Source organism: Lutjanus erythropterus, chromosome 3 (assembly GCF_056507025.1).
Source record: "Lutjanus erythropterus isolate fLutEry1 chromosome 3, fLutEry1.hap2, whole genome shotgun sequence".
Lineage (NCBI taxonomy): Eukaryota > Metazoa > Chordata > Actinopteri > Lutjaniformes > Lutjanidae > Lutjanus > Lutjanus erythropterus.
The window spans coordinates 1,813,406-1,931,371 of record NC_139319.1 but is presented as its reverse complement, the minus strand read 5'-3'; the positions used below and the strand labels follow the sequence as shown (position 1 = coordinate 1,931,371).

General features: G+C 39.1%; 9 protein-coding genes across 9 annotated transcripts in view; 3 read left to right on the top strand and 6 right to left on the bottom strand.

Moving 5' to 3' along the window:
* Positions 1 to 215: 215 nt before the first annotated feature.
* aplf (aprataxin and PNKP like factor) lies at positions 216 to 10,954 on the bottom strand. Its single transcript, XM_084714627.1, has 10 exons — positions 10,853 to 10,954; positions 9,032 to 9,103; positions 7,131 to 7,294; positions 6,403 to 6,583; positions 5,689 to 5,824; positions 3,551 to 3,726; positions 2,744 to 3,063; positions 2,130 to 2,249; positions 1,565 to 1,611; positions 216 to 427 (listed from the first exon to the last, which is right to left on the bottom strand). The coding sequence occupies exons 1-10, from the start codon at positions 10,943 to 10,945 to the stop codon at positions 216 to 218; spliced, it is 1,521 nt and encodes a 506-aa protein (XP_084570753.1). The 5' UTR covers positions 10,946 to 10,954.
* A 1,934-nt stretch (positions 10,955 to 12,888) lies between these two features.
* fbxo48 (F-box protein 48) lies at positions 12,889 to 17,123 on the top strand. The gene is made up of 3 exons (XM_084714640.1): positions 12,889 to 12,987; positions 13,851 to 14,184; positions 16,673 to 17,123. Exons 2-3 carry the CDS (start codon positions 13,882 to 13,884, stop codon positions 16,832 to 16,834), a joined length of 465 nt encoding a protein of 154 aa, XP_084570766.1. The 5' UTR covers positions 12,889 to 12,987; positions 13,851 to 13,881; the 3' UTR covers positions 16,835 to 17,123.
* Positions 17,124 to 17,141: 18 nt separating this feature from the next.
* On the top strand, positions 17,142 to 23,101 carry cnrip1a (cannabinoid receptor interacting protein 1a). Its single transcript, XM_084714639.1, has 4 exons — positions 17,142 to 17,282; positions 19,283 to 19,581; positions 21,815 to 21,959; positions 22,132 to 23,101. Exons 2-4 carry the CDS (start codon positions 19,403 to 19,405, stop codon positions 22,294 to 22,296), a joined length of 489 nt encoding a protein of 162 aa, XP_084570765.1. The 5' UTR covers positions 17,142 to 17,282; positions 19,283 to 19,402; the 3' UTR covers positions 22,297 to 23,101.
* Positions 23,102 to 29,373: 6,272 nt separating this feature from the next.
* ppp3r1b (protein phosphatase 3 (formerly 2B), regulatory s1ubunit B, alpha isoform, b) lies at positions 29,374 to 60,416 on the top strand. The gene is made up of 6 exons (XM_084714638.1): positions 29,374 to 29,630; positions 35,892 to 35,931; positions 56,702 to 56,878; positions 57,969 to 58,028; positions 58,541 to 58,725; positions 60,212 to 60,416. Exons 1-6 carry the CDS (start codon positions 29,628 to 29,630, stop codon positions 60,257 to 60,259), a joined length of 513 nt encoding a protein of 170 aa, XP_084570764.1. The 5' UTR covers positions 29,374 to 29,627; the 3' UTR covers positions 60,260 to 60,416.
* Positions 38,821 to 42,038, bottom strand: LOC146329359 (E3 ubiquitin-protein ligase TRIM21-like). The gene has a single exon (XM_084714622.1). It carries the CDS (start codon positions 41,896 to 41,898, stop codon positions 40,105 to 40,107), a length of 1,794 nt encoding a protein of 597 aa, XP_084570748.1. The 5' UTR covers positions 41,899 to 42,038; the 3' UTR covers positions 38,821 to 40,104.
* Positions 45,273 to 46,917, bottom strand: LOC146329358 (E3 ubiquitin-protein ligase TRIM21-like). Its single transcript, XM_084714623.1, has one exon. It carries the CDS (start codon positions 46,913 to 46,915, stop codon positions 45,275 to 45,277), a length of 1,641 nt encoding a protein of 546 aa, XP_084570749.1. The 5' UTR covers positions 46,916 to 46,917; the 3' UTR covers positions 45,273 to 45,274.
* LOC146329357 (E3 ubiquitin-protein ligase TRIM39-like) lies at positions 51,622 to 54,472 on the bottom strand. Its single transcript, XM_084714624.1, has 2 exons — positions 54,289 to 54,472; positions 51,622 to 53,396 (listed from the first exon to the last, which is right to left on the bottom strand). Exon 2 carries the CDS (start codon positions 53,379 to 53,381, stop codon positions 51,735 to 51,737), a length of 1,647 nt encoding a protein of 548 aa, XP_084570750.1. The 5' UTR covers positions 53,382 to 53,396; positions 54,289 to 54,472; the 3' UTR covers positions 51,622 to 51,734.
* A 13,416-nt stretch (positions 60,417 to 73,832) lies between the features above and the next one.
* etaa1a (ETAA1 activator of ATR kinase a) lies at positions 73,833 to 82,761 on the bottom strand. Its single transcript, XM_084714607.1, has 6 exons — positions 82,420 to 82,761; positions 81,321 to 81,452; positions 80,823 to 80,902; positions 80,575 to 80,687; positions 78,465 to 79,927; positions 73,833 to 74,254 (listed from the first exon to the last, which is right to left on the bottom strand). Exons 1-6 carry the CDS (start codon positions 82,583 to 82,585, stop codon positions 74,148 to 74,150), a joined length of 2,061 nt encoding a protein of 686 aa, XP_084570733.1. The 5' UTR covers positions 82,586 to 82,761; the 3' UTR covers positions 73,833 to 74,147.
* A 20,348-nt stretch (positions 82,762 to 103,109) lies between these two features.
* Positions 103,110 to 117,966, bottom strand: part of meis1a (Meis homeobox 1 a) — a 66,241-nt gene continuing 51,384 nt past the window's right edge. The window contains exons 10-13 of the mRNA XM_084714606.1: positions 115,501 to 115,559; positions 108,890 to 108,979; positions 107,511 to 107,626; positions 103,110 to 103,894 (exon numbers count right to left, since the gene is read on the bottom strand). Of these exons, the coding sequence (XP_084570732.1) occupies positions 107,568 to 107,626; positions 108,890 to 108,979; positions 115,501 to 115,559 (208 nt within the window). The 3' untranslated portion in view covers positions 103,110 to 103,894; positions 107,511 to 107,567. The remainder of the gene's footprint in view (positions 103,895 to 107,510; positions 107,627 to 108,889; positions 108,980 to 115,500; positions 115,560 to 117,966) is intronic.

Here is a 117,966-nt window from a genome sequence, read left to right as displayed (position 1 = left end):
CGGAGGATTCGATCAGATTAGATCCAAACATCTTCTTCAGTGTGTTTTGGACTCGTTCCCACCTGCACATGGACCTGATGAGGCCTCAGCTGCTGCATCTCCTCCATGTGATTTAGTCTCATTACACAGGTGTGTGTGTGTGTGTGTGTGTGTGTGTGTGTGCTCACATAAAAAAATCCGCCACAGACAACAAGAACAAAAAGGACGTGCCGCGTCTACTTCCTCCTCTTCACAAAGGCCTTCGCTTCCTTCTGCAGTCTTTTGATGTCCTCCTTACCGCTGTCGTCCGAGTCAGGAGGGACGTAGTCTGAGTCGTCGCCCACGTCCTCACTGTCATCATTGATGAAGCTGTCGTCGTCCCCGAAGTCCTCGTCTTCATCTTCGTCATCGGCGTAGCTCTTCTTGGGGGCGGCGCGTCTAGTGGAGGCTGTAAAAGCATCGACGGCGTGAACAGTAATAAACATGCGGTGTTATAATCCAGAGTGAGTCACAAAAGATTCCTTTCATTTCCAAATAACAACATTTTCTCTCAGTTTGAGCAAAAAGGTCATGTTTTTCCCTGGAGTGAATCTCTCTTATGATTTCTAACGAGCGCTCCGTAGTTGAAGGATCTGTCTTTACCAATTTCTTTTTATCACCTTTGTGTCTGTTATCAATATACGTCACTACATTTCAGAGACAAAGTGTTTTTTACTTAAAGCTTGTATTCCTGGATTAATATGACAAACTGCTGACCTCATGAATGAGATGAATCGTTCAGCCTTGGCAGAGTTTTACAGTTTAAAAAGGTCAGAAGTGTTTTCAGAGCCATCGGTGTGGAAGAAATAAACAGCACCATCGTTCGTGCGTGTGTGTTTGTGTGTGTGTGTCTTCTTCACATCAGGTTTAACAGAGGTTGAGGCGAGACGCAGCGTCTTTCATCAGGAGGCAGCAGAGACGAGTGACGGGTGGAGTGTGAATGAAGTGTCAACTAAATGTCGACCGCGGTGTCAAAATGTAAATGCTGCTCTGAGGTGTGATACGTTTCTCATCAGTGAGGAGTGTTTCATTAAACAGATGAGGGGCGGGAGGGTGTGTGTGTTCAGTTCATGAGGTCATTTCCTCTATGTCCTGAAGGACCCTGAGATCACATTATACAACCTGCTAACCAAAAAAATCTATGCACATTCCCAGTGGGTTTATGGCTGCTGACCAGCTCTGGTGATATGTGGTGTGTGTGTGTGTGTGTGTGTGTGTGTGTGTGTGTGTGTGTGTGGAACATATAGCTGCAGCTTCGCCATGTGAAATAAATCTTCAAACAATCAAATAAATATCAAATAAAGTATAAGAAAAATAAACCTTTAATTAGATCATGAAAAAATAATATGTTCAAAAACTAAAAGTCTGTATCAGATGTATATGATGGATATTTCCCTGCATTTTAAAGAAGCTTTGGTCACCTGACCTAAAAAATATATATATTTCACTGATTAATATGATGATCATGTTTCCTGTGTCATTAGCATTGATGCTACATGCTGTTAATGATTAATTAACATATTAAAAACAAGCAGAAACAGCCCACCTGGTTTCTTTGTGTGTTTGTATTCTTTCCTGTGAAGAGGATTTTTCCTGTGAGGAAAAAAAACAAACAAATCAAAGTCAAGTTTGTTCCTTTCAAGACGAATAAAGAAGAATAGCATCACTTTCAGAGCAACGCAGGACTCAAACTTGTGTATTTTGTTCTAGCGGGGGTTCTTGCAGGTCGACAGGTGTGAAGGAGAAGACGACGCGTCGACAGTAAAAAGGAAAAACACTCCTGCAGATTTAATAACAGCAATGTTAGACTTTTAAACAGATTTAAAGTTTGTTCACTGTTTCTCTAAAGGATCTCATTTACATGAGACTCATAATAAGATGTTAACTCCACTGTAATGTCTCCTTCTCTCTGTCTCTACTGTTACTGGATTTAGTAAAACTATCAGGATTGCTTTTTGCAAGTCTTAGTCAACCACCTGTACTGTGTCTTTATCTGTGTGTCTCTGTATTGGTGTTCCTGATTGATAATCCATAAAAGTATTTCATGTCATCTCTGCCCCTCATGCCTTTCATCTGATGCTAATAATGATTGTGCTGCTGTGATGTCCAACCTGTAACAGTCAGTGCCGTAGGGACACTCAGGCCGGTCTGCCTCCTCCGTCTCCTCGTCCTCCTCCTCATAGTCGGTGTCACCGGGGTGACTGCACTCCTGGAAATGGATCGGGTTCTTCCTGGAAAAACGAAACAAAACGGGGGCTGTAAGAGGTTTTCAGTCTGCTGCAGGAGGAGGAACACATCAGAGACTCTGCACATGAAACATGTCTGCAGATGGCTGCTCACTTATTCTGTACATTTCATTTAAAAGACCAAACAGCTCTCTGTTCAGGACCATTTAAACCACAGAGGTCAGACTGGAGCCACTTTTAGAGTTACTCTTATACTTCTAAGTTTAGTTTTTTAGTCCACAAAACTCTATTGGAGAAAACCTTTGAAATTTGAGGCAAAAAGCAGAGAGCACCCGGCAGCTGCTTTTCAGAAGCTTCAGTCTTTGGTCCACTTCATGTTCATCAGCTCAAGTGCACTTCTTCTCATCTTTGTTGGAAAATGAGCCACATCAAAGTCAAAACCGCCTGGCAGGACATGAAATAAACTCCCAATCATCCTTTACCTCTCTTTGTTTTCTCTGAAGAAGCTCAGCCTGAGATACGCTCAGAGGTAAACGTACCTGTAGCAGTCCTTCCCATATGGACACGGCGTTCTGACTCGAGGTTTGGACGGAGCGGGTGCAGACGCAGAGCTGCTGTTTGACCCGACAGACTCGGCTTGTTTGGTCCTTTGTCGTCCGTTTTTCGACTTCCTGTCGTCAGTCTCAGGTTGACTGATTGCATGCGTCCGTGTCGTAGTGTTTGTGGCGGCCGTAGATGTCTCTCCTCCCCGTCCCTCCTCGTCCACCTCCATGGTGAAGCCGTCAGACTCGTCGCTCACCTCGGGCCTGCTGGATTCACTCTGAAGTCGTGAGACGGTGGGCTGCTCTGAAGCAACATCCTGGAAGTCAACAAAAACAAACAAAGAGGGTTGATTTCCGTTTCCTGTAAAGACAGCATTGAGAAGTTTACAGACCTACTCTTTTACAAAAACTGAAAGGCAGTAAATATGCAGACCCTGAGAGCTCAACGCAAATTGGGATTATTATCAGGATTCCAATTTCTAACTACATTTTGAAATAAAGAACGATATTCTACCTCACCACCACTCTGATCTCAGTGAAACCCGCTAATCTGACATTTGCTCATTAATTCTCTTGAAAAAATGCTTCACTAAGTGCAGATTTCACCATTATCTTGTCTCAACATCTAATAAAAAATTGCAGACCAACCGCTAATGTTAAATAGTTTCTATTTGCTTGTGTTTTTTTTAAGTTGCAGTGCGTTGAGTTTTCAGGGCAAAGCCTGAAGGTTTTATTAGAACCAAATTAAGACAAACATAAAAAAAACTACAGTAAAAACGCACGGTACTAACAATGCAACTCAACTGTTTTAGAGTTTTCTCCTTCGTCTTCACTTTTCTTCCTTCTCCTCTTCTTTGGCATTTCCTCCTCGCTGAGCTCCGCCTCCTCAGGTGAGGAAGCCTTGGTCTGTCTGACTGCTGCTCGTTTGGTGCCGGTCGGTTTGGCTGCAGGTGCTTTACTTCTCTTCACAGGTGACTGAACTACAACAGAGAGAGAACAGAGTCCGACTGATGCTAAACTGACAATATTAACATTTAGAGTCAAACAAACCTGGTTTATTAGTTCTACAGAAACAAACACAAATATTTTGATAAGGATTTTTGAAAGTGGTTAAAATAAATTTTACAGTGTAGAAATAAACTCACAGATCATCCAAACATCTGAAGAATCAAGAGAACAGACAGACTGAATACATGAGAAGAACAAGAGAGGAACGATGCAGAGGTGAACTGTTCCTGCAGCACACCTCGGAATTAAAACAAAACTGTTTATACAGTTAGCTGGTTTAGTACAGTGGTTCCCAACTTAGGTGCACGGCCCCTCCAAAGGTCAGCAGATAAATCTGAGGGGTCGTCAGAAGAAGAATGTGGGAGGAAAGAAATAAAAACAAAGTATATTCAATATCTGGCCTTTCACTGTTTTCACCTCTTTGGGCGGTGAACAGTTATTTATGTAAAAAATGTAGATGTGAAATGTGTTTCTGATGGAACTGATAACAAGTCAGACACATCTGAAATCTGACAATGACACACAACTACACACTGATTTTATTTAAGAAGTTACAAGACAGAAAGTCTCACATCAGGCTGAAGTTCTGTAATAGAAAACCTTAATCTGAAACACGGGCAATTATTTCATTTTGCAGCTGAAACGATCAATCGATTAGTTGTCGACTAGAAAATTAATCTTTAACTAGTTTGATAACAGAATTAGAATTGGTTTAAGTCATTTTTTAAACCAAAAAGCCCTCTAAATTCTCTGATTTCAGTTTCTTAAATGTGAATATTTTCTGGTTTCTTTACTCCCCTCTGACAGTAAACTGAATGTATTTGGGTTGTGGACAAAATGAGACATTTGAGGACATCATTCCAGGCTTTGGGAAAAACTGACTGATATTTTTCACAATTTTCTAACATTTTCTGGACCAAACAACTTTTTATGTTACGCACACCATCACACCACACACACCCAGGTCAGACAGTGCACGAGAACGTGGCTCCAAGCTAAAGATCTACAGTGAAGATTCAGGAGACTTGGATCACAGCAGACGAGCAGCATGGAGGCATTTTATGTTTCTATTCTGTTGTTTTTTCACATTTGAAAACTGGTCACCATTCACTTCCATTGTTTGGGAGATTCTGCAGCTCTGTTTTCCTGTGAAACTCCAGCAGAGTTTTGTGAAGTAAAAAACTGAACCCGACCTTCAGTCAGCATGAGGGTGAAGAGATAATGACTGAATTTTCATTTTTGGGGTGAACTATCCCTTTAAGACGACACCAGGAGCACAGCATCACGAGTTTGTCTGCGGGAAACTGGAACGTTTCCATCCGTCCAGGTAAACGCAGCTCTTAAGTGAGCGGATGGACGGCGTGATGGAAGCAGAGTTCCATCTAGAATGGAGCCGTCTGTGTTCCTTCAGAGTAAATATTAGAGAACAGGAGCCGTCAGAGGAAACAGTGGCTGTTTAATTCTGTCAAACACACAGTGAGACGCACAGACAGGCTGAGGACTGTCTTCTATCATCTGCTGTAGTAACAGCAGCAGTGTTTGACGCCTGTCGACGAGGTCGAGTTCAGCTGCTATTTAAGGTCAACAAACATCTGCAGGTGGCAGATCTGCACAACATCACCTTCAGCACACACTCTGTGGATTAATGCTGTGTGTTTTCAAGATCCTCTGTCTCCTTTAAACTCCCAAATTTCTAATTGCTAAAAAAAATCCAATATCAGCTGGACTGCAGAAGAAATGGAAAAATAAAGACTGAACAAAAGCAGACACACAGACTTTCCTTTTGTTACACAAACTTAAATTTCCATCTCGCTTCCTGAAGTTACAGACATTTAAATAAAAAATGGGAATATTTTTAATAATTAAATAAATAACACATTTAAAAAGAAGCTATAAATCTATTTAAAGTGAAACAGAAAACGTGAACACGGTACCTTTCGGGCTGGATGAAGACGTGTGTGGAGCTGCTACAGCCGCCATCATCCACGCAGGTAAAACCCGTCTCTTGTTTACAGACGGAGTGACGTCACCTCTGTCATCCTCCGCCTCCTCTGGTCCCGCTGCGTCTCTCTACATCAAACCAGACAGTCGTCAGCTGAGTACGGCGGTTTCATCAGAGCAGGTCTGATGAAAACAGCTGCAGCTCGAAACAAACACTGACAGACATCTTTCAGGTCAACAGAATGTTTCTCCAGAAGTATTCGTCAGCTGACGGGCGACATGATGAAAATACATTTTCTGATAAACTGATTGTAAAACCAATCATGACGAAACATATTCCTGCTGCACGTATTAATAATTCTAATGTCTCTCAGTAAATCCTCAGTCTTTCATCCTTGAAGCGCAGCACAGTTTTTAATTTCAGGTGGTAAAGAAAAAAAAAACAAGGGCAGAATTTTACTCTTGTGTCTGTTTTTTTTCCCCTCATGGTATCAAATTAGGTATCAAAAATCAGGGAAATTCACAAGTACTGGTATCAACTACTAAATGTCTGGTATTGTAACATCCTTAATAAAGAAAACAAAATATCTGACGGCGGACAAATTTGTTTTGCGTCATGACTTATAACGTCCGTTAAGGCCTTTAAAACACAGGTCAGACCAGCGCTAACTGTCCGCTCATACAGAATTTGTTGTGAGTCTGCAAACCTGTTTTAAACTTCTGTCGGGACTGTCGGCCTCCTCCTGGTGTGACGGAGCTGTGGGCTCCTCGTGAGGCGGAGTCTGTCCTCGGTCCCGTCCAGTAGGAGGAGGTGGTTCCACATCTGGCTTGGGAGAAACAGGAAGTTCTTCTTCTTCTTCTTCTTCTTCTTCAAACATCTGACTGTTTCTACAAGAAGAGATATGTGAGAAAATGACTGAACAATTAAGGTTTAAGTCCACTTTTAAAACTCCTATTTTTTGGGAGAAACAACGTCAGAAATCCAAACTTGTCAAACATTAGTGTTGTTTCAGGATGAATTTGACGCGAGCTGCTGCTGGTTTGAACCGTGGAAACATTTTCTCAAGTGTCCTTTCTGGCCTGTTTGATCTAAACTTCAAACACAGAGCTCACATCAGGACAATGGATGGGTTACTCATGGATAAAAGATAACTGAAGCCCAGTGGCCACATAAATCAACAGTCTCCCTCCTGGTGGCTTTTAAATGAGTCAACAGATAGCACTCAAACCGGACTCCATTCAACCCCACAGAGTCCACGCCGCAAAGATAAAAGATAGGACTTTAATTAAACAGTCAAGAACAACCTCTTCTGTCTTGATTTAATTATTCATGGAGACGTCAGAGTGGGTGGAATAAAAAAAAAAAGAGATTCATGTCTTGATCTTGACACACAGTGTTAACATGGTCAGGAGTGTGTTCCTGACGGGTGAGTACCTGGGAGTGCGGTCTTCTCCGCCCACGGCCACCACCTTGTAGACCAGTTGCCCCGGCAGCAGAGAGAACAAGTCTCCATGATGAAGACGGTGCCAGCAGTCTCTCTGCAGAGGTCGAGGCTCGTCGCCGAGGGACGACTGAACGAAGCACGGGTTCAGGTGGGTCTAAAGATCGAAACAACGAGAGGACAAACCAGTAAACACAAGAACAAAACCAAAAACTAAAGGTACGATAATACCACGATAAAAAGCACATCTTGGAAAAAAATCATTAATCAAATAATAAATATATGATTTGCACAAAAGCTTTTGTTTGTATAAAATTCATGCTTTAGGTTTCCTTCTTTAACAGAATAAAAGTAAAGGAAAGTAGCAGCTGTGAGCTAAACTTCTCATGAAAAAAAAACTTCTCACGAATTATGTACAACTGCAAAACAAATCCAATGCAGCAGGTACTGGCAGTACTTTTATAAACTCAAATTAAATAATAAATAAAATAAATAATTAGCCATGTAATATCACAGTGGATATCATCACAGTTTTTTTTACTGCAGTAACACAATATTCAGCCTGTGTGGTGTGACAGCGTGAAAACGGCACGTCAGGACTTGGATTTCGACAGACGAGCAGCATTAAAGCACTTTATGGTTATTTTTCAGTTGTTTTTTTTATGTTTGCGAGGTTCTGCGACACTGTTCTCCTCCAGCAGTGTTTACTGTGGACTAAAAAACTAAACCCGACACGGACTGAATCATTTTTGGGTGAACTATCCCTTTAAATGGCTCAGGAATGATTCACGTAATTTTTCACCTGGAACAATCATCTGAAATCTGTCGCGGATTATTCTTTCACGCTCACAACCCTGCAGCAACAAACCGCCAGGAAATGGACCTGATAGAAAAAGACAGCGTTCAGATTTTTTCTGGGTATTTTTTTTGACGCAGGTATCGATGTCGCCTCAGAGCCTCGGGCTGCTGTGTGAAAAAAAAACAAACATCTGCAGCTGTTGGTTTCCTGGTGAGAGATCAGGTGATCGAATCATCGACGCGATTGATTTCACCTCATGATTAAAAATGGATGAAGTGTTGTGGCTGTGAAGTATTATTATTTTTTCTGAGACATGCTGATGCAATAACGTCCCTTTAGGTCAATTAAACACAAATGATAATTAACTGAGGGTGATTTATGTCTCTAACACTGTGTAATCTTTTCTAACAGACCTCCACCTGACGGCTGCTGCTGGAATGACTCCATCTCCCCTCAGGACTAATAAAGATCTGTGCATCTAATGTGTTTGTTGGAAAAGGTCGCAGTGTGACGTCATTCCATCAGCTAATGAAGACGTTCAGGAATCTTCACATCCATTAATCCAGAAACATGAAGTTTCTCTTGATGCAAACTGAAGTGATTTTGTTTAAGACGATGTGTTCTGCAGATTCTGTTGTGTACAAAGTGTGTGTTATTCAGGCTAGGGGTGTTCCTGCCGACTAATTTCTCTGTCGACTACATGCAAATTTTAATTGAGACTAGTCGACTGGTGTAAGACTAAGAAAACTCTCAGAAAGGAGTTAAAATTGAACACAATTTATTAATTGATAATAAACACTGTCTGAAAAATACAGTGTGTATTAAGAACCGTTTGAAGCCGTTGATCACAGTCTGCAATCTTCAAATCATATTTTAAATGCTGCTGAAAACCAGATACACATGAAACACACTGAACACCAGACACACAGCAGGACTTCATGAGTTTCAGCTCACAAACAGGGAGCCATGCAGACAGTATCAAATAATGAAAAAAATGTTCCAAGTTTCAGCTTTAAAAACTGACGGTCAGCTTTGAAAAAAGTGTCACCAGTAAGTTATGGTTGGTCAGTGATCAGTCCAGGTGGGAGGACGTACCGGTTTGAGACGCAGCTGTCCGTCCAGGTTCTCCAGCAGCCCGTGATGTCTGGACACTCTCTTATCACTGACCTGAGACAACGTGAAGACAAACAAAACAGGACAGGAGCTTCAGTACAAATCTGAAATATATCTACTGCAATTAATTATAAAATGATCATGAAATATTCACTTCTCTGAAAACACTACAGCTGCATGGTGTCGTCCTTTGAAATTTCTATTCCAGCCTGTAACTTGGATTTTTGTTCATTTCTTTCACGTTAATTAAAGTTCAAATTAATACTGAATGTTTGCAGAATGAGTTACCGTCTGTTTATGAGTCGTTAGAAATCATAATTCTCAGTAAAAAAAAGACGTTAGAGGACGCCATCTTTGGCTTTGGGAAACACTGATCAACATTTTCATTATGTTTTTACATTTTATAGACTAAGCAACTATTAATCGAGAAAATAACTGACCAATTAATTGACTATGAAAATAAACATTAGTTGCAGAATTGCGATAACGACTGATGAAAAATCTGTCATTATGATAGCTGTGATAAAATCAGTGCTGCAAAGACTACAGAGTTCTCCATGTTCCTGTGAGGCATCGTGTTCCAGCGGTGAGGAACACCATGTTATCAGTGTGACAGAGACCTCCAGTGGTGCAGAGGAAGACCTGCAGCTCAGCTGTAAAGGACGTCCACATTATCACTATAAAAAATAAAGTTCCAAAATAGTTCTACCTCAAGTGAACAGAGAAGTCTGACTATTTCTAAGCAGTGGAAATGGGTAAAAATCCCAAAATGTTGTTTCTCATTTTGTTATAATTAATTTTCATATTCAAAAAAGCATGTTCTGGACTTCACAAAGTTTTCAACAGTTTGTATAAACAGAGAAAAGACTGGAGTTCTAGTGACGAGTGCAAAGACTCGCAGTCCCTGAGGACCAGTAAACAAGTCAGAAACCCTCAGAATCCACATCTGAAGAGAAAGAAAAAAAAACACCAGTAACGAAAAGACAAGTGTGTATCTGCAAAGCAATAAGATTTTCATTTTATTTTAATATTGATGTTAAACATTTTGTTATGTGAATCATAAGATGGAATAAATATAAAGTCAACTGATGTTAAATAGCAACATCCTACGATGGAACAAAAAGCTCTTTGCATCAACTGAAGTGAACCTGAAACTTACAAGTTCATTTTTTTTAAAGTTTATTTTGAAAATCTTAATTCATAAACATAAGTTTTTAGGTTCACAACCCAAATTCTCTTTTTTGACTGATTTTAATTCAATGCTCAATTCTTTTACCATTACATACAATTAAAACAGGAATTTTTAAAATGTATAATTTTACAAAATCATATTTAATGAAACCACCTGAAGTCAAATTAATTTATCTTTTCTAATGTATTTCATTAATAAATTGAAAGCTTTCTATTACTTTTTGTATTATTATTTAATTTTCAGCTTATTTCTCATTATTATTCACCATATTTGCTGCCTCTCATTACACTGATTTATATTGTTTTTATTCCTGATGCTTCAATGTGCATTTAATATTTTTTTAGTTGTCAGCATGAGCCTGATATAATATGCAATTTGTTTTCTGAATAAAGTGAGAAAAGTGTTTATTATGGATTTTAACTTATTCTATTCTGAATGTAATGTAATGTGTATATGTTATATCTGTATATATTTTGTTTTAATTGGGGAACTCTGTGTTGTTTACTGATAATCATTACTGTAATATGAATATGCTCTGTCCTTTTCAGTAAATAATTAAAGGTAATGGTAGAATCAAAGTAAACAAAGCTAAAAGCCTCAGGAGGACTCACTCCCAGTAAAGGACCCCGGCCCAGCACCGTCTCCCCCGGCGGCAGCTGGATGGGGTCCCCGCCGTCCACAGGGACCAGCTCGAAGTCAGGCATCTGCTCAGCGGGCGGACTGGAGGGGATTCAGCCCGGGGGGTCAATGGAGGTAAAAAAAACACAGACCTTTAACAGTCAGCTCAGGGAAGTAAGAAATCTAGAAACTGTTTATAAGGACAAATAAACTATCAGGATTTAAAGATTTCATTCAGTTTCTGCCTCTAGTCATGTTAGTCTGCAAGAAACAGAAACTAAAGCTCATCTGAGGCCAGAAATGACCATGAAGCGATAAACTTTAAGTTTATAGAAGTAAATTTACTTCTGCTCACCTGCTGTGGTGGCCACCTGGATAATTAATCGTCTTACAGGATTTAGACTTAAAGCGACACCAAGAACAGAACAGGACAGAAAGCATTTACAACTTCTGGTGTAAGCTCCTGCACAATTCAAAACTTCCGGGTGCGCATGAGCATGCGCAGTAGACCTGTGGCGCTACCCAGTATCGTTTCAGACTACACGTTCACTGAACTCCATCCATATTTTTTACTATTTAAAATGTTCTTGTTTATTTGCAAATTATTTGTGACTATAAAATGAATATCAATACGAATTTTTTATATATAAATGTCACTTTTTAATTCGGCATACATGCAGTATACAGAGTGCTGGGTGTAATCAAATATCACAATATTTTTTACCAAATTCCACAATATTATTAACATTGCATTTAGCATTGTGCAGATTGATTTTTTGTGACCAAGTCTTTTTTTAAATTCATGTAAAAGTGACATAATTTATCATTTGAATTTACATAGCTCATCTATTCAGTTGAATAACCCCATACACCTTCATTACTCTCCATTCACATATTGTCATGAATTAAAGTGAAATAACCATAAATAAACAAATAATAGTAGCAGTAGTAGTACGACTAAATAGTTCATATAACCGTATACTCAGGATAAGACCCAATAAAAGAAACTTGGTGTGTCAACACATTTAAACAGAATTCAAATCGCTTATTAAAAGAACACAAGAACACAGAGAGAAGAAAAATAAAAAATAAAATAAATCAGTAAAATCAAATTCCAACCTCCAGTTACACTTCATTTGATCATAACTTTAGTTGATCAAAATTTTAACTTTTTGATTTGGTTCACACTTCTCACTGCTGTGGTCACTGTATTATGTTTTTATGGCTAAATGTTGGATAAGAACAAAAAGAAATACAAAACAGGAAAAAAAATGCAAATATTTCAGCCATTTGCCCAACTGAAAAAGCGCTGCACATTATTCAGATGATATATTGAGTCATATCTTTCATGAGTTAACACGTTCATTTAAAAGGCTACATTGAATTTATTGTTGTAGAACCCACAAAAAAGAATACATCTGTAAAGTGTAAATGTGCTAATATGAAGAGGAATAACTGGGGAAAAAAAGTAAAAGTAAAGATGTGGAAACATAAAGAGGGATATACTGAAGAATAAATAAGTCAGTTAAAATCTGCTGCTTTTGCCATTCCTTCAATCCCACTTTGTGTGTGTGTGTGTGTGTGTGTGTGTGTGTGTGTGTGTGTATAATAACACTATAACAATTAATTAATTATTTATGTATTTATTTATTTATGTATTTATTTATTACATATTCATCATTTTTCTGGCACTCTACAGTTCATGTATGGATAAATCACATAGAAAAATGTGGTCCTGTCTAGAAGAGAACCCTTCATTCGCAAAACTCTCGCGATATTTGTATGCGTTGTTCTACATATTGGGCACACTGTACAAATTAATCATGATTTATGATGTAATAACGCTTTTGTTGTGATGTGAATAGGTTTAGATACAGAGAACACATGGTTAGAGTGATGCAGAAATCATGTTTTGTGTTAAAATGATCTATCTCGCGAGATCTTTCGTGGGTCTGGGGTTCTCTTTTAGACACGACCGCAAAGTGTTTTGTTTGCGGTTACTGGGTGTGTGACTCTCGCACGCATGCGCAGTAAATTAAAAACACGGTGACGTGTATCTGTGTGTAAACATCCGTTGAGACATTTAAATTGTCAGCTGTCAGACGGACGCAGAGAGACCACACCGCCGGTAAGAAACGGTTATTAAAACGACATATTACCATCTTATACTTAAACATACAGGCAGACGTTTACTATAAAAGTTCTTCTGATAGGATAAAATGATATTTGGCTTGAAAACTCCGAAAGGTCGAGTGTTTTCAGTCGCTGTTAGCTGTTAGCTGTTAGCTCACCGTGCTGCTGCTGCGGGCCGGAGATGAGACTCGTGCAGCTGAACGTGACTCGAGCTAAAACAAGAACATCTGATTTTGTTATGATCAGATTCACACTTTGATGCCGAAATCTGCCCACAGAAGATAAACCATATACATGTAAACTGACTGCTGTTCTTTTGCGCTTTGTTGCGGCCTTAAGTGGGTAGAAATAAGCTGATTTTGTAGGCAGAAATGTTGCTATCCTTCAGCCAGACCTCCATGTTTGGGATCTGAGGTAACAGCATTAACAGTAAGAATTTAGTATTCATATAGCTTAAGTTATTAGTGTACTGTAAAATGAGTAAAAGCAGACCTGCTGCTGGAGAAATAAGTTATTGATAATTGCAAAATTGTAGTTGTAGTACATTATAGTTTACTCATGGATTATGAATCACTGTCACATGTGTCTGTTGAGTGTAACTTAAGGCTACTACAATGAGTTATTAACTGGTTATGAATCAGTCTGAATTTAATACGTTTTCTTCTAGCCTAAGACCATCTTTGAGAAACTGGTTTTTAAATATGTAGACCAGCTCTAGCAACACAGTTGATTGGTATTTGTTGCAGAGCAGCTGTAACACGTTTCAGTGTTCTTTATTGAAAAGCTACAGGTAACAGCTCTATCACACCTTACAGCTTTTGTTTCAATTTGCTCTAAATCATCTCTCTGTTCTCTCAGGCTGTCTCACTCTGTTGGACTCTGAGCTAGCATGCAGCATGACCTCACGAGGACCTCGCCTGTGTTTTTCCTCTGTGAAAGAAGAAAACCCTCCCTAGTGTCCACCTGCGACACCCCACCTCAAAACTTTGCAGAAACACTGCCGACAGAAATGAGCGTGAAGATCTTCGGTGAGCTGGACGCAGAGAGCCTGTGCAGCGCCTCACGGACCTGCAAGCTGTGGAATCACATCATCGAGGAGAGCGACCAGCTGTGGAGGCGGCAGTGCCTGCTGGTCAGAGCTGTCTGTCAGAGGGAGGTCGACAGTGACAGGAGAGACGGCCTATCCTGGAAAGTGAGTCCACTTTTAACACATTACATGCACTTTATTTCAGACTTGATTCAGCTCATTTAAACATAATTTTCCATTTGAGTATTACTAATTAAGCCTTATTCTGAATGTAGCATTTTCCAATTAAGTCATGTGTGATGTGTTGATATTATTCAGGTTTCAGGAGCAGTCTTGGACATGTACAACACATTCACAATGTGTGTCTCAGTTCGGGTTTTTGCAGCAATTTGCACAACACAGTCTCTTGCTCGCTCAGCTCTGTGAGTGATAAACAAACCAAACAACAGTTTGCAGGACTGGAGCAGAGAAGCTGCACAAAAGAAAAGCCTACATCTCTGTTTGGAAGGAAACACACACTGATTATGAAAGACTTGGATATCAACATGTTTTTGGGATATGCACAAATATTGCAACACTGACCTTTTCATGCTAAACAAATGGCAGAGGAAGGTTAAAGAATAGAAAGACACAAGCGGCTCCAACAGTTCCTCTTTGCAAAAAATGTGCCTCTCTTGCAAGATCATTTTCAGCATTTGTACCACTTGTGTGTGTGTGTGTGTGTGTGTGTGTGTGTGTGTGTGTGTGTGTGTGTGTGTGTGTGTGTGTGTGTGTGTGTGTGTGTGAGAGAGAGAGGTTTGCACATATGAGTGTTGCATGCCAGGTCCAGTAAAAAGTTGTATCTACACAAACCTGTCATAAATCACTTCTTTTAACTTTATTATTGCCACCTGTTCACGAGCAGTTAAAATGAACAGCTGGTAAAATAAACAGTGACAGCACTGATTGCTGTGGGCTTAAAGGTATTTTATTAGCTTTTTTTGCGCTGTTATTTATAGTGACAAACCTGAAAGTGTTTGAGTTTCACTCTTAAAAAGTTGTACATTTGTTGTATTTTGAATTACAGGAGGACCCATTCTTCTTCATTCCTTCAAATCTCACCACCCCCACAACATACTTCTGGCTGACTCTTAAACTAAACGTCACGTCTTTCAACTCTGTAACATTTTACTACCAACAGTTACAGTCTAGCCTCTGCTTTCGATGTTAAAGGAACAGTTCACCACAAAATCAAAATACATGTTTTCCTCTGGCCTGTAGTGTTGTTTATGTTTATTTAGATTTTTTGGTGTTAGTTGCAGAGTTTCAGCTGGAATGTAATGCAAAAACTACTTTTGAAAAATTCAAAACCAGTGTCTCTTTCAGAAATCATGACCTGTTTACTCAAAATAATCTACAGACCTTGTTGTGAGCAGTTTCAAACAGGAACTACTTTTTTCTATCAAAAAAAAGTAGTTCCAATAGATTCTACTGCAGAAAGAAAGAACTTCCATCATGAAACTGCTCATAACAAGGTCTGTGGATTATTTTGAATAACTGGCTCATGATTTCTAGAAAGAGACATTGACTTTTTAAAATGTAAACCTTGTCGCCTTGAGCATCACAAGGACTAGAGAGAGCAGAAGGCAGACTGATGTCTCCAAAACCAGGCAACTCACACCAAAACAGAACAGACATAAAAATGAGTCAATGAAATCAAAATGCTGAAGCAGGCGCAGGTTTGGAAAGGTGACTTCTGACCAGAGCCAGCGATAACAATCGATCAATCAATTACTATTTAATAATTAATAAAATAGAAAATAAGACTTTCTCACTTTAAGTTAAGATTTCCTATTCATCAAATGATTCCACCACACAAAACAATGTCAAATGACAGTTTCAGCCATTTCTAGACTATTGATTTATTATGATCAATACATTTTAATCAGGTTAATTCCTAATGGCAATGAAATTATTAATAATTCATCATTAACATCCCCAGTTGGGAGCAATTTAGACAGAGGATTTGGAGAAACAGAAACTCCTGTGATTGAATATGTGTTATTGATTGAATGTATTAAACATCAGTGGTTAAAAACTCAGACTGCAGACTGGAGTTTCAGAAACTGTCAGCCTCCTCTCCTGCTCGGTCTGGCCTCATCCAGGTTTAGGTGCATCATAGAAATTTCCAAAATCTACCCAAATGCAGTAGATGCTAAATGTCATAGGTGTTCACTCCTCCTCATATTAACACACTGAGGCGTCAAATAACCTCAGAGACGCTGAAAAGCTGTCAAAGATTTAAAGGTGGTGTCAGTAGGATTTGTCTGAATTGTTCACAAACACATCAGAATGTCAAATACCAACATTATGAGTTGATGAAACATCCCGAGCAGCAAAACAATGAGAAAAAAAAAAGAGGAACTGCAGCCAGAGAGCTGCGGGATCTCTGCAGATACAGACACCACCACACACTTTCAGTGGATCATAAGTGATGATTGAGAGGTATTATGAAATAGGACTCTATATACTGTTTGTTTTTTTAAAGAAAAAGTTTCAGATTATCCCTTTAAAAGTTTTGTGAGGTAATTTAAGTAGAAGATGAACATTCTCTAGTTGTTTTAAATAGTTTTGGATCTCCGTCCTCTGACCGCTTCCTGTTTCCTCCCTGCAGGTGACGCTGGTGAAGAACTACACCCGAAGCCGTTTGAAGCGAGACTGGCTGAGGGGACGTTACAGCCACGTGAGGTCGGCGGAGGAGCTGAGCGGCAGGAAGATGATGCCGCTGGACGCCGAGACCTGGGGGGAGATCCTGCAGGCCGAGCTGGACAGATGACTGATGGCAGCGTCTGCTGCCACATTTTAGATTTTATTTAAAGCACATCAAGCACATCTGAGTGTCTGATTTTTAATTCTTAATATATCTTTTATACTTTTGTGTTTTATATGAACACACTCAAATAATTGTACATATTCGTTTTTTTTTTACTTTTTTAAGAAAAAAGGACCATGTTGAAACTGAAATGAAACAAATGAAATTACTGGCTGAAATTTATTGTGACTGTTGAAGTGTTTCTTTGCTTTGATGTAAATACAGCTGAGATGCATTAAATCACATTGTACTGACGTGTGTGATGCAGGTTTTGTTTTCTTGTTGTTTTTGATGCTGTTTTTAGTGGCAGTAGAGTTGTGTGTTTCTCTTACTTTAGTTTCACATCCTTCAGGTCTCTTTAAACTGGAGGACAAACCACAGCAGAGCTACAGGACTCAACAGAAGTACAAAAGTAAAACAATACTTACTTAGTACTTTATAGTAACTTATTTTAATTTCATGCATGAACCTACGGAAGCTGAGAACGGCTGCACTTCCAGTTATTTTTCTGATGCTGTTATCATCGAGATAAATGAATCGTTTTTTGATTTTTGTTTACTGTTATTGATTCTGGAAGTTTCTCTGAGAGTGCAGTCACAGTATACAGCTGGTGCTGTAATCTCAAACATAAGAAAACTCTCTGAGAGCTCTGAATTTGTCCTGAAACATTCTAGCCAGGAGTCTGAACCAAACAGTGATTTATCTGAGCAGGAAGAGACACAAATGTTTCTCCTAGTGAGGAGGTGTGGTTGAGCCTGTTGCGAGGTGTGACACGTGCTTTTAAAGAATGTGATTGGTTGAAAAAATGCACTCTTTGCACTCTGGGCATGGATTGGACAGTAAATCCACAGAATTTAGTTTGTATTCAGACATGGTGAAACTATGAATACTTTAACATCTTTTAACATCATTGAATAAACTGCAAGCCAGACTTAAAAAAATAGTCTACAAAATGTTTGAAAAAACAGGCTTTCTGCTCAGCAGCTTATTCACACGCTGATAGTTGTTATATTTATTTGCTGTTTTTTCACCCTGCTAGTAATTTTAGTTACTTAAAATATTTGATACTAAGAGGGGAAGCCTGCTGTTTTTTGAGAGCATCCAGTGGAAATAAAATGAACTGCATCACAATATGTGACGTGAAAATGCTGTAAATGTTTGTGATCACTCTGCTGATGAAGGCTGTGACAGACTGAAGTCATCATCACTGCAGCACCATTACAAATATCTTAGTGTTATGATCATTTTATTTCTGGCATTATAGTGTTATTTCATTTGATGTGAGATTCATTTGCCTTGTTTTTATTTTTCTCCTCTGCTTAAAAAACTCTTTAAGTTGTTAAAAATCCTCCTGGCAATTTTTTCACCTCTGGAGCTCCTTTAAGGGCTGAGAGACTTTGTGAAAAACGTTTATCTTTACCAGGATCTACTCTCAGATTCTCAGAGAACATCACAGCTCTGAGAGTTTTATTAGTTTCATCAGTCGGAGCTGCTCTTTGTTCAGGGAAGCTTTGTGAATGCCCAGTACAGACACAGTCTGATCTGCTGGTCAGTGAGCAGCTCCACCGGAGGTTAAAGGCTTTGATCGAAGGGTAACTCAGTGGTGGTGATAAAGGAGGGGCGAGCTCTGCCTTTCACTTTCCACACCCAGATTTATTCTGACGGTTGGGGAATTATCATGAGAAACCAAGCTTTGTTTGTGTGTGATCTTGAGATAACAGCATTAAAAGAATAATGACTGTCCTCTGCTTCCATATAAAACTTGTGGCAAATGTAACATGTTCATCTCAGCGTTTCAGTAAAGTCTGTCAGTGTAGAACAGAGGCCAGCAGGCAGCATGAAGAGAAGAGACTGATTTCAATGCTGCAGATTTTGAAATACTGGGATTTTTCATATTTTCAGAATAGTTAATAGACAGATGGGAGGAAAGGGCGGGAAAAACGGAAAGGAGAAAGTGTAGTGGTGCTCATGTCAAGTACCAAAACATTTTGTACATTTACATTAAGTGATTTTGCTGCTGTCCTGGGACTTTCCTGGCTCATTTTTCAAACATTACAAAGATTCAACTGTTTTTGTAAAATGATGCATTTATGAAAAAAAAAAAGATCCTGAATCCAGCTTCTTAAATGCAAATTCTTTGTCATATTTCAAAATGTTTTCCTTCTTCTTCTTCTTCTTCTTCTTCTCATTATTATTGTTATTATTTGTTTATTTTATGTATGTATTATTATGTTATTATTATTTATTAATGATTGTTTTAAATGGTAAAAATAATATTTGTTAGTTTTAGACTGATGGTCTGGAAAAAGAAAATGCAATTTGAGAAATAAAATGGGCATTTTTTTTTTTCTCACGACAATCGATTAATAGAAAAAATAATATGGCACTTCCACTTCCTCTTTTATTTTGAAGGAACGCAGCCGGAAGCCCCGTGCCGTCCAGCTTGACTGTGGTCCCTCCTCAGCATCACCGCATCATCCGCCGTCCTCTCCCTCCGTTCACGGGGCCGATAAGAGACGAAGTGCCGGGATCATGGACGACGTCCCTCCGATCATCAACATCTCCATCTCCCTGCGGATCCAGCCCAACGAGGGCCCCGTCTTCTTCAAGGTGGACGGGACCCGGTTCGGCCAGAGCCGGACCATCAAGCTGCTCACCGGCTCCAAATACAAGATCGAGGTGGTGCTGAAGCCTGGAAACGTCGAGGCCACGTAAGAAGAATTTAAATCAGTATTTTCTTCATTATGGGGTCAAATGTTGGTGGTTTATCTGCAGCGGGGGCGCGCGCGTCCCTTCATGCAGCCCTTTAAATAAAAAACACGTCCTTTAACATAAAGAGAAATAAATAACGTGCATGAGAGTCTGTGTGGCCTCCGCCTGCAGGCCTGCAGCATCACATATCCGCCTGAATGAATAAATCATGTGTGTGTGTGTGTGTGTGTGTGTGTGTGTGACAGGACGGCTCGTCTGTCTGTGTGTCTGTCTGCTGCTGCATTAACACAAACACACATGTTGTATTGGTGGAGGTGTGTGTGCAGCAGGGTGGGGTCCACATGAACAAACTGTCTCAATGACAACAGGAACAACCTGTCTGTAGAAATAAAATGCACGGAAAGATAAATAATTATAATAATAAAGAGAAATAAAATATTAAAACAAATGATTAAATAAGATTCAGAGTTCATATCATGGTCACATACTGTTTATAGCCTAACAGAGTAAGCTGATGCCACCATATTGTCATTTTTGCACAGTATCTGTGTAACAATACCAAAAACTCACTGTACGATAACACTGATAATAAGTCTACAATATGATATTTATCACCATATTTAACAGAAAAATGACAACTTGAAAGAATGTCCTTTATTTAATAATAAATCTGATCTGTACAGCATTTTGTGCTCTTGTAAAATGTGTGTTTCCTTTTAACTTAAAGGGATAGTTCACCCAAAAATTAATTCAATTCAGTCATTATCTCTTCACCCACATGCTGACTGAAGGTCAGGTTTAGTTTTTTCGTCAACAAAACTCTGCTGGAGTTTTACAGGAAAACAGTGTTGCAGAATCTCCCAAACATGCTGTTTGCACACCGTCACACCACACACACCCAGTCCAGACAGTGTGCATGTGAAAGATCTACAGTGAAGATTCAGGTTAAAAACATGGTGGAAATAACATTTTATTTACTCAACTTGTCATGTTGGGGCTTTGGAAGACTTGGATGACACCAGATGAGCAGTATGGAGGCATTTTCTGTTTCTTTCTGTTTTTTTTTTTTGTTTGTTTGTTTTGTTTTTTTACGTTTGAAAACTGGTCACCATTCACTTCCATTTTTTGGGAGATTCTGCAGCACTGTTTTCCTGTGAAACTCCAACAGAGTTCTGTGGACTAAAAAAAAAAACTAAACCTTCAGTCATGAGGGTGAGTAGATAATGACTGAATTTTCATTTTTGGATGAACTAAAAAAGTCAAAATTCTCTGATTTCAGCTTCTTAACTGTGAATATTTTCTGGTTTCTTTGCTCTTCTCTGACAGTAAACTGAATATCTTTGAGTTGTGGACAAAATGAGACATTTGAGGACGTCTTCTTGGACTTTGGGAAACACTGATTGACATTTGACACCATTTTATTTTATGGACCAAACAACTGATCAATTAATTGAGGATAGTCGCAGCCCTAAAAACATGGTTTTAAGATTTCACCATATTTTATATTGAGGTAATAAAAGTATGGAAAGTAATCAAAAGTAAAGTAGCAAAGTAAGTGATAAAAACTCAAAGATGAGAGTTTATCTAAGAAGAACAGTAAATTATTAAATCAATAAAAGAATATACATCAGCAACACTTTTTTGAGTTTATTTGAATCTCACTTGAAACTTAAAACTTTAGTGAAGACAGCTGACTTGAAATTTTGAGTTTTCTCAACTTTTTACAGTGAATATCCACGGACCGAAAGAGAGAAACAAAGTGTTTGGAAGATGAGATCACAGTGATGTGGAGACTGAAGCCAGGCGACATGTTTTATTCAGGGGACTGACAAAAACAAAGACGTCGGTTTAAGAATGTATCACTATCAGTCATATCTTTACATAAACCTGATGTAATGTTCACCACAGACTTTGGCACAGTACATCCCAAACTGTAACACCCCGACGTAACCAGCAGGAAAATCACTTAAATCAAGTCAGGACTTTTCTCAGGGATAAGATCATTTCCATGTCAAAGTAAAGGTTTATAAGTAACTACTTATACTTAACTGTTTGCTGAAGTCTGAACTGATCATAGGTCCATTTTTATAAATTTATAAAGATTCATTTGGGAGAAATCCTGGACAAAACATCAGCGGTCAGTTCACACCTGACCTGCCATCAGTCTTGCAGGTTTCCCATCACATAAAAACCTAATAAATCATCAAACTACAACCTTCCTCTTCCTCACAGCAACATGAACATCGGCGGCATCGTCTTCCCTCTGGAGCAGCAGTCCAGAGACGAGGAGTCGGTGGTTTATCATGGCCAGTACGACACCGAGGGCGTCCCGCACACCAAGAGCGGAGACCGGCAACCCGTCCAAGTCAGCATGGAGGTAAGACGTCAGTGTCACGGTGACCTTTGAGCAGATATCAGGTGGCTGCAGCTCAGAGAAGTGCAGAAGTCTGACTCAGCAGGCCTTTTGGCCATTTTTGATCTGTCACATTAAAGAGCAGAATCATCATTTTCGCTGCAGTGTCGCTGACGACGATTCTCTTTCTGTCCAGTTCAACAAGGCCGGGACGTTCGAGACGGTCTGGCAGGCGAAATACTACAATTACTACAAGAGGGAGCACTGCCAGTTCGGCAACAAGTTCAGCAGCATCGAGTACGAATGCAAGCCCAACGAGACGCGGACCCTCATGTGGATCAACAAGGAGGCGTTCAACTGAGTCGGCTCGTCCCTCCGCTGTCCACACAACAAGTACAGAGCAGAGGACATCAGTTGGACTACCTTTGAACATCAGCATCACAATAAAAGGACAGCAGCCTTATCTTAAAGGCAGGAGTCACGTCAGCGAGGGTCTGGTATTTGTGTTGTTTTATCAAAATGGGGAGAGAAAATAGCTGTTTGCTATGCTGGTCTTTAAGGGGTTTTTGTTTTAAAGCTGCACTCGGCAGTGGTGCTTTTTGGCAGCTTCACATGGGGGAATAGTTTGAAAAGCGTGAGCTAACATTCAGAAATCCCACACAGGTTCACGAACGGTGTGCTCATGTTTGCCATCTCGGCTGGTTTAACATGTTTTCTATCAAAGGAAACTAAAGCGACAGAACAGAAAGTCCAGTTTTGTCTGAAGGGGGCGCTCACGTGGCTGTTTTTTGCTCATGTTTCAATCCGTCACTTCCTGTGTGAGTGGATTTCCTTTTAGTGATCAAACATCAATAAAAGCTCCACATGAAACGTTGCAGAGTGTAGCTTTAAAGCTGCGGCGTGAAGAGTTAAAGGAACAATCAGAAGCTTGTTTGTCATCTTACTCACAGTCACATGAGACTAAGATTCACATGAATCTGATCTCAGTGTGTTTTCAGGACAGAGATACGTCCAGGATGTGTTTAGCTGAGCTTTGCTCAAAGACTGGAGGCAGGGCAAAACCATTTCTGACCTCAGCACTCTGTACACTAGCGTTTCATAATCCTGGTCCTCGGGGCCCAGTGCCGCTGCCCCGCATGCTTTAGGTGTTTCCCTGCTCCAACACGTCTGATGATCAGGTCATTATCAGGCTTCTGCAGAGGCTTCAAGACGAGCTGATCATTTGAATCAGGCGTGTCGGAGCAGAGAAACATCTAGAACATGCAGACCAGGACCGGCGAACACTATAGGCCTGTGCTGCAGAGGTTGGACCAAGTCATTGCTTTGTAAGTCCCAAGTCAAGACAGGCAACTCCCAAGTCATATCAAGTCCTAAACCAGTCACAATGCGCTCTTCAACAAATGTAATTCCATTTTAGGAACAGAGCCTCGACTTATTGGTTTTTGTGCATCTTCAGATGTCCAACATGTTTTACACTTTGCAATTAATTTTTTGTTGACTACCTTGTAGATTTTATACACAAACTAATTATCGGATGGAGCTCAGAAGCGTAACATTAGTTCTTCATGTTTCTTTGCTGTCAGATTTGTTCAAACTAAGTGTCGACCTGCTGGGTATGAATAGTGTTAACTTCAGAAGTCTTTCAACAGTTCTAAAGGAAATTGAGAGATGCACAAAATTAACTTCCACCTTCCTTTACCGTACAACAGTCAATACCAGAGTCACACTGGACACAGGTTGTGGAAGACATTGATTTTGGCATCAGAATTCAATTTTCTGCGACACCGGGCACATTGAATCTTCAAAGGTATATTTGTGCTCCTGTCTACTATCTGGCTATGGTGATATAATATTTGCCTTGTGTGAAACCAATGTTTAACTTCAGCATTTCCACCGACTGCACCAGAAGAGTTAGGAAATGTTATCTGATCAAACCTCATGCAGAGTGCTTCGGTTACAGCTGAGGTCCATTAAAAGAGAAAAAAAAAATATTTCTAACAAATCTAAAGCTTTCTGATTGTCTTGTGTTATAGTCTGCAGAATAGACTGTATATAAAGATGGATGCTACGTCTCCACTTCCTACCACTTAACAAAAAGGAATCCAGTCATGACATGAAACCACTTGACCAATTGATGAGAAACATTAAGACTTGAACAAACATGGCACATGGACAACTTGGGAGTTTTTTTGGAAGATGTACTCATTCACTTTTGATGGAGCTAGGCTAGCAGTTTCCCCCTGCTTCCAGTCTTTGTGCTAAGCTAAGCTAAATATTGGACGTATCTCTGTACACAGACTTGAAATTCATGTCAATCCTCTCGTCTCACTCTGGAGAAGAAAATAAACAAGTGTTAACCACAACGACTGTTCCTTTAAGCTAAAAAAGAAGCCTCCAAGTTATGAGCAATACCCGTCGATAACTAAATGTATCGCAGCACAAGGTGTGAGGGACCAAGTGCAGCAGCTAGCACAGCGTTAGCTGAAGACCAGGATGGAAGACACCTGTGGATGGAATAAGTATTTTACCTTATTTATTAAATGTGTGGACGTGTCTGTGAGAGAGGAGAGACGATGTATGAGAGCGTGAACATCACTGTCATAGTTTTGACCTTTCTTCTGTGTTATGTATTGTGTTATTTAATGGGAAAATCCACTCTATAACACTTAAACACTGTTTAAACAAACAGGTAGCAGTAAAGGAATGTTACGTTTCTGTTCTTGTTAAATTATCTGATGTGTATTTCTCTATTTCAGCAAACAATCTGGTGTCAATCCTGCAAAATCAAAGAGTGAGGGCTGCCATGTTGAAACGCACCTTCAACAACCATACAGGTGGAAATCTGTCAGGAAGAGGAGAAACAAAGGCAGAAAAGTAGAGGCATAGTTAAAGGCATAGTTTATTAAGTTTATTTCTAAATGCACAAAATTTGCAACCCTGCTCCCAACTCTTGCTCTGTTCTGGTCAGAGGTCATGGGCACCTTACCAAACATTTGTGTCAGAACCAGACGAATCATGTTTCATCTGCTCCGGCAGATAACGTCTGGCCACCCTCCCCTTCAGACAGATTTCCACCTGTACTGGATGTCTTTGGGCCAATCACAACCTTTATTTAATATGGGGCGGGTTCAATACGCTGACTGACAGAGGAGCGTCACTGGTCTAGATTTGAAAAGTTCGAGCCCAACGCACCAGGCTCAGGAAATACAGATCAAACTGTCAAAAGAGGAAGTGCTGAACAAACATGAATCAAAATTGTGTTGCTGTTTTGCCTCTTTCTTCCCACAAATGTTTTCAGATACAGATTTTAATGTTCTTTTTATCTGTAATCTGAGAATGTTTCCACCATAGACTTATAATAGAACTAGACAGGATGGTATTACTTTTCCCACCAGCCCAAAAAGCGCTGTCCCCCTACAGGCCATCTGTAAAACTGTCATGACTCCTTCTATTGTAAGATTTTGATCTGAGGAGTTTTTAGATTTGCAAAACTTTGCTTTAGCCAAAAAAAAAAAAAGCGATTAAAAAATCTGTGACATCATCACAACATGAAGTCTTTGATCTGAGCAGGAACTCGGAGGCTGCGGGTGAGTGGGGAAACACTCCTGCACATATTCAGTGGGTCGTATAACCAGGAAGTAAATCCTGAAGACGGGAATATGTTTTGGATTATGCAACTCTCACTGGACTGAACGTGCACCATGTTTGCATTCGCTATCTAGTTGTAGAATCTATCTATGGTTTGCAACCAGACCGCTATTTTTTTTCTTGCTTGAAAAGGACCAAGAACCACCTCAAGCTGCATGTGTCACTCAGCGCTTCATCACGCCTTCTGTTCTTCTTATTGGTTGTAGGTCACATTTCGTTGCTCTGATTGGTTGTAGGTCAATCCAGTTGTGTCCAGAGGCGTTTGGAAATTGAGAGGTTCCAGAATAATTCACATTTGTGATCTGATAAAATGAGATCTCCCAGTGTGGGTGGATGGTGATGGATTTTTCCTTTAAAAGGGTGAGGCTGGTGTTAAACCTCAACAAATCCCATGAAAAGACCAAAACCACTGAAAGTCACTCTCTCAATCTGTTCTGACTTCCTGTATTTGGCTCTCAGCTCAGAGACCATTGCTTCCGACTAAAGACATAAATCTTTTTTTCTTTTTTTTTATTTAAACACCCTCATAAATACATGGTTTACAGCAGAGTAAACTCAGGTGCTGCTATTTTTCATATTGGCTCACTGGAAATTAGAAAAATCAATTTAACCTTTTACACAGTAAAGATTTCAACTTGTTTGACTTGTTATAGCAGGAAAAGTAGAGGTATACCTGTGTACAATCATGGCTCATTCACTTAATGTCATGCAGACAAATAATCTTAGTATTTACACTGTTTGTTAGACTACCCACCGTCACCAATAACAAGGTGGTCTGAGACAGAAAACAGTGTTTTAATGAATTGGCTTGCTTCCATTTCAGCCAAACTCCGTTTAAAAAACCTCAGATTTAAAGTTTCATTGCTTATTACTGCAAAATTTGATAGAACTGGATTTAGGATATTTTGATGTCCAACACATGATGTAGTTCATTGCTTCATGAATCCAGTGTTAATCACAGCTGCCTCGGTCTGTGGGTCCTGGTTAAGAGTTTTTTGTACAGGAGCCAGTTTGATACGAAACAGTCGAGTAAACACAGGTGGTTTTAATTAATTACATTTTTTTTATTTCCTAAATCAGCTGCTCACTGTTGCATCCAACAAACAGGACACAGTGCATCTGTAGGGGACTATTTTCAGTGGCGGATTAATCCACATTCGGTGCTCTAGTGAGTATTTGGGGCAGCAGGAAAAGAAACTACAGTGTGTGTTCATGGTGATGAAGGAACATGTCAGCCAGTGCATCAGTGTGGCTCATTTATGTTCTTTTAATGGGATTTGTTAACAATAAGATAAATACAGAATATCAGCAGACGTTGACACACGGTGCTGATCACAGGTTGGAACAGCTTCACTTTGTGTTACGTTTGTGCTGCAGCAGCTCTGGCTTCTTTTTTTTTTCTCTGTTTCCTCCTGCAGTGCATGGTTGGATTCATTTTGCCAAATATGATCTGTTTGTTTGTTTTTGTTACAGTATGACATCTCAATGCCTGAAGCTTGCTGTTTTGTTACATATTGAACTAAGGAGTATAAAGTGTCTTTGTGAATAAAACAGTATATTGAACCGATATTACTGTACAGTATTCACTTCATTTACAGAGTAGAAATTCTTCATTATAAGTGAAAGTAAAATAAAAGTTTCAGCAAAATGTAAAGTAAAAACACAGTAAAAGTACCGTCAGTGATGAAGCATTATATATTATATCATTAGATTACTGTTGCTGATGTATTAAAGGGACACCCCAAATCAAAGATACGTTTCTCCTCTCACCTGTAGTTGTGTAGAGATGTCCGTCTTCTCTCCAGTATGATGGAACCAGAGGACACTCAGCTCGAGGCTCGAGGTGCACAAAGCACCAAAACACTGAATAAAAGCAACACAGAGGCAGAGGCGCCGCATCGAGGGGAACGTTAGGATGATTCTAAGGGCCTGTGACTAACAGGGGCCTTTTTTTATATTAAATTATTAACTTAACATCGTAAATAGAGTATTTTATTTACAATATGAATAATACTAACAGGTTAATTTATTGTCTTGTTTTTGGCAATAATAAATAAATAAATAAAAATGTTGAATGACATGTTAGTTGGCATTATTGCAGAGGGTCTGTGGCAGTTTGTTTTTCAATTATTATTATGATAATATAAAAAATATGATACTATAAAAAAGACTATGGTTTGTACTGGATGCTGGACAGTTTGAAGTATTGAGAGTCTGACTGACAGACAATAAAATAATACTGGAATCAAAGCTTGATGCAGACTGAAATATGGTCATTTTCTTGGTGTCACACAACTGAAGGTTATTTGGGTCGATATTCGATTATTTTTCTTCTTTTCTTCTTATCTTTCTAAGATTAAGTCGCCAAAATGTTGGTAACTAACATTTTTGTTATGGTCTTATTACAAATACTATTATATTATAGAATACTGTATATTATGTGTACAGCAGTGTGATCTTTTCATGAAGCCCAAAATCCCTGACAGAACCCCTGCATAAAAATAAAATGTACTGGTGTTGTGTGAGTAAATAATAAAATGATGATGATGATGATGATGATGATGATTATTATTATTATTATTTTTTTATGACAAGGATAGAAGTAACTAATTACAAATACTGAAGTTACTGTAATTAAGTACTTTTATGAGTAGATTTTCAAATTTGTACTTTTACTCGTACTTAAGTATGCGTTACACTATGTAATCTACTTAGATACTTTTAAAATCATAGTAGAATACTGAGTGAATTAATATCCAAACATTTCATCTGCATTTCTGTAGCCAATCAGGTGATCTGATCACAAACAGACCAATGAAAACAAAGACAAACGGATAAAAAACAAAACACTGCAGCAGCAGCAGCAGGTTTGGAATAAGGATGATAATCATTAATCATTAATTGATCAATTGCCTTTGAGGATTTAAATACATTAAAAAATATATTCATGTAAGTGCACCTGATTTATCTGATGGAGATATTTGTTGAAGAAAGGAAACATAAACTTTAAATTTGAAAAAAAAAAAGACAAAGCAAAACAGAAAAAATGAAAATAAAAATAACAGAAACGTGTTTGTATCATATAAATTATTAATCATCAATGAATTATGACCTTGTGTGACTGTAGTTTGTAGAGGTGAGTGTGAGCGCTGAGGAGAACAGAGAGGAAGTCTGGAGGAATTTAGACTGAAGATCTGAAGAAACACAAACCTCTATGATTAATAACCTCTTATTGATATCAGCTGTTAAAAGGTGACTTTTACTCAGTAGGTTTTGAGATGAAGTATATTTCTAACAGGGCTGCTTTCACTTGTAATTGATATATGTATTGTGTATAATGTGACTATGCTTTGACAACATGTTTGGCATCATGCCAGTAAAGCTGATTTTGAAACTAAAATAGAATAAAGGGATTATATCTGAATATTTATTTCAGGTTGTCTGGGGGAGATCTATGGAGGCCCATTTCTGCCACTGAAAGAGCAAATGGTAAAACCCCATGGTAAATCAGAATTTTGAGATTTTAAAAAGTCAATATTATGAGATAAAAAGTCATAATTTACTAATTTCGATTTTTTTTAAAAAATCTCTCTCTCTCTCTCTCTTTTTAAATCTAATAATAATGTTTTACCATGGAGATTCTTGTTTCAGTGGCAGAGATGGACTCCACAGCTCTCTCTACTCTGCTGAGTGAACTCTTACAGTTATGAAACAGAGGGATTGCTCTTCTCAATAGACGAGCTTCGGTTTGCACCTTCCACTCCTCCTCCTCCTCCTCCTCCTCTCTCCCTCTTCACTCTCCTCACCAGCTCAGCCTCTCTCTCCCTCTCTGCACACAGCAGCAGCTCCTCTCTGCTCTCTCTCCCCCCTCTGCGGCTCTCGGTGCTGCCGCTGCAGTGAATCTCTCCCCCGCTGTCACACAGCCGCTGGTCGGTGTCTGTCTGAGCGTAAAAAACTCATAACATCGTCTCTGTCTGACCGTATCGACCCGTTAACGGAGCTCTAAATCACTCTTCCTGCAGCTCGAGACCTCCTGACGGCAAGATGGTGAGAAAAACCTGTTCCTCATTTTTTAGTTGTATTGTCAAACCTCATTTTGTAGAAACAGCTTCTTCTCTATCGACTGCACTAACGGTTAGCACTCCAGGCTAACCTGCTCGGTGCTGCTAGCTACCGTTAGCGATATTTTTTCGCTAGGATGGCTAATGCATGTCCCGCCCTAATCTGCCTCTTATTGGCCAACCCTGATATTCTTATCCTAACCGTATCCAATCATAGTCCTCATACCCAAACCTAACCAACCCAAACCAACGAAGGCAACGAGTACTAGCCAATCAGCGTTAGAGTAGGGCGGGCCATAACTTTGCCATCCTAGTAAAAAATACCTATCGTTAGCTCAGCGTTGACATTTAAAGGGCTTCTATCTAGAAGGGAACCCCAGACCTGCAAGAGATGTCGCGAGAGTGTTTATTTTGACCAAAACCACGATGTTTTCCTAACGTTAACCAAATGGTTTTACTCTCCAAATACACCAAGATCTTAACCGCAGCGTTGTCACATTATAAATCATAATTAATTTGTAGAACGTGCATAATGAAGAAATAATTACTCAAATCTCGCGAAAGTTGTGCAAATCAAGGGTTCCCTTCTAAACACGGTCATTTAAATGAGCGTAACGTTAGTAGCAGTTTGTTTATGGCAGTATCGGTCGACTGTTGTTGTATTTGTGCTTCTTCCAACTGACACATTGTCACACATCCACATTTAAAGTACCGTCGATATTTAGCTCGGTAGAAAATGGTCACAAAGCTTAGCTGAAGAGAAACACTATCAGGATTTCGCTAGCAGGCTAGCTAGCTGCCTGGAGGTGCGTCAGGTTCAAAGTAACGACGGAAGTCCTGCAACATTTCTATCAAAATAAAAGCTTAAAATTTGTTGGTTCTCGAAAGAAAATCATCAGTCTTGTGATTTATGTGCTTTAAACAGAGAAAGAAAATCTCACGTATTTTCTAGCACGTGTATAATTCTAATATAGATAGATAACTTTATATATAACTTCCTGTTCAGAAAATCAGGTCAAATGGTCACGGTTTATGGTCTCTTAGTGATAACTATTTAATTTTATTTTGAAAATAACTAAACGGACAAAGAAGTTACCGTTTTAATCCAAACTGTTTTATATTTTTTGCCAAATTACATAGGCATAAAATGAAACGGACCAATGGAAAACTAGACTTTACCTTAATTCTAGTTAATACCAACCTATATTACAGTTCACTAGGTAGTTGAGCTGAAAAATAGAAAAGCAACAAACATGTAAACCATATTTGAAACATATGAAATTAACATTATTATAATATTACTCATTTATGACTGTGTCCCCATTTATTTATATCATTTAATCTATTTCACCTCTATGTTTTTTTTGTTTTTTTTTGCTTTTACTGGATAACAAAGCTTCCTGCACAGTCTCTTCACTGAGTGTTTAATTCATTTTTTTATAATGTCATAACTGAATTTGGGCAAACTGGCACTTTCTTTTCTCTTTTTGTTCCTGTTAATGATGGATTAACATTTGTAAGTATATTTTCATTAGTGAATAATCACCTGAAAAAGGAATTGTTGTGCTTTCATTACGTTAGCATTAGGGCTTCAACTAATGATTATCTTTGTAGTCGATTACTTGGTTGATTATTTTCTCTATGAATCAATCTATAATTATTTGGTCTATAAAATGTCAAATAACCTTTTTTCATTAAAAAAAAAGATCAATCTGTTATTAAAGTAGTTGGAGACTAATTTAACAATCAATTAACGATCAATTAACTGAATGGAGGTGAACCAGCCCTGAACCGACAAACCAAACACTGACTCTAGATACACCCTTTTGCATGTTTTTGCAGGTTTTGCGGCCGTCGTAGGTTCTCCTACGCATCACTGCTAGACGCCAATAAATACTACACTCTGGTCCTTTAAGAAAGTATTAAAATTGCATTTAAAATAACATAAAAAACAGAAGTGAAAACAAGCAGATAAAGCTGGGTAAAGATGTCTGAGGTGCAGTTACAGACAAACCGTCTGTAGCTGCATCTCGGGCATAATGACTGTGTCACCTGTGCCTCCGCAGAAGACTATTCTGGTTAATTTGGAACATTTTCACCCCCTAGATTATGCAACCTTGACAGAAATTGTTCAAAACCTTATGCCTACTACCTGCTGCCTTGACACTCTGCCTACAAGCTTCTTTTAAGATGTTTTTAACTGCATGGCATCAGATGTAGTACAGATAGTCAATAGCTCCCTTCAGTCAGGTCTTTTTCTGGGGGCGCTGAAGAACCACACTTGGTCCTGGAGAGAAACTCATCATCGCCTGCAGCTGAGGGTTATTTTAATCATCAGTCATTTGGCTTTTTATTTAGTCTATAAAACATCAACAAATAGTTAAATAATCTTGTTCATGTGTGTTTTTTTCCAACCAACAACCTAAAATTCAGCAGTATTTAATTGCAGTGATATAAAATCAGGAAAACCTCTTTTAGAAGCTTGAACCAGAGAATATTTGTTTGATAAATGACTCATTATATTAATCTGTCCTTTTATGAACAATAAATGTGTTGAAGTCAGGGCTGTAACTAAGAATTACACTCACCGGCCACTTTATTAGGTACCCCTTGCTAGTACCGGGTTGGACCCCTTTTGCCTTCATAACTGCCTTTGTGACATGGAGTCAACAAGGTGCTGGAAACATTCCTCAGAGATTTTGGTCCATACTGACATGATATCATCCATGCACCCATCCATGAAGTGAATCTCCTGTTCCACCAAATCCCAAAGGTTCTCTATTGGACTGAGATCTGGTGACTGTGGAGAACAGCGAACTCACTGTCATGTTCAAGAAACCAATTTGAGATGATCTGAGCTTTGTGACATGGTGTAATATCCATCAGAAGATGGTACACTGTGGTCATACAGGGATGGACATGGTGAGCAATAATACTCAGGAAGGCTGTGGAGTTTAAATGATGATCAGTTGATACTAAGGGGCCCAAAGTGTGCCAAGAAAATATCCCCCACACCATGACACCAAAACCAGCAGCAGCCTGAACCGTTGATACACGGCAGGATGGATCCATGCTCTCATGTTGTTTACACCAAATTCTGACCAGACCATCTGAATGTTGCAGCAGAAATCGAGTATCATCAGATGGTGTACCAAATTAAGTGGCCGGTGAGGGTATATTCACTGTTGGATAATTGCTGATCATGATTATGTATGTAAAGTGCTAGAAAATAGCAGAAATCACCATCATCATATCTCAGAAAATCCAAGGTGACTCGGCATCTAGACCCCAACATTTTAAAATCTAGATATGTTCAGTTAGGGCTGGATGGTAGGGAAAAAATCAAATAAAACAAAAGTTTTGACCAAATACCCTGATATTGATTTGTATCAATATTACAAAAAAAAATAACGTAGTCAGATTGATCCCTAATAGAAAAACAACTGGAGCGCTCCACCTCTTTTCACGTTTGGACCTGTTTTTCAGTCGACAAGACTGTGACAGGATCAATGTTTCACCATTTTCTGACATTTTATAGATCAAACAACTGATAAATTAATCATAAAAATGATTGACAGATTAATTAAATTCTGTGCAGCACCACAATCATTTTACAAACAAAAATTGGGTTTTATTAAATATTGCAGAAGACCATACAGTGATTTTGATAAAATTTCAAAGTGTTCAGCCGTAGATATCTGTGATATCCATGTGTCGACTGTGGCGACCTGTGGAGCAGATAATCACAGCAGGATGAACCGTGTAACAGACCTGGCTAATGTTGAACCCTGATTAGGAGCTAACGGTGCTGGAGATAATCAGGAAACACCATGTGGTGCAGTCGGGCCTGCGTGCCGCCTGTGACCGGAGGTGTCGGGCTCAGTGTCAGACGACAAGCTGGAACAGACCTCTGCATGTTGAGCTCACTGAGGACGGAGGACGCATGTCTGGCAGAGCAATCAGAGAAACCAAATCAGCTCAAACTAACAAACAGAATGATTCAATCTGGAATGAAGCTGACAGAGGAAAACAAAACTTTGGAGACGGCATGTGTTCAAGATCCAAACCACACAATAACTCTCTGAATCATTTACTGACATCACATTGGTCTTTAGGAAATTATTAGGACGTTTTCTAAACCAACCAATTCATAGAGAAAATATTTACAAGATTAATCAATAATAAAAATTGCTGCAGGCCTTAACTGGGACTAAGTTTGTTGTGACTTTTGTACAAAAACTGCTGATCTATAGCAGTGTGTTAATGACAAAAATTAATCGTAATATGGCCAAGTGCAATATCCAAATTGGAGAACTGGGCTTTTTGTGTGACAGCACAGTATTATAAGTACTGTACTGTAGTATTGTAGTACTGCATAGATGCCCAGGCCTTCGAATCTCATTCTCAAAATGTAAGAAGATTTCAGACAGACTTAAACAAATGTTACATTATCACAATTTTATTTATTTATTTATTTATTTATTTATTTATTTATTTAACCTTTTGTGGTATTGCAATTGCAATTTCAGTCAAAATAATCCCATTGTGATTTTTTTTTCCATATTGTGCAGCCCTAAAACCAATAAAATCAAATGTCTGGAAAAGACAGAACATTTTGTGGCATGAAATAGTTGAAAGTATACAGTTATAAAGTATAAAATAGTTGAATGACCTTTTCAGAAGAGTCAGAGTCCAGTTGGGTAAGTGGGTCAGAAATCTACTTGCCTGAAGTCAGTTTTTACCTGCCGCTGTCCAAATGCTTATATTTATATTATATTCATGGCTACATGTCTATAAAATCAAAGAGGCCATTCCAGATTTACAGAGTTTAAGGTGATGTCTTTAAATGTCTTATTTTGTCAGTTAAAACCCAAAGATATTGAGTTTAATATGATAATAAACAGAGAAAAGAAGGAACTCCAAACATTTGAAAGGCTGAAAATAGCATTTTCTGTTTTCTGTCATCGAAAAGCTGCACACACAGTTTGCCTACAGAAGCAGTTGTCTCCCCCAGTCATACAGACGACTTATCAACCTGCAAATGTTGAATCAAACATTTTACCAGCACCAAAATCACCAAAACGTCTGGTGGTTACGTCAACGATATATCCAAATCGATATTCCACTGGTCAACTCAAGTTGTTCAGAAGTCCGACAGGATGACGACTGTTTCAGAACGGTCAGCGGCGTCTATGGCTGCAGCATATTAAAAGTGTTGACTGAACTGAGGAAGCTCGTGTTTTCAGAGAACGTTAACAAATTCTTGTGGTCCGTCAGACTAACGTTGCCAAAATGCGCACGCAGCTCGCTCACCGTTTTCAAACTGTAAAAGGTTCTATTAGCAAAATAAGATTAATTCTTTTTTACCATTTGCCCGGTCGGTCAAGTGAGTTGCCAGATTTACTAGCCTGACGTGGTATTTGACCTGCCCCAGGTAATCCTTATTGTTGAACCCTGGGAAGGTGAACTTTAGAAGACGAAAATCTCAGTGAGGAGCCCAGTATTCAGAAAGTCAGCAGTGTTAAACAGTCTAATATGGACAGAGTAAAAGTAGAAAATAAATATAAAATAAATAATTAAATGAGAAACAGAAGGGAAACAAAAGTATATTTAAATAGAGGAATAAGGGAAAAATGTTTCAGAATAATCCAGAAGCTTTTTGCTCTTTTGATATCAATCAATCTGAGTGATTTTAATAGAGTTTAGTTCTAATAGAAAAAGTGCAATCTGAGGAGGTGATCTGCAAAATCTGTCTTTGTGAATATAAATGTTCCATGTATAATAATGAAGTTGGTCAAAAACTCAAGAGCACCTTAAATGATCTGGATCATCATAGTAAGAAGGAACAGCCTGGTTCAGTTTCTGCAAGTCCTCGAGAGATGAGTCGAGGCAAATCAAGGCGACACGTTGGCCTCATTTTCAGTCCAGATCATTCTGTCGCTCATGCATAATGAAGAACACCAACAATTAGCCAACAATACCTTCATGAATCCTAAACATCTGAGTTGATTTTACAGGTTTTTATAAATGTAAGGGACACAAGATTTGTGCCAGTCGACAGAGAACCAGTATAATTTTTCACCCAGCGTCAGTGTGACTTAGAGGGCTTTTGAAAGCTCTCCAAACCAGCTCCTCAATTCAGCCTGACAGAGACAGCAGACCACAGTCCTGCTCTGTCCTGTTTGTCTTTAATCAGATGCTTCAATGTGGAACAGTTATTTCATTGTCAGTCTTCTCTCTTTTTCAGGGAAATGAAGCCAGTTATGCCCTGGACATGTGCTCGCACTGTGAGTATCAATAAATGTCACGTCACCACAGCAGTTAGACCAAAAACCGTCAGCATTTGCTGCTTTTCCTGACTGTTTATCCGTGTATCTCTGTTGTCTGTGATAAGCTTGAATATGAAAATATGGTGAAAATGTGATAATATACAAATCAGTAGGGTTTTGAATAAACCATTTGGAGAGCAAATTCTTTTCACTTGTTACTGGAAGCATTTTCTGAGCTGAGGAACAGTGAAGTTTGTGTTGTTATAGTGATAAACACATCAACTTTTGGATGCTCAGGAACATGAGGAGCTAGAGGTGAAAATGCACACAGACGTCAGGATTCGGTTCCTGGTTTAGGAGTCGTGGTTTGGTGCGAGTTTGGTACAGCAGGGAAATAAAACAACTCCTTTTCATCTGGTGTTAGCATGTTTGATGTGTTTCCATTCATGCACCCTGCAGTGGTTGAGCTGTCACGCTGTCATTGTCAACAATCCCCAAACAGCTTCATCGCAGGCGGTCTTTCTGCTGTGGCCTTTCATTAGTGCTCGTCACAGTTTTATTGACTTGCACAGCAACAGGCCTGTCGTGCTAACCTCAGCACACGTTGCTAACAGGGTACGGCTAAAGGTTCCTGGCCAGAAGTCGTACTTCTGAACTTTGCTTCTGCATTATCTGCATCAGTCGTGCGATTACATGAACCGTTACAGTTCTGTAAGGGATGCAGCTAAAATTAGTCTTTTTTCAGTAAAAAAACAAAACAATGAGTCATACATATGTTTTTCTTTTCAGAATTGTCCAAAAAAATATCTAGGTTTTTTTTCAATAACTGAAAAAATGCAATCAGTTTTTGTCTTATTCCGACTTTTTAAAAGTCTGACTTGCCTACTCCATTTTTTGCTGATTCCATTTTTTGTTCTTTCTATAATTGACAGACTTTTTTTAAGTTATTAAATTGTTTGTTCATAATAAAACCCTGACTATAAATGACTTACACTTTCTCCAGAAGTGCTCCAGGTATGTATTGACGGCTGATGGATTGCAGCAGTTTGCTGCTGTGATGCTTTACAGTGAGTGCTTTACAGTTTATTATTTTTGTTTAGCTTTATTCAATAGGGCAGCTTTAGACAGGAAATGTAAGGGAGAGTAGGTAGGACTTGTAGCAAAGGGCCACAGGCTGGAACGAAACCCATGGTCACTGTTTGGTTACCAGTGAACCTGAAAACCAGGTGATTCTGGTCTTTGGCGAGTTGATCGGTACACCTCTAATCATGCATGTCATATTGACAAACAGCTGTGCTAAGACTTTGCTGGAACAAAACACAGTGTAGAATTGACAAAATTAGGTTAAAATCTGTATTAATCTGATGGTGGCCGGTGATAGATGTGAACGTCACCACATGCTGCACCTTCTTCTGCAGGCCTCCGCCGGTCTGTCTGACCCAGACTCCCGACACGGTGAGGCTAAAAATGCCTCATCGCTCTGTAAAGGTCAATGTCAGGGGTGCTGGGAAAACCTCATTTATTTTTAGTCACAGCAATATCCCAGTTTTAATTAGTTGGTTGCCTTGCTCTGACCCCCCCAGCTCCAGAGAAGAAATCTTGCTGCTTAATTAGAAAATAATGACTGTAATGTCTGGGGCTTCTTTTTGAGTAGAACCCCCACCCCCACCCCTCAGGAGGACGGTCATGTAAACTGAACTCTGGTCTCAAAATTACATCAGCCGTTGGTGTCGGACATGTTTGGGTGGGAGGTTTAGGGGGCCTGCATCCTAACGAGCTGCTAAGAAAGGTGTCAAAAACCAGGGGAGACCCAGCAGAGGGAGGGGGGCGGTGAGATTTATTTATGCTCTGTGTTTGCACCCTTCCAGACTGTGAAACCTGCTTCTCATGCTGTCTGTTGATTCTCAGAAACGGCTCAGGCTTTTCCTGAACCTTGTGGCCTGGAAAGTTGATACCAAATCTTTTGGTTTTCTAATCTGTGAGCAAGACCAGGTCCTGCTGTGACCGAGGCAGGGGTTCACACAGGTGTCTCTGCTTACTGAAGTTTACTTTGGGGTCTTGCCTTGTAGCACGAAGTCACTTCAGCAGCTCTCAGGTGGCTCACCACACCTTGTATTTGAAGAGGTGTGTGGGTTATTGACGGGTTCAGTCTGGCTGACTGTGGTGTATTTCCCCAGGTGAGATAATCAGGAGTATTTGTATCGGTATTGTGGCTGAAAATTCCCATAAGTTATTCAATATTCTGCTCGTATCACCGACCTGCATTTGAAATGATAATGTTGATATACAGCCAGAAGCCTCACTCATGGTGTAACAATAAATCAGCACAAAAATGAAAATTACCAACATAAACCACCATGTTCTGAACAAAGACAGCACAAAAACATAAATATAAACTAACCATTGCATTTCGGAACATAAACTAGCAAACTTAAACTCTCAGCAATGCATCTTGGGAAATGATGCAAATGATCTCTCAGCCTATCAGCAGCACATGTGAATGTCACAAGCCACAATCCTACAATGTCTGAAGGGCACCATTACACTTTACACAGTTACATTACACAAACTGAACAAGCTTTTCAGATGGTGAAAACTCTTACTACTACTGCTAATAATAATAAATCATATTCAGATATTGGATGTGGATTGGAACTGACAAAAGGTGGATCGGTGCATCTCTATTCCCAGCGCATTTGCAACACAAGCAAGCCTTCCTTTTCTTTCAGGGCCCAAACAGCCTTCAATTTATTTCTAATTTATTTCTAATGGTACCCTGTGGAGTTTTTGCCCTCTTGAAGCATTACTGAGAAAAGTCTTTATGAGTGTTTCTTACAAGCAAACCAATAGTTTCACACGGTTCAGCTGACAGAGAGTGATGCTTTAAGAAAGGGAATTGAGAACTGGGACTGTTAAGGATCTGTGTTTATTATCAGGCACGCTGCAGATTTTATTTTTGACAAAGAAAAACGTAAATGAAAAGCATCCAATACTTATAATCAATAATGGCATTGGTATCAAGAAAATAGTATTATTTCTGTTCCTTAGAAACATTGCACTGGTCCAACAAAGGCAGTGAAGAAGAAGACAGTTAACATGGATGTAAACATAGCACAACACTTGCATTGCAAATGTTTTCTGACTAAAGAAATGAATTCTACATGTTTGCTAAGGAAAGTCCACAAGGCACCTTTTAATGTTTCCTGGATAATCTCATTCAGAGCTGTTTTTAAAGAAAGACTCAGTTGATACTGAAGGAAAATTGTCTATATAATCAGGGGCTCCCCAGTATTCACCTGACATGGCTTTTTCACATTTGTTTCCTTTAAGGAAGCTGAAAACAATGTGCTGCCTTTCTAGCCTGTGTGCAAACATCCACTGGATGTATGAGCAGAGCCTCTCTATCATGACTCTTTTCTCTGCCCTGCTATTTCTATGCTCCTGGTCTATTTTTGCTGCAGCTGCTCTTCTGTTGTAGTTCTGACTAAGTAGTTGCTCAGCGAGTGTTTGCTGTTGTGTTAACCCTAACCCGTTACCACCAGAAACCACAGGCATCACCAAACCAACCAGGACTCAAATATTAAGGATTACATCTATGCTTGGGCAGTATAAGGGTATTATGACATACCGGGGCATTTAGAAATCTCCAAGGTATGATTTTAAATACTGTCAAAAATACAAATGTTTCTCTTTCTGTTAAACTGAAATGAAAACGTTGTATCGTAGTGTCCAGCACACATCACCAGGAGCTGAGAAACATGGCTGCCGAGAGATGAAGCTACAGGACTAAGTAGTAAAAACAGAAAAATGCTTCTGCCCCTGCTCAGGGGTATTTTGGGTTTAGCCATGATGATAAAGGTGAGCCAGCAAACACTGCAGACTACTGATTTGTCAGAGTAGCATAGTGTAGTAAGTGTTTGATTTAGCGAGTGGCAGAGACTGACAGTGAATTCGAGCTGAGCAGAGGAAAAGGCGAGCAGTAAAGTTGTCACTGTGGCAGTAAATGTGCAGTGTATAATATAGTTTGGCATTAACTAAATCCTCTAGCTTCTCCAGACTAAGGTGAAGCTCCTGTGTGTGTGTTGTTTTCCAGCTGCTGGAATAGTGTCACTACAATGATCAGCTCTGCCTTCACTGAGGGAGGATTATCTGCAAATACAGTGACATGCTATAGTCACTACAAGAGAGAGACTATATACAAAATACGATTATTGCCACAAAATGTGTACATTTGATCCCTTGAAATAAAATAAAACAATACATGAAATAAGTTAGCAGTCCTCTGACAGGACAGATGATCAGAGGTGCAGAGTTTTTGCCACCATAATGAAGGCCAGGGCAGAAGTATGGGAAGAGTTTCTCAGTGAAGGAGCAGCCAGTAAAGGAGTAGATATGATCTGCAGCATCTACATCATAGAAGGAGACCAGACCCTCCTCATAATCCACAAACACCCCCACCTTCTCAGGCTGAGATGTCAGAGACAGACAGACTGAAGGGTCATCAAGAGCCTCATATTCATTTCCATTTCTCAACCATATAGTCCAGTAACCCTCCTCGGGACTCAGTGGGGTGTCCTCCTTCCTGTCGATCGACTCTCTGACCACTCCTAAATCCCATTCAGTCTTTCCTTTAACCTGAGCCTCATAGTAAAATTTTCCCGAAGAGAAACCCTGCTTTCCCAAAACACAAACACAATCAGAAAATCTCTTTGGGTTGTCGGGAAGATTCTTCTGCAGAGCTCCGTGATTAACTTGTTTCTCATCAGCAGACAGGATGAGATCAGGATGTGCTGAATCAGGATCAAGAATCACATCCACTGCATACTGCTGGACCCTCTTCAGCTCTGCTTCAAGCAGATTTTTAATCTCTTTATTGAGTGTCTCCTCCAGCTGAGACACAGCTCTCCTCACAGTCCCCTCATATGATGGTGGATGTATGCTGACCGCTGTCAGGTCCTTGGAGAGAGGTGGGTGGTGGATATTTAGGGCCTGGACACTCTGTAGAAAATGGAGGTGGTCCTCAGAGTGTGAGAGCTTCTCCAGTTCAGTCTTTCTTTTCATCAGCTCAGAGATTTCCTGCTCCAACTCTTTAATGAAAGCTTCGGCCTGTTTTTCTCTTTTTTTATGCTTCCCTTTGATCGTGTCGATGAGCTCGTTCAGGCCTTTCTCAGCAGACTCCATCAGAGCTGAGAAGACCTGAACACCTTCTGCTATCTCTCTGTCTGCAGCGTCCTCACTAAGGTCAGTTGAGTGTTTGAGCTCCTGAATCTTCAGACGTCTCCTCTGAATCATCTGCTGAATATCTGCCTCCAGCTCTGCCTTCACTTCTTCATATTCTTCTTTCAGAGGAACAACATCATGTGTCTTGTGGTCAGAAACAGTGCAGAGCATGCAGACACACATCTGGTCAGTCTTACAGAACAGCTCCAGACGTTTATCGTGCTTCATACACATCCTGCCCTCCAGGTTCTCCACAGGGTCGATCAGCTGATGTTTTTTCAGGACTGAAACTGTCAGATGAGGCTCCAGGTGAGTCTCACAGTAGGAGACCAGACACACCAGGCAGGACTTCAGGGCCTTCAGTTTGGTTCCAGTGCAGACGTCACAGGGAACTTCTCCTGGTTTGGCAACTTGTTGCTTTGAGCTTCTGCTGCTGGCTTCCTCTTGAGCCGACTTGAACTGAGCAACCATCTCAGAGAACAAAGTGTTGACTTGCAGCTCAGGTCTTTTGTTGAAACCCTTTTTACACATTGGACACAGGTACTGGTTGTCAGTATTCCAGTGTTCAGTGATGCAGTTTTTGCAGAAGTTGTGTCCACATGGTGTGCTGACAGGAACGGTGAAGACATCCAGACAGATGGAGCACAGAAACTGATCTTCAGACAGCCGACAGCTGACAGCAGCCATATCTACACAGTGAGCACAAAAGTAACAGTGTTGACAGAAATATTTTAAATGCAGACTTCTTGATGATTTCATGCACATGCAGGAAGTCGTAAGGTCAGTGACAGCGCTTGATAAAGATCCAACAGATCAGTGCAGCCGTAATGTCAGCTGTGAAAGGGCTGAAATTCAGTTTTACCACAAAATAAGTAAATATATATCCCTGCTGTTTGTGTGAAGTTTCTTTTGCCATTATAGCGCCCCCAAGCGTAAGTGTTCTGCAGGGGTGTGTGAATATATGGTCTCAGCTGACACTGTTGGTACTGGTAATTTGAAGAAATGTTTGAAAATTGTTGCTGGAAACGTAAAAACACTGAGAGCTACATAGTACTGAATTGTGGAGTTAGACCATTAATCTTTTGTTCATGATTGCTGTGTTCAGGATTTTTTGGACGGACCTGAAACATGGCTTGGTGACATATCAGAGTCATCATCCCTCGACACTATTAAAGTCCGATGAACCAACTCATGGACAACACCGCATCCCTGTTTTCTCACCCACCTCATCAGCCAGTTTTACACATGCAGTAACTGCTGTTAAAAATACATAATAAGATATTGTATACATACATATAAAACATATACACACACTCCTACATACAGACTAGTATCCAAAATACCAAAATACCATCCTGCCACCGTGCTCTGGCTCTCCTCGCTCAAACATGTCGGGACATATCCAATAAAGCTGCTGGACGGAGTGTCCATGTTTCAGGTGGTTTTCAGGTTATAGTGACAGTGACACAGTGGACCAGACGTGCCTCAAGTGCTTCGTCATGTGACGCTCATTTTCATGCATTTTCAAAATTTCTGCAACATCAAGGTAATCAGGAGGCAAATGCATGTTTGTGTTGTGTTAGTTTCTGTACAGAAGTAAATAGGACTGAGTATCAAACTTCCGTAGCCACATTTTTAGTGCAGATACTTGACAGATCATTTAGAAAACATGAACGTATGTGAGCACAGAAATCTTCCCTGATAGAAAGGGAACAGCTGTCCCTTCCATTAAAAAGTGTGTGACAACAAGCCCTGAATGATTGTTAGACAAGATGCCTCCTGTTCATCCTGTTTCTACCTGGTCAGATCCAACAAATGCTGCAGAAACTTTTAGGGACAGTTAATAAATCCAACAAATGTTGCAGAAACTTTTAGGGACAGTTAATAAATTACCGTTTAATGACACAAAACTGATGTCACTTTCATTACCTTTATGCTGACATGCCCATATTAGTGAAAATTATTATTAAAAAGTTCTAGTAAGTTGGTATAATGTAGCACACCTGTTTTGATTAGTAATGTGTAATTCATTTAGAAAAGCTCCACCCAGAATCCTGAAGCTTTAACACTATTTCCACAGTGTAACTGGTGTCTAAAATGTCCAGTATATCAATAAATGATTTTATCCTTTTACAATTTTATTCTTTTGAAAAATGGAAATACGTATAGAATAGCTGCAGCAGCATTATAGTTCATATTCTTTACACAAAAGTTAAGGAGAATTCAAACTTTAGTCTGATTTTAAAACACAGTAAACATTATCAGCTGTACTCACCAGTGTTCGGCCGAGACTTTGTGTTGTTGTTGAGAAAGATTTCTTTTGAGAGAAATAGATTCGTGTCACCTTCAGCTCTACTGTGACGTTCAGTTTCATTTAATGAATCTGACGTGTGATTCTGTCTTTCCAGTTTTGCCCTGCCTCTTTCTGTTGCTCTGTTGATGAGGTTTCGTCGTTCTTGTTTAGACATGATTTTAGTGCCATACAAGGACTTCCCTGTGTTATTTGTGTTGGCTCCGTCTGAGAAGAGGAAAAACAAGAATACTTGACACCACTGTCTCCCAAACTTTTTCCCCAGAGGACTGCCTTTTTAAAACTGACCAACCGTTGCGACCAAATTCACAACAATAAATAAATCTTGGGACAGTTGATTTGTGCAACGTTCCTGTTAATTTTTTATTGTCATTTCCACATCATCTTATATTATCTGGAGGCATGCATACACACATTAAACATTCTATAAATGAGAAATAAATGCATTTAGGCTGAATTTACAGGTCATCTAATTGTTTTTAGTTTTTCTCACCAAGAAAATAAATGATGAAAACTTGCTGTGATTGATTTTTGAGATTTGAAACTCTTAAGTTTTTAAATACATTTTTAAAAAGTTTTACCAGCCTAATTGAGATAATTTGCTTTTCTTCTTAAGATAATCTTGAATCTTTGAAGTTTAGAAACTTAAAAAAAAGGTATAAAAATTATACAATCATTAGTAATTTCTGTGTGCTTGAAAATTAAATGATTTTAGTTGAAAATATTAAAATATTGACCAACAACAAATACATTTTTGGAGGTTTTCTAAAACTCAAAGATTTAAGTTTATCAAAAGAAGAAAAGTACATTGTCTCACTTATCTTCCTTTGAGTTGGACTCAAAACTCAAAAAACTGTTCAAGTAATTTGCCTTGAAAATTTGAATTTTCTGAACTTGTTGGTCTTCCAGTAAAGGATATTTTGGCCCTAAATGAGACAAAATAAGTGCATTTCAGTGGAATTAATAGGCTCTCGTGTTTTTTCCTCTCATCAGTAAAATAATAAACACATTTTAAATGCTTTATAAAAGATGTACTGCAGATGTAAATCTTAAGTTTTGGAGAATTTCTTCTAGAATGTTTTATTTATTTGGTGACCCAAATGAAACCCCCTGTGACCCACCTGTGGGTCACGACCCAGTGTTTAGGAATGACTGATTTAATCGACCACTATTTACAAACCCATTACTCGTCCTGGATCAACATGAGAGATGATCCTGTCCAAATGAGTGTTTCCACATGTATCAGTGTTTGGTTAACCGTACAGTTCCTTTGTACTGGGGTCCATCCAGTGGTCACTCTGTGCCATAACACCAGGAAGTGCTGCACATGGAAACTTGTTGCTCTTGTTGTAGTGTAGCTCAGATGTTTTTGGTATTTAGGCCACATATGTAATTTGCATTGGAGTTTTTTCAGTGCCTGTCAGCACCATTTTACAATAGCACTTATTAACTATTTAAATTTGGACTTTAAAGGGCCTGTGATGATTTTGAGTAACATATTAAACAACAGTTATTGTTATTGTCAGCCTCGTCACAGGAATTAAGAGGCAGTGCCCAAAACAATAGAAGAAAATATGAAAATGGCACCATTATTTTCAGTTTGTTCTGTGTTATCTACCTTAAAGAACCTGTAAAGTGTTTAGGATTTAGTGGCTTCCAGCACCTCAAAAATAAATCAATTCATGAATTAAGTTAAAGTGTTAAACTTTTTCGACCAATTATTTCTTTCATTTTTAAAAGTTTAGGAGATTCCTTAGTGTACCACTAGAAGAAGCTCAAGTATCACCTGAGGTACCTGAACCATAGTTTGAGAATCAAGGAGAGAAGTGCTTAGTTTCCTCTGACAGGACAGATGATCAGAGGTGCAGAGTTTTTACCACCGTCATTATTACAGGGACAGAAGTATGGGAAGAGTTTCTCAGTGAAGGAGCAGCCAGTAAAGGAGTAAATAAGAGCTGCAGCATCTACATCATAAAAGGAGACCAGACCCTCCTCATAATCCACAAACACCCCCACCTTCTCAGGCTGAGACTTCAGAGAGAGATGGACTGCAGGGCCAACAAGAGCTTTGTACTCATTTCCATTTCTCAACCATATAGTCCAGTAACCATCCTGAGGACATAGGTAGATTCTTCTCTTCCTGTCGATCGACTCTCTGGCCACTCCCAAATCCCAGGCAGCCTTTCCCTCAACTTGAACCTCATAGTAAAATTTTCCTGAAGAGAAACTCTGTTTTGCTAAAACACAAGCACAGTTAGAAAATCTCTCTGGGTTGTTTGGGAGATTCTTCTTCAGACCACCATGTTTAACTTGTTTCCCATTAGCAGACAGGATGAGTTTAGGATGTGCTGTATCAGGATCAAGAGTTACATCCACTGCATACTGCTGGACCCTCTTCAGCTCAGACTCAGTGAGCAGCTTCTTCATCTCTTTACTGAGTGTCTCCTCCAGCTGAGCTACAGCTCTCACCACAGTCCCCTCATATGGTGATGGATGGACACTGATCTCTCTCCAGTCCTTGGTGAGTCGGGGGTGGTGGGTGTTAAGAGACTGGAATGTCTGGAGAAGATGGAGGTGGTCTTTAGAATGTGAGAGCTGGTCTATCTCCATCTTTCTCTTTGTCAGCTCAGAGATTTCCTGTTCCAGTTCTGTGACGAAAGCTTCGGCCTGTTTTTCTGTTGTTTTCTGCCTCTCTTGGATCGTGTTGATGAGTTCATTCAGGCCTCTCTCAACAGACTCCTTCAGAGCTGAGAAGACCTGAACACCTTCTGCTATCTTTCTCTCTGCATTTTCCTTACTGAGGTCAGCTGAGTGTTTGAGCTCCTGAATCTTCAGACGTCTCTCCTGAATCATCTGCTGAATATCTGCCTCCAGCTCTGCCTTCACTTCTTCATATTCTTCTTTCAGAGGAACAACATCATGTGTCTTGTGGTCTAAAACAGGGCAGAGCATGCAGACACATGTCTGGTCAGTCTTACAGAACAGCTCCAGAGGTTTATCGTGCTTCATACACATCCTGCCCTCCAGGTTCTCCACAGGGTCGATCAGCTGATGTTTTTTCAGGGCTGAAACTGTCAGATGAGGCTCCAGGTGAGTCTCACAGTAGGAGACCAGACACACCAGGCAGGACTTCAGGGCCTTCAGTTTGGTTCCAGTGCAGACGTCACAGGGAACTTCTCCTGGTTTGGCAACTTGTTGCTCTGAGTTGCTGCTGCTGGCTTCCTGTTGAGCTTTCTGTCTTAACTGAGCAACCATCTCAGAGAACAAAGTGTTGACGTGCAGCTCAGGTCTTTTGCTGAAAACCTTTTTACACATTGGACACAAGTACTGATCAGTAGTGTTCCAGTGTGTATTGATGCAGATTTTGCAGAAGTTGTGCCCACATGGTGTGGTGACAGGATCAGTGAAGACATCCAGACAGATGGAGCACAGAAACTGATCTTCAGATGGCAGACAGTTGACAGCAGCCATATCTACACATGTAGGGTGAAAGAAAAGAAAAACATTTAATTCAAAATACAGTTTTAATTATTTGTTTAAAAAGAAAGAAATGTAACTATTCCTTTCAATATAACAGGATATAAAGTCGGATAATTTTGAATTAGGCCACATATGCCATGTTTTTATGTTGACCGAGCTGTGAGTAACTGCAGCCATTTAAGCCAGACTGGCAAGATCAAACTCATTATGCTGCAAAACATAACAGAGTATGTCCAAATCCTGTTATGTGGACACATTATTAAGTGCAGCTCTGCTAACCAAGCTCTGTTCACTTAATGACAGATTTAATTTCCTCCTGCTGCTTCACATTAAAAGCATCCTTTGCTGGTGGAAAGCTTTTAATGTGAAACATCCAGAGGAAATGGAATCCAAACTGGCTGTAGGATGTGATCAACAAACCGAAATAATCAATGGTGTAGTGGTGCCTGGGTATACTCTTAATTCATGTCATTTCTAGTTATTTTTTAAAAAGCAGCCTGTCCAGCAAAGGATAAACATGCTGTGTTATAAACAGTGAAATGTGAGACTCTTGCATATTTAGTTCAGCCAGAAATGGGCAAGTAGTATTTACCTTAATGATGTGTTGTGCAATATTTATTTTTCTTTTAATCTCTGTTATTAAATGATGTGAGAATGTATTCTTGTGTTCTTGCTGTATTCATCTAGTTGATTGTTGTGCTTTGGGGCATTCAGTCTCAAAATGGGCAGTTAGCCAATGGAATCCAAGATAATTAGAAATCTGGAGAAGTTTTATTTTGACATGTTGTCAGACAGATTGTTATACAACCAGGAAGACCCTGAAGGACCCCCAGAACAATGGTGAAAGGTTAGTGCAAGGCTAGTCTTGCATGGCCAGACATCTCAAAGAAAAGTCTGTCTCCACGCATACATGTTCTTCTATAGCGGAAAAAACACCCTGCCTTGTTTGCATTTCTGTAAACCAATCACAAATGTCTTGGGCGGAGCTAAGCCCAGGATGCAGCAATGGTGCTGCTGCAAAATAATGTTGAGGGGAACTTGTGGAACATTTGCACATAGGTTGGCGAGCTCTGGCATTAAAATGATTACATCACTGCCAAAGAAATGAAAAGAAAGTAGTAAACAGCTCTTAAATTGTTTATGTTTGCACCATTAGTTTTCAGTGTGTAACTTGCAGCTTTGAGGTTGTTATTGTTTCCCAGGGACTTTGAAAACGTAGATAGCGGACACCGCCATGGCGATTTAGACAAGCAACCAATGGCAGGACTGCAGTGTGCATTCGGTGAGTCACACTAGTGTAAATCAGGCTTCTCTTTGCCGTAACTATTAACCTACTTGCTACTGACTTGAACTACTGTAGGTTTGTTTGTAAAGCAAGAGCACGAGTACTTACCCTAACCAGCCTAAACCTAACCAGCCCAACCAATGAAGGCAACGAGTACTGGCCAATCAGAGGCAGAGTAGAGTGGCTCATACTTTCACCATCCTGGGAAAAATGGCTTTGTAGTAAATGTATGATAGGCAGGCAGCACACTATTGAATGATGCACATCAGAGGGGATGTAGAAGTGTGTATAATCAGCTGACTGAGAAATGAGTGTGTTAATGCATTATCAAACAGCCATAGTTAAATAAATACGAGTGTCAGTACGAAATGAAAAGAATGGAACTTCCTGTCTGAGCAGAGCTGAAGTTTAGTGTTAGTCCTGGTTGTTGAGAGTGTAAATATGACCAGCTGTACTCACCAGTGTTTGACAGAGATTCTGCTGTGTTGTTGAGAAACACCTGATGAACTCACTTTGAATTTTCTTTAAGAGAGAAACAGATATTTGTCTCGACTGCTGCCTGGCTTCCACTCTGACAGACCTTCAGTTTCATTTCTGGAGTGTGACACTGACGCTCTCCTCTGTTCAGTGTTGCTCCGCCTCTTCCTGCAGCTCTGTCCCAGCTAATAGCTGGGAGGAGTAAGCTTTGTGAAAAGGTGCTAAGGTGCCTTAGCTTTACTTTTTGTCACAAAAGTTGCAAACACAAAGAGAGAGACATTGCATATGTCTACAAAATGTCATGTATTGTAAAATCATCGTAGTACCATCAGATCTAGACAACAAATACAATATATATCAACAACAAAAAACCCCCACCAAGAAATCAAAAAAACACATGCACATAAATAAAACTATAGACCTTTAAACACATGAAATATATTGGTGAGATGAAATGTTGAACAAAAAAAGGTCATGATAGCAAAGTAAAGCTTTTCATTGGGTATCCATGTAATCATCCACACAGCTGACATGAAAATGAAAAAAATATAGGGAGAGACTGTTGTCAAATTATTACTGTGGTTATAAGAGGATTTACAACCTCTGCTGTCTTTTTTTTATATAGTAATCTAAAAGTTAAAAAAGAATCTTTAATTTATGGTACTGTGTCTTATACCAGTGGTTCTTATCTGTCAGGAGGTCTGTGAAAAGATGATATACATAAAAACATCTATTTAATTATTCAACAACAGGCTTTATGGTTTAACTAATGTTTTCATTTGTAAATCTAAAATAGCTGAAAGATTATTATACATCTTCCTCCTTCCTCACACGTCACTCATTAACGATGGACACCAGCTCCCTCTACAGGGACATACATTAGGAGGGTCAAGTCAAATTCTTATTTGGATCGTCCAATATCATACATCATCAGTTTGCATCTGTACAGCAGTGTGTGACATCCCCTGTCGTGTAGACCATTGAAAGAGTAAGGAAAAACTTTTAAACAGGGGAAAAAAATGGAAGAAACCAGTAGATTTTCATTCTTGAAAGGGCTCTGAGGCTGAGAAAAAAAATGAGAACCTCAGTCTCAGTCTTAAAAAAAAACAGGAACAAGGTGCAGGTGTACTGTTGTAAAATGTTTATTAAGGTTTGCAAAAGCTTAAGTCTGGTCTGCAGGGATCGTCCATTAATGTACATTGTTTAGATACCGAGCACTGACTCTCAGGTGGAGCCTTTTAACACTCGGGCTGATGGGAAAATTTCCTCCTGGACTTGATCCAACTGACGTGAGAGTTTGTTCTGGTGATCAGTGAAACAAGTCCAGACACAACAGACACACCTAAACATGTGTAATTTTTAACTCTGAAGACTCTTCTGTGATCTAATCTAACAGCCCTGAAATAAATCCTCCCTTCATGAGGGTCATAATGTTTTTGTTGAAACTGTTGATCATTTTGGAAGCTGTAGTTTGTGTTGCTGTTGAGCTGTATTGCGTTTTATTGACAAGTGTTTCTGATATTTGGTTGACCCTCTTTGATATAAACTTAAGTTACTGCAGGACTGTTGTATCAGACTGCATTAGTCTCAGCCAGGTGAACCTAATACACTGAAAACAGGGCCACAAAACATGAGTTAATTATTCTTCTCCCAAGGTTTTCAAGAAATCAGCTTCTGTGTTAAAACCAGAAGAGAGAATCAAGATAATGAGACTTTTTTCGAATTCTTGAGACAAGTTGATTTTGAAACGGGTGAAGACGGAGGAAAGAAGAAGGAAAACATATAAGAGGTTGTTAGATGTATCTTTGACCATCATGAGTGATAATCTTGTACATGACAGTCAGTGTGTTCACTCTCATGTATCCAAAGTGTTTGGTTGTTGGTTTGGCAGCTGAACAGGAACTTCAGACTCCTCTTTCCTTTGTGCTGTGATCCATCTAGTGTTTGTTCTGCGTCATAACATCAGTCAGTGTCTACATGTGTAGACGTGTTCAGACAGGAAGAAGGCTGTCAGGTCTGAAGAAATGTTCAGAATTAAAATGAACTGAGAGTTTTCTGTATTTAGACTAATGACTGTTGGATGTCTGATGGATGAGGTTCTACAGTACCATTTGTTGTCAGTATTGACATTTTGGCTTGAATTGTAGATGTTTAAACTTGTCATTTTTGGAGCAGTTTTCATGTTAATCCATAGTTTTAAAAATGGAATATTCAGAATTTTTGAAAGTATATTTTAATATGAGAACCTTGTAATAGTGCTGTTAGTCATGTGACTTCCACTGGCCTTCACACACTCGAGGGATTCACAGGAAAAGATGCAGCATGTAATCCAGTGTGATCCTCACTGTTCACTCTGCTACAGCTGAACTATATTCACTCACTGCTAGCAGAAACAAACATTTCTTCCTGCACACATGCAAACGCAATGTATGTTTTCATTAAATACACCCAATGTAAGTCAGTCCTGTCCAGTGCTCGAGTCATTGCTCTCTCAGGCCTTGTGTTTAACAGTTTTACAGTTTCCATTTTGTAATTTTACATTCACAGATTTATTTTTCTCATGAGGCTCTTAGAAGTATTCATAAAACAATTCAAAGTAATTAACCAGACCACTTTTAGACAAAACAGAAAATAGCAATCACACCTACTCTATTAATTAACTTTATCCATAAACATTTAATGCCTGGTATAAAATAACACATACTGTATCCTGCAGAAACGTTAAGCATCTAACAGGCCTCAGTCTTAAATGAAGATTTATGACACACTGAAACAATCAGCTGCACAAAGAAAAAAAAATCTAGATATATTACAGCAGTTTTTGCAAATTTACTCAAAGTTCAACTTGTCATATTTGGTGTCTTTATAAAGAGTGTTTCATCTCGTTCAAACAGATATTCTCAATATAACGTTTGCATCACGACCCAGTCATCAAATTAATGTGTTACCTTTGAAATAGGATACATATAATCAAAAAGTGTAAAGAAATCAGCACCATCAGTAAACATATTCTGTAGAACATTAAAAACTAAGGTGTAGCCTGAATTATTATATATTATGTACATTTTTGATAATCAGAGGTGCAGAGTTTTTACCACCATCATTACGACCAGGACCAAAGTATGGGAAGAGTTTCTCAGTGAAGGAGCAGCCAGTAAAGGAGTAGATAAGATCTGCAGTATCTGCATCATAAAAAGAGATCAGACCTTCCTCATAATCCACAAACACCCCCACCTTCTCAGGCTGAGACTTAAGAGAGAGACGGACTGAAGGGTCAGCCAGAGCTTTGTACTGATTTCCATTTCTCAACCGTATACTCCAGTAACCATCCTGAGGACATGGTATGATTTGTTCCTTCCGGCTGATCGACTCTCCAGCCACTCCTAATGTCCATTTAGTCTTTCCTCTAATTTGAACCTCATAGTAAGATCTGCCTGAAGAGAAACTCTCCTTTGCTGAGACCCAAAGATGATAAGAAAATGTCTTTGGGTTGTCTTGGACATTCTTGTCCACATCACCATGACTCACTTGTTTCCCATCATCAGACACGTTGAGCTCAGGATGTGCTGTATCAGGATCAAAAGTCACATCCACTGCATACTGCTGGACCCTCCTTAGCTCTGACTCAGCAAGAAGCATCTTCATCCTTTGACTGAGTGTCTCCTCCAACTGAGACAAGGCTTTCTCTAAAGTCCTCGCATGTAATGGACGGATTCTGACCTCTGTCCAGTCCTTTGAGGGAGGTGGGTCATGGATGCTTAGGGCCTGGATACCCTGGAGAAGATGGAGGTGGTCTTCAGAGTGTGAGAGCTGTTCCAGCTCAGTCTTTCTCTTCATCAGCTCAGCGATTTCCTGCTCCAACTCTTTGACGAAGGCCTCAGCCTGTTTTTCAGTTGTTTTCTGTTTCTCTTTGATCGTGTCGGTGAACTCCTTCAGGCCTCTCTCAACAGACTCCTTCAGAGCAGTGAAGACCTGAACACCTTCTGCTATCTCGCTGTCTGCATCTTCTTTACTGAGGTCAGCTGAGCGTTTGATCTCCTGAATCTTCAGGCGTTTCTTCTGAATCGTCTGCTGAATTTCAGCCTCTGTCTTCCCCAGCTCTGCCTTGTTTTCTTCATATTCTTCTTTCAGAGGAACAAACTCATGTGTCTTGTGGTCTAAAACAGGGCAGAGCATGCAGACACACATCTGGTCAGTCTTACAGAACAGCTCCAGAGGTTTATCGTGCTTCGTACACATCCTGCCCTCCAGGTTCTCCACAGGGTCGATCAGCTGATGTCTTTTCAGGACTGACACTGTCAGATGAGGCTCCAGGTGAGTCTCACAGTAGGAGACCAGACACACCAGGCAGGACTTCAGGGCCTTCAGTTTGGCTCCTGTGCAGACGTCACAGGGAACTTCTCCTGGTTTGGCAACTTGTTGATCTGAGTTGCTGCTGCTGGATTTCTGATGAGCTGTCTGTCTGAACTGAGCAACCATCTCAGAGAACAGAGTGTTGACTCTCATCTGAGGCTTTGTGTTAAAAACCTCTTTACACATGGGACACTGGCACCTGCCACTGATACTCCAGTGTTCAGTGATGCAGCTTTTGCAGAAGTTGTGTCCACATGGTGTGGTGACTGGATCAGTGAAGACATGCAGACAGATGGAGCACAGAAACTGATCTTCAGATGGCAGAATTTTTGCAGCAGCCATATCTACACATGTAGTCTGAAAGAAAAAAAAAAACATTAATTATAAATATAATATATATTTTAGATATAACATGTCATCTTCAGTAAAATAATTTTGAATTATATATGCAGTGTTTTGACTTGTAACAAGCTGTGAGCAACCACAACCATTTAAGCCGTGCTGGCATCATGTTTCGTAGATCAATATTTGTTGAAATATTGGGCTGCTAACAAAGCTCTGCTTACACATTAACTCCTCCCTACTATAGACCCATTTTTGTCTTTTTTAAGGGGGTGACGGGACTTTTAGGGGGTTGCTTGAATGGTGGCTAATAGGACCACGAACAAATCTACACCCCTCACTTTTTTAAAGCACACACCTACCAGAAATTATACTGTTCTCACATTCTCATCAGTAGTGAGCATACAACTTCTGCATGTCACCGCCTCATTATGAAGGGCCGCCCCAAAGACTTTGTATTGGCTCAGAAAAGCAGTTTTTTTTCCTCCCTAATTGTTTCCACCAGATTTTAGCAATGAAAGCAGGGAGATTCTCTTTGGTCTTCTGTGAGTTTAATCTCGGAGCTGAGGCAAAGAGCAGGTTCATAAACAACTTTTTTAGGTTAAACTCATCTAGAAAGTGACGAGAACAAGCATCAGGCACACAACACTGAGGAAAGGCACCACCCTTGGGCAAAATACCAACTTTTGGTAGTCAGAAGTGATCAGAAAACAAGAATACCAGGAAAGTTGTCAAACTGAAGTCCAAACCACAGAGACTCTGTTTCCAGAGAACAGAATAAAAAACAGACTGTTTAAACTAACTGAATACTGGGCCTGTGGACAAACAGCCTCAGTGTCGGTATGAGATGAAAAAAGTGGAACTGCTTTGTGTTGTTGAGAGTGTGAATATGATCAGCTGTACTCACCAGACTCTGCTGTGTTGTTGAGAAACACCTGATGAACTCAGTTTCAGTTTTCTTTGAGAGAGAGACAGATATTTGTCTCGATTGCTACGTGTCTTCCTCTCTGACAAACGTTCAGTTTCATTCCTGGAGTGTGACGTTGAAGCTCTCCTCTGTTCAGTGTTGCTCCGCCTCCTCCTGCAGCTCTGTTGGGAGGGTTTGTTTCCTCCCTCTGATGACTGTGCTTTCTTTTACTTGTTATATTGTTTGGTTGATACTTAAACAAACAGATGGGAGGAATAAGCTTTGTGAAAAGGTGTAATTATGTGCGCTGAAACTCCCTCATGCTGTGTAAAAAGCATTTTGCTGTGAAAATTAGTATATTTTAACTGGTAAATAAATATAGGGAGAGACTGTTGAGGATTTTTAACCTCTGTCTCTGTGGCACCGCAAGGGGAACAAAACAGTTTTATTTATCTGATCTGTGGACAATCCAAACAATTTAAAATTGGCTCCTTCACAGTATTTCATAATAAAGTCTTAAATTATTTTCTTTCTGCATAAGATGTGATGATTTGGATAATAAACTCACTACAGTCACATGTTGTATCAGGACTGTTTGGTGGTGGTTGTGGCAGCAGTACGGTGACTTTGGGCTTTTCATTTCTTTGTGTTTGGATCCATCTAGTGGTTGTTGTAGAAATATTCAGACATCACTAAGGCCGCCAGGTCTCAAGAAATGTTAAGAATTAAAATTAACACCCTGTTTTTCTCCATATACACATGTGCTCAGGCAGTATTTTGACATATGAGACTAGTCTTACACTTTGGATATCGTTATGATGTTTGTTTTAAAGTGATCAGTTTTCACCCACTTAGTCATTGTATCCACATTACTGATGATTATTTATCTAAAATCTCATTGTGTTAATGTTACCGCTGCAACTACCGACTATTTTCATTGTCAATTAATCTATTGATTATTTTGTCAATTAACCAATTAGTTGTTTGGTCTGTAAAATGTCAGAAAATGTTGAAGAATGTTGATCAGTGTCTGAAAGTTCAAATGACGTCTTCAAACAGAGATTTTCTGTTTACTGTTAGAAAGGAGTAAAGAAACCAGATATGGTCACACTGAAGAAACTGAAATCAGAGAATCTGACGTGTCTGTGCACGACCTTGCAGTTTTGTCCAAACTCTGCAACTTTGACCAATCATCGTAGCGTCCTGACAGTTCTACCACTTGCAAACTTGACACATTTATATCTCAGTGATGTATTATCTACTTTTTATTATTTGCATTTACATTTTTATTTTTTATTTTGTCAGGGGTACTGAAAAGAAGACAAGATTTTTCATTCTAATTGGCATTTATCAGTGCTCTGTACACTTTCTAAAGCAGTTTTGTACTTAAGACTTTGCCTCATTAGGGGCTTTTCTTCATCTATTGTAAAGCATATTTTGTTAGAATTGTTGCAATCCTGACCCCTTTCGGCACGGTTACTTAGCACAATGCTGTTTTGTTCTTCCGTTTTTGTGCAATTCTCATTGCAAAAAAAATCGCAACTTGTCAGAAAATGTGTCATGAAATGAGGCATTTGAGGCCGCAATGATCCCAGAAAAAGTCTGCAAAATCCTGGAGGGACTGTACAGTACCTCACTATAATGCAAACATGTCTTTCTTTCTTTTTTTTTTTTTTGAGTGATGTAGTTCTGATTCAATTTTTATGTTGTGCTCAGCCACATTGTGACTTTATTGTGAAGCTGAAAACTGTACAGCCCTAATCCTTAGCAAGGCAACAGAGTGAGGAAGAATAAGGAAATATGAGCAACGAGCTGCAGGGTCTCAACAAATACAGACACCACAACACGTTAGAGGGTCTTAAGTGATGATCATTTCTTTGAGCTGCACTTGTTGTTGATGCGTCTGAGATATTCTTTTATCTCTTTGGACCTGAAATTCTCCAGATTTTTGATTATTTAAAAGGACGGGGTAAAGTATCTCCACCGGGTTCCCAACACAATACACCTCCACTGTGTGTGGCTGATTCATGGTTATCAGCAGAGTGATTAGTGTTGAAAGAGGTGTCACATGACCCGGTGTTAGAGCTTAGAGCGCGGCACCAGGAGGTCCGTTAGCACAAGGTTCAGCCTGACTGGTGCAGTGAGAGACCATTAGCTCTGGACAACCATGGCCAGCAGGAACAAGAAACCAGGTGAGTTTGGTCGCGTTGTTGGATTCTGCAGGCGGCTCAGGGAGGACGAGATGAGAGACAGGTGGACACCAGGTGGTTTAAGACAGTACAGGCAGAAGTGTCGTCCAAACACGGTGGTCAGCCAGCGTTTGTCCAAATAATCTTCTCCTGTTCTGCAGAGACTGTGTGTGTCTGTCTGTTCTGTCTGTTAATAACTCTTATGTCTCTCTGTTTGTTTTCAGTTGATGCTGATGAGATTAAGAGGCTAGGGAAGAGATTTAAGAAACTCGACCTAGATAACTCCGGGTCCCTGAGTGTGGAGGAGTTTATGTCCTTACCGGAGCTCCAACAGAATCCCCTCGTGCAGCGAGTTATCGACATATTCGACACCGACGGAAATGGAGAAGTCGACTTTAAAGGTAAATAAATCATGAGACGGGCATGTCCTCTGTTCTTTAGTTTCAACTTTTACTCTACTGTTGACCTCAGTCCTAAAATTGACCTGTTGGCATTAAAGATATGGTTTTCTGTCCCTGAATTCAGAGAGACAGTTCACCCAAAATCAAAAATACATATTTTCCCTCTTATCTATAGTGCTATTTATCCATCTATACTATACTCCCAAGTTAATCCCCAGATGTCACGGTTAATTATGTGATTATTAGCAAATACTCTTTTCATGTAGTGGCTGGAAATTACCCACAAGTTTCATGGTAGCTATGTGATAATTCACCAGTGTCATTTTCATGCAGACTTACCATGAAATACTTTTTAAAAGTATTTTTTTAAAAAGTGCTTTTCAGGACTTGAAGAGTCTCTTTCCTCAGTTCTACTCTGGTCCTACAAACAAATAAGTTTCAAAGAAAGTACAAATCATTTTGATTAATGTGATGGACACATTTTTGTGTCAGAATGTAGTGTAGTGATGTTTGGTCATTTTCTTTGACCAGCAACAGGTTTATTATCTTAACTTACTAGAGATCTTGAAAAATTCAGCACAGCCCTGAAATGTAAGCAGTTGTTCTGAACTCTGTCCTGTTTGTTCTGAAAATGAACCGTTAACCAACAAGAGCTGTCTGGTCAAATTTAGTTATTAAAAATGTCCCGTTCCTTTTTGTAACATATGTCAGAGTATTATTGATGTCTTCACTTGTCTGTTGCACTGATCAGACAATCAGAAATAAGAGACTGTTGATGTCATTCAGCCTGTTTTAAAGCAGATGACAGAGGGGGGATTAGTGATACAAATATCTAAATTCTGGATATCTGACATTTTTCATGCATCTTGTAAACAGCTGGGACACTGTGTCCTCAGAATCTGTAGCTGATCTTTGTAATATTAACAAATTATATACTCATTAACAAATAATTAGTCTGAATTATTCTTTACATTTTTCTGAGACAACACACTCACCTCCAGCTGTCCTGTCCTGACTCTCACCCGTCCTCATGTTGTCCCCGTCTGAGCTGCAGTTTGACCTGATGATGCTGTTTTCTGTCCTTCAACAGAGTTCATTGAAGGAGTCTCCCAGTTCAGCGTCAAAGGAGACAAGGAGCAGAAGTTACGCTGTAAGTGTCCAACATCCTGCAGTTTGTTTCTCATGTCTGGTGCCTCTTTATGATCATTGAACTCAGTTATGTTTATGTAGACAGACTGAATCTCATGTAAACATGTACTTTAGCCACCTCTGCTAGTTTTCAGCAAAAGCCAGATTTTTTTTTAGGACGTACACTTTATTTAAAAATCCAAATGTACGTTCTTTAAAGTACATTGAAACATGTTGAATCGCACATTGTAATATTTTTTTCTTGATGAGAAGCCAGAAGAACCTTTTTGTTGCTCTTTGAAATGCTGCATGTGTTACATCTTTAGACTGAGTCGACCTCAGTATCACGAGGTGAATTTCTCTGTTCATGGATGTAATGTAGTCAATACCTTTTTCAATACCACATGTTTAAAAATATACAATATCCTTTAATTTTTAGTACTGAAAGTACCTGACAACTCAGCAGCTTTGACTCAAACAAACCTCATAAATAAACGCTGACATCACTCCTCCATGTCGCCTCTTTGACCTCAGTCGCCTTCAGGATCTACGACATGGACAAAGATGGCTACATATCCAACGGGGAGCTCTTCCAGGTCCTCAAGATGATGGTGGGCAACAACCTGAAGGACACCCAGCTCCAACAGATCGTCGACAAAACCATCATCAACGCAGACAAAGACGGTGACGGCAGGATATCCTTCGAAGAGTTCTGCGCTGTAAGTACAGATGGTTGAGGCTCATCTCCTGAGATGGAGTTAAGATTTCTGCCACAACTTAACCCTCATCTCAAAGTGCATGACGGAAGGAAAGAGGTCAAAACTACAGCAACACTTTCTGTATAAAGTAAAACTTTTATTGTGAGACCAAGTCCACAAGCGGAAACATGATGGTCTCTTTGTTCTGTGAAGTGTTGCAGAAGTTTTGGCCTCTTTCTGTTGAAAGCAGCTGTTGACTCCTGCTGGAAACCTGAAAGTGATTTATGAGCCAAAAGAGCTGATAATAATTCTCTGTTGGTTTGACACTATGAGCCACACTGTTCACTTTTGAACAGCAGGATTAGTACCTGGAGCTTTACTCTCTGTAATAACAAAAAATGTCATTTCACTTGTAAAAAGTTTCAATATTATTTTTAAAAATGCTAAATAACATCCAGCAAGACGGTGAAAAAAGCTCAATAATCTTCAACAAGAACTTATCTAACAAGCTAATTAATCACCTGAAGATGTCGGTGCCTCACCGTTGAGCATTCGACTTCTTTGCTGGTTGCAGGCGTGCTAACGTTAGCTGCTGCTGGTGAAAATGTCTGGGCTTTCAGTCAAACCCAGTCCACTCCTCAGGTTTCAGATTATTAGATATCGTGAGTGTTTGACCAGGTGTTTCCTCAGGTTACATGTGCTGCCTTCGCCTGCTTTGCATTTCACATTACAAAAATTGCAGCGAGTGTCGTTTGCGTTGAATCTGGAAAAGTGTAACCACTGTGACTGAGAAGCAGAGGTGACGTAGTCTTACTCTCTGTCTTTGTGTCTGTACGTGAAGTACAGGTATATCAGTTTGGAGCCAGTAAATGTTCAGTAAACAGCCTATTACTCACAAATAAAATACATCAAGTCTGTGTGTCCCCCTCCTCCCCTGAAAATAATGGATTAACAAGCACCTCTCTCCTTATGAATGTAACACCAGAGAGCATGTCGACTAAACGTACATTTTAATTCAGACTAGTCTAGTCTAACAGTAAGAAACCAATCAGAAAGCAGCTGAAATTGAGCACAATTTGTTAATTGATAATGTTAAACACTGTCAGAAAAAATACTGTGTATTAAGATCCATTTGAAGTCGTTAATCAGTCTACAGTCACTGAAACGTATTTTAAATGCTGCTGAAATGTGTACAAACATCACACATTAACCAACAAAACATGACGGTGTCTGGGAGTAAACAACATTGTTTACCTGGAGCTGACGTTAGCTGACGCACAGCGTGGCTTCAGTTTAATCATATAGTCGACTAATCGTTCACATCCCTGATGCAACATACAATAAAATAGTAAATACTGAGTCGGTTCATTGATGTATGATTTTAGCGAGGGGGACTGCTGTGATCACTGGAACTCACAGGAAACTACAACGATTGGTCAGATTTGCAGAGAAATTGTGGTGATTGGACAATATTGTGTGTGACCTCACTTCCTCCTGTCTCCTCCAGGTCGTCGGTGGATTAGACATTCACAAAAAGATGGTGGTGGACGTCTGACAACTTTGTTTCGTTCCCTCCATTTACTGAAGAGCTGCTTGAAGACGTCGTCCAGCAAAAACGCTCGTGTCTGTTTTCAACGGAAGTATTTCCTCTGTGAAAAATCCCCTCCTCACCTTCCTCCCCATCCTCCTCCTCCTCCTCTTCCTCCCCCCCCTCCCCCCGAGCCTCCAGAAGCCAAACTTTCACCAAGGTTTTTTTTTTTTTTTTTTGAACAGGAACTCAGTGACTCGGCGTCGCACTTTAAAAGCTGACATACGGCTTTTTAATGCAGAGCGACGGTTTCAGTTTGGTGAAGGAGAGCTGGAGTGTGTGTGTGTGTGTGTGTTTGAGTGTGTATGTGCTCTGTATGTTTTACTGGTTTTTCGAGGTATGTGGGTTTTTTATATTTATTTTGGTGTCATTATTTTTTTTTGAGAATCAAAGAAAGTCTATCTTAAAGAAAGTAAACTTTAGCGGACGGGTGTAGTTAGCGGTGATGTTACTTGATTTCAGAACAACACAAACAGCATGAAGTGCCAACAAGAACTTATTGACATGCAGTTGAATTTACAGGTAAAATCTGTGTCTTTACTTTAGAGATGTAATTGTATTATTGAATGCATTTATCTTACTGGACTATTGTATTATTTACACTTAAAGAACAGCTTGATTTTACAGTCGTGTTCGGCTGCATTTTTTCAGAAATAAAGGGGCAATTAAAGGGCACTGCATGTTTTTAAATGATGCTCTTTGGCTTACACGAGCAGCCATATTTCTTTGCTTTTTCAGGTAGTTTTGTGTTATAGAGCACCAAGTCATATAGTCCAAGTTATATAAGGACTTACATGTTGACCTAAATGTTATTTACAAGTTGGGAAGTGGTAATAATGATAACCATGAATGCCTCATACCGTCAGGGATGAGTTGATGTTAGTCGGGAATCTGCTTCACATAAATGTTTGTAGATTTACTGCAGGAATCTTCAGTGAAAAGTGGGGAGCAAGTGGACGATTGCATGTCCGAACAAACACAAATAAAAGTCTCATTTTTATGAAATAAGGTCAGGCTTTTTGGCTTCTGCAGTCAGCCAAGAATATTTTTCTGTGCATTTGAAGAAAATTAAAGGGTAATGTCTGTACTTTTCAACCTGGAGCCTATTTTCTCCTGTTCTTGTGTCAAAGTGACAAATCGGGACAAAAGTTTATGAAATTGGTCCGATATTGAGCGAGAAGCTGCAGCTCTCAGCCACGAAACAAGCTGCAGTGTTATCCTTCAGGGCAACCGCGCACCGTCCAAGTGCATCCTCTAAAAGTGTGTGTTTGTGTGACAACATTTCAGAAAGATCTACAGAAATAGACTATTTTAAAGATCCTTTTTGTTTGTTTTGTTTATTGCTCTCACCAAACTAACCAGACTCCATTTACAGAAACGGCCATTTTATCGCCATCATCTTCATTCAAACTCAACAGAAACTAAATAAAATTCACCAAGAACAGCTCGGCTCGTCTTTCCACTGCTCCAACAATCACTAACTGTGTTTTTCCTCAAAATAAACTCTTAAATTCACAGAGTCAGATGTGAAAATATTCTGGCTCTACGTGCCGTTTGTCCCCACGGCTCCTCTGAAGGTTTATTTCAACCAAACCAGAGTTGGTGATTGTTGGAACAGTGGAAAAAGAGTTTTAATTTGTTTCTGTCAAATTTGAATGAAGTCTGTTTCACGATGACAAAGTTACTGTTTTTGGAGGCAGCAGGGTTGCAAATTCTCAGCATTTTCCATAATCAATCATTGGTAACATTAATGATGAATTAATTGATTAATAAAAATTTTGCTTGTACTAAACAATACCAAATGCATTTTTCTCTCCTCAATCAAAGTTTTGTTTCCATGGCAACGTTCTCTGACAGCGTTACATGGCCTACAAATTAAAAACATGTACTTGAACATCAGATAATAACCTCTTATATTTCTGATCTTTATCAGATAGCAGATTGATTAAATTTTACTTCATATATAAAATAATTAATGATCCATTAATTGATGGTTGATTGTATCCCTAGATGAGAGCAATAAATCTGCTGTTTCTGGTTAAACAAAAAGGTCTCTGTAGTGATTCTCTCCATGTTGTCAGACACAAACAAACACTTTCAGATGAAGCGCTCTGCCTGTAAAAATCACCTTGCAGCCTGTTTCACAGCCGACGGCTGCAGCCGTCTCACTCAGTACTGGACCACTTCTGAAAACTGTCCCATCAAAACCCATCAGGTTAAAAAATACCCTTTAAATTAGGAAGTATACAGACGTTTCTCCTACATTTATCAGTCATTCTAGAGAACTGGGACAAATCATGTATTGATATATATGTAAAATAGATGTAATTTTTAAAATGTTTTGGTTTCCTTTAGTTTTTGAATTTCACACAAGAATTCAGAACTTCAGATCTTCAAAATCTAAAATCTAAAATTAAAAATACCTACTGATAACTATAATCAGTTTTGTTTTACATAAGATTTTTCGTGTCTCAGATTTCTGTCAAATTTTTTACAAAAACATGATTTCATCAGGCACAAAAAGGGTCAGCTATACCCTGAGGACCCCGTGTCAATGCCTGGTTTAGAAAAGGCAGGAATACTGCTCAAACACTGATAAACTTGACTCTCTGGACTCTGTAGTCCTTCTAAATCAAAGATAAATGAAAAATATAGTTTTAAAATGTGTTTGATTAACATTAAGAGACTGAGACACTTTAAAAAATAAAATATCTGCTGTGAACATTTTGTTGACTGTAAGTTGACGTCTACATTTATTAAAAACTGAATCACGGGGAGGTTGATCTGTTACGAGGTTTAAAAGCCAAGAGTTTGATCTTTTGAGGAGTTAAAAAAATAATATAAGTTTTTCGTCCCAGTTCTCCAGAATGAGATATTTACAGGTTTGCTTGGTGACGCGTTAGAAACTTTAACATCATGCTGGACTCCTGCAGGCTGCAAAGACTCATTTACATTTTTTAGGTTTTAATAGTTCTGTGTGTTTTTACACCTATAAGATTTAGTAAAACTGTTTGGAAATACTAAATAAGCTTCATCTTCAGCAGAGACCAGACTGAATGATTTTGTGAAGTGAATCTGTGTGTAAATTTGCAGCTCCTCTGCTTCAGACAGTCACATCTTTATAATCTTGACTTTCTTTGGGAAAAAGGTGAAGGTGCCGAGGACGAGAAGAAAAAAAAACAAAAAACAAAACGGCCGTCAAAACGCTAAAAGCTGCTGTACTCGGTTAACGCTGCGGGAAGCTGCCGGACTGAACGATTTTATTTACTGACGCGCTGCAAAAAGACTTTTATACCTGAAACGGACGACTTGTGACGTGTTTGCATGACGTGTGAACTGATCTCTTCTTCTTCTTCTTCTGCCCGTTGCTGTTTGCATGTAGATCAGGTTTTATTCTTAAAGCTCTTTAAAGCTTTATTAAAGGTCTTTTTTCAAAGTTTACCAGACTGGTCTCAAAATTTAATGAAATGAGTGAAATGTCTTGCAAATGCAAATAATCTATCCTGTGCATGCAAGAGAGTGTGATGGTGACTACTTGCACTGAAAAGACATCATTTTCTGCGAGGAGGTAGAATATTTGAATTTTTATACAGTTATACAATAAAATAAAATAGAAAATGGAGAGTTTTTGATGCATGTTTAATAGTTAGATCATAGCTACTTTCAATAGAACTTAAACAAGATTGTTTCTTTAGCTATTTCATATTTTAAACGTAAAAACTGTGTCAGGCTTGTTATTATCAGATCATGTGTTTCATGGTGAGGATATGTAATCTTAAACATAATTTATCTTGTATTTAATTTTGCATTTCAGAGTTTTGGCTCATTTCATGAAATTCAGTGAGACCGTGTTGTGTTTACATGTTTAACGGTGAAAAATAAAACATTTCAAGCACGTAGATGTTGCCAATAAAAGGTTTAAATGACTAAAAAAAAAAGGAAATAACTGTAATCACAAAGGTTTTTAAGTCGCCCGCCACTCGCTCTGTATTTGTTTTTTTCCTCTTTTTCTTTGGGTTGATGATTTTGGTGTCAAAGCTTCCTGCTCGGTTAGTTTCAGGTCGGTGCTGAAATGTTTTCTGTTGGTTTTAAAGGGATGTTTGTGATGGATTCAGTCTTAGATTTTTATCTGTTTTCATCTCTGCTGCATCACTGAAACTTCATACATGGAAAAATGAGAAATAAACTGTTTGAAAGTTGTTAAACACGCTGTGATCTTCAGGTCTCGTTTGTAAAAGTTCCACGATCTAACGAGTTTTACTACAAATCTTTAGGATGAGCTCAAAAAACACTGAGGTCAACATGATTTCCTGTATTTGGTTGAAGAATTTAAAGAAATGAACAAATACTTCTTAAAGCAGTATTTAGTTTCTCTTTCAAAGTAACTGTAGAAATACTATGTAATGTTGTATTTCCTGTCATGTTTGAGTTGTAATTAATATTTTCTTCACATAAATGACTGAGGAACAAAAGTCCAGAAGAATCTGACAGTAAATAATTTGAAAATGATGTTTTCTGCATTGCTGAGATACAAAATATGTAAGCAACACCGAGAATTAAGCATTCAGTACTTAAGAAGTATAAGTACACAACTTTCTATGAGCTCAAAACATTCATTAAAAGAATAGTTTGGATTTCTTTAAGTGGGTTGTGTGAGGTTCTTCCATAGTTAGTGTATAACCTAGTTCCATTACTGATTAATCGATTAGTTGTTTTGTCTATAAAATGCCAGAAAATAGTAAAAAAAACACGTTGATCAGTTTTTTCAAAAGCCCAAGATGGCGTCCTCAAATGTCTTATTTTGTCCATAACTCAAAGATATTCAGTTTACTGTCAGAGATGAGTAAAGAAACCAAGAAATATTCACATTTAAGAAGCTAAAATCAGTGGATTTTGACTTTTTTACTTAAAAAAAGACTCAAAATGATGAATCGATTATCAAAATAGTTGGTGATCAATTTAATAGTTATTTAATAATAAAGTAATCATTGCAGCTCTAGTATTACCTGCAGCAGATGGAGGTCGACAGTTTGGAGAAGCAGCAGGAGTTCTGGTGTAGGAAGCTAATCAATGTCCTGCTGCTGGTTTACCACTGAAAAAAGCTCCACCTTTAAAACATCTGTATCATATTTAGAATATTCTGACAGGAAACTGCAGTTATATAAGCCACATGTCTCTTTTGCCAAAGCCTCCGGACTCCATTGAAAAATTCAGTAATTTTCCCTCACAGGACACAGGAGTCGTTGCTCTGCTGCTGCCGCGATCTGCTAGTTTTTTTGTGGTATTGTGTGACTTTGGTGAACCTGAACTAACCCTTTAAAACGCAGAAGTCACACAACAACACAAAACTAACAAACTAAGAGATGGAGGCAGCCGTCGATCAGCAGCTCCTGTGTTCTGTGAGGTAAAAAGAGTTCAGTTGCTTTGGAGAGAACAATATTTGACTTAAATAACGTAGGTTTCTCAACTGAAAAGACTAAAAATGATCAAAATACAGATACTGATATTCATTTTTAGATGACTAAAATTCCATTTAGCTGCTGACCCTGTCCACAGCAGTACATTGCTCAGCCTCCTACAGCGGTGCTCTACAGTCGACTGATTTTTCCTGTAGGTGATACACTGACTCTGGATAAGTACCTCACACAGCCACCTAATGCTCACTGATACAGGATGTGACAGTTACAGGCTGAAGGACTTTTAAATCTGTTTCTACCAGCAGGTGTCAGTGTGACGCCACACACACACACACACACACACACACATCAACAGCTTTCACTGGAGTTTGAGTTACTATCAAACTATGACACAACTTGTATTAAAACTAAATTATTCTTTGATATATGGAACAAAAAACAGAAAAGAAATATGGAAGCCCACTCCCATCACTCATAGAAAATCATCTGTCTTTCATAAATGTTTTTTTTTTTCATAATTAAAACCAAAGTTAACTGATGGTAAAGTTTCTTACAGTGAGTGGCAGAAATAAACTTCCACACTTTTAAAAGTTTGATTATTGTTAGTTCATTAATTGTTTGAGTCTAATATCGATGCCATCGAAGCAAACAGAGGGTCCAGCTGTCACCATCTTTGTTGTTTGTCGTTACCATGGTTACACAGGTTGTTTTGTTAGCAGAACATGATCCTCAGGAGGAACGATACAGCTGCCATTTTGTCGGTTATTAAGCAACCATCTAATCTCCACTTTTAATTCTTCATACTTTAACTGTTTAAAATAAACCAAAAGATCAGATCTTCACCGTCCAGTAAAAACTACGTGTCCAAATTTGGTGATTTTGATTCTTTTTTTTTTTTTTTTAATAAAACTGGAGAAAGGAATGAGACAACTGTCCTGTTTCTTCAGCCAAACAAATCACGTACAAATCCTCAAAATCACCTGAAAAATGTGATGCCACAAAACTGAAAACAGGCTGTTTTTCTCATGATAAAGAGACGTTCTGGAGTTCTGTGGTTTTTTACAGGACAGAGAACATAAATGATCTGTTTTAAAGCAAGAGTGTTTTATAAAGTGGACATTTAAGACATTTAAGGATAAAAAACTTCTCATTTCAACGAGTCAATGAATCAAAAACGCTAACACAGTGACGATTTGTCAGATTGCTCTCAAGTAAATTATATATAATTATGTAGAAAACGCATAAAACTACAGTGGTAATTTAGCTAGACTACAGGAAATGACAAGCACACTGACAGTGTGGGAGAGAGAGAAGTGAAATAAAAATAAAATATGAAGAAAATCAGAGTAAGGACAAGATGGAAAGATAACATATCCAGGGATGAGAGAAAAAAAACAGGAACTGTGAGAGAAAAAGAGCAAATACAGAAACTTTTAATTTTCATTTTAAGGTCTATTTTCAGTTAACTGTGTTGACTCCTCATTCAGTGTCACTGTAGTTCAGAATTAAACACCATCAGTCAGTTGGATGGAGATGAAAGTTCACGTCCGACTCAACCAGAAGGTTTCACTGCAGCGGAGGAGGATCAACCACTTTTTAGTTTATCTGAATGAAATCTACAATTTGATTTCTCTTGCTTTATATCATTGTTTTATGTGAATTTTCAATTTATCCATCTTGAAAACAGTTCAAGAAATCAATATTTTGCAAAAAAGTTTAAACAAACTTGGCGACGGTCTAAAGAGCGATTTCCTCTTTAATCAAACCTGAAGCTGATTCACTCATCTGTTCCTAAAAAATGTTCTCTAGCTGCATTTCCAGCAACATTTATGCACATTTTGAAGTGTCGCATTAGAAAAGGGCAAAATTCAACAAGACATTACAGCAGCAGCATGTTGTCCATTTCACTTTATCATTAAGTTTTCATTTGTTGAAGAAAAATGTAAATCATTTTGTCGTATTTTTCATTTTCAAAGGTTGTTAAGTTTTCACTTATTTCATATTTCAGGTCCATTGATTTTTTTTTCTTTTTGAGGTTTTCATGTTGTTCTGTAGCTTCTCAGTTTTCTTACTTATGTTTTCAAATCTGAACATTCAAATTTTGATCAAACTACGTATGTTTTAGTGTCAGAATGCTGTTTTCACAAGTCCTTCAGTCACATTTTCCCACATGACGCGACGTAAGTTTCTACACGAAGACGCTGATACAAATAAACCCCAGAGGTTGAGGGGAGGGGCATCAGCGCTGCGACCTACCTCACTGCTTTTTGCTAACGGCTGAGTTTCTATTTGAAATTCACAGAAAAGAACGCAGGTGGAGACGTCCTTTAAAACTGAGATCAACTGTTTAGTTCCACGATGAAAAACGTTTCATATTTTGTGCCACAGAATATTGTTAAACCCTCGGAGCTGAAGCACGAGATGAGCTGAGGTTACAGGTCTGAACGCTGCTAATGGAGCCGCGGGAGGCGTCGGCCAGTTGCTGCCGTCGCCGCCAATTAAAAGTCTCATTCATAGTCGCTCAGCTGCACCCTCAGACCCCGAAACCCGCCGCCTCTCGTGGACTCTGCTCATCTGTTTGTGATTTGGACTCCAGATTTATTTTCACACGAGTCAAGATGAAAGTCTGCAGACTGAAACGTCTCTCTGGTTCTCTGAATGATCTGAAGCTGCTTCAACGTCATTCCTTTTTGTGTACAAGTACAAATACATTGTTCCTGTACTGTAAGTATTTATTTTTCTGACATCTTTTTATTTTTACTCTCTGCATTTTAACAGAAATATTTGTACTTTCTACTCCTTACTTTTAAAAACAGGCTCATTACTTTCATGTAGTTTTAATGAATTTGAGGGGAATCACTGATTATTTTATTTTGCGTCATCGTGCACCGACCTCCAACATCAGGACTGACTTCATCCTGAATGGATGGAAGAATAACACGGGAGGAAAGACTTTTACTTGGTGTGTCCATCAGTGTATATCACGCATGACAGATGGAACAAGACGGACAAGATGTGACAAGACGAAAAACAACATGAGACAAGAAATGCAGGAACAACGAAAAAGATGCAGCTGGATGAAAAACGTCAAAAAATAAACAGAAGACAAAAAAGACGTCAAAAGACAAAAAACATAACAAGATGAAAGAGACACAATGAGATGAGATATGACAAAAAATATGCAACACGACAAAAAGACTGACAAGATGAAGAAGATGTAAAAAGACAAAATGTGATGTAAAAGATACAACAAGACAGAAAACATGTAAAAAGACAAGAAACTAGCAAGACAAAGAAGACATAACGAGCCAAAAAAGGATGTAAAAGACGCAACAAGATGAAAAAGACACCAAAAGACAAAAAAAACATAAGACCAAGAAAAATAACATGACATAAAAGACACAGCAAGACAAACGAGATGTAAATGGACAAAAAAAACTAACAAGATGAAGAAGATGTAACAAGACAAATAACATAAAAGATGAAAAACTATCAAAACTAAAAAGCCGTAACAACACGACAAAACTGCCGTGGAGAAATGACGACTTTTTACTTTTATACTTTGAAGACATTTCAGAGCCTGAACTTTTTCACTTGTACTTCAGTAAAGAGTAGAGTGTATTTTTTAAACACAAGTATCTGCACTTCTTTAGTAAAGAACGTGTGTGTCTCATTTTTGGGATTAAATGCAGGAACATTTAAATTCTGCTTGGTGTCTGTTCTACCTTTTAAATTCTCATTTTTCCTTCTCACAGTATCAGCAGGGTTTTATGATGTAGTAGTTTGTGTAGTTGCTGTTTGCTGTGTGACATTAACGCATCGAGGACATCAGAAAACGTCTTCGAAGTGAAACCTGTCCCGCTCTTTATCAGTGTGGATGTCGTCTGTAAAAGCTGGACGGACACCAAGCTGTCCTCTCACCTGTCACTATCCTCTGTGATTGGCCCGGGAATAATTAATGGAGCAGAGTGAGGTGGAGGTGGAGGTGGTGGAGGAGGTCGTTCAGAGTTCAGCGTAACTCTCAGGTAACTTCATTTCACCTGCAGGTAAGTGTCGGCTGCAGCGGGTAAGAAGATCCGCAGTAAACACTTTCAGCCATGTTGTTGCAGGCGTCAGGTGAGGCCATGAGAGCGCTCAGCTGCCCGCCAGGTAACCAACACACACACACACACACACACACGAGAGACAGTGTGTGTGCGCGTGCGTTTAGGTATTCATGTAAACCAGCAAACCATGAGCTCCATCTTTGCCTTTCAAATGTGGATGTTGGATTTTCTTGCAGGGTGAGAAATGGTATGTTTACACAGTGACTCTATTAAAGCTCATTAATCAACTTGTGGCCACCAGGGGGCAGGAGACGACCTCCTCCTCCTCCTCCTCCTCCTCCTCCTCCTCCTCCTCCTCCTCCTCCTCCTCCTCCTCCACCTGACAAACACTCACACCTAATGCCACGTTTCCACTGCGTGGCTCAGCTCGACTCTCTTTTGGCTCCAGGTTCTTTTCTTGATTTCATTTTCCACTGCAGATTGTATTTGTGCTGCTGTCAAACAAAGAAACCCGACTGGTTCATGCAGTTTAGCATTTCTCAAAGCTGGAAACGCGTCCACGTTTATGAGGTCATGTGACTTCACACCACCTCCACAGGTGGAATGAAGAACATTGACGGGGCTTAAAGGAGCAGTAAGTGATTCTGGAGAAAAGTCAAGACAGTTGATGGTTGAGTTTCTTTCCTGGTTACCAACCGACCGTCACACACTGACTCAGTACTCAGTGTAGTTATCAGTCCGATTCAGGCCGAGATCAATGGATCAGATATTGGAAAAGAAGAAAAGGTATAATTCTTTGCGATCCATTAGCTCAAAGTAAACAGAGAAGTAAGAGGTGAAATTTATTTTAAATTTGAATGTTTGAAGAGTGAAAAAAATGATCATAAATGCTGCTAAAAAAGTTTCATAAAAAGACGCAGCAGTACTGAAAAAACATTTATGTATTTCTTCTGTTATTGCAGTGGAATATTTTTTTTTTCACAGTGTGAGAGTTTTATTTTAGATGGCCAGGTTAAGCAAAGTGAATCAATAACGATACAAAGAGATTGGTATCAGATCAGATTGGTATCGATATCGGCAGATGATCAGATCGAGCCTCTCTGGCCTGGAGGAGGTGCAGAAGTCTAGTTTTCTCTTAGATCAGTTGAAATAAAATACAGAATATAAAATACATGAAGGTTGTTATGGAACGTTCACCATAAAATGTCAAAAATAAAGTGCCTGCTTCTAAGATGAAGATTTTTCTCCCTAAAAGAAATTAAGTTTCAACAGTTTATATAAGTAAATCTGAAATAATTAATCAATGAATCAATTAAATTAACAGAAATTAACTGCTTCAATCTTTCAACTGTTCAGTAAAATTTAATTGATTAACAAAGAAAGAATTGAAATATAGTGAAATATTATTTATCATTATTTATGATCTTTATGATCTGATATTGAAGTGTTTAATATGAAGTCTTTATACGTTTCCTCGGCTCTGTGATGCTGTCATGTCATGATGTTAACAATCATTTAATTGATCATTAATCCTACTGATTATCAATTAAGGAAAGTGCTTACAATTTGTAACCCTTGTTTCATCTTCACAAACGTGAAGATTTGCTTCTTTTCCTCTGAATGATTGAATTGATTTGTAATAATGAGGTTTGGACAGTTTGTGTTCTGGATAATCTATTTTTCTATCTGCCATTTGTCACTTTTCTCTCCAACACAAACCATTGAAACCACAAACAAGAAATTCCTGGTTTCAGCCCGTCTGCTGCCATTTTAAATATTAAAACAGTATCAATAACATGTAATATTTCTGTTTTTAGTGCTAACAGAGGCTCCTGCAGACTGTTAACACTGTCAGAATTAGCTCAGGCTACTTCACTGGCTTGACCTGATGTTTATTTCAACCAATGAGATTAGATTTTAATAACTATAATGGAAAAATGAGCTAAAATGAGTTTATAAATGTGTTTCTCTCCCGACACAAACTGCAGCTGCTGATTTATATAAAACACACACTGCTCTGACATTCAGGACTTTCATTGCCAAAACGGACTACTTTATAATTAAAAAACTCCGTCTACTTGGCAAAGAAAGACTTGAGAGAAATTTCCTTTACAAATGGAGTAAAGTGAATCCTGGAGTACGAAGGCAGCGTGATTAAACCGAGGCAGATTACATCTGTGTGCCGCCTGTGATTTGCAGCAGCGTGCTGGACTACAGTTACACACCTGTCTGCTGATAACGAGGCTCGGTTTACCTGCCGGGACGATATCTGCTCCATCAGACAGCTGCCAGACTGTTAATGAAGAGACCTGACGAGGCCGACCGGCCCACCTGACCGCACAGGTGACAGGTGAGTCCCACCGGCTGATCTTCAGGTGACGCTGTCACTCTGAGATCACGAAACAAACATTTATTTTACTCCTATTTTATTTTGAGATACAAACCAAATTCCAGAGACGTCAGGACACGATGTAAAATGTACATTCAATTAAACAGACATACTTCATTCTCAAACTTTATTGTTTGTGAGTAAATATACAACTATTTAATTAAAGGCAGATGACACCTTTTCATATAAAATGACATATTTAACAAGTACTCAAATCAAATAATGCTTCTGATCAAACATTTTCCCATTCAAACAGACGTGTCGTGCATCAGATATTTACTTTTCAGCTGTCCTAATATAATCTGGCATTAAAGGAATCGTTCAACATTTGGGAAATGCATTTATTTGTTTCCTTTAGATAAGATGAAAAGATCAATTCAACCCTCATGTCTGTGAGTTCAGTACAGAGCTGGACTCAGGATGCGGTTAGCTTAGCTTAGCATAAAGACTCGGGGCAGGGGCAAACAGCTTAGCCGGCTCTGTTAAAAAGTTAAAGGGATAGTTCGGATTATTTGAAGTATGGCGGTCGATGCGCCTACAGTTTGGAGAAGCAGCAGGAGTACTGATGTAGGAAGTTGTCCTGCTGTGGACAGAGTCAGCAGCAAGACGTATTTTAGACACCTACAAAAGATAATATACTTATATTTAAGTGTGCGTTATATTTTGACCACTTTACCTTTCTGTGAGACAGACTTTTTTTGACACAAAACAGCAGTTATACAGCTAAATATAAGTGTCTCCAAACTCCACTGGGAAAAACAGTCATTTTACCTCACAGAACGCGGCAGCTGCTGATCTCTCTGTTAGTTAGATAGTTTTTGTGGGACTTTGTTGAATCCAAACTATGGCTTCAAAACACTGAAGTCACAAAATCACACAAACAAAGTAACAGAGTGAGGCAGCGGCAGACCAGTGTCTCCTGTGTTCTGTGAGGTATAATGACCAATGGAGTTTGGTTGGTCTGGAGAGAGTGATATTTGGCTCATATGCTGCTGCTTTTCCAAACTGGGGGCGAGTCGACCTCCATCTACTGTAGGTAATTTACTGACTAACCTCATACAACCACACTTAAAAAACTGAACACTTCCTCTGAGAGGTTCACCTCTAAAACTCACTAATTAACATGTTCTATCTTTTTTGTTTAATCGGGGCAGTTACATACTGGAAGGATTTCGTCAACATCAGATTCCTGACGTTTTATCAGTGAGGTTGCCAGGTTTGGTATAATCATGCTCACTGACAACATGTGAAGCCTGAGCTGTAGCTGGAGATTCTGCATCAAAGTGCTGGGCATATGGATTCACTGTTGTCTGTCAAGAAATGGTTCCATCACTTATCATGAACAGATTAAAGCTACAAAGAGGAACTTTAATATTTTATTGATTTTGAAGGCCTCTGTGGGGGAAAAAAAGCAGTACTATTTCCACCACCAAAACCACAAAATATAGCGTCAAAAATACGATTATCTAAGTAATGATCTGCTCCTCTTCATTATATTTGGTTAATGCTCTACTCAGCAGGAACCATTGAGAAACAGTCAGTCTTCTCACTGACAGTCTTGTTTGCTGTAGGTCATCTGGAGGTATCAACACACACGCACACACACACGCACGCACGCACGCACGCACGCACACTCTTGTAAAGAAAGCAAATAAATCTGTTCCCAAAAATGTTGAACTATTCATTTAAAGACACAAAACAGTTTGATTTTAAAAATACAAAACTTGAAAAGACAAAATCAGAATAGAAAAACAACATAAGCATCATTTTACAGCACATTTACAGTTTAATTTTACAAGATCATATTTGTACAAGAAATGTTTGTTGAACTGATTCAGAGATTTTTACATTTTTTCCACTGAGAAAGTTTTTGCTGCTGTCAGGATGAACAGACAGTGGAGCTGAACAGGTGGAGCAGCAGCCTCTGTTCTGGTTTCACCTTCAGGCAGGTGTGGTGACACATTATTCTGCACGTTTGTTGTTTTATGAGGCCGGTTTGTTTTTCAGGTGGGGGCTTGGAGGTTCTGCGCGGCCTGCAGTCGCTGTCGTCGTCTCTCCATCGCCTGCTGCTTCTTCAGCTCGATCTCTGCTGCTGAACATTTACCCACAACTACAGACGAAAAACACAGAGGATACAGACACGTTAACAAACACCACGACGTAAAAACACCTGAAATATTTAAAAAACTGTTCTTTGAAAAGATACAGAGCCACTTCCCTTTAATTAATCTGGTGATGACTATTAGGGCTGCAACTAACAATCTGTTCAGTATTGATTATTTTCTCAATTAACTGATTAGTCAATTGGGCCAAGAAATGTCGATCAGTGTTTCCCAAAGATGCCCAAGATGATATCCTGAAACGTTTTGTAGTGTAATCTGTAATCCAAAGATATTCAGGAGTGAAGAAACCAGAAAATAGAATTTGACATTTAATCAATCATATAATAAGTAGTTGACAACTAATCGATTAATCGACTGAGCACTGCAGCTCTAGTAACCATAGCAACAGTGCAATAATTCATACTGGGAGAACTGAAAAGGCCTCCACACATGATCAGCAGTAAAAACGTTTTGCACTAGCTGTCCCATTGTTACTACTGAGCGGTGGCACCCAACTAAGCAGCACCGTTACCCTCAACGTGGTGCTGACCGCTGTGCAAATTAATTCAACTCTGACCTCGTTTACCGCCGATGTTTAACCAATGAGATAACAGCTGTATATGACGACACAGGGAGACGAGACCACCGATGTTTGGAAGTGACACAAGCAAAGGAGGACAGACTTGAAGGGAACCAAAGACCCACAGGGAAGATCTCGCAAAAGTGATTAATTCAACGTTTGTGCAACGTCATAAAGGAACAATGTACACAAAGAGTGTCCCTTCCAGACACGACCAAAGAAAAGTGCTTCAGGGTTCTCAAAACTCCTTAACACAAGATTAAAAACAGACAATGATCTCACTAGTAAACGTGCTGCATGGTGAAATGTGTGATGTGAACAGTCAGGTCGGACTATGAGATCTGTGAATCATATAGTTTATGAATTTTGCTAAATCCAGAGCTAAAGGCTGTTTGCACACCAGGCAGGCAGGACGTAGCGGTTGTAGCGCTACGCTCTGCGCTCTACCTCACCGTGACTCTGCTGTGACAAATTGTTTATCATGTGATCAGAGCTGTGAAGCAGCAGCGTGACACAACAGGGACATCACAGTATAAAGAGCCGCTTACCTTCATGACACGCAGGAGGTCTGATGTTCGCTCACGGCGCAGTAAGAACCTGCAGCTCTTCATCTAACCAGCTCACTGTGGCTGCTGCTTCTTGCATCTTTACGCACTTCAATTATTTTAAATCCAAGAAAATGCAACGCAAAAATACTGACACCTTGATATAAAGTCTAAGTCTGAAACGAGAAGTGAACCTGAGAGACGAAACTGTATGAAACTTTCACATTACGGTTAGTGTGTTGAAAATATTCAAACAGAACTGATACACACTGAAATTCATCAGGTTTTATATAGAAAACCTCTCATCATGTCATGTCAGTGTTTCCATTAATGTTTCAGGCAGGATAATTAATCCAAATTCTATCAAAATGGCAATAAGATCTACTGCAATTTTCAAATTGCAGAATGTGCAATATTTGTTAAAAGTGAAATGTGTGTCAAAATACCATTTTAAGTTAAATATTGTGTTGCTGCAGAGGCGTCCTGGCCAACACATCATTCTCTTTGTAAAGTACAGATCCCTATAAAAATAACACCATAATTGTTTTAATGTGGCTTTTAGTGAATAATAATGTAAAAATTAACCTTTTCTCCAATATCGTAAATTACAATATCAGTCAAAACAACTGTAATTAGATATTTCTTCAAAACCGTTCAGCCTTGATGTTGGACCTGCCTGACGGCGTCTGAGCGACTGTTGTTAACTTTGTTTGATGCTGGACGGTTTTTTTTTTTTTTTTTACAGTGCAGTAATCAGAGGGTTGGGTCAGACATTATCAACATCCGTCTTGAAATTTCTGTCATAACATATTTTAATCCATCATTTTAAATGTTCATTTTTGGATTATAATGACCATTTAGTCACTTTTCACATTAACACTGGAGGTCTGCTGACTGCACATGTTAGATAAGATCACACTGGCCTCAGTGTTGACAACATTCTCGCTAAATTTTACATCATCTAACATCTTTGTTTTTACAAAGCAACTCACGACTTATTAAGACCATCAGGAAAAAGGCATGAAATGTATTCAGATCTGTTCTGATTCATTCCCACACAAGCTGCTTATACTCATGCAGTCTCTCTCTCTCTCTCTCTCTCTCGCTCTCTCTCTCTCTCTCTCTGTCTCTGTCTCTCTGTCTCTCTCTGTCTCTCTCTCGCTCTCTCTGACAGGTTTGACCTCCTCTCTCACCGTTTCCCTCCAGATCTCTGGATACTGAACACCTCCGCTCTTGCACCTCCCTTTTGTTGAAACACTTTTCTATAATGTCCATGTAGGAAGTTTGTGAATATTTGGCTGAAGATTCCTGAAGTTTATCTTTTCTGTGGCTTGATCTCAACAGACACAACCACCTGTTACAGTAGATCGGCCTGTAGGGATCTCATGAGAACCGATACTTAATTTGTTCCAAAATTATGGAAAAGTTACGGTGCTCGTTTGTTTTACAGTACCAGAGATGCAGCTCTTCTGGACATGAAGAGGACTGGTGCTATTGTCTGGTGTTAAATGTCAGAGGAAAGAGGACGCCGACCAGCAGTGAACAACAACAACAACAACAACAACAACAACAACAACAACAGCTCTGCTTTGTCTCATCCAAAAGAAAAAGTACTGATGCACAGATCAACCCAGTTAATTCAGGGGCGGGCGGGTTCGGATCAACTTTCTAAAAAATACCACAGGTTATAACAGGTGGGTCAAGTGACAAAGCAGCAGTCGGAGCATCAACATTGTGTTCTTCCCCTTCCTCTCCCCGTCTCTGTCTCCCTCTCAGTCAAACACACACACACACACACACACACACACACACACACACACACACACACACACACACACACACACACACACACACACAGGCTGCAGCACTGTACACAGCAGTGCGTCCACTGTACTCTGATCAGTGCTCAAAACATGACAAAATAGGTTAAATCTTGAAACTGAGGAGTCTTTTTCTACACAGTGCAGCCAAACATCAGGCTGAAAAATACACCACAGACCTACAGATATGCACTACTATTCTGTTAAATTCACTGTTAAAATAAGAGAAAAAGGAGGACAGAAAGAGAGAAAAAGCAACAGACTTAATATCTGAGCAGAAATCACTTTTGTGTTACTTTCCAGACTCGACTACATGCTTGTAACTGCAGTGGTTCGTGGCTGTGGCAGACAGTCTTTTGTCCTACAAGCTCAGAAGACTTTTTATTTCAGGTGGCAACGAAAAACAACAATGGCTGAATTTTATCCTTGTTTTTATCACTGTTACCCTTTGTGATACCCCCATCACTCCAAGTGTCTTAATCTGTCAAAATGATGGAGAGTTTTCAGATATTTCTGGGTTTATGTTTAAAATTCAGTCAATGAATGGAAAAGATTCCATTAACATGACTTTAACACAGTTTTAATAATAATTAAAATCTGGAACAATAATACGAATTGTTGGGAGTTTTAGTGTGGTTTAAGCATCATCCATGCAGATTCACTGTAGAGCTGAGAAGATGAGTTGCAGGGAAACAAAGTTCTTTCCATGGTGGTAATAAGGATGTTTGTCTGTTGAAAGGCTTGATCTTTATTTTGTTTTAGTTACATTTTAAAAAATCAAAGAAAGTATATGTTTTTTCAGTGGCGGTGCTGCAAGAGGCGGGGCCCAACGTTTTGGTGGAACATTTGCACATTTTGAGGTGAGTTTTGGCACTAAAATGACTACATCACTGCAAAAGAACAGGTAACAGCTGTTAGCTGGTTTACATTTGTACCATTAGCGTCCCAGGTGCCAATTTGCCGTTTTGAGCGGGATGGGTACCACTCGAAGTTTGTTCTTGTTTGTGTGAAAAAATAAGAATTTGAAATTGTTGTGAGATCTCACTGTTGTAGCCAGAGTTCGTTTTATCGTTCGTTTTTAGTTCGAGTTATTTCGTTACTCGCAACCTTGCAAACTGCCTTAATGATGTGACTGTTTTAGACTCGATAGCAAGAGCCGGACAGAACTTGTGTCGCTTATCTGTGTGAGCAGCCGTGATCTTAACAAAATGTCCATGATGTCTGAATCTGCTGTGATATCACAGTGCTTTGCTCCGTGTGGTCGTGCTCTTACCTTTGTTGGTCACCGTAGAAACGGGCTTGTTCGGCCTCTTGAAGGTGAACTGGTCTTTCCGAGTGTTTCCCTGCAGCGCTGGCTGGACCCTGCTGCTCCCCTGCGCACACGCTGAACTGTTTGTGGATCCTAAAGTGCTTTTAGTTTGTGTGAATCTGACAGAATCCGTCACTTCGTTCACCTGCACACCTGCAGTGATGTTCGAGACAAACCCAGCAGCCAATGAGGTGACGGCTGGTCCTCCTGAAGCACAGGGAAGGGTTGTTGGTCTCTGGGGGAGATGCTGCTGATTGGCTGGTTGGTTCCTGTTGGCCGGCTGCAGAGCTGCTCTCTGGTTTGACACGTGACCAACAGGAGGAGTCTGTTTGGTGGAAACGTTCTCTGTGCTCTGGATCTGGTTCTCCAGGTCTTCACACATTTCACACAGCAGGTCGTCGTCAGCTGGGTCGTCCCAAACCGGATCTGACGAGAAGAAAGAGTCCAGGTCGTCATAGAGAGGGTCGGAGACAGCAGGTGACTCGTGGTGGGATGGAACTACAGCAGGTCTCTGTGGGAAACTTGGAGCTGCTGTTGAAGCCGATGTCGTGTTGCATTTGGCACTTGAAGCTCCAACAAAAGTCCTTTGGTGGAATTGTGTTTTTTGTGGATCTGACTTCACTGTGTTTGATGTTTGCCAGGTCTGCTGAAGACCTGCTTTGACTGAAACGCTGTTCCCGGATGAAAACCTGCTCTGCTGAGTGTCTGAGCTGTAATCCACCTTCGGGTTTGTCCATGTGTCCGTTTGGATTCTTCTGGCAGAGAAATTTGGGTTAGACTCCAGTTTGAAAGTCGTTCTTTGTCTCACATTGTCCACTTTAGAAGCAGCTGACTGGCTGACAGGAACATTTACTGGACTTCCCCGTAGATATTTGATGTCACTGGATGGTTTCTGGGTTGAACAGTGCTTCGGTGCACTGAAGACCTGTGCATTTTGTGTCATCTCCAACACCAAAGAGTCATTTAGCAAGTCATCGTTTTCCCAATCGTCCTGAAACTCATCATTTGCTAAAGTGCTTTTAGTGTTTGTCGTGGACACACCAGAGGCGGGGTCGTGTGAGGAAGAGGACTGTTTCCCAGAAGCCTCTTTGGAAGACACACCAGAGGCAGGTTTCACTTGTGATGTCGCCTGACTTAAATTTCCGCTCACGTGTTGGGTCGGTCCATCGAACAGAAAATCCAAATCGTCGTCCATGTGTTGATCCAGGTGCACATCTGTCCCAGCTGCTGCCGTCACAGCTGGTTGACTGTTTCCAGGAAGTGAAGGTGAAAAGTCGTTCTGATCGCCGTTCTCAAAATCCAAGATGTCCTCAGACAGGAGCTCCAGACTCTGCTGGTGAAGCTCCTCCACTTCTTCTTCATCCCGACGGAACATGTTGAAGTCAAACTCTTTGGCCAGTTTCAGCAAGTCGTCCACTACGTTTGGCCTGCGACAAAACAAAACTTTTACTTTACTGTAGCCCTTTTTACATCCCATAATTAACCTAAAAAAGTAAATAAGACCCATCACTATGCCAGCTTTGTTTTTTGTTTTTTTTGACACTGAACTGTCCACATCCTGTCTCATCAGAGTCCCCCTTTGTTTCCCAGCTCTTACTACCTCCCCTATCCTGCTTAACAGCAGGACAACAATGGCTCCCTTTAAGCCCACATACTGACAGATTTGGTTTTAACTTGTTCAGAAAAACTGCTATCGAACAACAATCGAGTTTGTCAAAAAGACCAGTGCAGCTTCCGTTAAATGGAAATGGTTTAGGTTTAAAAAGTCAGACAAAAACAGAAAAATGCTTTGCAAATCATGTTGGAAGAGGGATGGTAATACTGAGATGACGATTTGGATTTTTTTTTCTTTTTATCGTGTTCCACTGTCGTGACGATGCAAAAAAAGTCATAGTGTCAAGAAACAGAAAATTCACAACCTCAAACTCCCTTACTTGAACCTACAGATTTCTAATGAGAGCTCAGTCTATAACCACGATGTCTCCTCAGTACAAGTTCTGTTATGAATGCCACAGCAGAGAGACATCACGAGAAAACAGGTTCAGGCCGAAGCTGTCGGTTCTCATGAACCTACCTCGAGGGTTTCTTCTTAGGTTTGGGAACTTGAACGTCTGGCGTGCAGGGGATGGTGGCGCTGTCTCCGATCCACTGCTGTAAAGTCGGCTCTGCGACCTTTGGTCTGCCATGCTTCAGTCAAAGATGATAAAACAAGAATGTAAGTAAATACAGTTTATTGGCTCTGCGTCTTCTGATCTGAACACAGTGAAAACCCTAACAAACCGAAGAACTGAATGTTTTTTCCCCACCAGCTGTGTTACTGACCTTTGGAGCAATCCTGCTAACGATCTCTGAGATGTCCACAACTCCAGCAGAATGTTTCTTTCCTCTTCTGCCTCTTTTACCTGAAGAGGAAAACAGATTCATCACACAGTTTAAAACCAGCTTGTTTTATTTGACCAAGAAAACCAAAAATCAGCCTCCACCAGGAAACCAAAGTTTACAATAAAACAGAAAAAAGTGCCCGGAAACTTAAAATATTTGTCATTTTTGTGTCCTTAAAGGTGACAGAAATTAATCTGCAATCAAAAATGTTGTGGATTACTTTTCTGTTGATCGATTAATCCACTGGTTCCCAAACGTTTTTGTGGGTGAAGGTGGAGAGTCACATCTAAGCTATTTTATCTAAAAATAACTTTTAAATGTGTAATTTAGATGAACATAAGTGAGTTTTTCAATGCCAAGAGAAGCTCTTTAGGCATTCTGGAGAGAGACGCTTTATAAATATCCACATCCCCTCCCAGTTAGAAGGCTGAAGTTTACCGTGTCTGTTGGGTGAAGGAGAGGTGGCGTCCCAGATGATGTCCTGCTGGAAGTCGGAGTCGTTGTGTGGAGACTCTCCGCTGAAACCACCACCTGCTGCGGGTCTCGGGATTCTGGTCGGGGTCTTAAAATCTGGAGGTGAAGACAACAGTATTTAAGATGTGAGCCTCCTCTCTGTTTGTCTGCACTTTGTGTGGAGGTCAGAGGTCAAAGCCTGGAGCTGGAGATGATTCAGTGTCTTGTTCCAGGTTCTAGGTTATGTTCTTAAACATAATGATGGAATGATGGTGAATTTAACATAATATTCACGTGCAGTTCTGCTATTGATGGACACGATCTAGAACTACTATTCTCTTCTCTTACTGTAAAAGTATGAAAGTTTATAATATTTCAGTTAAAATAAAAAATGTACACGAGAATATTTAGGTGTTGCCAGGATCTTCTTCATTCAAGCAGAGATGCCAAATTTGTGAGGATTTTGTCTTAAAGAGTCCCCTCTGAGTATTTTTTTTATGTTTAGGTTTTAAGATAATAAAATATTCAGTCAATCAATGATCAATCTACAATCACTATAAGTTACAATCAAATAGGCAAACCCCAGTTCTTACTTTGTTGTATACGGGTTTGTTATAAAAGTTAAAATATTTTATTCTTTCCTTTGCCGAGGACCCACTACAACTCACACAAAGACCCCTGTTGGTCCCCCAGTTTGAAAACCACTGCACTTCACAGTATTTTATCACAGCTAAGAAACTCGACCAATGACAACAGAAAAACAGCTAACATTTTATTACTTAAAAAGATCCAGTCATAACAGCAGCGTGGTGAATTTTGTTGTATGCCGAATTGAAGACTGAAACTATGGTTTGTAAAAAAAAAAAAAAAAAAAAAGTATAACGTTTTCTGATGCAGATTAAATCTTGGATAGACAAGTAAAACCTTAAATTGCGAGGAATTTGAGTGTAGTTTGGCGTACAGTTATCTACATACAGCAGAGCGGGCCGTTGTCGGGGCTTGTTCGGGTCCAAGCAGACAAGAGCGGCAGACAACGACTGCAAACACATCAAATAAAACTTAAAGTTCAGAAATAGTTACTGACCTGTCTGTTGGCTCTTTGGAGAGTCGGTCTCCGCCGCTCTCTGTGTCTGTTGGGTCTGTCTAAAACTTCTGCTCAGTCGGTTTGGTTTGTTTGTGGCCGCCTGACGCTGCAGCGGGGAGCCTGTCAGACCGGGCGGAGGGTCAAACTTCCCCCAGTCTCCGTTCATGGTCACCGACGGTTAACGGACGACCTGTTGACGGTGCGTCGGTCGACAGCTGGCGGGTAAAGCTGAACTGCACTTTGTTATTTACAGTTTGTTTTGATGTAAGTTCGGAAAGCCATCGGAGACTTTGAACGTCCCGCCATCTTGTCCTTCCCAGAGTTCCTTTCGATGGCGCGTTCAAGAGCAACAAAGCTGCGCGGAAACTGCGCACACAGACTCAGTTTGGACTCGAGTGAATTTTTAAACATAAAAATAAGTGTAAAATGTCATTACACAATTTGAACATGATAAATATAATATTGAATCCATTATAAACTTATAGATTCTCTATGGTGAATTTCACAATTCTTCTTTTTAATACTTTTATTGTAATACATTCGTGCAATCTGTTCAGTATTTACATATTGTTGCAATATTATTTCTTTCATACATACACACCCGGTAATGCAATCGTGACCAGAAACTATAATTTCAGAAGAATAATCCTAATTCTTCACTGCTTTTTATTTCTTTATTTTTAAATAATATGTATTAATATAGCATTTCTTTCTTTCTTTCTTTCTTTCTTTACTTATTTATCTTTATCTTGATTGTCACCATGATAACTTTTTGCAAAATATTTTGTCATAAAAAACCCACCATATGTGCTGTGTGTTGTCTGATATCTTTTAAATCAGAAGTTGTTGATTTATTCTCAGCTACAGGCCCCTTACAAGATAGAAAATATACTGCACTGTATGTAAATACTACTACTTTATTTATGTGAAAAAACAACAAAAGAAAAATGTATTAGGTCAATATTATACATGTATTAAACACAGAATATTCCTACCCATAACATACATGCACACAAAAATAAAATCAATTCTGATTTTAAAAATCCAGCAGTAGTTTGTGGACTAAAAAACTAAACTTGACCTTTAATCGGTATGAGGGTGAGTACTGGTCAGTGTTGGTCTGATTGTAATTACTTAATTTACTGCTGGGTAGCTTGCAAATTTACCCCTGGGATAGATAAAGTCTAATCTCTTTCCACTATAATAATTACTACATTACTTTTACTTTCATTAGTAAATACGTGTTGGAACATTTTCTGATGATATTAAGGTTTGGCATGCAGGGGTATAGTTTTTGAATTGTAACAGAGTACTTTTAAATTGTGATAGTGCTCCTTTAAGTTAAAGATGCTAATACTTCTGTGGAGCTGGAGTAAATTCATGACCTTAAATGCAGAGGACGGGGTTTGGGGGTTGTGTTGCTGTGGTCTAATGATCCGTCGAACAATTACAATCATCGTGTGTACACATCTGAGATGCGGATCAGCAGTAAACCTCAGTTAATTCAGAGTCTCAGAGACATTAGACATCAAATAAACTCGTGTGCGTGTTCAAAGTGCAGCTGCAGGCCGAGTCCATCCAGCAGACGACAGCAGCAGGGGTTGTTTGTGAAGCTGTCAGCAGCAGCTCTCTTCCTCCTCCTCCGTTTCCCCAAAGGAAGGATTAACGCGTCACATCCCGCTGGGCCGACAGTATATACTCTCTGTAATGTGAACACAGTGATGCTGCTGCTGCTGCTGCTGCTGAAAACAAGCTCACTTCAAAATATGACGTATGCTGTTTGGAAAAACACATGAAAAGTGACTGAGAGCGCTGAACTATAACTGATGAAGTCTTTGTTTGACAAAAAATGTCTTAATTTCTTATTATCAGTACATTCAGTGACAATTTTATAGGTAATATTATAATGTTGCCATGCAACAATTACTGCAAATTCAGCCAATCCCAGTGAATTCTACACAATATTGCAATATTGTCCAGTCACTGCAACTTTTCTGGAGTTCTTTTTTTTTTTTTTTTTTTAGAAATTTACAATGAAATCAGATATTTTAGGCTGCAACAATCCCCCCAAAAAGCCTGCAAAATCCTGACTGAGAGTCATGTCACTGCAATACATGGTATTAGAGTATAAGGAATGGTAGGTGTGATAGGGAGATGAAAAAACACAAATTCATAACCAAAAAAAAAAAAAAAAAAGGGTTGAGGTGCCTGCAATCAAGTATTTGAAGCTTTGGTTTTTCTTACATGTCTGCGAGGGTAAAATCGCTTGAAATGTGATTTGGTGTCTGGCGAGAAAGAAAGAAACTTATTAAGCGACCTTATTAAACCCCTTGATTCAGTTCCGTGGACAGAGTTTTCAGACAGCAGGGACGGTGTGTATCTTTGGAGCAGTCGGCTCCTCCTGTTGGACAAACGTGCCGTCGATCCAGCAACAGTGGGGTTTCAGAATATAGGGCCTCAGAACTGTGGTATGGCACCTGATATTTTTGTCACCGCCAATATTACCACCACCACCACTGATAGTAATAATAAAGTCAGGGAGAGTGCTGGCAGCACGTCTGTGGGATCGAGGCTCCATCCTGGGAGCTCTGAAACAGGTCAGCAGGTCCAGGTCTACCTGGTCAACAGAGCTGTTATAGTTACTTTTAAATCATTAGTTTGAATCTCTTCTCCACACCATCACAGCCATGTTTCCAGTATTGTTGGTTCTTTTGATTTCTGTTTATTGAGACTGATATTCATAAGGTTTTGAGTCGCCCCGAGAGCATTATGTGGGAGAGCTGGGCTTCCTTCTCCCTGGCAGTGGGATTCAGTTGAGGTTTTAGTTGAGTTGAGGAATGACGTGACCAACCTTTCTTCTCTGTATAACCTGATCCAGAGAGATCCGTCAGAGCGCCCCGAGTCAACATGCTCCGACCAGCAGGAAACAAGACAGTTCCCGTGAGGCGGGAGACGGAAACTGTATTAACTCGATTAAAAAATGGAATAACTGGAACCACTCAAACAAAATCAACGTTTTATAACAGCTTCGTCATTTTTAATAACGTGTGTGTGTGTATATATATATATATATATATATATGTGTATATATATACATATATATATGTATATATATACACACACATATATATATACATATATATATAAATATATATATATATATATATATATATATATATATATATATATATATATATACATACATATAATCTACAACTAACAATACATACTAATAACACAGGTGTGGAAATATACTGTTATAATCATCTTTGTTTTAATTTTTTTTTTAATGAAAATGTTATCATTTAAAGTTGTGTCCCAGATTTCTGCCAATTCTGTTGCCAAAAACCTGATTTAATCAGGCATTAAAATGGTCAGCTATACCCTGAAGACCCCTGTCTCACTTACTGGTTTTTAAAACAAGGTGGGAATACTGTTCAAGGGCTGGTCAACTTTATATTTTTAGACAAATTCCTTCAATAATATCACTATCAGATGTGTCTAAACAATAAAATCAAAGCTAAACAAGGATTAGCCTGATTAGCATTAGGAGAACTCTGAGCAACTTTAAAAAATAAAATGGCTGTTTGACATCTACATTTAAAAAAAGCAGGTTGACCTGTTACCAGGTTTAATAGACAACAGTCTGATGTTTTAAAATAGATTTTCCAAAATAATTAAAGAGTAAAAATCCAAACAGCCTCAAAATCGTTCGGTCAGTTCTCCAGTCCAACACTTAAAGATCCTTTAGGACATTTTTATCATTGATGTTTCACACATATGAAGATTTTAAAACAATGCAAGCACCATTTACTGTCTTCCAACAGAGTGCAGTTCTGTCCCCAGTTCGCCAACTGTGGACTGGGTTGAAATCTGAGCGATTCATCACCGTCCCGTTGGGCCGACATGCCGACCCTCCGCCTGGCTCGCAGCCAAACACAGATACGCACCATATTTCATGGCCTGTGCGTCTGAACAGAATACCCTGCTGCTCTAAAGAAAACACTGAGATTCGATGCACTGAGGAAGGAATCCGTGGCAGAGCTGTCAGGAAGGAAAGAGGCAGCTACCTGCTTTTTGCATTACAGTGGCAGCGAGCTAAATGGTTCTCTTTTTTTTTTCCCCCTGTAGACATTGTCCGTCTTTGAAATGTGATCCGGGACGCTGGCGGAGGCTCGTTAGAGAAGGTCTGAGCGCTTTCAGGCCGGCGGATCAGAGAGCAGTGTCAGATATGCTGCTCTGTAATCTCACCAATCTATCACTGTCTGCTTAGAAGTGCCACAGAGCCTCCGGGGTGCAAACCGCAGAAGCCCAGTTTACCCCAAAAACCAGTGTGCAGCTACTGGAGGAGGCCTGGTCCCACTGGTGGCAAGAAAAAACACAGAGGAGAGAAGTAACTAAGTACAAATACTTCATTACTGCTCTTAAGTTTTCAGGTATCTGTACTTTTTATTTTTTACGTTTATTCCCAACATTCGAACACAGATATCTCAGGCATATTATTTTAGTTTTAATGAATTTGAGGGGAATTATTGATTATTTTTTATTTTACGTCATTGTGCACCAACTTTGCAACATCAAGAGTGATTTCAGCTTAAATGGACAGACAGTAACACAGAAAAGACGATTCACTGGTGTATCCATCGGTGCATATCGCAAACGACAGACACAACACCACGGAAACAACAAAAAAGACGTAACAAGGCAAAAATTATATAACAAGATGTAATAAGACAAAGACAAAGTAAAAGACTTAACAAGGTGAAGGTGTCACAAGAAGACATGAGTCAAAAACCATGTAAGAAGACAAAACAACATAAAAGACAATGAAAACAACGTAAAAGATGTAAGAAGATGAAAATGACATAAAGATAACATGCAGACAGAGAGAGAAAAGATGAGGTTCAGTTAATTTGTAAAGTGTCCAACTAAAAGTGTCCATCTGAGGGAAACACTTTACTTTTATACTTGGAGTCCATTTCACTTTTACTGCAGTGAAGAGGTCGAATCAGTACTTCTACTTTTACCAGAGTATCTGTACTTCTACTTGAGTAAAGAATATGTGGACTTTTGCCACCTCTGAAAGTACATTTACTCAAATACTTAGATTCAAATTTGCATGGGAAGAAAAATCTACCAGAATTATTTCTCTTTGTTGTAGAAAGAAAGTTCTGACGTGAAACTGCTCACAGTAAGGTCTGTGGATTATTTTGAGTTACTTGGTCATGATCTTTTCGAAGAGACACTTTTCAAAATGTATTTTTGGCGCTTTGAGCACCACAAGCCGAGTTATGTTGTAGAGACGGCAGACGTCTCTATGGCAACAACTCCAAAACCACATCGATGTATAATCAGCACTACAGGCCAGAGGGAAAACATGTAGTTTTAATTTTGGGGTGAACTGTCCCTCTAAGTAAATGATCTGAATACTTCTTCCACCACTGACTTTCCTGATGCATCAGTCCTCCAGAAAAAAAGAAATTTTCATACATTTGCTTCCTGAATCAGATCATTCTGGATACTGAATGTTGATGTTTGATATTTTCTTTTTCTGAAGATTTGTTTCTGCAGAGTGCTGTCTGACCCTCACATGGTGGGCAGGTGTGCAGAAAAATGAAATCGTCAAAGTCAAAGTTAAACATCTTTACACTGAAGTTATTTTGATTGTCTGACTGCTCCTGTTTCTCAAATCGTCAGACTTCTTTTTAATGTTTCTCAGGTGTTTAACTTGGTGCAACTCGACTATCAACTGATAGAAATGATGGACAAAGCTACCAAGACAAGACCTTAGTTGAATTAAGCAGAATAATCCTTTAAACGATGCCACTTGCACAAAAGGAGCACAGGTTTCTCTTTTCCTGCCGTGGACAGAATCTGATCCTTGATGTTGCACTTTTATAACGTCCAGCACATCGTTCAGGTGCATATAAACACGGCTTCTCTCTGTCGCTGCTCTGGCGGGGCGTCTCTGGATGTTTCAGGTCAAGTTTCCGGTCGTGTTGTTGTGTAGCGTCGCTGCTCCTGACGGCTCCCAACACTTCAGTGTAGCAGCTCATTTTACAGCAGTTTTCTGTTTATCTTTGTTTGCAGTGCTTCTCCTGCTGCAGGATATTTCTGTACGTGCAACAGTTTGCAGCTTCTTCAGGCTGTAAGTAAAACTCTGTTTATGTAAGTCATTAGAATGTATGGTTTTATTATTGATTATTGACTAATTCATCATTGACTGGTGGTTTATATCCAGTTTGTTCCCAACTCACTTTCTACTTGTACTCCACTACAGTACATATTTGAGGCAAGTACTGCTTTGGTTACTATTTAAGATTTTTACACAGAAATGATATGAAGAGCTTACAAAAGTATAATGTTTTATTATACATTAAACATTTATACAAGTACCCTGTTTTTTTGGAATTACAGATCTGTAAATGCAGGATAGATAAATAGTTTAAAAACGTCTTTCTGACACTGACTTATGTTTATTTAGAAGTACTATTTATGTGCATTTATAAAGAACAACAAATCAAGTTTGCTTTGATTTCTTGAGGGATTGTGATTGAATTATAATTCTGAACTTAACGGATGATGACAGTTAATTTCTCTGCTGTATGACTGTTAAAGGGGCAAAATGTGGCAACTGTGCGTCCAAAAATGAGTACTGCAGTACAGTGAGTCAGAGCTATATGGATATTTATATTAAATAGGCGGAAATAAAAAAAAGTTCTTATCTTATGCTATCTTTGGTTGAAGCGAGTTTTTTCCTGACCTGTCCTCCTCCCCAGACTTGAGGAGGCTCAGGCAGGCTGCAGGAGCACTGCAGGATAGGGGTGGGAGAAAAAAAAATCATTCTTCTGAGTTTTTTTTTAATGATTCCTGATCGATTATTTACATGCTAAATCTATTTATTTATTTATACATATAAATAACTAGTGCTTGGCCTGTTAGCTTAATGCTAACATGTAATGGAAATTTACATTGATGTGCTAACAAATGTTAGCATCATGATTGATATTTTATCAAATGGGCTGATTTGACTTTGCATCAGAACATAAAACGATCAGTGTGCTAAGACTCACAGGAATGTATTCCCTATGATCTGTGGCTTCACCAGTGACATGAATCACAGAACTGGTAGAATCATGAATTGGCACCCAGGTGTGGTGATAGTATTTAAGTGTATTATCTCATCCCGACTGCAGGAGCACAAAATGAGCACAATGTTGTCTGTCAGTGTAAATTTAAGTCCATTATCCTGAAATCAAAAGCCCACTGCTCTGAAAATACACACTGAAGTTTGAATTAAGTGACTACGTTTCTCACTGCTGCCAAACTCCATTAACATTTTGCTCAATTTAACCGTTATACACATCTACTCCTCTTACAAGATTATTAATGATTTCTTGTGACTCATAAACAGACACTGACTCATTCAGCAAACATTTGGCTTTAATTTGAGCTCTGATTAGCATGAAACAGGCAAACTAAAACAGTTATTCTGGCTCAGAATGGAAATTTCTAATGAGGACAACGTGGCTGTGGTGCTGATGTCAGAGAAGCAAGTATTTCATCTTAGGTTCCTTAATCTAAGATTACATATCATGGTCATTTAATGATATATTACAGTAAATATATCGCAGATTTCTCCTTTAATTCAATGTGATGAGTTGTTTTGTTTGTTGCAAGTAGAGGAGGAATATCCAGTTTTTTGCTTTAGCTGGTGCTACTGGGGATCAAGACAGTAAATCACTTTTCATATAAAACATTTGATGTTTCCAGCATCGCAAATATGAAGATTTGTTGCTTTTACTTTGAATTATTTAAATAATCTTACTGTATTTATAATCATGCTGAGTTTGGACTTTTGGTCGGACAAAACAAACATAGTAAAGGCGTCACTTTGGCTCATTAGTGACGACATCTTACAAACTCACAATCAATCGATTAATGGAGAAAATAATCAGCAGATAAATCCATAATAACCGTACATTTTCCAAATTATTTTTAACAACTTTTCCTCCATAACATTTTCAACACAGGAATTTTACTTGAGTATTTTTACAGTGTGGTATTAGTACTTTTACTGCAGTAAAAGAGGTTTATATCTGGTGTGTATACAGCAGTAAAACAGCTCTTCCTAAGAGGCTTCATCTCATTAACAGCATCAACCATAATCACCTCCATTAGGCTGATTGACTCTGAGAAGCTGCTCGCTGTTTATTTTTCTTTCTTTGGACAGATTTCTTTTATCAGTCCAGCCTCCAAGAGACGGTTTGTTCCTGACAGACACAAGATGGTGACAATTTGGCCGAGAATAAGACAAAAACAAGACAGTTTAGTGGAAACGTTGGTATTAAGACTACAGTGTCTGTAGTTTATTTTCTTTGACTCCAATCCAATTTCATAATGATGGAAAAATATCTGGTTTGTGGCATTTATACATACATATTTTTCCTTAAATAGAGTCGTTAAAAAAGACACCAGAGCTCAAAGATACGTACATGAGAGGATGTTTAACTCAAAACAGCGCAGATGTGGCTCAGTTACAAGAAGACGGGGGATTATTTTTAGAACGTATGAAGCAGAAGAGAGTGAAACTGGATGAGGTCTGACTTTGAAACAGTCCACATGAAGCGAACTAAAGCGAGGCAGACATGACGTCACGCAGCCGCAGCCGGTCAACAGACGGAGATGGGCAACGTTTTCCTCCATCACAGGCTTGAAAAGAATTCCCATCGACGTGCTCTTCAGCCGGGCTGCCAGAGCGGCGAGGAGTCCAGAGTACACAGTTTACAGCTCGCCGCACTTCAAGTCTAATGTTCCACGAGCCTCCCTTCAGATTTCCACTTCAACACCCACTTTAATGCGTGCAAACGACTCCAGTTACCGTTTCATTACGGGCCTATAAACTCTACAATAAGTGGCTCCGTCACATCCATCTGAAAGCCGTCCAAGACGTCGCCCACAAAGTGCCCGCTTCAGTGTGCAGCGTGCATGTGTTTGGGCTGGACTTAATGCTGCATTTATTGCCACTGACTGGCCCATTGTAATCTATGTCAGATGGTGTCCCAGCTTTTTTGTTTTTGTGAGGAGCACAAAGGGGGAAGCAGGAAGGACGCTCACAGGCTTTCTGAGAAGCTGAGAGGGAAAATCTTCAGCATGCAGGTTTAAGTTGAAGGTTCATTCTAAGGTCACGGCAGAGCGAAGCTTCGGCCGTTCAACGTGGTTCGGACAGAAGCGCGCAGCTTAAAGCCTGTCCAAATGGATTCTTGTGTGATCTCGTGCTGCAACAGATCAAACTCACAGTTCAGATCATATCACAGTTAAAACTGCTCCAGTGGAGCCATTTCTCTGTCTATAGTCACCATAGTAACAGAAGCACTTTGAGCTAAACGCTAAGGTTTATCTTTAAAATACTAACAGTGGAAATGCTAACATGCTAATGTTTAGCATCATTGCACTGAGTTCTTCTCTCCTCCTCTTCCTCCCTGTCTATATGCACTCGTATCCCATTAATGCTTGTTACTAACCCGACATCTTCTCTCTCCTGCAGTTTTGTGCTCTTTCGTCTCCCTCGCCTTCTCTTCTTCTTCTGCCTACAGGTCTACATGATGAAGATGAAGATTGTGTAGCTGGTCCCACTGGTGTCTCCTGAAGTGGTTTCAGTGTACTCCTGGATCCACACTCTAAATATTTATTTCATATTTTTTTGTAGTTAATGTGATTTTGTGGCCTGTCCTCCTCCAGGTCTCCATGGTGGACAGACGGTCATGTGCCTCAGATCCAACAGGCGACACTGAATGTCGACTGACATCCTCCTGGACATTCTTCACGCATTTATTATAATTCTATGTACTGCAAACTCTGTCTTCAAATGCTGTTTTTTTTTTTGTGATTCTGCTGTTCTGTACATGTGACATCTATTACATGTCTGTCCATCCTGGGAGGGGGATCCCTCTTCTGTTGCCTTCTCAGACGTTTCTTCCATTTTTTCCTTTTTTTGGGGGGGAAGTTTTTTTTTTACGTTTTAGAGGGTCTACAGGACAGGGGGTGTCGCACACTGTACAGATTGTAAAGCCCCCTGAGGCAAAATGTGATTTGTGATTTTAGGCTATATAAATATAATTTGATCGATCAATTGATTTGACCATCTAACACAAGTTAGCATGCTAATATGCTAATTAGCATTAAACACAGAGCACAGTGGAGGCTGATGAGATCACAAGCCAAAGAACTGGACAAATTAAAATGTGGACTGTGGCGCCAGAAGAAAAGTCAGAGGATCATTAAACTTATTACAACTCATCCTGAGGGAGAAAATCATTTTTTCACTTATGCAACTTCTTGATGTGTAGTTGTGTATACTTGTATACTTAAACAGTTTTACAACAAACTGTGACTGTCTTGACTTGAAAAATTATCTTTTAAATTGACAACATCATATGTGTGATTCATGGCACTAAACTTCAAATGGGACCTAAAAATAATTTATCTCTCATTATAGACTGCAGTTCATATTTTTCCTGTGGTGGTCCACTGGAAGGGGCATGACTTGGGCACTGACTCTGCCTTGACAAGTCAAAATTGTGTTGTATTTCCTCCATCATTTCAAAAATGGGGCTTTAAAAATACCAGCTGCTGGTGTTGCATGTGTTGACCAATCAACACACACTAACGTCTGGACCAATCACCTCAATCAAAGTAGCTTGTCTGCTGGGAGAGTACCTACCCTGAAGTAGGAGCTAAAAAAATCCCTCAAAACTGTGTTACAACTAAGATTATTTATAGTTCCTGTGGTGCGGAAACAATAAAAAGAGGCAGGGGGTCTCCAATAGTTCTTAGAAGTATGGAAAGGTTCTTCGGGTCTTGTTAGAGATGTGAGTCAACAAACTGAAGCTGTGATGTCCTGAGGTGCCAAAGAGCTCTCAAACCAGTCTGTAAATCTTCCCGGAGCCGCTGTTTGTGCCGGAGAATCACCTTGTTGTGGTGAGATATCGGGTTTCCCAAGAACCGGCTCCGTCGTCGTGGGCGCAGAAATGTCTCGGAGATTAAACAGTCCAAGACTCACATCTGATGAAACAAAGAAGAGCATTTCAGAGCCAAACACAATGGATCTTGAAAGCAGAATATTTTCAAGAGCTAATTGCGTTGGGTAACGCATTTGAACATTTATCAAGCTCGTCTGTTTTCTCTCTAAATCTAAAACACCCGCAGGAATGCTTTCATTTGCAGACTGTAAGTGCTGCAGGCTCAGCTGTCAGCACGCAGCATGTCAGAGTACAGTATCTGAACATGCAATGGAGCAATGAAACCAGTCGCCCGAAGCCTTCATTCTTCCCAGGATGACAATAGTATTTGGCCTGTGTTGGCTCTCCCTCTCTCGTTCCCTGGACGTGGCTCATGGAGTCTGGAGAAATCCCCTCCGCCGCTCCAACAGCGAGGATTGTTCAGATTTATGGACGAGCTTTACTGGACTGTAGGGAACCGGCGTGCAATCACTGCGCTGCAATGAAATCCCGACATTATTCTGCCTCGACCATAATAGACTTCATTTTGACCTGAGTCGAGACTTTCAAACTAATTCAGTGAAAAAGTCACATGTCAGTCCTGCCTCAGAAAACTCGACCATTCTGAATCTTCCAGCTGCGTTTTTTATAGACAAACTTGTTTAAAGGTTGAAGAGGAGGAGGGAGAATATGTGAAGCCACAGGGGGGAAGTAAAAAGTTAATGGAAATTAACTTCTTGGACTCTTAGGACAGATGAACGACTGTTTATTGAAGGGGTAATTTTCAGCCTGGTTTAAATGAACACAGTTTATCCACAGTTACAGTTTAATTACAAGTAGCTGTGCCTTCAGTCATTTAAAGGTGCAGTCTGACATTGTGCAAAATCCCCTTTTTTGTCATCTTTAGACACGTCCAAGTTGTATTTAGTCCTCTTCAGCCTAATATGTTATAGGTTAGGTTATGTGATCTATTACTCTGCCTTCAGTTTTTCATTTGTTTTGCCTCCAGATAACTCTGTGAATTTCTGTTTTCACTCTGTTTACTCAAAAACAAAAACCCGCATCTCTGATGGCCCGTTGTTCTGAAAATACAAGTTTTTTTTGCTGTTAATATCTTAGAGTATTTTGACAGGCAACCATCAGGTGACCCATTGTCAGGAAACCTTCATCGTCATGGTAACCATAACACACGTAGTCAACATTGTGAAATGGTCACATTTTGGTTTAGGCAACGAAAATACTAAATAGATCATGGTTTGGGTTAAAAGTAGGTCAAGTCAGTTAAGTTACAAACATGAGTTCTAAGCAATGAGTAGCAATGTTTAGCCTAGCTTAGCACAAAGACTGCAAGCAGTGAGAAACTGTTAGCCTAGCTTCTTTGAAAGATAAGAAAACTACTTCACCTCCAAATTGGTCTGATTAATATGTTTTCTCTTCAGTAAAGGCACTAAAAGAGTGTTGCTCATCGAATGTGGTCACGATTTTGGTGAACAGTGAACTGAACGGGTCAGTTTGCAACTACAGAACGTGAGCATCGTACACTACTGAGATAGTTAACATCAGCTGGCAAAAAAAAAAAAATGTGGTGCAGAGTCGCACCAGCAGAGAGAGAGAGAGAGAGAGAGAGAGAGAGAGAGAGAGAGAGAGAGAGAGAGAGAGAGAGAGTGAATATGGAGAGTCGACGTGATATAAAAATTGTCTTTGATCATGTAGCATGTATTTATTGTCTGACCTGGGCGACACTGCAGACTGAAGTCTCTGTCACAGTAACAAACAGACGTGTTTTTGTCTCCCACATCATCTCCTTGCAGTTTCTTTCATTATGTTGCGTTCAGTTTGAACTGAAAGTCGGAATTTTGGAGTTCCTAGTTCCTATAACTGTAGATGTAAATAATCCTGGCCATTCAAATTCATACAGACAACCTGAATATCACACATCATTTAGTATGAAGTCATTCATACTGATCCCAGCGTCTGTGGTAGGAGGAGGTTCTATTTAAAATGAAAATTAAAAAATACAAAAATGGATGAAATTAACATGACCTTGCTAATATTTTGGGGGTGTGAACATAGTTCAGAATTCAAAATTGTGAACTATAAATGTAAATATTTTAATCTTTATGCTAGATAGCTCTTGTGAAGTGTGAACTTGTAAATACCTCCAGGAACAATTAACACGAATCATCATAGCTTCCTGTGAGTTCCATCAATCATTGCAGTCCTCTGTGCAAACATCATACACGTGCATCTCGATGAAGTGACTCAGTGTTTTATTATTAATGATTTCTTTATTTATTTTAATGTTGTCACGTGTATTAGAAAGAACTCATGACTTGTCATTGTAACTGACATGTATCAATGCTCTGTGCATTTTTATACTTTATAATTTTGTGCTGTTTTGACTCTTTTTTTTTTTTTTTTTTAATTTGAACTCCAAGAAGATTTATCTTCTTTCTGGTACTCAGCCTTCCTATCAAAGTAACTGAGAAGACTCAGAACAAAGTGTGATTTCATTCTCCTTGTACTCCCATTATTTCATAACAAAAAACACATAAAAACATTGGAACATGTATAACATTTTTTTTTAGAAAACTGCTGTGAAATCAAAAACTTTGGGCCACAACAATCCTCTAAAAAAGCGTGCAAAATCCTGGAGGGACCGATAACTGAACAGAAAAAAACTGCTGTGATGGATGTTCACACAGAGGAAGGACTCAGTTTACTGCAAACAGAACAGGTCACCACCAAGAAACTCCCACAATCCCCTTCACCCGCTCCACACTGCTGACATGGCTGGTCATGTCATCAACAAGTACAGTACTTGAGTACTTTCCACTACTGTTACAAACACAGACTTTAGAGACTTAAATATTCACTGTTGTGATGGTGAATTCCCAGAAGGCCTCACTCCTCCTCAGCTAGGTGTTTTCATGCCGTTTATTGACAAAGCCTGTTTAGGCCCCGCCCCCTGCTAACGAGCTGAGCTAATTGAAGTGAATCTGGTGGTAAATAAATGAGCTGCAGGCGTGTACATCTGTTTCAGAAGAGTCAAAATATTATCCTGCATCAAACAAAGACAACAACTAAGAAGATTAATGAAACTACTAAAACTGGTTAAGAACCATCCAACACATTATTATTATTGAACTATTAATTGAATTACTACTCAAATCTCAACATCCAAAACTGCAGAAATTACACACCACTGACAAATACAGAACGTCTCACAAAATGCCACTACAAATAAAACTCACCAAAAAAATGCAGATGCTTTTATCCAAAGTGACGTACATCTGAGAGGACAACAGGAGTCACTGCCACAGGGCAAAGTTGTTTTTTTTTCAAGTGCAAAGATGTTCACGAAAGATTTCTTTAGATATAAATGTCATGATGTAAATTAATCCTCATCTACGTCAGCACTGACACTGCAATTCATGAAATGCAGATTTTTATAAATGAGGTAAGAAATGTCAGCATTAATATGTTTCATCAGTCATATCTTTCAGTTTGCAGCTCAAGAAACACGTATAAGTGTGTCGCTCCTCTTTAAATCACCTGCCTTTTCAGGTGAACAGATGACGACTGTCTTTCATAAATGAGCTGGACTTCCTGTCCACCAGGTCGATGTGTCCCGCTGGGGTAAACTGACCCCTCCCTCCCTCGTCTCCCCCCACCTCACCTCCTCCACTTCCTCTCTCAAGGTAACCATGATCCTCCCTTCCCCGAGTTCCTGGATCCTCTGTCCGACACTGAATACCTTCCCCTTTTGCCCCGCACATGGGGAACCACATTTAATCCCTCCTGAAGCAAGCATTTAATTAAAGGCAATAAATTATCCAACTTTGCGTTGAGCTCTCCTGGATCCCACAGATCTGGACGCAGAACAGAGCAGGTTTCAGGAGGAGCTGAGTGAGCTCATGGCGGCTGTTGTTTTTAAGTGGAGTATTGATGGACCGGCAGGTCACAGGCTGCAGACCTGGAGGAGGCACATTAATGTCTCCCTGGAATTTGGTTCTGCTCAGGCTAACGTTCGTTACTCGAGGACAAATTAGGAGTGGGTTTGTTTAGATAAACCTCGTTACCTCTGCGAGCTCGCCGCCTGCAGCCGGGGGGCGTCATCCCCTGGGCACTGGAGCCCCCGCTGCTTCCTCAGCACCAATTCATCACCATCTGTACACATCTGCTGCATTCCTTCCTGCTGAGAGAACACAGACAGAGGATCACAAACGCTGAGACCAAACTGAAAAATAAAACTGACACACCTGATATATCAGGTGTTTACATAAGACGACATACCTCCACTAGGCTCCTCCTCTTGTCTCTGTTTTCTTCCTTGTTCCTTGAAGACTTTGACCTTTTCCCGATGAAGTGAATGTGAAAACAGACCTCTGCCTCTTGACATGTGTCCATTAAGGCTGAACTGTTTTGAAAAAACATCTAATTTTAATTATTCTGACTGAGGTTGGAACTGTGATGTGATTTGTGATATTACAGATAATGATCATTTTTACAACATTACGTCTCTGCCTTTAAAAGCTTTTTGACACACATTTTGCCTCTAACAAATAATTACACCTCCTGTGATTTGAAAAGAAAGCCAGATTATGATTTTGATAAAATTTTGATTAATTGTGCAGCTCTAGTGTCCATCAGTCAGTCAGTCTGGCAAACGTCCCTCAGTGTCCACAGGCTGGTTCAGATGAAGAACTGTGAGGAACAGGATCCAAAGTTATTTCTCTCTTTCTTTACTTATTTGTTCATTTGACAGCTTAAGACAGATAATGAGGAAGGGCACGTACTGACAAATGTTTATTCACTTATTATTGATTTTTTTTTTTTTATTTGGCTCACATCACAAACAAACGCTTACGCGTTTCGGCACAAAGCCTTCATCAGAGCGTTCTTTTCTGGGATTGTTGCAGCCTGAAATGCCTGATTTCACAGTGGCTTTTCTAAAAAAAATCACAATGCAATGATTTTCAGGCATTTTTTTGCTATGAAATTGTGGGGCCGACTGAAAATTGCCAAAAGAAGATTTCAAGAATTTAATCATTCATTAAAAACCAAAGTCAGCTTGTTTTAAAGAGAACAAGAACACACTCTGTTCTGAGTAACTTTACCAGGAAGCCTCAGGATCGAAACTTCCTCGAGGGACTGATTTATATTTGGTGTGTTGCTGCTTTTTGAGTCAGCTACCTCCATCAATACTGGAAGATTTTCAAAAACAGTTACCCTTCAAGTATCAGTACGAGGCAGAAAGTATTATGTTGGTGTCTGATTTATACAACAGAGAGTCGAGAAGAGAAGCGATGCAGGTTATTTTGACTCAAACTAAACTCAGCATAAACAAATATATCTGATATCATATCTGATATATTTGTTTGGTCATGATACCAGCATGACGTCCATCAAACCTCACATTTAAGAGTACAGTGACTTTATAATAGTGCAGAGGTGGGAAGTAACTAAAGTTTTCAGCTACCTGTACTTTACTTGAGTATTTATTTTTCTGGCTTTTATTTTTATTCTCTGCATCTGAACACAAATATCTGAATTTTCTACTCCTTAACCTGATTGTGGATAAGTGGTTGAAGAAGGATGGATAGATTTTCAAAACCGGCTTGTTACTTTATCTTTACAGCAATTGAAAGGAATTATTGATTATCTGTATTTTGTGTCACGTCGCCTTCCAAACATCAAGACTGATTTCAACAACAGAACAAACTACGATGTAACAAAAAGATGTAACAAGACAACAAGACATAAAGAGTAAATGGGCAAAAAAAAAGTCAAAATGTAAGAAGACAAAAACTACGAAAAAGACATAACAAAACAAAAAACATGTAATGAAACAAAAAGATATAATGACCTAAAGATGAAAAGATGTGAAAATGTAAGAACGAATGAAAGACAAAGAAAACATAACAAGATAAAAATGTTAGATGTAAGAAAACAACATGAAAGACGTAACAAGGCAAAAGAGACGTAACAAGACAAGATGCAAAGGAGAAAAGGATGTCAAAATGTAACAAAAAGTACATAAAAGATGCAACAACAAAAAAAAAGTTACAGATTCATCAACACAAAATATGTAACAAGACTTAAAAAAGTAAGATGAAAAAAGACTAGATAAAAGACCAAACAGGACAAAACAGACGAGAGGAAACTCAACCGTGCAGAGAAGCTGAGCTTCAGTTAGCTTTGCACAGAAGACGACTTTTTACTTTTTTACTCTGATGACATTTCAGAGTGCTTTTGCTATCTCTGAGAAATAGTAATGATCATGATAAATAAACTGCCTGAACATGTTGCATTCACTGCCTTAGTGGTCTGTGGGAAACGACACCACTGCCCAGCTCCAAACAGTCATTTAAAAATCTCTCTCAAATCAGATGTTGCTGTTTATTTTGCTGTCGCTGTGTTGTTGTCGCAGCAGCTGCAGCCTCTCCAGAGACCCAGCATGGTGTTTCTTTTTCAGTCTCATCTTTTTTTGCATTTTTAAGCGAGGACGTTTGATTCTTTGATGAGCGCTCGACCTCGGCTGACTGGCTTAATCACACATTTAAAAACAGAGATGAAGGCAGTTTCCACAATCCCCTAAAGAGGGCAGTCAGACATGGGAGTTGGAGCTGCCGCCTGTCAGTCAGCTCAGAGGGAAGCACAGGGAGAAGAGGACGCCTGTTTGCTTTAGCTCTCATGTTTTCTGCTTCAGAAATAATCTCCGGTCGGTTGAAAAATGTCACCAGGACCATAAAACTCATCTGAACAAGTTCTGCTTCCTGCAGCCACTGAACAAAAACCCCTCGAGTCAGAAGGAGTCAGAATCTCTGCACTCGTCTCGAGTCCCTTCTCCAAATTAGTAATTGATTTTAAGAGGAAGATAAATGATCTCTTTTGTGGCCTCCAGCTTTGAAATGAGGTGTATCTAGGAAACTCCCAGCGGATTGGGAGAACACGTCCATTGAGGAGGCCAACTGGAGCGTGAGGGGGAACTAATCTCTCCATTTAAGAGTTTGGAGCAGATTTACGTAAATCGCCCCTTTTTTTCCTCTCCCCTCCTCAGTTGAATTCCAGAAGAAGAGTTGCATCAGAGTGAGCTGCTGCTCTGCTGGACTTGAGGCTAAAAGATCTTCCCTCAGGTCTGCGTGTGCGTCGTGTGAAGTGACGAGCTGTTATGAGTGATTATTTTAAACCAAACTGGACAGCAGGGCGAGAGCCAGCTGCTGCTGCTGCTGCTGCTGCTGCTGGCAGGTCTGAGCTGCTTTCCTTCAGGAGAGTCTTTCCTCTTCAAACCAGAGTGACTCTTCAAAATTACACGTCAAATTCAAGTTTAATTTTAGTTTCCTCTCAGTCCTTTTGAGGCCTTTTCCTCCTAAAATCCACCAGCTCTGATGTAAGTTTAACTCAGTTTAGATGAGCTGCATTCAGAGACAGAAACTAGATAAAATGCTCTGTGCTGTTGTTTCTTCAACTACAACACCTACACTGTAAAAAAAAAAAAAATAGTTGACATAACTCAAAATTTCAAAGCAACGCTGCACTGCAACAGATTTTTGCATTTTGAGCTCAACTCAAACTTTGAAATAAACTTTAAAAAGTTTTGCTGATCCATAATCTTTAGTTGAGATAATTTACTTTTCTTCTTTAGATAAACTTGAATCTTTGAGTTTTAGAGAGAACAAAAATCAGCCACAGTGAACCTGACTTGTCTTTTTTTTAGGGCCTGAAAAATTAAATAGTTTCAATTGAAAATCTTAACATTTACTTTTTACATACACTGCTTTGAGCTCCTAAAATTCAAAGCTTTAAGTTTATCTAAAGAAGTAATAATAATTATCCCAACAAAAGATCAGAAGTTGGTAAAACTTTTTCAAAACTAAAGAGTTTGAGTTGATATCAAAACTCAAAAATCTGTTCAGTTTCTTTTGTCTTCTTCAAAATGAAAAAAGTTAGTTTTTTACTTGTCTGACCCTGAGAGAAAATCTTAAAAATCTTATCGTAAAAGTTGCAACACCACAGACAAAAAATACTCAAGTAGGAACAGAAGTTAAAAAAGAAACAGAAAAATTATTGGCGATTCTGGGGGATTTGTTTGATGGAATTATTACAACTTCCATCAAACAAATTCACTGTTATTGTTAATTTGTCGTGGAAACAGTTTGTTTAATTCTATTTTTTTGGCTGTGTTCCAGCTGTAGTTCACGGTGTTTCGAGTCGGACTCTTCAGCTGAAACATCGGATTAAACAGTCTGATTAAACTTTGTTTCGTTCCTCATGACTTGTTGTCGTCATTGAAAACTCTCAGTGGTTTATAACAGACATGTGCAGGTTGTTTGATATTATTTTTGTTGGTTAAAAAAGGATCTGAGTTAAAGAGTGAAAAGTAGAAAATGTTTCTATTGTGGTGACTCTACCCAACATTTCATCATCTGTTAATGCTGTCCAACATTCAGGCCTGTAGGTGTGTGTCTGTCCATCCTGCAGTCAGTGTGATTCTTGCAGTACTGGACCACCTTCAGTTTTGTGTTGAACTGCATTTTAACATATTGTTTAAAAAACAAAAGTACTGTCCGGTGTACTGTACCTGTGTTTACTACAGTGCAAACTAAACACCTTCAACCAAATCATGTCATTTTCCCCAGGAAATGATGTAATAATTAAAACTTACATAACCACTTCTCTCTGGGAAATTACTGTTGTGAAAATTTATAGAAAGCCTTAAAACTTGAGATAAAGTTTTACTGAAGTATGATATTATACATATTTTCTGAGTCATTCTTGAGAATTGGGACAAACATTTATTTTACACAAACACATTTAATGAGTTTATCTAACTTACCTATGTCACTGTTAAACCTTTACGAAACTTTTGATGTTGCTTTATTCAGACTTCTTTATACTTTCTTATGCATTTATTAACAGTTAACTATGCACCTATCAACAGTTAACGAGGCACTTACTAACACTTAACTATAGTAGTATAGTATATATAGTTAACGTTAATAAATGCATAATAAAGGATGCAGAAATCTTTAAGTTAGTTAAACTTGCGTGATAAATATGTTTGTAATACTATCGTAATAAACTCATAAGGCTTTTATATCAGTCTTCAGTAGTCTGTAAACTGTTAACAAGTTTATTAATCTGTTAGCAAGTTCTTAGCAATTTCTCATAATCCAACAATAAACATGATTGTTGTGCTATTATTAGTAATTATGGTGTATATATTTTCTCTCTCTTCCTCTTTCTATACAATAATGGAATTACGTTAATTTAATTTAGTTGCTTTGTTACCAAGGTTGTTGGGCCTGTTTTGAAGTATTGGTTGCGATACATTTTGTATTTGTGTATATTTGGATGTATAGTTTTGATTGTGTATTTGTTTTATTTTAAGTGTTTCTTTCTTTCTTTTTTGTTTGTTTTGCTGTTGTGTTTATTGTTTTCTGAATCCTCTTGCGAATTGTCTATTTTTGTTATTAGATTTAAAAAACAACAGCAACAACAAACACATATGGTCTTCTTTACACATATTAATGTTAATAAGAATGTTATAAGGCTCATATTACCTATAAACTAATGCTTATTTCAGGCACCTTCATAAAAAGTGTTACTTCCACTTTTGACGGCAGAATGAGGAGACAAAACCAGGTGGCGTCAATAAAAAAATACTTTCACAAATCGAAGAACAAGTTTGTTTCACTTTTTATTTTAGAACTCAGAGGTTTGTGGGGCTCGAAGGAAGACAAGTCTATGAAAAAAAGACAAACACACACAGTGTGAAAAGTGAAAAGTCCCTTCCTTTAAAACAGTATATTATGCAAAAGGCAGCAGCGGAGCTCTTGTAAAGACTTGTCTCTCGTCCTCTGAGAGTCTAGTCGACAGCGCTCAGTCGCATCACCGCTGCCCGCCATTTTTCAGAGCTTCAGTCTCTTGAAAAACGGTTTGTACGATGCGTTCCCTCTTCAAACAGAGACGCCTCGGGAAATACAGACATCAGCTTCATGTGTTCAACTGCTGGAGAGGAGGAGAGGAGGGGAAGGATGCTCTGCTGGTGTCAAAATGTCCTCTTGGGGCTTCCGTAGTTGTAGTCCAGAGAGGGACAGAGGATTAAATCTGATGGACCGCATTCTGGTCTGCTGACATCACAGGAAATGATCAAATCCAGAGACGCCACATCGACGTTTCTGTCCCGATCCAGAAAAATCCCCCCGAGTGTCATCAGTTAAGACACACAGCTGTTTATGATTCCTTCCATCTGTCCCCACGTTTCTCTTTTTGTTTTTGTGCTTCAGCTGTTAGTTTTTAAGTCACGGGGCGTCTCCGGTGGCCATGGAGACGCAGCGGCCAACAGGTGTGTTCACGTCATCAGGACAGGTAGAGGCCCAGAGGGGTGGGGCTGAGGGGAGGACGGGTGAGGAGGCGTGAGGTCCTGCTCCACGCCTGCCGAGGAGGTCTGCAGACCTGCTGAGAGACTCCTGCAGAGAAAACACAAGGTAACATGTCAACAGGATGTGAAAAGGAGAAAAAACTGAAGAGGATAAACTTGTCCTACATGAGTTTGACAACGACAATAACAACAAGAACAAAAAAAACAGAAAGAGAAAGTAAATAAAGTCTCTTCTTGTCATATTTTCATTTGGTTTGTCAGAGAAATAAAAACATAGTTTCCTCAGTCGAGGTAAATCACCATCTAATCAAAATCTGATTAGTCAGAAAAATGTCCCACTGGACTGAAGACAAGCGTCTGCTCCTCTAAAGGACAATTAACCATAATATCTAATATATTAGTCAAACATTTTTCATTTTGCAATAACTGAAGTGGTGAAGCATGTTGTGTCCCTGGAGAAAATAACTGTGTCTCAGCTGAAAAACAAATGGTTTGATATTAAAGTTGTGACGTGGAAAAGAAATTATATTTATCCATCTGTGTTGTTTTGGTGTGAGTTGTCATGGTTTGGCCTTAGAGACGTCTGCCTTCTCTCCAATATAATAATACATTTCAAAAACTCAAAACCAGATAATCCACAGAGCTTGTTGTGAGCAGTTTCGCATAGGGACTATTTCCTGTCTGCAGTAGAATCAACCAGAACTACTTTCTTCCTACTAGAAAGAAAGTAGTTCCTACATGAAACTGCTAATGAGAAGTTCTCTGGATTATCTTCAGTAACCAGGTCATGATTTCTGTAAAGAGATGCTGGTTTTGAATGTTTTAAATCTATTTTCCTGCTCTCAAGTTGAGTGCCATCTGGGGAGAAGTCAGGCATCTCTGCAGCTGATATCTCCAAAACTCTGCAACTCACACCAAAAAAAATCTAGACAGATAAAAAGCATTATGGGCTGGGAGAAAAATGTGTGTCATTGATTTTGGGGTGAACTGTCCCTTTAAATGTTTGTGTCAACCTCCTCATAATGTCAAAGCAACTGTCAACACTAAACTTAGTAATTAAGTGTTGAAATAAACTAAACAAAGTTTTGTAATCTTTTGTTGAGATTATTTACTTTTCTTCTATAGATAAAGTTTTAGAAACCCACAATATTCAAAAACTGACCAAGCAGCAAACCTGTTTTGTCATTATTTTAGCGTTTTAAAAATTCATCGACTACAACTGAAAACACAACAACATTTCACTTCAATGAGTTTACTCGACAATTTTTGAAAGACATTTATTTGAGTTTCTAAAACTTAAAGATTCAACTTCTTCTTCTGAAGAAAAGTCAATTATCTCAAAAAAACATTACAAGTTGGTAAAACGTTTTCAAAACTGAAGAGTCTGAGTTTGGCTCAAAACTAAAAAATCTTGTGAAGTTGCTGTGAAAATTTGAGTTTTCTCAACTTAACTATTTTTTACAGAGTACTGCATCAGAGGTATCAAAGATCATCATTCAGGATGCAGTTTGGAATAATTTTCCAAAAGAAGCAAATGTTAAAAAAAAGGAGGGGGAAAGGAGGAGGCGCGCGCGCACGCGCATGTGTGTGTGTGTGTGTGTGTGTGTGTGTGTGTATGTGTATGTGTGTGTGTGTGTGTGTGTATGTGTGTGTGTGTGTGTGTGTGCGTGCGTGCGTGCGTGCGTGCGTGCGTGCGTGTGTGTTGTGTGTGTGTGTGTGTGTGTGTGTGTGTGTGTGTGTGTGTGTGTTGTGTGTGTGTGCGTGCGTGCGTGCGTGCGTGCGTGCGTGCGTGTGTGTGTGTGCGTGTGTGTGTGTGTGTGTGTGTGTGTTGCGGCTGCATGCATGGGTGCATCAGATCCCAGCTGACAGGTGCATTGTTTCCCGTCAGTCATAAGCTCAGTAATGGTCGAGGGAAGAAAGACCAACGTTTCTTCTGAAGACTTTTTAATTGTCTCTGGTCTCACTGAAGTTGCCGTCTGACTGACCACATTTTTAGGAACCCCCCCCCCCCCCCATCTCCTCTAAACTTCCTTTCTACACATTAACATCCTCTTAATCCCTCCTCCCCACGCTGCGTTCACTGCCCCCCCCCCAGCCTAATAATGAAAACTGCTTACGAAGTAATTGGACTCCATGTAATCAAATAAAGAGATGAGAGCGTTCTGCGTCTCTCACTAATGATCAGTTCGTTAGACAGAATATGGAGAGGATCTCAGAGGATTAATTGACCTTTAAATCAGATGGAAGTGGATTTAATTAGCGAGGAGGAGCTGAGAGGAGTTGGTGATAGGATAAGGGAGATGTTTTCAGGTCTTATCTCTGAGTTTTTATAAAGCAAAAAAAAAGTTCAAACAGCTTCTGACTGCATGTCTGCAGGTCACACAGTTTCAACATGAACAAAACATCTTTAAAATGCTCAAAAAAATAAAACATGTTGACGTGAACTCCGAGAAAGATGGTGTCATTTTTAAAAACCTTAAAACAGCCACCATTCAGTCTTGTGATGAGATTGTTTTACCAAAGGAAATATGCTGCTAGAGGAAGAGAGTTATCTGTGAACCCTGCTGTTTTTATTAGGGATGTTTCCTGCGACTAATTTCCCTGTTGATTACACATTTTAATTCAACTAGTCTAACAGTAAGAAAACACTCAGAAAACACTTCAAACTGAGCACAGTTTATGTACTTTGTCCTTCAAAACATGACAACAACTGAGTTCTTCAACTTTCACGCTCAAAATGATCACAGTCTCTGCAGGTAAACAACACTGTTTATTCCAGAGCTCTGTGGTCTTTATGATCTAAAGGGCCAGTTTAGGTTGAAAAAAAAAATCTGTCAGGAGCTGCAACAATTAAATTCTCTCAACACCCATCGACAAAATTTAGAGGAACAGACACCAAGCCAGAGACGAAGAATGTGACACACATTTTAGTTGACAAAATATCCAAACTTTTTTTTTTTACTGGTGTATTTGTTACATGTGTTTGCAGACGGAGAATGTAAGTCGAGACAACACAAAATTACAATGCAACGTTGCACAATAGATTCTGAGCCAAACTGAATAGTTCTGAGCCCAACTCAAACTTTTTGACTTTTGAATTAAAATTTAAAAAGTTTTGCTGACCTACAAACTTTAGTTGAGATGGTTTGCTGTTCTCCTTTGGATAAACATGAAAATTTTGAAAATGATACAAAAGATAATTTTGTTAACGTGCAAAAACGACGAGGTGGTCAACAAAAAAATGATCACAGTATGAAAAACTTTGTTCTTCAACACTTGAAGCTGCACAAAAAATGCTAAGTTGAGGCTAATATTAACATAGTTAGCGAGTTGATGCTTAGCTTGTTAGCTTAACAGCTATGTAATGTTGTTAATCAATCAGTTTGAAACTAACTGTTACTTTATTATTTGACGTAAAACCCAAAGTTTAGGACTTGACTATAAAGAGTTCAGATTTACTTGTGATGTGCAAAACAATGACTTTGTCCCATCATGTGTATTTACCCCCTTGAATCTGAGTACACGTGACACTTCTTCTATGATTTTTGGATGTTTATCTAAAATAAATATCAACGGCATCAATGGAAAGACTAAGCTGTGCATTTAGAATTGTCTGAACTATCAGTTTGAGGAGAAATGGTGCAAGTTTCAACCTAAATGATCAGTTCAGAGGGTTAAAGAGACTTGTGACTTGTGTTACTCACGGTGGTTTCCCGGGACACTGGGCGGGTCCTCTGGCTGCAGGGCGGTGCTGTGTTTTGCTACATGTAGTGCCACTGTCCCTCCACACCCATCCCCATCCCCACACCACCGATGGGACCTGCAGGACAAACAGAAATAAACAGCTGAGTCATCAGCAAATTGCTGGACGACTTGAAGGTTTGTAGAGACACGTGGTTCTCAGAGAACAGAGACGCTACAGACACGTGGTGATCTTATAGACCACGATTTAAGAGGATGAGTTACACGACAACATGACCTCTCATCTGGTTCCGCCTGCAGGACTTCACTTTTTTTTTTGCCTCACATGTGGTAAAAATCTGTCAATAGAAATGTTTCTTTTATCTTCACCAGTTTGAGTATTTATTTTAAGAAAAAAAGTAAAAATTCTCTGGTTTCAGCCTCTCAAATGTGAATATTTTCTACTTTCTTGACTCCTCTCTGACTAAGCAAGACATTTCAGGGCATCGTCATGGTCTTTGGGAAATATTGATCAACATTTTCACCATTTTATAGACCAGACAACTAATTGATTGGTCACAAAAATAATCAACAGATTAATCAAAGATGAAAAGAATCATTAGATGCAGCCCTAAATTAAATTATTTAATATTGCAGGTGTTTCTGATGTCGTCATGAGTTTAACCAATTAAATGAAACATATAATGTTATGCGTCTGTGATTGGTTCCAGTGGTGTTTCACTTTACAATGGGAGACCAACTGTTGTTTGGTCTGCACCAGAGCCTGAATCCGGCTTTTGCACCTTCCAAAACGGACCAAACCAAGCAGGTTAACACTCCAGGACTCAGTTCAGCCAGACTGAACAAGACTGGTGTGAACACGCCCTCGGTTTCTCAGCAGCCTGCTAACAGGCTGAGTGCAGATTGACAATGATTTAACTTTTTAAAAATTATTAGACGTTAGCAGAGAGGTTCTGGGATCACATTTTGTCCACTGTGTTCCGCCTCTTTTGCTTTCAGCACAGACTGTTTGACTGCATGCAAACTGACTGATCTGCATTCATATATAGATCCATTCTGTTTATTCTGATTGGTCCATTAGAGCATTCTGAGCTCTTTTATTCCTGAATAGCAGACTGTTGCTATGAAAAGCGGACTGTTGCTATGGACACATTGGCTCTGGAGGAGCAAAAACATCATTTTTAAATCAATAAAATCATCTTAAATCAATATCTTGTGTCAAATTACTGACTTTTTTGGGGCTAAGTGAGTCGTAAGAGGGATAATGTAGAGTGAGCAGGTCTTGAAAATATTCTTTAATAAATGTATTAAAATGTACAAAGTGTGTGTGTGTGTGTGTGTGTGTGTGTGTGTGTGTGTGTGTGTGTTTGCGTGTGTTTACCAGGTGGTCTGATTCCCATGTGTGTCTGTCCGTCCATAACAAAGCCTCCCATTGGCTGACCATCTGGGCCGTACGGTCCTGCCTGGCTCACTGCAGACACGGGGGGAGATCAGTCTTTTTAATTATCTCGCTGCCTGCTGTCCCACAGTGATGACATCACTCTCACATTCACACTGTGCGGCGGAGGAACGGTTTGACAGCTGCTGTCTGTCACACGACCGTTCCTTCATGAAGAGATCAGTGTCTCGTTAGCGTTCAGACCCGAGGACGTGAGTGTAAGTCAAGTACACAGGTCAGATTTACCTGAAGTTTGCTCCCCACAGGATCAATAACAATGAGTTTACTGACCATCTGACTCTGCAGCCTTTATGATCAAAAGAGATATTTTTGGCCAAAAAAAAAAAAAAAAAAAAAAAATCTGTCTGGAGCTGCAGCTATTAAATTCTCTCTTTTCTCTGTTGACTTCTTTTTAAATTTGGCATCAATAGCGAGTTTATGCAGAGTCAAGAAGACGAGCCACTGTCAAAATTTAGAGGAAAAGACAATGCAGACGCAGGTACGAATCAATTAATAGAGAAAATGATCAACAGAATAATCAATAATGAAAATAATTATTACAGAAAAGATTTGAAAAATGGGTCCAAACATGGAGCAGACGTGGAATTTTAAATGGACAAGAATGTGACAGGATTAATAAATCAGTTTATGGAGAAAAGATGGAGACCGAGTGTCCATAGTGTGAAAAATCTGCATTGAAAAAAATTTAACTATTATCTTTGACAACACTTCCTTCCAACAGTTCCTTCATTACCATGAACACACACACTGTGTTTATTTTGACTCAGTCCCACACACACTGTCCTGGGATTTTGGAAACACTAAATATGAATTAATCCGCCGCTGAAAATAGTTCCCACTGTTTGTTTGAAACAAACTGCAGGGAGCAGCTGTTTTTTTTTTGCAGTTTTTTACATTTTTTCCTAAAGGCGGTGATCTATAGTGTTTGTTAATGCTAATACACCCTGGGTGTCTCACGATTTTAGTCTCACGATGCCACATGATCAGAGATCTTGCTGCCTCTCGATCGTGATTTCTAAATGCAAAATAGTAACAGCGAGAACAGCCACAACAAACCTACAACATTTACACTTTTTCCATTTGTTCTGTTCCCCTCAGAGGCAAACAACTTCTGTCACTGCCCAAATATGAACGGACGCCATAAAGACCGGATTGTTTCTGCAAGTCTGTTTTTTTAAACTCTCTAATTGTTGTTTTGAAGATATCTTGTCTTGTGGTCCTCGAGGCACCAAAACATAAATCTGAAAAATTCAAAACCAGTGTCTCTTCCTGCATGAAACTGCTCACAACAAGATCTGGGGGATATTTTGAGTAACCAGGTCAGGAGTTTTTGGAAAGAGACGCTGGTTTTCAATTCTTCAGAGTTATTTTTTTTTTTTTTTTGGTGTTTTGAGCACTGCAAGCCAAATGCTGTCTAGTTCCATTACAGTGGAGAGAAAACAGACATCTCTACAGCTGATCTCTCCACAACTCTGAAACTCACACCAAAAAAATCTAGATGGATAAACAGCAGACCAGAGGAAGAATATGTGTTGTTTGATTTGGGGATGAACTGTCCCTTTAATGTTGGTATGATCTGTGTTACACTGTAAATAATACAGAAAATAATACAATAATACAAAAATAATACAAAGAGAAAACTCAATTTCAAGACAAGTGCCTTCAGTAGATTTTAGAGTTTTGAATTAAACTCTGTTGAAATAAACTAAACAAAGTTTTGTTGACCTGTGATCTTTAGAGAGAATTTACTTTTCTTCTTTGGATGAAATCGAATTTTTCCAGTTTTAGAAACCCAACAAATTCTGTATTTCACGTGAGCAGTGAACCTGGTTTGTCGTTATTTGGGTGCTTGAAAAGTGAATGGTTGCAATTAAAATTATTTACTTATTAATTTAATTGTTAATAACTTTACCCAACAAGTTTTGATACACTTTTTTTTTTGAGTTTCTAAAATTCAATGATTCAAGTTTTTGTGATGAAGAAAAGTAAATTATTTCAACGAAACATTATCAGTTAGTAAAACTTTCTCAAAACTCAAAAATCTATTGAAGTTGCCTTGAGATTTTGGCTTCCATCAACTTTTTTACTAAAGTCTTTTGTTGAAATCATCTACTTATATGTAGTTTTGATTTCGGGGTGAACTGTCTCTTCCCGTGGGAGGTAAATGACCTTTTCTTTTAATTTTTATTTTTTTTTTAGCTATATTAAGACAACTAGAAAAGCGATGAGGTAACATTAACAAAGCTGTGTTGTGTTTCTCATGAAATAATGATAAAAATGATCAAATCCTGAGTGAAATAAGTTGAAAAGTGACTAAAATTTGGTGACTAGATTGACTGAAATGTGAAAAACATACGCCAACAGTTTCCACTGATTAAAATTAGACTTAACACTATTTTAAATACATTTTCTATTTGTTATTTATTATATTTATTCATAAAATCTAATATCACCAGTTATGGTGTGTTTAAATGTGGTCCTGTTTTCTCTACACTTGTTTATCGTGTGGTTTATTTTCCTTTTTTTCATCTTGCATCTAATCTTTGGAGGGAGGAGAAGAGGAGGAGGTCATTAATCAGTGATGAGATGACTTTAAATGAAATGTGTTCATCCTCGTGGGGAAATTAGCTCGCTAAAGTTTCATCTGAAGCGTTTCTCTCTCCATCGTCACATTCCCAGGATTCAAACCTTTAAAACAGTTTCTCATCACCGTCATTCAGCAGTGTATCGATGCTTTTGTGTGGAAGTCAGCCCCGGGGGTTAATGCTAACAAAGCTTAGGGGCCAAAAGGCTAGCGGTACTTTAGCCCCGCTTTAGCTGGGCTCCTATTTGTTTTAATCCCAGGTTAAAATGTTCAATGGAGTGGTCAGTCAAAGCGATTAGCGTCTTTGTCTGGAGCTAATCCTGCTGAGGTTTAGAGGCCATTCAATCCTGCAGTTTAAGCCTCTCTGTTCGCTTTAACACACCGAGGAGCCAAGAGAGCAAAAGACTGGGGGGAAGTTCAACCAGCGAGACTCTTACTGCTCAAACTCAGGCTGATTTTCTGTTTACATGCACGTCAGTATTCCAGTTACAGGCTGACCAGATGTCCCGAACCTGGAGCAGTTGTCCCCAATCCTGAATCCTGTCCTGTTCGTCCCAAAAATTAACTGTTAGCTTATACTGTCCTACAAAAGAAAGAGGCACTAACTTCATTTTTTTGTTTAAAAAAAAAAAAAAAGTCATAATTTTTGTGAAGGACAAATATCTTCCCTCAAATGTGTTTCATTTCAGTGAAAATAGGGGTTGAAAACAGTAACTGCAAAAAGCTGCAGAGAAACCACAGAAAAGCACCGGAACTTCAGTTTACTGTGTTCTAACATGTAAAATATCTGCAAGAAAATGAAAAAATATGTCAACTCTGTGCTTTATACTACTATATATAACACCAGTACAGAAAAATATTAAAATAAGACCACAGAGTCATAATATCAGGTGTGAAAATGCATTAAAAATTAATCAACCAGTGTCATATTTTATCAGAAAAAAGTTTGATGGTATTTTTCTGTTGCAGTTTATTGGCTTTTATATTTAAATTTTTATTTGATAAGAATATAAATATTATCAGTTATTATCAGTAAAGGGTGTCATTTCATTTGACATCACTATCAGACTGAGGATTTTATCATTTTTGTCATTATTCTGCTTTTTAAAGCTAAAGTCATCAGCCTTTTATTTTGGTATGACCCAGTATTTTTTGGTTCGCTCTGCAAAGGCAGAATACAGGAACGTCCAAATAAAGTCGTCAAAGGTCAAATTAGAGGGCAGAATTAATATGTAGAAACAATAAGCTGATATAAAGACATAAAACTGACACACATTGAATTATCTGTCTGCAACTATTTTGGCTCGACAATAAGAAAACATTAAAGTCGTTTCTTTCAGTTCTGCACTCTGAGAAGTTCCTGCCCTTTTCCTTTGTAGGGCAGTAAAGTAATAGATGATATGAACAAACTAAAGCAAGAGCTGTCTGTATCAAAGTACTTATGTAGGTAATAATTCCTGCTTTTAGATATTAAAAATGTGCAGTATTACTGATGTGTTTTCACTTGTCTGTTGCTCTGATCAGACTGATGGTTTACAAACTTTTTCCACGCAAAATAACCTCAGTGTCAAGCTAATCAACAAAGGCAACAAGTAGCCTCCTAGCCAATCAGAGTGCAGATAGGAAAAAAATATAAGGCATCAAAAAAGGCATCAGACATCCAAAAAGATTAGGTGTCAAAAAATGAAAGAAACTGGGGTTTGTTTTGATGGAAGATTTTTAAAAAATATTTCTGCAGATCCTTAGAAAGTCTAAAATCCAATAATCTGAATTTTGGGTCTTAAAAGACAATTGATCTATGAAGTTAAGATTATTGTTTGATTTTAAATGTGACTTGGGGGAAATGGAATTAAACCAAGATTGAACCAATAACCACCACTGCAAACTGTGCATTTACTTTTATTTTTGCCAGTTTGGGTGTAAAATAGTTTTTAAATTGAACCTGTACTGGCCTTCAAAACTCTTAAATTCAACTTGTTGAAACTTAGAGAAACCCCGATTTTTTTTAGGGAATATAATTAACATCTTATTTGTGATACTTTCATACGTATCTACTAGCATCATATTAGGAAATGAGTGCTTCAGTTGTTACAAAGTCTGAGCACTAAGACCATAAATGATGGATTGTTGGTGTCATTCGACCTGTTTTAAACCAGATAGCAGAGAGTGCAGCTGCCACTGTGGGAGCAATTTGTGATAAAAATATCCGTGCAGGGTTTTCATTTGCCTGAAGTCAACAGAACAGAAAAGACAGAAAAGACTAAAGTTAAGTTTAATGTAAGGCTGAAATGTCTATAAAATATCAGAAATAGTGTCAAATGGAGATCAGTTTTTAAAAGTCCAGACTGACGTCTTTAAATGTCTCAATTTGTCTAAAACAAAGATATTCAGTTTACTATGATAATAAACTGAGATTTGAGGGGTTGAAAACTTTAGGGCAGGGCCTCGTGCACACGGTACAGACTGTATGAAGCAAATTATGATTATAGGCTAAAATAAAATTTGACTGAACTTATTTAGCTTTGATTTAGAAGAGCTGGGATGTTATAGTCGAGACACATCTGCAATATGATTTAAAGAATTTGTCTGAAAATATAAAGTTTACCAGTATTTGAGCAGCATTCCTGCCTTTTTTTTAAACCAGGAAGTGAGACAGGGGTCCTCAGGGTACAGCTAAACATTTTTATGCCTGATTAAATCAGGATTTTGTAAAAATGGAGTTGATGGAACAACTTTAAATTAAAAAGTGATTTTAAAACAAAGATGATGATAATATCACATTTTACATCTCTATTATCAGTAGATGTTGTTAGTTTTAGATTTTGAAGACTTTTAACACATTTTTTAAGCGGCTGAAGTTGTGAATTCTTGTCTGATATTTAAAAAATCCTTAAAGAATACAGTTTCACGAGGACACAATTTGTCCAATGCTCAAGAGTTGAGTGTAAAACTAAACATGAGTCGGTGACACGACAAACAAACAGAAGCATGAATCAGTTCTGCACTGTAGTTTAAGATCAGGCTATGAGGGATGTATTTGATTCATTTGGGGAAAAAATTACATGTTGGTTCCCGTTTGTTCAATCTCGATCTTTTGGAAACATGACAGAATTGTTTCTGTGTGAAAACCTCGAGATCTGAGACTTGAGACTTTCCCAGTACAAGAAGCTCAACAGTCACAGAATCTGGTTTTGGTTTTTGCTCATCTTCTGGGTTTGATTTGCTTTTCTCAGGTTCCAAAGTCAAACTCAAGCACTTTTCAGTTTTTTCCAGCTCCTTACAGCTGTGGTGACACATTTACATTTACATACATGTTTATATGGTCAAAACAAGCAGGTCCTTCGTCATTTCTTTATCGCTTTAAATCAGATGTTATTGTGCTGTAAACACCCAAAAATATGTTTTATGACAGAATGACTCTACAGAGTTGTGAGTCACTTCTCACTTCTCAATGTCCAAAACCCTTTTCATTTTAAAAACTGTTTCATTGTCAAACCAACATTTGTTAAAACAACAATCTCAAGCATTTTATGCAAAAACCAAGCACTTTCTAAACCTTGAAAACATTAAAATCAAAGTATTTTAAAGGGTTTCCAGGAACCGTAGGAACCATGCTTTTCCAACTATCGCATGTCAAACATCAGACGTCCCTGGAACGTGACATTATCGTGAATTACCACATGACAAAAACAAAGCTTTAGTCAACAAAAACAGGTTGAAGACGAGCTGAAACATGGAGAGAAAAGCATCTTTTAAAAATGTTCTGCCTCAGCCACAATTTGTAGAACTATTACACTTTTTTAAAGAATGTAAATTATTGAATCAGATCCATTTGTGAGAAAAAAAGAGTTTGTTGTTCACTGAATATTTTTTAAAGCATCAGAGTGAAAAACTGTTTTTATCAGAAGATGAGCAGATCTGAACTGAAGCGTAAACCTGTAAAACTCACCTGCTCTGTTGGACTGGTCGATCATGGGCTGAACGATCCGCCGCCTCGCGTTGATGAACCTGAGGAAAAGAGAGAGGACGAAGGATGAGGAGGAGAGAAACAAGAGGAGGGAGGAGAAGGAGGGAGAGACGCACACTGACAGTTCATAAATGAGGAGGCTCAGCAGTGTCTGATTTCAGTGTTTTGTCTCTAAAGCTGCAGAGAAACCACATCGTCCTCTCTGCTCTCTGCTTCACTGTAGGACATCAAACGCATCACTGCACACAGAATATCTCAAGTTTGAACAACATGCAACTTATTTTCTGAGTTTGATTGGAAACAAAAATCCGTAAATCACATCAAACAGAAAAATGCCTGATGCAATCACCCATTAAATCAAATGTAGAAGCTAAAATATTCTTTAAAGATTATAAAACACCTTTGTTTTTCATCACATATAGTTGTAAATTATTTTCATGTTTCAAAAAAACTGTGCAAAGTAAGAATTATATATCATGGGCTGTGGAAGCAATGTGAGCAGAATTAGGTTTGGTTTCTGTTAGCTAAAAATCAGGTTTAGCAGCTAAAACAAGGTGGTTCAGGTTAGCTAGTGGCTAAATTTAGCATCTAAAATAGTTTAGCTTAGCTAAAAATCTGTTTTTTTTTGCCATGAAAACAGTTTGTTTCCATTTGTTAAGTCATGTTTTTAGCAGCAAAAACTGTTAGTTGTCCATTAGCTAAAAGTCTGACTTAGCAGCTAAAATGGTTTGGTATTCATTAGCTGAAGTCAGGTTTAGCAGTTGAAACATTTTACACTAAAGCACTACCTAAAGGTTAGGTTTCGCATTTTTATTTCTGTTAGCTAAAAGTCAGGTTTAGCAGTTAAAAAAGTGGTTTTTCGTTGGCTGAAAGTCAGGTCTGGAATTTTGGTTTCCACCAGTGAAAAACAGTTCGAGTTAAGTTCTGATTTATGTATTTGCAGTTCAAGTAAACTTTGCTGAACAGCAGTTTGGTCGGCTGCTAACGGTACAGGCAACCAGTGGCTTAGTCACATTTCAGTACTGATGCATTTTTATTGTGTTTACAGTATTTGTCAGGTGTCAGTGCTCTGATTATTAAACAGGTTAATACAGTGGAGGAAAAGTGTTAAAAAGTGTTGAAGCGTCAGGCTGCAGTGAGGCTGCAGCAGCAGTGCATTCATACATGTCCCCTTCTAAGTACACTCTTGAAAGCCATCATCCTGGTATGCGTGACCTATGACCTGGCACCTTCTGTGACCCCCCCCCCCCCCCCCCCCCTTTAACTCCTCATATTCCCCCTGCCGCCTCCCCTCTGCAGAGGAGCGTTCTGGTCTTCCTCAGCTTAAAGCCTTCTGAACCGCCCGCCGACCCCTCCTGACCCGCCCCGGAGTGAAAGCTCTGTGGTTTCCCCACTTGATTTATGTCCCCTACAACCACCTCCCCACCCTCACCCCACCTCCTCACCCCCCCTCGGGTGGGATGGTTCCATTTCAACTTGTTCGGAAAAGAGGGAGGAGAGGGGGCAAAAACAGAAAAAGTGGGGGACGACCCTGTTTCCTTTTCAGGAAAACAAAAGCCATAGCAGCCTTTTCAGAGAGTAAAAAAAAGCAGGAGGAGGAGGAGGAGGAGGAGGAGGAGGAGGAGGAGGAGGAAGGGTGAGATACAGAGAATTTTTAGAGGAGAGTGAAGAAGATCTGCTCCAACAGGAAGCTGAACTATGTCACTGACTAAAAGTAGAAACAACTTTCAGTAAGATATTTGACTTTGTCTGGTCTGATGGTGTTTATCCATCAAGATCAAACCTGGGCAAAATGTGGCCCGTGGCCCGGATGCAGCCCAGTGACAGGTTTCATGTGGTCCACAAGGCCATAATGGAAACATCAAATTACACCATTATTAGACCTTTATTTTGAAAGAGGTCAGTGTTCATTGGTAAAGATAATTAACTATCTTTTATACTGTACATCCATGTTGTTTATGTTTTTGTGTGTGACCATCGGCAGCCTGATCAATTTCTCATGTGACCCTCATGAAAAATATTTGCCCACCCTGATGCAGATAGTTTTGGTGTGAGTTGCAGAGATTTAAAGATATCAGCTGTAGAGATATCTGCCTTCTCTTCACTCTAATGGAAGTAAACAGCTTGTGGTGCTCAAAGCAACAAAAAAAAAAAAAATACACTGTTAAAACTCAACAGTCTGTTTCCAAAAATCATCACCAGGTTACTCAAGATCGTCCACAGACCTTTTTGCGAACAGTTTCATGTAGGAACTATTTTCTCTCTGCAGTAGAATTTACTGCACATGTTTTCACGAGTTGAGTCGATCACATCAGTTGTGCAAAACTCAAAAATCTGTTGAAACTTAAAACCACAATCTGGAAAAACTCACAAATCATTCTGCTGGTTTCTGGTGTTTTGTCAAATATTTTGTGATGTTTCATCAAACACTGAGCAAAAAAAGGAAAT

Excerpts from the sequence above, each read along its gene's own strand:
- aplf (XM_084714627.1), bottom strand. The coding sequence starts at position 10,945 with ATGCCTGACTTCGAGCTGGTCCCTGTGGACGGCGGGGACCCCATCCAG. Across the intron at positions 3,064-3,550 it reads AAGGAGAAAACTCTAAAACA|GATGTTGCTTCAGAGCAGCC; the intron begins GTTGAGTTGCAT and ends GTTGACTTCCAG. Across the intron at positions 428-1,564 it reads CAAACACACAAAGAAACCAG|CCTCCACTAGACGCGCCGCC; the intron begins GTGGGCTGTTTC and ends ATGCTTTTACAG.
- fbxo48 (XM_084714640.1), top strand. The coding sequence starts at position 13,882 with ATGCAGCATGACCTCACGAGGACCTCGCCTGTGTTTTTCCTCTGTGAA. Across the intron at positions 14,185-16,672 it reads GAGACGGCCTATCCTGGAAA|GTGACGCTGGTGAAGAACTA; the intron begins GTGAGTCCACTT and ends TCCTCCCTGCAG.
- cnrip1a (XM_084714639.1), top strand. The coding sequence starts at position 19,403 with ATGGACGACGTCCCTCCGATCATCAACATCTCCATCTCCCTGCGGATC. Across the intron at positions 19,582-21,814 it reads CCTGGAAACGTCGAGGCCAC|CAACATGAACATCGGCGGCA; the intron begins GTAAGAAGAATT and ends TCTTCCTCACAG. Across the intron at positions 21,960-22,131 it reads CCGTCCAAGTCAGCATGGAG|TTCAACAAGGCCGGGACGTT; the intron begins GTAAGACGTCAG and ends CTTTCTGTCCAG.
- ppp3r1b (XM_084714638.1), top strand. Across the intron at positions 56,879-57,968 it reads TGGAGAAGTCGACTTTAAAG|AGTTCATTGAAGGAGTCTCC; the intron begins GTAAATAAATCA and ends GTCCTTCAACAG. Across the intron at positions 58,726-60,211 it reads CCTTCGAAGAGTTCTGCGCT|GTCGTCGGTGGATTAGACAT; the intron begins GTAAGTACAGAT and ends TGTCTCCTCCAG.
- LOC146329359 (XM_084714622.1), bottom strand. The coding sequence starts at position 41,898 with ATGTGCATGAAATCATCAAGAAGTCTGCATTTAAAATATTTCTGTCAA.
- LOC146329358 (XM_084714623.1), bottom strand. The coding sequence starts at position 46,915 with ATGGCTGCTGTCAACTGTCTGCCATCTGAAGATCAGTTTCTGTGCTCC.
- LOC146329357 (XM_084714624.1), bottom strand. The coding sequence starts at position 53,381 with ATGGCTGCTGCAAAAATTCTGCCATCTGAAGATCAGTTTCTGTGCTCC.
- etaa1a (XM_084714607.1), bottom strand. The coding sequence starts at position 82,585 with ATGAACGGAGACTGGGGGAAGTTTGACCCTCCGCCCGGTCTGACAGGC. Across the intron at positions 81,453-82,419 it reads TCCAAAGAGCCAACAGACAG|ATTTTAAGACCCCGACCAGA; the intron begins GTCAGTAACTAT and ends CTTCACCTCCAG. Across the intron at positions 80,903-81,320 it reads TCCTTCACCCAACAGACACG|GTAAAAGAGGCAGAAGAGGA; the intron begins GTAAACTTCAGC and ends TTTCCTCTTCAG.